Raw genomic sequence first — 144,179 nt, 5'->3', positions numbered from 1 at the left:
CCACGTGGCGATGACTTCCCCCAGATGGGGGTCCCTATTCTTACCGCCGGATCAAATACCATTTGTTTTTATCAAGACAAAAGACTAAGCCAAACTCCCCTTCAATTTGATGGCTAATATAGAATCTTGATACTCTATCTCCACACTTGATACTCCTTTGTTTTGCCACTATTTTTCCTTTCTTCTTCACTATTTTTTCACTTCAATTTCAGCACTTTGAAAGCTCAAATAATCTCAACTCAACTTATGAAGAAGAGTTCCCTCCCCCACACTTAAAATCTTGGTCGTCTCGAGCAATGAAACAAAACATTCTATCCACTTACTTGATACACTTCTAGCCACTCTTTACTTATCTTCATTCTGCAGCTTTTATGGATATACTGCCAGCAGCAATTAAGAAGACCTTAGTTGAACTAAGCAGCAATAAGATTTAGCAAGAAACAGGGTTCCAACATCAAATTTCCAAAAATCTAGAATACAATATATTCCACATTTCATTGATAAATTTCTGCACCTTATGCATGCTTCTCAAATCCTGCATCACAACTGACTCAAGTTCATAAATCAGATTCAGCAAGAGTTCATAAAGTTGAAACTTTCCAAGGCTTTTTCAAAATTCAGTCTCAAATCAACACACTGATTAATCAGTAATCTCTAGCTTAATTCATGAAGAGTCGAAATTAGTTTAAGAATTTGCTAGACCTTCAATTCCAATTCTACAACTCATGTTCCAGCAACAAAATCTAAAAGAATTTAAACCGCCGGCTGATCAATTGAAGGAACAAGTAATCCACAGATTGGAAATCAACAGAATATCCATTTCAAAATTCATTTCGAACTTCACTTATGCAACAACAGATTCAACTTAACAGCAGATTCAACTTATCCATCATGTTGTTCACTTACAGCAGCAACAGATTTAATCAATTTCTGCATTCCAGCATACAGATTCAACTTAACGGAGCAAGGAAAAATTAGAAACCCCCCTTGTTTTAACTAGGAATATGAGTTGGCACATAGCTCCAAAAACTAAACAGCCAATAGAATGAGATAACAGCCAAATTCTCATCAAAATCTAGTCCAAACACAGGTTTAATTTAGGCAAAGCAATTCCAATTTTGGATCTGAACTTAAGTTCCCAGATTCTGCCACAAAATCAATTCTGTAAAATTTTCTAGCAAGTTGAGCTCTAGAAGATAGTTCATCGACAATGAATCTAAAGAACTTCGAATTCCATCCATTTTGGATTAGAGATATCAAGAAAACTTTGGCACAAACTAAACATTCTAGAAAATCAGAATCCAGTTCCAGAGTTATGACTGCATTCCAAATCAAACTTCTGATTTACTGCACACTGCAGTTCCAGCAGAGGATTGAATTCTGATTTTTTTTTTTTTACAAGTGCAATTGAAAAGTTCTTGATTTCAGAATTTAAGCAGTATAGAGACATGAACTATTTGATGCATATGTGTCCAGTATTTGAACATTCCCTGCCACATAATGCATCTTAGCAAAACAATTTCAGAGTATCAGTTTCCTAGATTTCAATTTCATAAATCAGCCTCACACTTTGATGCTTAAGTTTCATTCCTGAAGAAATTTCGAGTTTGGATTCTCAACTTCCAAATGATAATAGACCTCCACCTCTAAATTCCTGCAATTTCTTTACTCTGTTTGTGCAGAAAACTGAGTACACAGTTTCAAAAATCAAATTCCTGCAATGATCAGCTTAAAAGGAAGTTGCATTTGTCACAAGAGTATAGGACTATAATCTGCTCACTGCCAGTTTCACAAACTTGGAATAATTCTACAGTTACGTCCATCCCTGAAATCAGATTTAGATCCAGCAGAATAGACAGTTATTTCTGATTTTCTGGAAATATAGCAATATCAATTGAGAAAGTTACTGCAACTTCAAAATTCCAATACATTTCTGCAACTTCAGAATTCTTGCAATTTGACACCTTCAGAAAAATAATATTCAGAAAACTGAGTACACAGTTTCAAAAATCAAATTCCTGCAATGATCAACTTAAAAGGAAGTTGCATTTGTCACAAGAGTATAGGACTATAATCTGCTCACTGCCAGTTTCACAAACTTGGAATAGTTCTGCAGTTATGTCCATCTCTGAAATCAGATTTAGATCCAGCAGAATAGACAGTTATTTCTGATTTTCTGGAAATACAACAATATCAATTGAGAAAGTTACTGCAACTTCAAAATTACAACACGTTTCTGCAACTTCAGAATTCCTGCAATTTGACACCTTCAGAAAAATAATATTCAGAAAACCAAATTGCTGAAAAGATAGCAGACAACATCTTTCAGCAATTCATTTCAAATAATTTGCTTCCATTCCATAACTGCACAACAATATGTCCTCATCCAACAACTAACCTGCCAACATTGCAAATTCTTGTACATTTCAGATATAAAGTTTCAGAATTAAAAACTTGGAAGACTATGTATCACTATTCTTTAACATGCAGTGAACCACTTCAAAATTGTTTCCCAACAACTACACATGTTCATTAAAATGTGTCCATCAATATACCACACTCCCTTAAGCAATTTGAACACTTGATAATACTCCAGCAATTTGATTAGCTTTTCTGAAATTTTCAGAACTTAAACTAACCCCCAATCTTGTTACTTCAGTTTTTAATTTCAAATTTAGAAAGTAAGGAAATTCTGGCTCAAATCATCAAGAATTCAGAATTCAATAACAGAATTATTAATCCAAGTATGGCAATTCAGAACTGCAGTTTCAGAATTCCAGCAAATGCAACTCCCTATGTATCACAGCAGCTTCTGAATTCAGCATATCAAATCTGATACAATAACTTGAGTCATCTTTCAAATTTCAGATTTATAGACTACTCAATACCAGACTTCAATCATCAAATCTACACTTTTAAGTTTCTCCTTAGTACAAAATTAAAGCTACCAATTTCAGAATTTGGAACTCCAAGAATTTTCAACTTAAGTCATGAAGAATTCGGCTGTGCATTGGTTAACAATTGTGTTTCAATTATGTTGATTGACAACTGCACTTCAGAAAATTACAAGTATTTTAATCAATAAAAAAGAATATTTTAGACATAATGCATCAAAGTATTTTATATAAATAAAAAAGTAATAATTAAGAGATGATGTGGCTCTATATTTGATTTGACATGTGGTTTGGTTCAGAAGTGAACCGGCTCTTCGAGAGGAGCTTTTCCGAAACATCATTTTCATTTTCAAAGTTTGGAGCGTTTTTATAGAATTACCAAAGTTTTCAGTAAATTTGTCCTTGTTTTTTTTCGGCATTTTATCACACGACACATTCAAAGTTTGGAATTTCCAAAAGGGGTATTTACTCTATTTTAAGATCAACTAAATATTTATGTAAATTACTATATCAATTCGATTCCATACAAATTTTCTATTGATTATTAAGATAAATTAAAAAGTACTCATAATGAGTAATCCAAAAATACAATATCTTTTAATTGTATATTCTATTTACAGGAAAAATTTTTATAAATTGATCATAACTGAAAATCGAACCGTGAATATCTGGATGATAACTTGAATGTCCTATCATTGTACTATGTCACATAGATAAAAAATGATAAACTCAACTAGTCCTGGGATCAATTAAATATTCATATAAATTATTGCTACGTTATCAGTGATTTATCTATATGATAAATCTTATAAGTGATTTATCTATATAATAAATCCATGTGGCAAAAGGCGATTCGCTCGCCCCCACCGTCTCCGCCAACCCGTCCCTAGGCCAACAAGGAGGAGGTAAATCACGGGTGGCTACTAGCCATTAGTGTAAATGGCCAAGACATGAGAGAGGTTATGCTCAGTCACGCTGAGTTTCGACCCCAAGACCTCATGTGGCAACACCCCATGTCTTAACCATTGCACCGCCCCGAGGGGACATCTATATGATAAATCCAGTTCATATGGATGATGGATCCGGTTCCATAAAATTTTCTATTAATTATTAGAATAAATTAAAAAGTTCTAATGACAGGTGGTTCAAAAGTCTAGCATCATTTAGTTGCTTATTCTATTTGAAAGAAATTTTTTTGCAAATTCACCATAGCCAGAAATCGAATCGTGGGTGCCTGAATGATAACCTGGATGTTCTATCGTTGTACCAAAGTCCCAGAGATAAAAAATGATAAACACAGTTAGCCCTGGGGTGATCGGCCCTATCCTATAGAAAATTTTCATCTGCCATCGGGATAAATCGGAAAGCGCTCGTAGCGAGCGGCCAAAAGTCCAACATCTTTTGATTACATGTCTCATTTGAAGGAAAAATTCCTACAAATTCGTCATAGCTGAGATAAAACCACGGGTGCCTAAATGATAATTTGAATGTCCTACCATTGTATCATAACCTTGGAGGCACATTAATTTATCTATATGTATCTTACTATGGGGTCGATAATACTAAATCACTTAGGAGGAACCGTACCACATTTTACTCCACCATAATTTTCAGAGGTACCTCATTTCAATTTTTTTTCCAACGAACCCATTTAATTTTAAAAAAAAATTGCACCTTTTAACCCTAAATTAAAGTAAAAAAACTAATTTTTTTTATTTAAATCGAATCAAAATCAAATAAAAATAAAAACTTAATTTTTATAAAAAGTTAAAAATTATGTATATGTCTTAAAATTTTGGAGTTTTAATAACAAAATGAAGGTTAATAAAAAAATTATAAAATTAAAGGAACATTAATAAAAGTAATAAATAAATATTTTTTTAATGTTATTTCTATCTATTTTAATAGCTAATTACAAAAGAAAAAATGAAATAAAATTTTAAGAAAAAGAAAAATTAAATAACTAAAAATATAAAAATTTACTTTGGTGTGATTTTGGTTAAAGCATCGTCATTTTAGACTGTTTTGGTCAAAATATCACCACCATTTCGTTAAAACATCGCTTTGATATTAATGTCTTCATAGCATTACCATTTTTGTGCTGATTTGGTCAAAGCATCACTACCTACAGAACCATGTTGAAAATAGGTTGTGTAAGGCTATGAAGTCTTTGAATCTGAGATTTTAAGATACGTTGAGATTAAGGAGCACGGGAGAAATCTATATAACTTATATTGGGTTTTATCAAAACTATCTAAGGTCATCAATAGATTTTGTAAATTCATTGATGAATATAAAAAATTTATAATTCTAAAACTTTGACATGGTGTGGAAGAGAAGAATATAGAAAAGATAGATATTATATATAATATGTTGATGCATGGTACACCAGAATCAAATCTGAATTTTGATATTGTCAAATATTCAAGTTAAGTTATGTTGTGATATAATGATTTGATTAAGTGTGTAGGCTATTTACTCAACCGAGAAAGCTCTGATCACAGGTAGATGGTAAAGTCCAAACAGGTTTGAAGGATCTGATGTTTGGCAGGTAGGTTGAGGTAAGCAACTGAAGTGGAGCGACAGGGAGGTCGTGTCCCGAGAAGGGACAAACCCAAAGTCGTTGATCCAACTGAAGAAACCAATGGAGGTTTCTAAGTTGAGATCAAGATAGTTCTAACTATCATGCTCATGCATATTTAATATCTATTATCTAACTCTATTTTGTAGGATCAATATCTATTATCTAACTCTGTGTTGCAAGATCATATGACCCCTTGAACTTCAAGAGTTATAACTTTTGACTCAGAATTAGAATTAGTCTGTATCAGTGGTCACATGTCCATAACTCAAATATCTTCATTTTCACAAGGGTTCGATCGATTAAAGTGAGGTTCAGTAGATTGATCCGGGCATTTTATCAGTCGATCGAATAAAGGTTTGGTCGACCGAACAAGCAAAAATAGAGAAATAGATCAAGCTCGCAAACAAGATATCACAGCATGATCGGTCGACCAAACCTAAGGATTGGTCAACAGAACAATAAAAACATTAATGACAAAGAAGGTTCAGATCGAAGCGAAGAAGACAATTTGAGGGATCGGTCGACCAAATAAGGTGATCAGTTGACCGAACAATTAATGCACTTAATGCAGCGAAGATCGGATCTCGGCAAAGAAGGAAATCCAGGTGTTTAGTCAACCGATAAAGAGATCGGTCGATCGAAAATATCAGTCAACTGAACGGCTTTTCGGTTGACCGAACGTGGCTTATAAAAGAACAGCTCGAGATCCGAGCCATGTCAACTTTTCTTATCTACTCTCTGTTGGTGCGGTTAGCACTAACGGTCTAACTCAGGTTTTGATTAATGAAAAATCAGGTTAAGTTAGGTTCGTCGTTATCTAACACTCTGATCGAGTGTGCAGGATAAGTCCGAGGGCGGCTGGGATGTCCACGAAGTCCGGCTAGGTCGGGAATGGAAGTCCAGGTCGTAGGCTGACGGGTCGACGGCTGCAATAAGTCCGCAGTCGTCCAAATTGAGGTCGCCGGAGCTCGGAGATAGGTGGCGAAGGTCGAAGGTGGCGGACGTCGACACCGAGTAAGTGAGGTAAGTCACTAAAGAGAGTGAGCGAGGACGCGCTCGGAAGGGAACATTAGGCGTCGATCCGGCTTAGATCCATTTCGGATGTCTAAGTCGAGATCGTGACTAGATTCCGTCTCGAAAAACGGAATCTAAGTCATACTATTTGTGCAAATTCATAAATGTGCTAACAATCTATTTTGCAGGATAAATTTGTTCTCGAAGGTCGAGTTTTCTCGAACAGGTCCAAGGCGCCGAGGGATCCGGCGCCCGAGCAAATTATATCCCAGTGTCGCGCGTGGAGCATCTCTGAGCTCGTCACATTCCGCGAAGGAATCCAGCGGGAACGAATCAGAACAGCAATATAAAAAGAAGCCCTGTGCGTTTCAGAATCATCTTTCACATCCGAGAACTCGAGATTACTCACTGCTACTCCACGCTCCAGCGATCACGGAGCTCACAGACGCCACGCTATCCTGCTTTTAAATTCCTTGTCAGCCTTTTGTTTTCTTTTCATTAGCATCTTTTTACTTAAATTGTAATTATTCGAATTGCTAGTAAATTGCCCAACGAAGTACTCAAGAGACCTTGAGTACGGGTCGTAGAGTCGCACGTAGTAAAAACACGGCTATTTTCATTTTTTTCGCGCCTTATACTCGATATTTTCAATCGATATTCACCCCTCTATCGAATCTAACGAAGTGGTATTAGAGCAGTAGCTTTGATTTAGTGCAACCACCAATCGACTGGGGTAAAATTTTTTTCTTTCTTTTTCACTTAACTCCAAACTGGTTTATCATTTTTTTACATTTTTTTTTATTAAATCAATTGGTGCCACGAAGTTTTTTATTTTTCTTCTCAAACTTTACTAATCCAAGACCAAGTCTTGGTATTTTTCTTCAGTTTTCTATCTATAGTTCTAAATGGCCCAAAACAAAGGGTACAACACCGTTTGTCTCCCACTCTTCGACGGGGATGATTTCCCATATTGGAAGAAGCGGATAGAGGTGTACATGAAAACTGACTTTGACCAATGGTTCAACATCATCAAAGGGTACAAGGTGCCAATTGATAATGCTGAAATTTCAATGGGCCCAGAAAATTAGAATCTAAAAATGAAGAAGAAGACCCAGATTGATTTCAAGGCCCTTAACATAATCCAGTGTAGATTAACAAAGGAGGAGCTAAACTGCGTTGCCCCACACTAAAAATGCCAAGGAACTATAGGACAAACTCATAGAACTACATGAGTGAACCAACGACGCAGAGGTAATGAAAAGAGATATATATTTAAATAATTATTTAATATAAAAATGCAGGAAGGTGAGACTGTAAATTAGCAACATGCGAGGATAAAGAACATCCTCAATGGATTTTACACGATCGACCACCAAATGGAGAATCATGATCTTATAAGGTACTCTCTAAACGCATTTTCTCGAAATACACTGTGGGCATCCATCGTGGATGCCTATAAGATTTCAAGGAACTTATCCAAATTAAAATTAGACGAGCTCTTCCGAATTAGAATTACATGAACAAACTAATGCCGGAGCCGAGAAAGGTATAGCCTTATTTGCAAGAAAATAAAAGAAAAGTCTAGAACCAAGACTAGAGCGAAGAAGAACACCGTGAACTTGGTAAGAATATGTTCACCAGGAGAAAAGGAGTTTTAAAAAAAGGACCTTCAAAGATCAGCTCCACCTCTAACTGCAACAAAAAGGACACTACTGAAGCGGCCCAACGATGCCTGGCCGAAGCTGAACTAAAGCCAAAGCCCTCAGTGTGGACGACTCCTCGAACGAATCGGAGGGAAGAAGAGCGATATCGTGAGCCACCTGATAGCCGCGAAAGATGAAAGTAGAGTCAAGATGAAGATGGTCTCAGAACAAGCCACAGTCCGCAACGTTTGAGCTTGATGAGGTAGATTTTAATTTAAACAAAAAATTTTTTAGAATTATTTCCTGTTTAAATAGTAAATTGATTAAACTAGAAAATGAAAACAAATCACTTTTTGAGGAAAATCAAAACCTCAAGGAACAAAAAGAAAATACAAATCCAACTCAAGATCTAACACTTGAGGAGGAAAATTTATCATTAAAAAATGAGATTAACAATTTAAAAGAAATGTTAGAAAAATTCACAACAAGATCAAAAAATCTAGACTTAATCCTAAATAATCAAAAAGCATACTATAATAAAACCGGACTAGGATATAAGTCGAATTCAAATAAAACCTTCAAATCATTAATAACCCAATACAAATCAACCAATCTAGCTAGGGTTCCGAAAGCGTGCTTAACCACGCAAATAGGACTTAATCAATATTATATACCTAAAGAAAAAAATACATTATGTAAAATCAAATAAACAAAACCAAAATCCAAAATACAAACCTAAATCAAAATTTAAACACTTTAAAAATCAACAAAATTATCACCAAGTTAATCATAACTATAAAAGGAATCGACACAAACTTAAAATGAAAATTTAAATTAAAAGGTCAATAATTCAGGGGGAGGCTCCAGAATAACTGGCACCTCCAAAATTAACTAACCCGGCAGGGTAATTAGGATTAGTTAAAAAGAGACCAAGTTTAACTTGAATCATGGTACTGGTGAAGTTTTTGGATGATAGTACGTTAGGGAAGCTTGGGCATCGCATGTCTAGAAAGATATGGTTTCGATCTGCATTCGCCAAGTTGGATGTATAAATGAACCCAACCAGCTAGACCAAGATTTAGTACTAAGTCTGCGGAGGACTATTCGGAAAACCTCAAAAGGTTGGTTACTTCTAATGATGTCCATGTGACTCAACAAGCTTAGAAGTTTATCAGAAGAATGCCTATTTGTGGAGAAAGCTAAATCAAAACCAAAGTTAAAAATCTAAATTTCCAAAACTCCATAGTAAAAATCTAATTTCAATTTCAACATTAAAAATACACCACTTTGTCATGATAGAATATTTTCAAAACAAGCAAAGACTTGTTGGTTTATAATAGGCTTTGAAAGCTAACTTTTGTAACATGATTTCAAAGTTTAAGGCTTTAAAGTAAAGTTCAAGATATTTTCAAAGTTATTTTCAATTATACTAACTTTTCAAAATATTGTAAGAGTGGTTTACTATGTACTTATCAAGATAATTTAAGAGTGGTTGGCAAAGTACTAAAAACATTCCAAAAATTTTTAACTTAGAAATATTTTCCAAAAAACTTTTAACAAGATGTTGAACTTAGAAATATTTTCCAAAATATTTTAAATAATATTTTAAACTTAAAAATATTTCCTAAAAACTTTAAACAAAATTAATTTCAAAATTTTAATTTTTAACTTAAATATTTCTTTTAATATTTAAACTTAAAATTTTAATTTCAAAATTTTAATTTTAAACTTAAAATTAATTTCAAAATTTAAAATTAAATTAAAAAAACTTAAAAATTAATTTCAAAATTTTAATTTAAACTTAAAAATTAATTTCAAAATTTTAATTTTAAACTTAAATTTAATTTCTTAAAATTTTAAAATTCAATTAATTTTAAATTTAATTTTAAACTTAAAAATTAATTTCAAAATTTTAATTTTAAACTTAAAATTTAATCAAAATTAAAATTAAAAATTAATTTTAAAATTAAATTAATCAAAATTTTAATTTTAAAATTAATTTCAAAATTTTAAACTTAAAAAAATTTAAACTTAAAATTAATTTCAAAATTTTAAACTTCGACTTTTAAACTTTCAATTTCAAAATTTTAATTTTAAACTTAAAAATTAATTTCAAAATTTTAATTTTAAACTTAAAAATTAATTTCAAAATTTTAAACTTAAAAATTAATTTCAAAACTTTAACTTTAAACTTAAAAATTAATTTCAAAACTTTAATTTTAAACTTAAATAATGCCTGCTCAAAAATAAAAACACCTATGGCAGTAAACACAATCTTAGACAATGACCCAATTGGAAAACCAGTTGACTTAAAATATTATAGGAGTGCAATAGTAAATTATCAATTTTAACGAGTTCACTTTGATTTGATATTTATTTTAGTATGTGTAGATACAAACTGCTAAGGGAGATCCCGATACAAGTCAAAAGAATTTTTAGATACCTTACGAACAACAAAATGTAGAATTTGGTATCCTGAACAATAATTTTGAACTAATTATTATTCGACATGCTGGATGTAAATTAGACCGCAAAAGTACAAGTGGTGGATGTCAATTATTAGGTTCATCACTTGTCACTGGTTTAGTGTAAAGCAACACAGTTGCTTCATCTAACAACGAGTCGTAATATATAGCTATAAGCGAATGTGTTGCACAATTATTATGGAGATGCATAAAAGATTTCAACAAATATCACAAATGTAAAAGTATTAATTGACAATATAAGTTCAATTAACTTAACCAAGAACCCATCATTCAAGAACCAAACAAATTGAAATTAGGCACCACTTTATCAGGGATCATGTTACTAAAGGTGATATTGAACTTAAATACATTGAGTCCAAATCAAATTTATTTGACATTTTCACAAAACACTCTCTAAGTGAATTTAGCAACTTAAAAATTAGGATGTGCGCTTAATAGACTAGGGTTTTCAAATTTATTTTCAAAAATAATTGTTTTCAAATTATAAGTTAAAATTGTTTGTTTCAAAGCGTTCCATTTTTAGATTTCAAAAACAGTTTAGACTAGTTTGAACCTCAGAGCAATGCACTTCATAAGACTAGTTTTCGAAAGTATCTCACCAATACCTTAGGGCACCTTTGCTTGTGTTCGACAAACATAGAAAGGTGAGATTTACTTCCGACTTAAGATACAAAGGCATCAAAGATAAGTCTGACGCTAAATACAAATCAATGATTAGATTCGATTAAGATCTCGCCAAGTCGAACCGCTTATAATTTTAATTAACTAGTAGCTACTATCTTCTTGATAGTTAGTTAAAATTAAATGGTTAGACAAGCTATTTAATGTTAAGTATCAAGTTTAGGGAGAGAAATTAATTAAAATTTTGTGTGTGTTTGAAAATACTTTTAATATCTATTTTAAAACTAACTTATTTTTAAAACACCGCTTTTCAAAAAGTTAAATTTAACTAAGTGTTTGAAAAATTTGAAGTAATCCACCTAATTTTTAAACTTGATTTTAAAAGTTGAATATTGCAAATTTAAACTTATTAGCTTTTGTAACATATGCTTGAAAATTAAACTTTAAACTTAGGCATTTATCAAATTAGCCTTAAAATTTATTTTAGCAAAATTTTACTTCTTGAAAAATTAATCTTACTTGTTTAATTTTTGCTTTGTTTGAAAAATCGAGTTGAAAATTTTTTTAAAAGTAAATATTACTTAAACTTGAAAAGTAAATTTGAAAACCGATTTGAAACATTTACACGCTTGAAAGTTAAACTTGATTAACTTTAAAATTATACTTTTCAAAATTCAACTTGTCTCCAAGTCAACTTGACTATTTTAACTTAGTGTTAAAAATACTTTTATCTTTGAATTTTGAACCAAACTTAGATATTTTTCAAAATTAGCTATTTTTTATTACCTTTTACAAAGTAACTTCCACACTATGATTGTTTACCCTTGCTTATTTTTTTTTCGATGAATGCCAAAGGGGAGGGTTGTTAAGTTAGAGCAACTAAAAGTAAACTTGAAAACTAACTTAAAACCTTAAAAACCTCGAAAATCATGCTTGATTTTGCATATATTTATCACTAACTTAATCACAATCCAAATCCATCAAAGGTGGAAATTGTTGTTGTCCATTAACTGACGAGGGCCATTGTTGGAAACGGTGGTGTCGTCTCGAGCTAAATGCAGGTTGCAGATAACAGTATCTCAGTAGCCAGTGGACCGCACGATAGGTCGAAGTTACGAGATTAGACGCGAGTGGCCGGACCACTGAGATGCCCGGTCCGTACAAGATCGACAATAATCGGAAATTCATCGTCCGTCCAACAGTACTCGTAGTCTAGTCGCCAGAAGCTGATCGAAGGGGAGTCTTAGGGTATAGGCCCAACCTGCTGGCAGGGCGGCTGGGTGCTGTCCAGCTGTTATGGTGAGGTTGGCCCTGCTTTAGATGTTCACAATAAGATATTGATTAAGAAGAAGCTGCCGAGCAAGCAGGTCAGATGCGGACTAACGAGCGGAGTCCTACTGATGTTAGGTGTGGCGGTATGACCTGTGTGGGGAAGGTCACTAGAGTGGCAGTCAGGTGAGTGAGAGTCTGAAGCTAGCTGATGGAAATCAGGAGCTGCCAGAAGCAGAAGTCTAGGAGTGAGCCAGGAAAGTCCCAGTGAAATGCAAAGAGAACTGCGGCGTGGAGGCAGTGGATGAGCAGGCGGATAGATGGTTAGCCGAAAACACAGGCTGCTGGCTAGAGTCCACTAAATGGTGAGTGAAGTTGTGTTAACCCCTGACTGAAGCGAATAATCGCAGTAGTCTTGTCTTTGGGAAGTCGTGTGGTCGAGAGATATGACGATATCACTTGGCATACCAGATTCCGTAGGTCAAATGCCAATCTTGGCATAGGTTTGCGATTGGGACACACGATAAAGGGTAAAGCAGAGCAATGCTAGGGCGACAGGTAGGTACAGACATACCAAGGTAGGGATGTGACGGATGGACCTGTTGGTTTTGTTTCGATCGGCGGCACTTGGAGTGCGATCCATCGTCGCCGATGATCGGAGGCTCAGTGGATCCACTCGGACTGCTGAGATCGACCGATCGGCCCGATCCTCGATCGTGGATCCGTGATTCGATCGGAGGAGGATCACCGTGGTCGCATCTGGGCATTCGGGGTTGAAGTTGCCGGATCGTTATTGCGACGCGGGATCAGGGATCCAGTATCTTCCATTGACGGAGGCTCGATCGATCCGTGTGTGGATCCGTCCCGATCGGGACGTCGATGACATCGCGTAGTAGATGCCTGCGCAGCGATGCTGGCGGACTCACCTGCACCTCTTCTAGCTCAGCTCTCCTTCGGCCTGCAACTGGCGTTCAAGCCCTGAGAGGAAGGTTGATCGAAAGCGAAGGTTAGGGTTGTTAGGTTTAGTACTGCCATTGTCATTGTACTTATTTCTTGTATCCTTCTCTTCTTGTATTTCTTTGTGTGAGGCTTCTCCGCCCTTGGTAGTTACCATAGAGGAGAGTTTTATTAAGTGTGTGTGTTGGTGTGGATCCTCGGATTAGTCACCTTTGGTGATGCAGTGCCAACGTGTTAGCGTTGTGTAATAAGTGCTGTGTGTCGTTCATTGCTCCACATGAAGGAACAACACAACAGCAACGATGCTATTAACCCCTCTAGCTACTTTTGGACCCAACAATGGTATCAGCAAGCCGCCTTCACGGAATCTTCGCGTCAGGCTAGGTCATCAGAGAAAAGCAGGGTGAGAAGTTGCAATTTCTCAATTCAAGATTTTATCAAGCTCAACTTCAGATGCAATCCCAAGATGGACTTGGATTTGACAAAGGTGGCTCCACCATATATCTATCTCGAGCTCATTCTGGGAACATCGAATCGAATTCTCATGATGAGATGAGCGGTTTGCTCTGGAAGGATTTTAAGCTCCACATCCTAAGGGCAAAAGTACTAAAAGGAGAAAGTGGAGCAAAGACCAAACCAGATGTGAGGCCAATGATATGACCTAAGTTTTGGTCAATTTATTACCATGCATCTTGGAACAAATTGAGAGTTTGAAGATGCCAAGGAGCTTTGAGCAAATTGGCAAGAATTCACGAGATCCCACTGTATCAAATCAAGGAGAATCCAAGAGGGCGACTCATTGATTAAGAGGAGGATCAATGCTCAACTCCGAGAGGAGGAAACCAAGAAGCTTCGAAGTTGAGATCCTCCGGTTGAGAAATGGTAACGACGAAGGAACAAGGAGGAGCATACCCTTTGTTTCACGCCAAAATGAGATGAAACCTCACCCTCTAGGATTGAGGGGAGCAATCTTCATTCTTGATGGATGATGGGATCAAAGAAGAGGTAGATGTTGATTCATTGATCACTATCATGGGGCCAGGACAAGGTATTGTTTTCTTGCCAGTGCCCATCCTATAGTGAAGGTATAACTAGTTTGATTAAAAATAAAAATCATATAATATGTTTTGAGTGTAGGTGGGCTACAAGAGCAAACCCTAAAGGAAGGCCAAGAGAGGGACAAGTAAAAGGGACAAGGAGCCACCATCCCGGAAGCCCACACCAGATCCCGAAGACCATCCCGGAAAGCACATAGCATGCATATACTTTGCTTTCTTAAAGGGCATTAGAGTGAATGCCCTAAGGAAGAAGGTGGTCAAGGCTCATGGAGGAAGCTCTAGTCAAGGATCTAAGGTAAAAAAGAAGGTAACTTTCATTGAGCCTATTCGCTTGCATAATAGTTCTAATTTTTATTATTTTAATGCGATTTACCATAAGAATAGGAAGCATGGAGACATTAATGAAAATCATGTGGCTCTTCATGCCAAGACTATCCCTAAGGCTAGGAATGTAGGTAAAAACCTAGGCAACTCTAAGGATTTAAGATACAAGCCTAGAAACAAAAATGCTCATGGATCAAATACTAAGGACTTAGTGAGAAAATCAAGTCTTGAGGTCAAGACTTGATAAATGGAAAGGACCTAAAAAGGATGGAAAATATCCTATTAGGGCAAAATGAGAATAACCTAGGTTTAGGGGTACAAAGGTCATCTAATCCAATGGCCAGGTTTGGGATACAAACCAAAGGCTAAGAAGATGTGTAGAGCTACTCTTCACCATAGACCACCTAGGAACAAATGGAACAAACCCTGTGCCAAGAGGAAGTCATCCCTAAGTATTTTTGTAATAATGTGACTAAGACTTCTAAAGTCTAAGAAAGTCACAAACAAGGTCCCAGGAGGTTATCCCTAGAGTTGACCTAAAATGTGACCAAGGCTTCTTAGAAGCAGGGTCACTAGGAAGGTATCTAGGAAGTTATCCTTAATGAGTAGTACCTAGCATCCAAGGAGCACCAATAGGTGTTGGGTTCCTAGGAGCATCTCCTACCCCATAGATGGGTTAGATAGTGTCAACTCCGATTAGAAGGTTAGTTAACCCAACTTTGAGGAAATTTGAGAAATGAGGAAATGAGGAAATCGAGATTCAGCATTTTCAAGGTTTTAGTTAACCTTTGAAAATGAATTATTGATTACTCCTTGAAAGAGTAAAATGTGCCTAATGGTGAAAAATTATTTTTATCTTAAAATGGCACAAATTGGGAAAACCTTGAGAAATACCAAGTTGGGATTTTGGTATGTTCTTAGGCAATTTAAGGTAATCCGGGCCTTAATTTAAAAGTGCTACTCTTGAGGAAAAATGGAATATGCCAACATTTGAGGACATGTTTATTTTCAATTGGCATACATTAAATCAAGGAAATTAGAAATGCCAATTTAGGCTTTGGCATTCTCTTGTAGCACTTTAGGGCAATTTAGGTTTAAGGTGTAAGTTTAGCTAAGACTTTAAGGATACTTAGATAGTTAATCTAGGTATATTTTATTTATGCTAAATCTTGCCATGATTGTTTGCCCATCATATGCCATGACATCATGTCTAGTTTTGCATTCATGTTTTATTATGAAAAATCCAAAAATACCATGTCATGACATTCATACATCATGTAGTAATAGGATATTTTCTTTTGAAAATTATTTTCTTTTGATGTATGCCATAACATAATCATGCATTAAGTTTAATTCCTTGTAACTAAGGACAAATGGCATTTAACAACCCTTATTAACAAGTGACATCCTAGGTGGATGTCTAACATTTCTAAAATACCTAGATAAATATGCATGATCCCTAGATTAGACTAATTTTTACATCTCACAAAAACCCATAAGGTGACTTGCATGTGTTTTAGTGCACAATATATACAAGTGAGATGTTAGGATGATGAACAAACTCAAGATGTTGATTTAGTGCATTCTTTTTGAGTTTAGGTTCATCAAAAAGTTATGTGTTTCCCATCATTGGAAAAGCTAATGTACAAGTTATGCATTATGCCAAAGGAACATGATGGGATATTTTGAAAATGTTTTCAAAATGATTTTGGAAAACCCTGCAAGGCTATCTTTGATAGTAATCACCATCGTGGAATTGAACACACAGACTGAATAAAACACTAAAGTTCGTTGCAAGTTCTCTCAAGTTTGTGTTTTTGCTTTGAAAATGATGAGTATTTTTCATAAAACTATTTTCTGTGATAGTAAGCGCCTAAATAATGTCTACACACAAATTCATAATTTTGGATTTTTTAGAATTTTCAGGGGTCGTGGTCAACGTAAAAGTTGTTGGAAATGGATTGGCTCGACGACCCGATGGATCGATTGAGTTCCTCCTAATCGATCCATGGATCAATTGACGAATTCCAGCTCGGCGGCGATCATCGGATCAGATCAAATCGATATTGATCGATCGATATCATTGTCGATCCCGTAGTGCTGTCAAATTCAATCGATTGGAACCCGGCTGATCGATCGAGGTTTGTTAATACCGGGCTTGATTTGCATCTTGAACCTATTTTAGTCGGTAACCATTCCAAACCCCTAAAATACATTTGTATCCATAAAAAGGGTGTTTTCGACGGATTGGTTAAGGAAGACTAAGTAGAAATTTAGGTTGAGGTTGTTTCAAATTTTGAATATTTGAACCTGAAACTTCTAAATTTGGGTTTCCTAATGTTTTGGGATTCCAAGTCCAATTGTTGGTCTGATTGTTGGTGCATATTGTTGGTACGTAATACACCATGTCTTTAGGGAGGGACTCTTTAAAGACATGAAAATTATTATTTTTCATGAACCTTGGAAGATCCTCACACTCTTCATCTCAGCATTTAAACTTGAAATAGGAGAGAAGAGGGGATATCCTCATTATTTCAAGTGGACACAAGGGAGATAATGTCTGGTAGAAGCTATACTATATCGAGGGAAAGACGAATGTATGATATCGTTGTCACATGGAGTGATGTGTGTGAACAACGACATGAAGCTGAAACTCACCTTGGAGAGTTCTTGACAATGGATTCATGAAGTGGGCGTGGCAAGTGTGCCTCGGCCCTGAAGCATAGGTTGATGTGTCCGTGGATTCAATGATACGCTTAGTCCTTACCGAGATGAAAGGAGTGGAATGAAAGGACCTCATGGGTCCTTGCCCCTTGGGGAGGTCATGGGGAGGAGAACTAGGAATGAGGAGCTTAATTTATGGGCTTCATTAAGGTTTGTACGGAAGCATTTAGGCTTTCAGATCTTGTCACGGAGATTAGTGGATACCTGGTTTGTATAGTAGGCTAAGTATGGATGACATTTACAGGGTTGACTGACCTGCCGCAAGATAGTGGCAACCAAGCCAGATATTCGTCTCGTCAGGATCGAAGGATATATGTTGGTAATAGGTTGAGTCGTAGTTTCGCTAGTCTGATAGATTGATCTAGTAGTAGATCAATCTGGTGTAGGTCGAGTTGTTGACCAGGCGCGTATGCTAAATCATCTGCGGTGTGGAGGTAGATGTCCCTAGTGAATGGGCTAGCGCATAATCATCAGTGAGAGAAGCCAGCGGTGAAGAGTCGGTGAAAATGAAAATCCCGGCGGAAAATCACGTGAAACGGTCCTGAGCGAGTTGAAGAGACGGTCAGCTGGAAGCGGTGGGCGGGTGATGGAAGTCACTAGTGGTGTGCGGAAAAAGGCGTCACACAAAGCCAGAGGATGAACAGGAAAAGATGTCGGTCTGGGGATCCCAATGCCATCCAGAAACGTCTGGTGACCGAATCAAGTGACTTGTCACTTGGCATGGAAGAGTCAGTCAGTCGAAAGGATTGTGGAAGTCAGAGAGAAAGGAAGGTTGGCCAGACACCTGTCGAAAGGTTGGCCGGACTTGTCTAGGTCCCGATACAACCTGATGCTTGAGGAGTCGCAAAAGTAGGGTCTAGGGAAAGGTCCTCAAGGTTACTGTGCTTTTTGCCAGTGACCTTGTTTGACAAATCGCGTCGGATTGGACCGGCTCGGATCGTCGACGCTCGCTGATGGATCCAGGAACGATCTCGATCGGATCGATTGTGTCAGGAGTCAAGCCTACCAATGACAAGCCTCGGACGGCACTAGGATCCTCAACTGGATGGTAATTGGTCGTACGCGCTGCTTGTGCGCTGGATGCCGTTAGATCTAATGGCGGATCGGCCTCTGGCAGCAGCAGAATCGAGCTTCCGATCGATGGGACGACTCATCGATCATTCAACCAACGGAAAAACGGTGCGGCGGCTAGGCATCGGCGTATAGCGTTGATGATGGCTCGGATCACAGGGCCAGTGGCTCCAAGCGCTCCCAGACAGCCGTTCTCTGGGAGGCTAGGTTAGGGATCAATTGTAAGTCAGGGCTTGTGTACTCAGTATCCTTGTTCCTCTTCTGTATTGAGTCTTCAGGGTCGCCTGGTATATAAAGGAGAGTTTTAGTAGTAGTGTGTGAGGTGTGGTGATCTCGATTAGTCACCTTGTGAGGTGGATGCAAGTAAAAGTAGTAAAACCAAGCTTAGTTGTATTGTTTCTGTTTCAGATTTCGATCATAATCCACCAACAATCATCTGAGACAGCGCCAAGCAGCGAGAGCGGCAGGCCATTCACACTATTACCCCTACTTGGACCTACAGTCGCAGTAAGTGAGTCAGTGGGGAGGGTAGTATCGCCTGATGAACGCTGCTCCCGAAGGAACATTAGCGCCGATCCTGCTTAGGATCCGTTTAGGATGTCTAAGTCGAGATCGTGACTAGTCTCCGGTCTCGGAAAGAAGGAATCTAAGTCATACTATTTGTACTAATTCATAAATGGGTAATATAATATTTATTGCCTCGGACTAACTTTGTTTTGCAGGGAAGTTTTAAGAAGAGGAGTTTTCTCGAAATAGGTCGGGCAGCGGAGAGGGATCGGGCGCCCTATATTCCGGGGCCAGGCGTTGGAGCATTGGTTGGACCTGTCGGTCACATCACATTGCTGAAGCTCGAAGTCACAAATGGAGTCATGAGCAACATATAAAGCCTTGTGGAGCTCGCTTTAATCATCTTTCGTCGAGAAGAACTACTCTGATTACCACTGTTGCTTTGCTCGCTCAGCGATCCCGGGTAGAGCTCCGGCTGACGATCCCAGCTTCTTTTAGAATTCCTCGTCGTCCTGCTTAAAGTCTAAGCCTGCGACTTTGTTTGTTTTTCATTAGCATCTTTTTTACTTAAATTGTAATTATCCAAATTTCTAGTAGCTGCGAACTCAGGTATCTGAGTAACGGTCCGTCAAGCAACGGTAACAAAAAACAGGTACTTTATTCATCAGCTCAGCTTATACTCTGCTATATATTTTCTCGTATATTTCAATCGAGATTCACCTCTATCAAATCTAACGATCCTACACTCTCTCACTCCTCTCTCTGCTAGCTCTACTATAGCTACAGCTCTGCCTTTTAACCTTGTGTCAAGACACAAGTCTCGATGATCTACACACTTATATGTCATATATTTTAGCAGCTTGCAGCTTTCATACACATTATTATAAGAAGATAGTAGTGTGTTACTATCGTTCTTACTCTTTGTATGAATTACCTCTTTTCCGAAGATTTCAGAAAGAGAAATCTTAGTGGATTACCCAACGGTGCGATCAAGGATCGCGGGTCTTAGAGTATGAGTTGACATACGCTCTGAACCAAGTAAATAACTATATCTCTTTTGTACTGCTTCTATTTTATTATTTCCACTGCTTACTTTGATTCAGTTTTACCATAAAGAAAAGATTTTTAACGGACGAGATTCACCACTCCTCTCTCTCGTCTATCCGATCCTTCATAATCCTGGTTCCGAGCCTCTTACATAAAGTTATGAGTCTGTGCCAATTGACACACCGATTGAATTTTTGTAAACACATTGTGCACAGCGAGGAAGACTTTGAATTTGAGACTTTAGGGCATGATGAGATTGAGGAGCACTACAAAGACCTACATGACTTAGATTGGGTCCCATCAGAGCTAGCTAAGAGTATCAATAGGTTTTGTTTGAAACTCATTGATAGACCTAGAAAATTTAGAATTTTAAAACCTGAACATGAAGTGGAAGAGGCCAATATAGAGAAGGTAGCTAGATATGGTGTGCAACCCTGGTTATGAGTCTCCTACGTGAAGTTATGGGGTCGGTGCCAATTGACATGCCGACTGAATGTTTGAAGACAAATTGTGCACTACTAGAAAGATCTTGAATATGAGACTGTAGAGCACATAAGACTAAGGAGCACTTTTGTCCCATCAGAGTTGACAAAGACCATCAATTGATTTTGGTCAAAATTTATTAATGACCCTGGTTAGAAGATTTGGAAATTTCAAACTTGTACATGGAGTGGAAGAGGAGAATATAGAGAAGGCATAGATGGTGTGAAATCCTAGTTCTTAGCCTCCTATATGAAGTTAAGGGTACTAGTTTCAAAGGATCGAGATCATTGTGTTGTTGTTGTTGCTGCTGTTGAAAGATTAAAATCACCGTGTTAGAGAAATCACAATATAATAATGCTAATTTTGAAGGATTGGGACCATTGTTGGTGAAAAACAACACCATAATGGTCTTGATCCTTCGGAACCAATACCATTGTATTGTGATGTTTCTAATGTTAGGATGTATACTAAAAGTCTAGCTTTTGGTATAGACATTTATCTAGAAATAAGAATCACATTGGTCAAATGTCTACATTTATGATAAATGTAGTTGCTCAATTAATTTATATTGAAGATAACATGGTGTGTGGTGTCATACACAGAAGATCATGTTATCGGTTCCTTATAAATTATAAACAATAGCTCACGACCAAGATGGAAAGGAACAAACCATTGGAAGGTCGTAGTGTAATTAGGTATTAGTTTATCTTAACTATATAATTACAACTTTAGTACACTTAAGTGTATGAGGGACCATCGTTCAGTTCCTTTTATTCCTTTATAGGCAGGAACAGCATGTGTGCGCTCTGTAATTCCTAACGTGAATATATAATAAGCCGTATATTTGATATTTATTTTTTAATTTATCAATGGGTGAGATTTAGTTCGATGAATCAATAAGCTGATAAGTTGGGAAATGATATCACTTATAGGGTGTATTGTTGATTATAGAAGGAAAGGAAACTGTGTCCTAGTTATCTGGGTTGAGAATGTCCCCGAGAGGAGCTCAGAGGATTGTCATGTGTTAAACCTCCGGTGGACTTAAGTCCACATAGCGTGACGGTTGAATGAAGTGGTGAGGGTACTACTTGAGCTAGATATTATTAAGGAGTTCTTGTTATTAATTGAGTGGACATTTTATCTTAAACATGTGGTAACTAACTCTATAATGAAGAGGAGAGCAAAGTAATTTGGGATTTGATGCGAGTTCGACAATAATTTAAAGTGGAGATGATTATGTGATTCGATAGAATGTTGTAGGTCTTGGCACAGGATGTGTAATTTTATCGGAGACCAAAACCAATTTCCTCTCTCTAATCGTAGCTTCCAATTATAAATTACTACCCACCCCATTCACCATCTTATAGGAAAGGTGTGACGAGCTTGGAGACCACAGCTAAGGTTAAGTGGCCATATTTCATGGGTGAATTATGTTTCGTTGGCGAATTCATGTTAATGATTCATAGTAAGCGGCTAGTGGTAGGCCTACAAGTGGCAAATATCATCAGATAAAAAGGAATTATTTTTAAAATTTTTCATGTGATAACATAAAAAGGTTTAAAAATTAAATCTCTTCCTTTTATAGATTCACAAAATTAAGAAAGAGGTTAATCTCTGTGTCAGGAGGTAATTTTAGGTCGATTTTGGTATTTTAGTAAAACTTTTAATAATTATTATTAAAAAATTTAACTCAAATTTATATTAGAAATATTCTATAATTATTATAAATAGATATATTTTAGGAATTTTACAAAGTAGTATAGTAGCAAAAAATAATACGAAAACTACCGCCTGGAAGACGGGCCGAGAGTTGAACTGAGACCATGGTTTACTCTGGATAATACTAGTGACCCCGCGGTATATGCAAGCAAAGGGAGGCAATTAAATTTATATTAGTGTTCAGAATTATCACTTAATATAAATAGAAAAATAATTATGAGGGTGATATTTTTTGGTTTCACTGAACTCTTCTACCTCACCCTCACGCCCATGGCTCTCTCTCTCCTCCTCCCGTACAAGCCAGACCTAGCCCCAGGAGCACCTCGGACAATCATCGAGGAGGGAGGCCCTCTCCCCGCGAGGAGGCATGGTAGAGGAGCCGAAGAGAAGAGATCTCGCCTCTACGAAACCTAGCGATTATAATCGTAAGATAGTGAGTAGGGTGTGAAACCCCTCGCGGTGTCCCTTGGTTACATGTACCGCCTAGTATATGCGGATTGTTCCGAGCCATGGGGTGTGTTTAAAACCCTCCTCGCAGATTAGGGATCTAGTTGAGCACCTCTAGATGGGCTTTGCGACACGTTCGTTCTCTTGGTCGCTGGAGGCTCTGGACAGATGCTCATCGGTGCCTAGATGTGGTCTCCTCTATAGAGGAGGAGTTGGGTCACACCGAGTGTAAAAAATGATTAGTGTAGTTAAGTACTACCTGCTACATTTTCAAAATGTGTAAATCAACAGCTTAGAGTTAAATGCATTTAGCATTTAAATCAGGTATTAGTCTAGTTCCCTTAATGGGACTACGGTTCAAAAGGTGCCCACTACACACGCAGGTTTAGATAACCAGCTCTGGTGAATAACCCTAGAAAAAAGAAAATAAGCAATTCCTAGCTATATCGATTTAAAAGATTTTGGGTGACTTTGTCGCTTGATGATATCCATCATTGTTGGGTCCTCGCATCTCCCTGGGTTCGTATAACCTAGTAACCTTTCTAAATTCGGGAACATGGATATCACTAACTAAATAAGGCAAAATAAATATGATTATTATTTTAGAAATTATGTATATAGGTTTCAAAAGTTCAATAAAATAGTTATAGATTGAACACAGCTATATCGTACTGCTGTATATTGTCCCACATTAGTATTTCACTGAATATGCATGATAACTCCATGTTCAGTTTGATATACATGTTTGAATGATTGTATGCCATGTCATGTGATAGCATGTTTTAAATAGCATGTTTTAAAATCATTATTAGCACCGTATGTAACCCCACATGAAAGGATATTTCTTTAAGCTTCACACAGTTCTATTTTCCTTATAATCTGCGAGGATGCGAACCCCATCGGATCCTCGGACGGGGGATGCGGGGGAGGCCAGATCCCGTAGCTTCGGTTCAACGCCTGCGATGGGTCGTTCATCGATTCCCCGGCGACGAATCAAGAAAACCCTAAAATCGTTCACGGCAAGCACGATGTGCGGTCGGAGACTAAATCGAACACCTATAACAGTCTTAACCGAAGAAAATTTGAAGCCGATGATCGGGTAAAACGCCCAAATTCTACCCAGCTCGTGATCGTAACCCTAACCCTAGATTTCGAGATCGAAGTCGACCGCAGAAGGGGAGATGAGATAATAGAATAATACGATGACGAGCATGGATGGAACTTCTTATGGGATCCGTATGCCCGATGAACGGATTCGATTTCCCTGGAGGAGAATGGACGGACGTGATGAAGTCTCCAGCAAGTGGATTGATAGAGTCAACAGGCCCGGGCGAGTTTTGTTGCCTTTCTTTCTCCATTAAACTACGTACGTACTCCTGATCAGCGGATATATTTACCGATTTAGACTGATTTGCTCCTTGGCAACACGGGATCTAGTGATGCTTCAATGGTCGATGATGGCATGTCTAAAGAAGATCGTAACGAGGTTAGCAATTATCTTCTTCTTATGATCGATTCGAATTATGTATATATAATGAAGAACTTTATTTTCATGACTTGTTCTGTTTTCTCGGTTAGCTGTGAATTTTGGGGACTGATCCGGCAGATTTCAGTGCAATGCTATGGCAGTTTCAAGTTTTTTTTTAGTGGGTTCACTTTGATGTTATCGGGCAGGTTCATGCTTCCTACATCGACATGTAAGCTAATCACATGATCTCTTGCTTGATAGATTAACATACCGTAGGCTAATATAGATGTCCGATTATATTTGTGTCATATGTCCTTATGTCTTTAGATGGCATGGCAGCCCAAATACTAGAAGTGCCCAACAGAAACTGAAATGGCATGCGAGTGGCCTGGTTGCCTCCCCGGACCGGACCAGGCGGACCTTAGATTCTTGTCAACACAGCAGGAGAGATAGCCACCCTCGGTACTCAGCGTAGAATCCTTGGGGACCCCGATAGTCCCGCAAACTCGATGGTCTTAGAGGTTCCAAAGTACCGTGTGCAAAGCAGCAGCCAGTGATGAAAAGCTATCCATCTCCAACCGGATCCAAGTGGCGGTAAGAACTCGCGCACCCAAAGTGGGCCAAGCCCGCACACCCGGAAGAGTCTCAGCAGAGCCCCGAACACAGAAGGTGAAGTGTGCCTGCCTGCAGCACAGGATGTGCCGCCATGCATGTGGGAGGAGAATCGGGGTAAGTGAACCTAGATGTTGTGGGGGTGACTTGGAAGAGTTCTTTGAGATTCTTTACATGTGGGTCCACCGCCGGCCCTTCTACCGCCCTTCTGCGAAGTTTCCAGTAGGAGCGGGCGACCTATCAATTGAGGCCGCGGAAGAAATTCAGCAGTTACTCGTGGAATTAGTCGTAGCCGTCAAAAGGCAGGCCTCCCACGATGCTCAAGATGTGGAGGAATAAGCGATGATGACGCTGTTGTCATGAGCATGAGAGCCCATAGAGAGTTGGTGAGATGAGCTATCATAGCATGATGAGCATTATCAGCCAGTAATAGCATCTGCGCAGGAATAGCATCTAACAAGTCCCGGAGCCTGTTAAACATGACAGGTCGAGGGCTCGGGGCTCCCATGGCTCGAGAACTCGGCACGAGGAGCTCTGGAGGACCACCAAGACAGCAGATTACAAGGTGTGCCTTGTGGCCATCTGGCACAGTTTATCCTAGTGTGCTACTTGTGGGAAATTCCATGGAAGACAAGAGGCAAGCTGGCTGGACAAGAACATGGCTTTGGCGAGCTGACAAGACACCCGGCACGGCCGTGTAGGTATAAGCGGAATTGATGCGGTCGCTGATTGGCGGCCAACGATCCAGACCCTATGGATGGTCCCACTACGTGGCGACGAGGAGGCGTATAGCACATCAGAGCAGAATGTCAGTCAAATAGCAACCGCCTCGCCTCCGGCGACATATCTGTCTTATTATTCGTTTGGGCAAAATATATATCCAGTGGCATTTCTTAGAAAGTTAGTATACGGAGGGCTCTTGGGCCTTCGAAATCGGCGACGGCGAGCCTTGCACGAAGTATCGGACGCATCCATTCCTTTGGTTGACTGGATCGGTGGTATTATAAGCGCAGAGGAGAACTCTTTCCGTGATCTCGATGCTATATATGGTGACCACCCGCGATCTGTTTTCATTCTTCGATCGGATATACTTCTCGCCCATAGTGTCTTAAGTAGGTCATGTTCAAGACGACGGTGGTGTCAAACAGAGAAAAGCGAGGAAAAGCCGAGTTTTCCCAACTTGCCGAGAGGTTGATGGATCTGGATATCACGGGGTCTCAAGCTTTGGTACCGTATAGCAGAGTGGACACGAGGACAATGAAGAGGCGGTGTTGTCATGTGTTTCTGAGCAGCCTCCCTGAAGAGTTACGAGCCTACGACGGGAGATCGAATTTGAGATAGCCTCATCCTTACAAATCCATCTCAGAAGCACCTTCTTACCTGTGACTCAGCAGTGAGAGCCGAATCAAGGAACTTAAAAGGTCCGACAGGGCTTCATACGCCCCTAGTCACTCATAGGAACATGTTCGTGAAGAAAGGCACGAAGGGAGCTAAGGACTACAGACACTAATTAGACGAGTCACCAACTGATCAGGTATCCTCTTCCCGGAATAGATGACATGTTCGATCGGCTAAAGGGACTATTTTCGCAACTATTTTCTAAAATAATTTACCTCGGAGAGTTATCATCGGTGAAGGTTAAAGAGGACATACCCAACCCCAAGGCACCTCGACCGTTAGGACCTAAATCGGACATTTATGAGTTCGTCAACCCTTTTGACAAATGCCTCACTACTTTCATGGACATGACAATGGAAATTATTTAGATTACAAATAAATTTGTTATGTCATTTTTCTTATCTACTCGAACTCAGAACAGACGCGTAGCAAGAATAGATATCTCTGCGATGAACCCTTCACGGTTATCGCTGAATTCGCAGAACAAAATGAATTGGGTCGTGTCTTCTTACTCACACGGGTCACATCATCTCAGGATGGTGACGTATGGTAGAACCCGGTCTCTAAGAAGAGAAGTGTGGAAAAGACCCGTGGACGACCCATCGAGAATCGTGGATCGAAGCTACGGATTAGCAGGTGTACTACTGAGAAGTACAGGACTTCTCGAGATAGCCTAGGCCTCTCGTACCGAGAAGCGCACATGGAGAAATCGGTTGAGAAGCAGTGAAAAACGACACCTAACCTAGGACGACGAAAATCAATGAAAGTGTCCTCGGGGTTCGATCTACCGGAGGATCTCTTGGCGGATCCCTTGAATGCGATTGATTCTATCAAACTTAGTTATGAAGAACTATCCTACTCATGACCTGAGCTATGACGATAAGCTGATTGGTGGCCTATGAGCTCGGTCTGAGTCATCTGAATGGCCGATAGATACTTCTTGGACTCTGTGACTTCACCGTATACTTCTTCCTACTGAATAGAATGATAAGGCTTAGAAGTGAGATACATAGAACTAAAATAATCTCACCACCCACCAAAGGGTGGCGGTGCGCACTCAAGAAACAGAAAGCTCAGTGCCTTTACCACCGCCCATCACAGTGATCGGTTTGGTCCGGAACTCGATGAACTCATGAGTTTCCTCAATATGGACAATGACATGAAGTCTACTGCTGATTACCTCAGTGAGCCAGAGCAAATTCGCAAGCATCAAGCGAGAAAAGCGAGTGCGAAGATTCTAGCTCACGTGAGCAATTGAGTGTGGCGGCCAGTATGGCGGCCAGTTAGTTATGCGTTCGGATCGGGAGGCTAGAATTTTAGATAGAGGCCTAGAGAGGCTTTTCCCATCACGACGTGCATCTGCTCCCTCCACAAATGATTCAAGAAAGCGCTGATACAGGAAAAGAGATCGCTAGATACGTTGACTTACTGTTACAGGGACACAAGCACCCTAAAGGAGAGAGGACATCCCGATGGAAGAAAGACATTTTATGGATTGCATAGTGGGATTACCAAAAATTTTGATATCCGGTAATAGTGATTGACCAAATTGTTACCCGAATCGATCGTTAGCTATCGGATATCCTACTCACCTATGGAGCCAATGGACGCAGATCTCAGGAGATCATTAGATTACATGGAGTCCCACAGGCATTATTTGAGGGCGAGATAGTTCACATCACTTGCAGGGTGTGTACGGTGTTTGGGCGCAAGTTGAAGTTTAACCTGTTTCAGTCCTCGAGGCGGATGGACCCGGACGGGCCGGGTACGTCAAATTTCGAAGATGTACTCAGAGCATGCCTAGATTTCAAAGGAAGTTGGGTAATGTTTGGAGTCTAGCGGAATTGCATACAACAACGACTATCGGTACACTATCGGCGTGGCACATACGAGGCTGTCTGTGAGTGTGAATCTCAGTCTGTGTTGTAGAGTGGTGAACAGAAAGAACTAGAACTTCGAGGCGGATCTGGTGGCAAATACCACGGCTGACTATCGTGATCCGCCCGGAGGATAGAGATGCTTCAGGCCTTGAGAGCTATCTTGATACCACTGGCCTTGAGACCTTTAAGTTTGATTGAGAGTTGATATTCCTGGAGTTGCTCCCATGAAGGGTAATGCGTTTCGGAAGAAGGGCAAGCTAAGTCGAGATATGTGGGACCGTACACTTACAGCGGAAGAAGTGGGCAAGGTAGCATATGAAGCTGGAAGCTACACAGGAAATGTCGGCTATCGCGATGTATTCGTGTCTACATCTTTGAAGAAAGCGTACGAGATGCCACCGGTGAATTGAGCCCAGTGTCGGTACAAATCGAAGACCTCGGCTACTGTGATCGACCTATTCGGATAATAGACCTTGACCCAGTTAAGAATTCTTGGAACAAGGAAGTACCATTAATCAAAGTCATTTTGGCAACACATGCTAAGAGGCAACATGGGAGGAGAACACGAGGCAGTATCCAAATTATTCTAAGTTCGAGGACGAACTTTTATAGTAGTCATGGTTACCAAAATTCTCAAACTAAATTAGAAATATTCTATAATTATTCGAATTTTAGATATTTTCCGTAATTTTTAGAGCAGATAACAAAATAAATAAAAATAAATAGACGGGCGGAATGGGATCAACCCAGACCTATGTTGATAATACTAGTAACTTGAACCCAGCAGGACTGTCAGTCAGAGGGAGGCAATTAAATTTATATTAGAGTTAGATAATTATCACTTAATATAAATAGAAAATAATTAAGTGAGGGTGATATTTTGGTTTCCACCGTGAACTTCTTCCTCCTTACGCAACTTCTCCTCCTCTCCTCCTTACAAGCCAAGGGCCAGGCACCTCCGCAACATCAAAGGAGGAGGCCCCTCGGGAGCAGCGAAGATCGTGGAAGATCTCCGTGAAACCTAGCGATTATAATCGTGAAATTACAGGAGGTAAGAAATCCCTCACCGCGAGATAAGTAGCTTTTGTTTGGTTTTCTATGCATTAGTTTAGTTATATGCAGATTGTTCCGACACATAGGGTGTGTTTAAACCCTCCTCGCAGATTAGGGATCTAGCCGAGCACCTCTAGATGGGCTGAATGTGCCTTTCACCTGGCGGTGGGTGCCAGAAAGAGTCTCCCCAGAGTGGTACTGAGGAGAGCTGCAGTGTTCAGAAAATGAAGCTACTACCCCTGACATTTTATAACTTAGTTAAATGCATTAGTAGCATTTAAATCAGAATATTAGTCTAGTTCCGACTTACATGGGACTACGGTTCAAAAGTGGGCTCCGCGCCTCTAGGTTTAGATAACCTAGCTCTAGGTTCGTAACCTAGAAACAAAAAATAAGCAATTCTAGCTATATTAGATATTTTATTTTCAAAGATTGCATGGATTAGATATCCACTGGTTGGGCTCCCAGGCCGTCCCCTAGGTTCGAGATAACCTAATAACCTTTCTAAATTTAACTTGAAAATCTAGTTAGGGATGCGTGCATGTGGTGCTGGCCCAAATAAGGCCCAAGAGATGATTATTATTTTGAACTATTATGTATATAGTTTTCAAAGTTCATAAAATAGATATGAATGATGCAGATTTAGTATCGATCAGCTTAGCTCTAGCATGCTCCAACTTAGTATTTTCTGTGAATATGCATGATAACTCCATGTTCAATTTGATATACATGTTTAAATGATTGTATGCCATGCCATCTTTTACTTTTAAATAGCATGTTTAAAATCATTATTAGCACCGTCGCATGTTTTTGTGAGGTAGATGGTTTCTTACTAAGCTTTAAGCTTACGGATTCTATTTTTCTGTAGATAAAGGTAAAGAAAAGATGGAAGCTGGAGGACAATGCAGAGATGGTGTGTGTGGCGGGAACTTGGAATAAACGATTCTAGGAATTTTAGCAAGCTTTGTTTAAGCATCAGAACTTTACAGTATTTTATTATTTGCACTCTAGTTGTTAATCACTATGAACTAGTTAGCCATGCACTCTGTTATGCTTAGAACCCTTCTTTTATGATGTTAGAATGTTAGTTGACATTGTTAGAATGTTTCCTAGTCATTTTAGAACTTGTAAGGTGATTAAGGCGCGAAACAGTGCTGAATCGGGGTTCTGATTCGAATAATACCTTAGCATCGATCTAATTCAAAATAATCTCTATAAAAATTATCTTTAAATCAGCAAAAGCTCTCCAATACTCGATCCTTAATAATGTTGTCAAACGAACAAGTCCGTCAAAAATCTATTATATGGCAGGATGAGCCGGAAATCCCCAACCCAAGATAAATTGTAGATTATGGATATAGCACGATGAGCGTATTTTTCACTTTGATATTAAATTTTAGAAAAGAAAAATCTTAGCTTGTGGACCAAACCGAGCTCACCACAGGGTAGCCCATGATCCACATGTCTAAATCTATCTGGATCTGTTTTAAAATAAATTGATAAAATTTTAATCAATCCGTTTTAATTTTGTTTTTGACAAGTGGGTCAATTTGATGAGCTCAACATGTCAAAAAGCCATCGTTATCTATAGAGATGAATTAAATATACTCATAAAGCTTCTACAAAGATTAAGAAAAGATTAGATATCTTTCCTTATTTGTAGATTGGAAGAGATTTTAATTTTTAAAGATAACTTTCTTTTTATCCACATGTTTAAAAGAAATATTTTAATTTATAAAATTTCCATTTTATTGACCATCATAAAGGGAAAAATTATTAGAAATTTTTATAAAATTTAAACAAATTAGGAAAGTTTTAATTCTTGATTGAATTAAATTTCCTTTGTTAAAGGGGTACATATGTTTGATGAAAAAAATTATTTTAATTAAATAAATTTTCCTTTTCATGGAAAAAGAATTAAGGAAATTTTATTTAAATTTCCTTATTTGCCAAGCCAAGGATTATAAAAGAGAGGTAGAGGTGCCTTCATGGTGAACAACTCTATTATTTTTCCTCCTTTTCTTCCTTGGTGGTGGCTGCCCTTTCTTTCTCTCCCTCTCCTTTGTGTGGCCGAAATTTTCTCATGGTGGAGATAGCTTTGGTGGCCGGAACTAAGAAGGAGAAGAAGGAGAGAAAAGAAGCCTCTTTTCTAGCATCCCTTGGAGCATGGTGGTGGTGGCCGAACCTCTTCATCCTAGGAGAAGTTTTGATGGCCGAAACTTGTAAGGAAGAAGAAGGTGCTAGGTGGTTCTCCTCTCGGAAGATCGTTGCCCACACAATGTCCGAGGTTAGAAGAGGAATACGGTAGAAGATCAAGAGGTCTTTCTAAAAGGTATAACTAGTAATTTTTCTTTCCGCATCATACTAGTTATTTTTGGAAATAATACTAAATACAAGAGGCATACGATTCTAGTGTTTCGAATTTGTTTTCGATATAGTGTTCTTTTGTTTTTCTTTTCCTTGTGATTTGATTGTTCTTTTCGGTTGACCTAAAATTATTTTAGGAAATTAAATATTAGCTTTCCTTAAAAGGTTTTGTCTAGTCGGTGGTGGTTGCTCCCATATCCAAGAAGGCCATGTGCCTCGCCACGTCAGTACTGGGAACCAATTTTGGAAATTAATATTTAATGGAATTAATAACTTAGGTGATTTGGATCAAAGGTGTTAAGTTCCGCAGGAGATCCAAGTCAAAACCTAAAAGAACAAATAGATTAAGTTTTGGATCAAACGTGTTAAGTTCCGCAGGCGATCCAAAATTTAATTTAAAAGAACACATGGTAGCTAAGAAAAGGTTCAAATCTTTGTACAAAATTTTTGTACAGTGGAACCTCTAGGTTTTCCGAGTAGCAACCAACAATTGGTATCAGAGCTAGGGTTTTGCCTCTGTGTATTTGGTATTAGTTTAATTATGCACATGTCATACATAATTTAGGCAGGATAATAGTAGGATGTGCTAACTTTGTGGATGCATGATCCAACTATTATGGCTTATAGTTATTATGTGTAATTGGACCCTTGGACATGTCAGGGCATTTTATTGTGTGTGCATGATTATATTATAAAATACAATGAGGAGTCGTATTTAGTTTTATTAGGATTTTATTTTTGATCTAGATACATGTACATTCCTTTTATGGAATATAGGATCAAAATGTAAAATTCTATTTATGTCGCGGATCAAATCTTATAAAGCGTGGAATCTTCTAAGGACCAGAGGCGCAGCGGAACTAGGAGCAAGATGGATGCGACAGCTAGACCCGGTGGCAGTGGCCAAATATGGCAGCAGCTTGGGATGACAACACACGGAGGATAACTAGAGATAAAAGTCATAATAGTTGAAAATTAGATTTTCTATTTATTGCTTTTATATTGTGTTATGTGTGCATGTTAGTTTACATATTTAGTAGGCTAGCATAGTTAAAATTCCTCATTTATAAATAACTAAGTGGGAGAGAGATTTTTAAGTAAATCCCATGGTCTCCATTACTGGTTTGTAAGTGATGCAAACAAGCTTGCGCGTTGGTTCTGAGTGCCTTCCTCCATAACGGATGAGCTTGTTTGTGGATCACTAGAACAGACTTCCATTTTTGGATGACTATAGGAAGTTAATTAAGAGCGTGTGATCTTCCCCAACGGAAGGGGCATAATCTTATTAATGGACTTAGTGTCAAGTAATGGTATACACTTAGACACATCTAATAGTATCCTCCCCATCGGAGTCACTGCTATTATTTGTGTGACCAAATGATACCAACTATTAATTTTATTTGTCAAAAAGTTAGGTTGACAAGATAATAAAATTAATGGGTTAAAACCCTCCTTTTACAAATGTTGAATTTGTATATGCCCACACTAACGTGGCATGCAAAATTCACGGTGTTTGAGGTGTTGGTGAATTTAAATAATATTGTTGGAGGAATCAATATTTTTTTTTAAATTCAAAAGTTTTTGACCAAATATTTGATCAAAGACAGATCAACTATTAATTTTATTCGTCATAAAGTAAAGTTGACGAGATAATAAAATTAATGAATAAAATCTCCTCTTCGATTTTGTATACGTCCACACTATCGTGACATACAAAATTCATGGGGATTTTTAAGGAGTTGATCTTGACCAAATATTTTTGTGATTCTTAGGATTTAAATATTTGTCAATCCCCTAGTAGTCATACTATAGAAAAGGCTTAGTAGTCCCAATTATAATGATTGGAAAAAGGACTTAGACATTAAGGTAGACTGTTTTCTTAAAACTAAGAACAACATAGGTGTATTTAATTCATTAGTTGAAATATGTTTAGTGGTGTTATCTACCAGAACCTGGAGTGTAGATACAGATGCCATTAATCATGTACGTAATTCATTGCAGGGTTCCAGGAAACCCGGCAACTAAATGAAAATTAAAACACCGTCTACATGGGCACTACTGTAAAAATGGTAGTTGTTGCAGTGGGAGATGTTTATCTTTTGATAAGAATAAAACATGGATTTTTGAGTAATTGTCTTTACGCACCAAGTTTAGAAAGAACTAGTTTTCTAACTATTCAAAGAACTTAATCTTCGAAAATAACAAATTATATATTTGGAAAAGGAAGTTATATTAACTTGAGTAGGATTTATAAATCCAATAACTCTCACGATGCAACAAATGGAAATTAGTAACACATCTTCTAACTTTAAGAGAAAGTAACCTTCGAAAATGAACTAATTATATCTTTAGCTTCTAAGGCTAGGTTATATTAACTTGAGTAGGATTCATTGGTAGCTGATGAACTTTTGGGTTCATTAGTAGTGGAAATCTTTCCAACCTACGAGTCTTACTTGGAAGGAAAAATAACCAAGAAGCTTTTAAGTCTAAGGGGTATGGAGTCAAAGATATATTGGAATTGGTTCATTCTGATTTGTGTGATCCTATGACTATCCAGACAAGAGGTAGTATTGAATATTTCGACAACTATTCAAGATACAAATAAATTTACTTAATGTACCGCAAGACTAAGTACTTTGATTAGTTCAAAGAGTACAAGACTGATGCGGAGAAATGTTAAAGTAAAAGTCACTATGGTAAGATCGTAGTGGCAAGTACCTCTTGGGAGAATTTAGGAGTCACTTATCAGAAGTAGGGATTCAATCCCAACTAACTGCACCTGGTACACCCCTTCAGAATGGTGTAGTAGAAAGAAGGTATAAGACTCTTATAGAAATAAGGAGATTGATGATGAATTACCAAATTCATTTTAAGGATATGCTCTGGAAACGGAAGTGAACATAGTACCTTCCAAAGTCATAACTCTCTACTCATATAGAATTGTTGAATAAGCGTAAGCATATTCGGATTCAGGTAGTCCAGCACATATGCTGAAGAGAGACAATGATAAGTTGGACAGAAATTCACTTGTTTGTGGGTTATCCTAGAGAAATGAAAGTAGGTTTATAGTCTTAAAAATCAGAAGGTCATTATTAGTATCAATGATCGGTTTTTTAGAAAAGGACTATGTAATAAATCATGTGCCCATAAGAAAATTTGTTCTTAAGGAAATAATAAAAGACATGTCTAATCTAGTACCAACTGTATAAGATGAGATACCACAAGAAAACTGCATCACGTATCACAAATGATACACAATTGCAGATAGTGCCTCGTCATAGTGGGAGGGTTGTTTGGCAACCTAAAAAGATTCATGTTTTGGGAGAGTTTTTGGACTCGATCCCTGGAGGACATGAACCTTATCTCCGGACATATGACGAAGCACTCCAAGATAAAGATGCAGCATCTTGGCAAAGAGTAATGAATAAAAGAATTAGAATATATGTATTCTAATAAAACATGGAAGCTTATAGAACCACCAAATGGTGTAAAAGCCTTTGGGTGTAAAAAGGTCTATATTAGGAAAAGAGAGATAGACAGGAAGGTAGAAACTTTCAAAGCAAGGCTTGATGAAAAAGGAAACTTTTTCACTGGTAGCCATGCTTAAGTCTATCCGGATTCTTTTATCTATTTGGCAAGTGGATGTCAAGACAGTATTCCTTAATGGAAGCCTTGAAGAAAGCATCCATATAAAGCAGCCAGAAGGGTTCATTGCAAAGGGTTAAGAGCATCTTGTGTGCAAGCTCAATCAGTCTATGGACTGAGGCAAAGCTTCAAGGTCTTGGAACATCCGGTTTATCAAAGTAATCAAGATCTTTGGATTTAGTAACCGGATAAGTCTTGTGTATACAAAAGATGTGATGGAAACGTGGTGGTATTTCTTGTACTATACTTAGATAACATTTTTTGGTAGTTGGAAACAATATCAAAATGTTGTCAGAAGTAAGGGTATGGTTGTCCAAACAATTCGATATAAAGGACTTGGGAGAATGTATATATTCTTGAGATCAAAGTAATAAGGGATCGCAAGAAAAGAATATTTTACTTATCCCAAGCTTCATACATCGGAAAAATCCTTGCTCGTTTTAAGCATACAAAACTCCAAGAAAGGTTTCTTACCTTTTAAGGATGGAGTAACTTTATCTAAAGATATGTCTCTGTAGACATCAAAGGAGATAAAAGCAGTTCTTTATGCTACGGCTGTTGGAAGCCTAATGTATGCTATGCACGAGATCAGAAATCTGTTTTGCCAAGGGCATAGTTAGCAGATATCAAAGTAACCCTGGACAAGGACAATAGACTGCAGTAAAGCATATATTGAAGTACCTTAGAGGCACTAGAGATTATATGCTAACTTACAAGGCAGTTAATTTGGTCCTTGTGGGTTGCATGGATTTTGACTTCCAATCGGATAGGGACAATAATAAGTCAACCTCGGGTTTTGTGTTTACTTTAGGAGGTAAAGTCATAACTATGGACCAGTGATAAGCATAAGTGTTTTCTAGATTCCACCATAGAAGCTTAGTATACGGCAAGCCTCTAAGGTAGCCATAAAAGCTAAATGACTCAATAACCTCAAGATAGACTTAGATATGATTTCGTTTTGTCAAAATTATTACAATTTATTGTAATAATATTGGTGCAATAACAAACTTCAAGAAACCATAAGTCTATAAGGCAAGTAAACACAATAGAGCGAGTACCACCCAATACGAGAAATCGATAAACGAGGAGAAGTTGTTGCGCCTAGATTGCATCAGATAGGTGATGATCCTTTCACTAAGGTCCTTAAGGCAAGAGCTTTTGATGGGCATGTTGAAGGGTTGGGAATCAGATGTATGGCAGTAGATATAGCAGCTTAGTCTTTTAGTATAAGTGGGAGATTGTTAGGATGTATACTAAAAGTCTAGCTTTTGGTATAAATATTTATCTAGAAATAAGAATCACATTGGTCAAATGTCTACATTTATGATAAGTGTAGTTGCTCAATTAATTTATATTGAAGATAACATGGTGTGTGATGTCATACACAGAAGATCATGTTATCAGTTCCTTATAAATTATAAACAGTAGCTCACGACCAAGATGGAAAGGAACAAACCATTGGAAGGTCGTAGTGTAATTAGATATTAGTTTATCTTAACTATATAATTACACTAGTACACTTAGAGTGTATTGAGTAGGACCATTTAAGTTCATTCCTTTTATACTGACTTTATAAAGGAACAAAGACCTCAGTTATTATGGAAGTATGTGCTCTTAATCCTAATAGAATAACAAGCATATATATTTGATATTTATTTCTTTAATTTATCAATGAGTGAGATTTAGTTCGATGAATCAATAAGCCCGATAAGTTGGGAAATGATATCACTTATAGTGTGTGTTGTTGATTATAGAAGGAAACTGTGTCCTAGAGATACTAGGTTGAGAATGTCCCCAAGAGGAGCTCAAAAGGATTGTCATGTTAAACCTCGCAGTGGACTTAGTCCAGATAATACGATGGTTGAGTGGTACTACTTGAGCTAGATATTAATTAAGTGAGTTGTCAGTAACTTACTTAATTAGTGGACATTTGTTATCTTAAACAGGAGACTAACACACTCATAATAAGAAGGAGCCCAAAATATAATTTGGGATTGGTGCGGTAGAGTTCAATAATAATTCTCTAGTGGAATGAATTATTATTGATAAATTTAAGTTGTGTGTTCGGGCGAACACGGGATGTTTAATTTTATCAGAGACCAAAATCAATTCCTCCTCTGGTCCCTATCGTAGCCTCTTAATTATAGAGTACTATACCCACCTATACCCACCTTCTACCCATCTATAGTAGGCCAAGCTAGCTTGGAGACCAAGCTAGGGCCACCATGTTTTAGTTCATGGGTGAATTCATGTGGCCGACCCTAGCTTGAACTCAAGCTTAGGTGGTCGATCAAAATAAAAGGAATTTTATTTTAAAATTTTTCTTATGTGGATAACATGATTTAAAGAGAGTTTAAAAATTTAAATATTTCCTTTTATAAGATTCTACAAAAGATTAAGAGAAGAGTTAAATTTCTTTCCTTATTTGTAGATTAAAAGGTTGATTTTAATTTTGGTAAAAACTTTCCTTTTAATCATGTTCATGATTTAAAAAGAGAGTTTAAAAATTAAATATCTCTTTTATAAAGCTTCTACAAGGATTAAGAAAAGATTAGATATCTTTCCTTATTTGTAGATTGGAAGAGATTTTAATTTTAACTTTCTTTTTATCCACATGTTTAAAAGAAATATTTTAATTTATAAAATTTCCTTTTTATTGACCATCATGAAGGGAAAATTATTAGAGAAATTTTTTATAAAATTTCCGGAAACAAATTAGGAAAGTTTTAATTCTTGATTGAATTAAATTTCCTTTGCTTGGTTTAAAGTGGCCGGCCACATTGTTGATGAGAAAAAAATTATTTTTAATTAAATAAATTTTCCTTATCAATGGCAAAAGAATTAATTAAATTTTTATTTAAATTTCCTTATTTGCCAAGGCCAAGGATTATAAAAGAGAGGGTAGAGGTGCCTTCACGGGGAACAACTCTATTATTTTTCCTCTCTCTTTTTTTTCCTTGGTGTGGCCGGCCATCCTCTCCTCCTTTCTTCTCTTTGATGGCCGAACCTCATCCTTCTTGTGGAGACTCATATGGTGGCCGGATCAAGATTAGGAGAAGAAGGAGAGAAAGAAGCTCTTTTCTAGCATCCCTTGGAGCATGGTGGTGGCGGCCGAACCTCTTCATCCTAGGAGAAGTTTTGATGGCCGAAACTTGTAAGGAAGAAGAAGGTGCTAGGTGGTTCTCATCTCGGAAGATCGTTGCCCACACAATGCCCGAGGTTAGAAGAGGAATACGGTAGAAGATCAAGAGGTCTTTCTAAAAGGTATAACTAGTAATTTTTCTTTCCGCATCATACTAGTTATTTTTGGAAATAATACTAAATACAAGAGGCATACGATTCTAGTGTTTCGAATTTGTTTTCGATATAGTGTTCTTTTGTTTTTCTTTTCCTTGTGATTTGATTGTTCTTTTCGGTTGACCTAAAGTTATTTTAGGAAATTAAATATTAGCTTTCCTTAAAAGGTTTTGTCTAGTCGGTGGTGGTTGCTCCCATATCCAAGAAGGCCATGTGCCTCGCCACGTCAGTACTGGGAACCAATTTTGGAAATTAATATTTAATGGAATTAATAACTTAGGTGATTTGGATCAAAGGTGTTAAGTTCCGCAGGAGATCCAAGTCAAAACCTAAAAGAACAAATAGATTAAGTTTTGGATCAAACGTGTTAAGTTCCGTAGGCGATCCAAAATTTAATTTAAAAGAACACATGGTAGCTAGGAAAAGGTTCAGACCTTTGTACAAAATTTTTGTACAGTGGAACCTCTAGGTTTTCCGAGTAGCAACCAACATCTAACACATTAGTTTCGATCTTTGAAAATCAACATCATAATGACCTTGATCATTCAAAACCAGAATCACAACGATCTTCCACCTAGCTCTCCTTAACCAATACTCATAACTTCATGTATGAGGCTTAGAACCAAGGTTGTATACCATCTATACCGGTTCTACACTCCCCTCTTCTACTCCATGCTTTCAAAATTTTAAATCCTCTATGTTTATCAATGAGTTTTGTCTAAAATTCATTGATGACCTCAACTAGCTTAGATGAGACCCAATCCAAGTCATATAGATTTCTATAATGATCTTCAGTCTCATCGTGCTCTAAAATCTCAAATTAAAAGCTTTTCTATCCATGCACAATCTATTTATAAAAATTTAGCCGACGTCCAATTGACACAAACCCATAACTTCATGTAAGAGACTCAAAACCAAGGCTACATATTATATTTACATTCTCTGCATCCTCTTCTTCCACTTTATATCTAAGTTTCAGAATTTCAAATCCTTTATATTTATTAATTAGTTTCGACTAAAATCCATTGATGACCTTAGCCAGCTTTGATGGGACCTAATCCAAGTCTTGTAGGTTTTTATAATGCTCCTCAGTCTCCCTTTACCATAAGTCTCAAATTCAAGGCATTCTTAATTGTACATAGTGTGTTTTCAAAAATTCAATCAACATGTCAATTGACAAGGACCCATAGTTTCATGGTAGAAGCTCATGAACTAGGGTTGCACATCATATCCATCTTCTCCTCTTCCACTACATGCCCGGTTTCAAAATTTCAAATCCTCTAGGCCCACAATGAATTTTAGACAAAATCCATTGACAACCTTACATAATTTTGATATAATTCAATCCAAATTTTGTAGGTTTCTCATGTTTTAAAGTCTCATATTCAAGGTTTTTTTAACCGTACACATTTTATTTTTAAAAATTCAACACACCACTAAGGTTGATGTTGTGACGAAATCAACATCAAAATAGTGATGCTTTAATTAAAATAGCACTAAAGTATTTTTTTTTAAATTTTTATTTTTTTATCTTTTCTGATAATTAACTATTAAATAATAATAATAATAATGATCCGGTAGTAAGAGCAGGGGGGCCCCGCCATGTGAAGTCAACGCCACGTGGAAGTCACAGTGACAGACGTCCATCTGGAGAGGGCTGGGTCCGACCAGACTCCCGGATAGGGCCGGGTCCGACCGGACGGCCGGAGAGGGTAGGGTCCGACCGGACGTTCGGTCGGCCAATGGAATCGTGCTCAGGGGAAAAGGTCGTGGGCCGAGCGGACCTCACGCTCGCCCAAAGCCATAAGGTAACACTGCTAACAGTCCCCATAAAGCACATGAGGGAGGATCTCCCCAAGTAAACCTCCGCATATGTCCGGCCGGATGTTGAGGGAGATGTCCGTCCGGAAGCCAGATTTGGAGCAAAGGGGAAAAGGACAAGGAACGTCTTTTTCTGACAGCAAGTATGTTTCACGTGTGGGCCATGCTCCAAATCTTGTGACAGGGGATTCCGCTGTCCCATCGAGGACATGCTAAGACTGTAGCAGTATGGGTTAGGGAAGCTCACTGACAAGTCCTTACTGGAGTATGGGATAGGGACACGTGTACACCTCGGTAGGTGTACGCTCACTTCTTCACTGCCCTATATAAAGGCCTTCATTCTTCGTCAGAGGTACGCGGTCTACGAGTTTTAAAGCCACCGCTTTCTTGAGCACCGACTTGGAGCGCCGGAGGGTCACCGGAATCCTTCCGGCCCGACTTTTGTTCGGAGCTTTGTGCCGCCAACAAGATCCACACCAAGAGTCGAAGCACCACGTGCCCAGTCTTGATTCGACAGATCAAATTGGCGCGCTCGGGAACGTTATCCGAGCGTAAACAATGGATGAAGCCGGACGACAACACATGGTGACGCTTTCGAGGAACTCGACGCTTTGATCGAGATAAGGCCGCCAAGCTCGTGGAGCAAAAACAGAAAGCAGCGGCTGGTGGTTGAGCGGAAGCACCACCAACCACCGCTGCATTTCATCGAGCCCTATTCCGCACACCTCCAGACAGGATAGGGGATCTTCTTCGGAGGAAATGCCTAGGCGAGATGACAGAAAGGGAAAAGCGACGCATCTCCCGAGCGGATCAATCGCCAATTTTCGAAGGCTATTCTACGAGACCCAAGCACTACGCGCCTCCGACGATCGGCGAGTACAATGGGACAACCGACCCGGATGATCATCCGGGTAAGTTCGATAACATAGCTACTCTCCATCAATACACGGATGGAGTAAAGTGCCGAGTTTTCTTACCACTCTCTGGATCGGCTCAACGGTGGTTTCGGAGATTGCCGGATCCATCACGAACTTCAAAGATTTCAACGGCCTTCCTCCACCATTTTGCGAGCAATCGGCGCTACCACGAGTGTGAGCCTATTCGCCATCAAGCAAGAAGCCCGTGAATCGCTTCACATCCAGCGGTTCAACCAAGTGGCGATGGACATTCCAACGGCACCTCTGAAACCATGATGAATGCCTTCACACAAGGCCGGTGGATGGGGATTTCTTCCGATCGCTAAGCCGCCCGAGACTATGATCACATGCTACACCGCGAACGAATACATCAACGTGGAAGAGGCACAAGCGGCAGGAAAAAGAAACTCCAACCGAGCGGGCTCCTCCCGCCGAGCGGAAACAACACGCCGCTCATCAGCCACCCAAGAGGTCCCATGTGCAAGAGGTAGCCGTCGCCCCGCCCAAGCCAAAGAAGAGATGGACCCGATGTTCCGCTCCTTCCACCGGACGGATATGCACAACACAAGGGATTGTCGATCTTCCTTCGTGGCTCATCCTGTGCCCCGGAATGCCGGACGACGGTCTCCCTCGGTCGACAGGAGACAAAGACGCTCATGAAGAGGTCACAGCAACAAACTCCCGATCGGCATCGTTCCCCAAGGCAGGAGAATCGCCTAGCATCTAGAGAGCGGTCTAGACCGTCCGCTCGGGAGGAGGAAAATAGAAGCAATACTTCCTGAGGTGAGATCAACGTTATTGCTGGCGGGCCGACCGGAGGAGACTCCAACCGAGCCAGGAAGGCGAGCATCCGGCAACTCCAGATTCATGCGGTCGGCTGTAGCCAAGAACGAGCGGAAGGACCCGAAATTAGTTTCGGGCCCGGGGACTTGGAAGGAGTTGAAGTACCCCATGACGATGCTCTGCTCATCAAAGCGGTAATAGCCAATTACACTATTCACCGCGTATTTGTTGACACAGGGAGCTCAGTCAACATCATATTCAAGAAGGCGTTCGATCAGTTGCAAATTGATCGAGCCGAGCTGCTACCCATGACAACTCCGCTCTATGGGTTCACAAGTTCGGGACAGATCCGGTGGCCACCATGGGAGAAGAGCCGCCAGAGGACAAGAACAACAAACTTCGTGGTGGTCGACTCTCCTCGTCCTACAACATTATTTTGGGATGACCGACTCTCAGTGAATTCCCAACCTTCGCAGAAGATCAAGTTCCCGTGGAGGACAAAGTGGGAGAAGTACGGGGAGATCAGTGCTCGGCGATGCTACATCGAGATGGTCCGAGCAGAGGCCAATTCCGCTCGGGCGCCCGGATCGAGGTAAACACCATCACCGAAAAGCCACCCTCTTTAATTTATGAAAAAGAGGAAGTGCAGATTCACCCAACCCGATCGGAGGCCACTACCTTTATAGCGTCCGATCCGGAGGAGAACGCCCAATGCCTCCAAGAAATCATGATGTCTTCTTGGTCGATACATGAGCTGCCCGAATTTTGCCGAGCATAGCGCGAGAGTTACATGTCCGCACGCACGCCAAAGCAAAGAAAAGGGACTTGCGTAATTCAATCATCCGAGCGGAGGTGGAAAAACTATGAAGTCTAATTCCCGAGCTGGTTGGCTAACGTGTATTAGTCTCCAAGCCGCAACAAGTGGAGAGTATGCATAGATTTTCGGGATCTTAATAAAGCCTCAAAGATTTTATCCTCCGCCGGATAGATCACTGGTGGACTCTCAGAATTAATCAGATGTCGACGCCTACAGGCTATCACCAAGTGCCGCCGTGAAGATTAAGAAAAGTGACCGGCACTTATTGCTATAATGTAATGCCGTTCGGATTGAAGAATGCGGGGCCACATATCGGTGCTTGATGAATAAAGTGTTCAGAGTAGATCGGGAGGAATCTAGAAGTTTATGTGGGCGACATTCTCATTAAGTCCATCCGACCGGCCGATCTCTTCAAAGACATGGAGGAAACCTTCCGCAAATATGGAGTCAAGCTAAATCAGTGCTCGAGCAAAAGGAGGCGCTACATAGTGACCGCGAGGGAATCAAGCAAATCCCGAGAAAGGTGAAAGCTCTACAAGATATCTCGCCAAGAAATACAAGGAAGTGGGATAACCGCCTATCCGGTTCATCTCCAAAACCGACCGAGCCTTCCTTTTTCAAGATCTTACGCAAAGCTACAAAATTTCGATGGGACGAAATTCGAAGATTTGAAGGCATATTTGAACTCTCTCCCGATAGCTGAGTGCTGGTGAGCCACTTCATATGTACTTGTCTTCAATCGAGCATGCAATCCAGCTTTAGTGAGGTCGAGCGGAGAAGAGCCTGTATTTCCTTAGCCACATTTTAAAGATCTGAATCTCGCTACATCGGGCTCGAGAAGTTGGCCTTCATCGCTCGGCGGCTTCGTCCATACTTCCGGCGCATACGATCATTGTCAAGACCAATAGCCCGCTCGGACGTGTCCTACTAAATCCAGAGGCATCCGGACGGCTCATCAAATGGACGATGGAGTTGAGTGAATTTGATATCCAATACCAGCCCCGCTCGGCGATCAAAGCGCAATCCTTGGCCGATTTTGTGACCGAGGTGCTCGGAAGCTATGTGGAGAATATATGTGGATGGGTCGTCCACTCGGCTCGGAAGCGGGATTGAATATTGTTACTCTCCCTCAAGAAGAGAAGATGCACTTATCCGTCCTACTGGATTATAAAGCTACCAACAATGAAGCAGAGTATGAGGCCCTCATAGCCGGCATGCAGGCAGCTCGGCATGTGGGAGCCGGTCTGGTAACACTTTACTCTATGGTACCTTCGAAATCAATAGTGCTCGGCTCAAGCTCTACGCTGAAGCCTTCGAGAAGCTCAAAGCCGACTTTAGAGAAGTTATTGTCCGAAAGATGGCCAATGAGTTAGCCAAGCTCATGAGCTCAATAACGCCGATCGCCATTCAGCCCAATTGAAAAGTATTGTTGGTGGCGCATGTCGACCGATGGCGGGCCTCACGATTCCGAGCGATGGAGAACACCCATCATAGAGTTCCTCCGCTCGGGCGCCACACCATCCAATGAGTATGAAGCTCAGTTAAGAAGAAGAGCCGGTTGGTTCACACTCATCGACGATCAGCTTCTCTCGCCCGCTGTTAAAATGCGTGAGCTCGGAGGACTCGCTTACATCCTCCAAGAAGTACATCAAGGATCGTGCGGGAGGGCATCCAAGACGATCGTGGCCAAGAAGATCCTCCGGCCGTACTTTTGGCCGACTTTACTCGGACCGGCGCGTTTCATGCCGTAGTACCATAACTTCAACCACCGACCGACAGAGGAAATGAAAGATCTACAATTCGTGTTCGTTCGACCAGTGGGAATGGATATTGTTGGTCCATTTCTAATGGCAGCGAAAATTTTTACTAGTGGCGGTAGATTATTTTTCCAAGTGGGTGGAGGCCGAGCCGCTAGCCAGGATCACCGAACAAATGGTCAAAAAGTTCATATGGCAACACATCATTTGTCGATTCGGCATCCCTCGCCGACTAATTTCCGACAACGGACGGCAATTCACAGGGAAGGTGCTGGAGGATTGGTGCAAGAGCTACGGCATCGAGCAACACTTCACGTCCGTGGCTTATCCCCAAAGCAACGGTCAAGCCGAAGTAGCCAATCGGGAAATTCTTCGTATTCTGCGCGCTCGGCTCGACCATTTGGGAGGAAGTTGGCCGGATGAAGTGCCGAGCATCTTGTGGGCCATCCGGACGACTCCGAAGGAAGGGACGGGAGTCACACCGTTCCATTTGGTCGACGAGGAGCGAGCCAATGCGTCCGGATTCAGAGTTATAATGATGGCAACGCCGAACGGAGGAACATGGAGCTGGATTTGGTCGACGAGGAGCGAGCCAAGGCGTCCGTTCGGTTGATGGCGTACCGGCAGCGGATTAAGCAAAATTACAACCGCCGTGTAATCCCTAGATCATTTCAGGTCGGCGATCTTGTCTGGAAGAAAGTCAAGCCGGTCGGCGACGTCGGCAAACTGGAGGCACCGTGGGCAGGCCCCTTCAAGGTTATTGAAAAGCTCCGCTCGGGAGCCTATTATTTGGAGGATGAAGACGGGCGGCAGCTGGATCGACCGTGGAGTGTGAATCATCTCCAACCTTATCGAGCGGGGTGAAAGGTGCACGAATGTAAATCATTCTTGTATATGTTAGTCGCCCATATCCTTGTAATGCAGGAAGCAAAATTAATGCAAAGGATGGCCAATGGATTCGCCGATCGGCAGCGTTAAATATCGAGAGACGAGCGGCGTCTATAAACTTCCGAGCGGAAGACCGCCGAGCCCGACGTTAAATATCGCCTATAAGCTCGGATCGAGAGGCGAGCGAAGACCGCCGAAGTCGACGTTAAATATCGAGACGAGCCGGCGTCTATAAACTTCCGGGCGGAAGACCGCCGTCGAGCTCCGACGTTAAATATCGAGACGAGCCGGCGTCTATAACCTTCCGGGCGGAAGACCGCCGAGCTCCGACGTTAAATATCGAGAGACGAGTCTGCGTCCTCCAAGCGGAAGACCGCCGAGCTCCGACGTTAAATATCGAGAGACGAGACGGCGTCTATAAACTTCCGAGCGGAAGACACCGAGCTCCGACGTTAAATATCGAGACAAGCCGGCGTCTATAAACGACCGGAAGACCGCCGAGCTCCGGACGTTAAATATCGAGACGAGCCGGCGTCTTAACGCGCCGAAGACCGCCGAGCTCCGACGTTAAATATCGAGACAAGCCGACGTCTATAAACTTCCGAACGGAAGACCGCCGAGCTCCGACGTTAAATATCAAGAGACGAGTCGGCGTCTATATAAACTTCCGAAGGAAGACCGCCGAGCCCGGCATTAAATATCGAGACAAGGCGTAAACTTCCGAACGGAAGACCGTCGAGCTCCGACGTTAAATATCGAGAGACGAGTCGGCGTCTATAAACGTCCGAGCGGAAGACCGTCGAGCTCCGACGTTAAATATCGAGGACGAGCCGGCGTCTATAAACTTCCGAGCGGAAGACCGTCGAGCTCCGACGTTAAATATCGAGAGACGAGCCGGCGGCTATAAACTTCCGAGCGGAAGACCGTCGAACTCCGACGTTAAATATCGAGAGACGAGCCGGCGTCTATAAACGTCCGAGCGGAAGACCGTCGAGCTTCGACGTTAAATATCGAGAGACGAGCCTACGTCTATAAACGTCCGAGCGGAAGACCGTCGAGCTTCGACGTTAAATATCGAGAGACGAGCCGGCGTCTATAAACGTCCTAGCGGAAGACCGTCGAGTTTGACGCCGATATTGTTCGACCGACTCTACGTTCCGCTCGGCTCAAGGCCCAAAGGTTCTTGTCGGCTTATAGCGAGCAATCCTTGCTAGCAAAGCGGAATGATTACGCGTCCGGAATATTTGCCCGAGCAGAAGGGCAAGGCCAAGTACTTCGCAACAATGCCTTTCGAATGCCAGGGGTGTGATAATAGGCGAGCAGGCAACACACATATTAATTAGCAAAAGGACAGTGCAAAAAGATAGAGTGCGCGAAAGGAAAGCATTCCATTAAAAATAAAATCTCAGGCCGGGCTGCCTCTACCGTTGGATCTAGGTTACAGGAATCAAAGCATGCATCGAACCGTCCATTTTGAATCGCTTCGATCACATCAAAACACCACGCCATCGCCGCCGTACATCGATGGCAGTGCGCCACGTGGCATTCAATCATTCGGAGCATTTAATGAAAGCATGCTCAACCTTAATGTCGAGGATTGGCGCAGAACACGAGGATATCCGGTGAAGACCATTGTTGATTCGCTTAAGGCTATCTCTATGGTTGGCCGAGCGGATGATACAAGTACGGAGGAACCGCTCGGCCGGATTCTTAGTCCAGTCAGTCGTACTATTCGCCTCCTTCGACTAGACTTGAAGGGGAGGCAAGTGATCCAGAGGTAAGGCGCCATCCGTCAACGCCACGTGGAAGTCACAGGGTAGGCGGTCCATCCGAGGCCGGGTTCGACCAGACTCCGGATAGGGCCGAGTCCGACCGGAGGCGGTGGTCCGACGACGTCCTCGCCAATGGAATCGAACGAGGATGGGTCCGATCGGCTGCAGCCGGACGATATCTGATGGTCACCACCAAATCGTGGTTCCGGAGGAAAAGGTCGTGGGCCGAGCGGACCTCACGCTCGCCCAAAGCCATAAGGCTAACAGTCCCCATAAAGCACATGAGGGAGGATCTCCCAAGTAAACCTCCGTGTCCGGCCGGATGTTGAGGGAGATGTCCGTCCGGAAGCCAGAAGCAAAGGGAAAAGGACAAGGAACGTCTTTTTCGCCGGTATGTTTCACGTGGGCCATGCTCCAAATTCTTGTGAATTGTCCCCCATCGAGGACATGCTAAGACTGTAGCAGTATGGGTTAGGGAAGCTTACTGACAAGTCCTTACTGGAGTATGGGATAGGGACACGTGTACACCTCGGTAGGTGTACGCTCACTTCTTCACTGCCCTATATAAAGGCCTTCATTCTTCGTCGGAGGTACGCGGTCTACGAGTTTTAAAGCCACTGTTTCTTTCTTGAGCTTCGCCTGACTTGAGCGTCGGAGGGTCGCCGCCGGGAATCCCTTCCCGGCCCGACTTCTGTGCAGGTTCGCCGGAGCTTTGTGCCGCCAGTCGAAGATTCACGCCAGCAGCCGGAAGCGCCACGTGCCCAGCGTCCGTTGATTCGACATTCGGACAGGATCAAATAAAAATTATTTTTTAATTTTTATTAACCTTCTTTTAATCTTATAATTTTTTTATTAATCTTCTTTTATATTTTTAATTTTTAATTAAAATTTTAAAATTAAAAAATATGGATAAATTTAGAACATTATTATGAGTTTAATGACATATTTTTTTTTAAAAATAAGTTATTTAAGGGTATCAATTAAAACTTTTTGATGAAATAATAAAGTTTAAAATTTTATTTTCTTAATTTGTTTCAATCGGTTCAATTTGATTCTATTTAAATAATTTTTTTTTTTTTTTTTACTTTAATTAAGTGGAACGGCGAGAAAGATATTTTTGAAATTAAGTGTGTCTTTTATAAAATTAAAATTATGATGGGAGGAATTTCAGAATTTTGCGCCTTTAGTAAAACGCCGTTTCTTTCCCCACAGCTTCTTTAACTCTTTTTCCCGTCCTAGCGCAGAGCGAGAGCGAGAGCGACAAAACTGCTCCGATCCAGCCTCTGCTCCTGGATATCTTCATGGATCAGGAAACATGTACGCCTCCTTGGCTTCCTTTTTGTTAATTTTGGATTCTTGATGCGAAGTTTCTTGGCCTCCGATCTCGTTTCAGTGATAGAGTTCCTGGGGCAAGTTCCTTTATTGCAGCGGCTCCCTAGCTCGTCGCTTCGCAAGATCGCAGACGTCATCCAAGTTAGGCGTTATGGTAGTCACATTTATGCTATCTAATTACAGTTTGGATTGACAAGGCCCTTTGTGGAAGTGTTTTACCCAAGAATACTGTGGATACAACTTCATGATGGAGAATTAGTGTTGTTTGAGCCTTATTTTATGCTGCAATTTCGATAATTCTAGTTCTCTTTTTGAGTGTTTCTTTTGTGCACCCCAATTCTCTTTTCTTTGGAGTCGAAACTTAAAAATTCCTTCTCTTTGAATGTTGTTGCAACTTTTGATGACATTTTGATAGTTATGGGATTCTGTTCAAGTACTTTGTTTGGACAATCTTCTCTTGTTTTTAGTAAACGTAGTCTTATACTCTTGCAAATTTCAGTAATTTTAGATTGATTCTATTTGAGCACCACTTTGGAATCCTTTTTGAGTTAAAGCATAAGGTTTAGCGCTCTGTTAATATTATGACGTATTTTGATAATTCTAGTGTTTTTTCTTAATGAGTCTTTGGCATTTGAAATCTAAAAAACTACAAATTTCTGCAAAATTCTCTTGAACTTTGGAGCTCTTAAAGTCTCAGTTTACTAGATTTTGTGCATTCAAGTGTACTCTGGCTAGAGGATCTTTTCCTGTGAGTAGAAAACAATGCTCTTTATTGGTATTTTGACAATTTCATACCTCATTTCCTTGTAGAACCTGGTGACTATGTTGTTCGCGAGGGGGAATGTGGATTGGGCCTTTACTTTATCTGGGATGGTCAGGTATATCTTTGTCATTTGAATTATTTTGAATTCTAAGTTTCCTATTTGCTTGGTGAGCTTGCTCTTATGAATTGCAAAATTCATTAATTTCCAGTTACATGTTATAATCCACACATCCTTTCAGTTAAAATACCTTCATTGTTTCACAACATATGTTTTCTTGTGGATTATGATCATTCTGCTATGGAAATCAACTCAATTCCTTTTTCTTACCTGTTTCTGCTTCTTATCATATCTAGAATTTCTTAGTATTCTTTTGAAATAATTGCCTTGAAACTGTATGGTTCCAGTGTAATAAGAAATTTGCACATCAATCTTTTCTTCTATCAGGCTGAGGTTTCTAGATCTAGTACTTCTGAGGAAGGAAATCGTTCAGACCTTCAGTTGAAGCAATATGATTACTTTGGTAATGGTATGCTACCTATTTTAATGCAGATATGACTCAGTCACTGTATTAGCTGATCCATTTGTATAACAGACTGCATAGTTTTCCATATCAAGGTAGCAAAGCACAGTTCCATTGTTATTTAGAAGTTGCAAAAAACAGATACAAGACAATTTGATGCAGGACGCTGTATTATTTGATTCATTTATTTGACACATTACATAATTATACATATTGAGGTAGTGAAGCACTTCTCTATTGTTGTTTTTGGTAGTTGTTAAAACTGCTATGCAATCAACTATACTGTCACTTAAGGATGCCATTAACATATTTCCATACAATATACCTTCACGAACTTACTGAATATTGTTAGCTAAACTAATTCATTTCCTTCATCATTTCCCCATAAACATTAAATAAGACATATATTTTCCAGATGATAGGAACTACATGCTGTTTCAAAAGCATTCTTCTATAAATGATCTCTCTTTAATGAACTAATAGTTGCTCGTGCTATTATAAATTTGATGCTTATAGTGCTTCTATTAAATTTTTATCTCCAAATTCTAACTTCATGTTTTAGGTACTGGTGGTTCCATTAATCAAGCTAATGTGGTCGCATTGTCTAAGGTATTTCCAATTTTAAAAGGCTTGATCAAAATTTCTAGCCTTTTCCAGAGAGAGTTTTTCCTCCCTTTTTATGTGGCATACAAGTTCTAGGCTTGATTTGCTGATTGCTAGAGAATTGCAGCTGATCTGCTTAGTACTGCCAGATGGATATAGTAATTTGTTGCAACCAAAATCAATTTGGAATGCCGAGGGTACCCCTAAAGATTTCTCTCTAGTTGAGCATATATTGCAACTGGAGCCATTAGATGTAAGCCTAAAATTACATATCTCTTACAGTTTCAACAAGTTTTATGCTGTATTCCAATAGACTCTTGCTTATCTCTTCTTAGCTGTTCTTTGAAATTTATGTAATCCGTGTCCCCTCTATTGATATAATAACCTAGCAGACTAGCATTACTGCATATTCCATGTCCATAAGCATTTGTTGAGAGCTTGTTGTAAAGCCTCGTGAATTATTGGGGAAGAATCATGAAATCTATTTTCTAAGTAGTCCCCTCTAAGTCTCTATATACCTTTTTTTTTGGATAAGTAAAAATTGTATAGCATGTATCAAAATGTACAAAATGAGGCTTTAGGAGCTATTCACGTCTCACTAACTCTCTCTTTATCTTTTTTTTTTGGATACGTAAAAATTGTATAGCATGTATCAAAATGTACAAAATGAGGCTTTAAGAGCTATTATGTCTGATAAAGTATCATATCTGAATAGACACCTAAAAACTTGTATACATGGATTTGCACACCCTGTATATCCTCTTAATATCTAACCGTTCCTCACCAAAGAAACTACAATTACGGGCCCTCTAAACATAATGGATCATAAAAGACAAGGCAAGATGACGTGTCTTTGTCAAAGTCCTACTCCCATGATAATACTGCCCGAAGACTCGCATCGTCTGTTGGTAGGTGGACATCTCCTAACTCATGTTAAGCCAATCTCTGATCCTCCTCCACAACTCCACGATAGGGGGGGGCACATGAAGGATAGGTGCTTCTATGTATCCATCATCTGATCGCAAAAAGTGCACTGCTTGTCTTCCAGGTAATCCTGCCAATCTCTAGTGGAGAGTCAACCATGATTGGGCTGTAAGTAAGCTCTCCACATTATCTCGGCCCACACCTTCTTAGGACTAGACTGCCCAAAGAAGTCGTAAGCTCGAGCCACTCCATCATCATGTACCAACCAATCCGTCGGTGCGAGCAGCCTATAGTGACTCGACACCCACTAATATGAGATCCTGTATCCATAGTAGTCTCTTAATCAGAGGGGAATCCAAATTAGCTACTTGCCATGCCCAAGTCTAGATGTGACTCAAATAGGTATGATGTACCCACTTGATCTGGAGGACGTCCTCCTCCCGTATGCACATTAATACCTTTGCTAAGAGAACTAGATTCCAGGCTTGCAAGTCCCAAAACCCCAATCTGCCTTCGTCCTTTGGTTTGCATCTGCCCATGATAGAGGAGGATGCTTGGGCGGTCCACATGAAAGACTTACATATATTGTAAATGCAATCAATGATGGATAACTAGAGGTAAAGGCAGAATGGATAACTAGAAGCACTCAACGTCCTGAAGTTCAGATGTGATAAACTGCGCCTTGACTGCGCGTATGATGTCTTCCTTGGCCAGGCGTTGATCCAATGGATCAGGGAGTTCGACAGAGGGGTGTAATATGATATCCGAAGATGCATTGCAGCTAGCGGAATCCACGGATATCGAAAAAGTATGGTACCCTCTAGAAATCCAATGATGGAGATAAGCCTCTAGTGCTTCGTGTCATCAACTCTCGCCAGATAGATGCTTGACTTCAGGCGATTAACATGAACTCCAACAGTCTCCCTAAAGTCCTGCAAGCATGTGATTAGGGTCCCAACGGATGTAGCATCTCCTCTGCTAAAACGTAGCACGTCATTCGTATACGCCAAGTGGGCTAATATGAGGTGGACACACTGTGGATGATAGCCAAAACCTGGCTGGGATGTGTGCTGTTGCAGCTGCTTGCTAAAGATCTCAATACATATACCAAATAGGTAGGGCGATAGTGGGTCACCTTGTTGTAGCCCCTTAGCTCCTCGAAAATGTCCACAAGATCCACCATTGATAGCCAATGAGAAAGAGGTAGTGGCGACACACTCCATAATCCATCCAATAAAACGCTCCACGAAGTTCAATCCAAGGAGAGCCTCATGTAGAAATGCCTAAGGCGCCGAGTCAAAAGCCTTTTGTAGGTCGATCTTCAAAATATTGTGTGGTGAGATGCGCTTATGACCATATTTCCTAAAAATCTCTTATGCTAAGTGAATATTACCAGTAATAAGTCTACTCGTACAAACGCGAAGACTAATGGAGAAGGTGACCCAACATGTCAGAAAGTCGTCTAATATCTTAGAGATAACTTTATATAACACTATACAATAGAAAATGGAGTGATAATTAGTCACCTTACTAGCATGGGCGAACTTGGGGATGAGGGCTATAAGTGTATGATTCCATTGGCAAAGTAGTCTTCCATGATGGCAGCAATAAAATCTGCACTAACTATATCCCATGTATGCTTGAAGAACTTCGACCCTTAACCATTTGAACCGGGTGGCCGTTGATCCCCAATGTCGAATAAATCATCCTTGATTTCTTCAGCGGTAGGTAAGTGGGTAAGTTGCTCAATTTGATTTGGAATGATGGTCCGGCCATATTGGAATAGCTGCTGTGAGAGGTTGCTGGCAACTCTCTATATACCTGTATGTACATATATATGCGTGGGGGCGTGTGCATTAGATTAATAAAAAAAATACATTTAGGCCCTATATATTGTTTGTACACCTTGATACTCGCCTTTAATCTAGCTCAAGGATATTATAAAATCTTAACCTATTACACATATGTTCAATTCTAAGATCTCTTATGGACTTAATTAATTTGCCAATCCATTGTTGACACTAAGAATATATATGATGAACTCCTTAGATTGCACATACTGAAACAAAATGTCAATTTATTTCTATGTTCTTTCCTCTTATAAAAGATTTGTTAGAGGCCATTTCAGAATATAACAAGTGGTTAAATAGGATAAATATCCACCTTCAATATTAATTGCTTAGAGTCGAACAAGCTTTCCTATGGCAGTTGTGGTGGTGGTAATGGCCTTATATTCTGCCTTTGCACTTCTCTGCCTTTTATTTTTCAAAGATACTAAATTTCCTCCCACAACAACAACAACAACAACAACAACAACAACAACAACCGAATCTTATCCCACTCGGTGGGATCGACTATATGGATCCTTTTACGCCATTGAGCTCTATCTCCCACTATATCATCATGTATGCTTAAATAAATTTTATCTTGTTTTATTGTTGCTAACCAAGTCTTTTTTGGTCTTCCACATTTGATATGCATATTTGTCATAATTTCACATCGCCTAACTAGAACATTTATTGGTCGTCTAAGTATATGCTCGTATCATCTTAAACGTGTCTTTCGGAGTTTTCCCTCAATAGATGCAACTCTGACTCTCTCTAATGTTCTTATTTCTTATTTTGTCCATTCTTGTATGTTCACACATCCTCCTTAACATTCTCATTTCGGCAACTCTCATCTTTGCTCATGTACTCGAGTCATAACCCAACATTCAGTTCTATATAACATAGCAGGTCTAATTGCGATTTTGTAGAATTTTCCTTTAAGTTTTAGAGGTACTTTACTATCACATAAAACACCTGACATTTTTCAACATTTCAACCATCCTGCTTGCATTCTATGTAAAATATCTCTCTCAATTTCTCTATCATTTTGTAAAAATGATCTTAAATATATAAAGCTTTCGGTTCCGGGTAACTCGTCATCTTTTATCTTAACAATTGTCTCATTATGTCTAACATTGCTAAATTTAAATTCCATATATTCTGTCTTTTTATTCTATTAAGCCTAAAACCTTTCCCTTCTAGTGTTTCCTGCCAAAATTCTAGTTTATTATTTACTCTTTCACATGTTTCATCTACCAAAATAATATCATCTGCAAACAACATGCAATATGTATAGTGAGTTCATCTATAATTAGTATAAAAAGATAGGGATTTAGAGCTGATCCTTGATGTAACCTTATCTTTATTGGAAATGCTTCAGTTACTTCCTCTCACAAAAATACAATACTTAAATAGATCATCTATTAAGGGGGGAAAGTGCCTAATTGCATTATATCGTGTAATTTGAAAATGATCTTAACAAAATAAAGGGGGCCCTTGTCTTGAGCAATCTCTAAATCATGGTTGATCTTGTATCGCGTTTACTAGGCAACATGATCCAAACATATCGTTCTAATAGATTATAAATCTCAATATTACTTGACACAAACAATGTTTCTCGTGTTGCTATATCAATCATGTTGATGACAATTGTTCATGCCGACACTTGACATCCCTTAGTATGCTATAAAATATATCAAGATGAATTAAGATATTATCTTTATTTTTTTAGCTTGTGTTGTCAAAACTATAATATTCTAGATGAAACACAGATTGAATTTAAGTATATAGTTTTGTTATCTTTTTTTTTTTTTTCCGGTTCATCTCCTTACTCCTTTCACTCCCAATTCGTCACTAACACCATACATCAAAATGTCAGCACAATATTAAAACAAAATATAATTTCAGTTTGAGATAAATATCAAAGAATCTTAGTGTTGCCATCCAATGATCTCGATAAAGAGACTCAAGGAACTATTAACCACACTCGTTATGTCTAGTAATTGTGAAATAATTCAATTTTTGAACTAATATATAATTTCTCAGATTAGATAATGACTAATCTTTTGTGTTTGTCCAATGCTTAAATGTATAAGAGTGTTATTGAGTTTGGTGTAGCATATCCATATCTTTGAGCATATCAGTACATATTTTTCATATGATACATAAATGTCTCTCCTTGATTGTGCAATTGCAATGCTCATAAAAAACCTTAGCTTTCCAAGTCCTTAGTCTAAATTTGTTGATTGAGATAAGATTTCAACCTTTTGATTCTTATGGTGTCACCTTATGTTACAATAATGTCATCTAAGTCAACAATGAGAATTCACTTCTCAAACTAAGGTAATTCGTAATATTGAATCATTAATATTTTGATTCTATTAGATTGAATAATACGGAACTGAAATTACTAAGACATGCTCTAGGAGACAAGACTGCTTTAGTTGATATCAAGGTTTGAAATCTTGAGTTGTGATGGTGTTTTGGTTTTTGACTTATCTTGAGTTGTGCTGGTGTTTTGGTTTTTGATTGACATGATACTATTGTGGTATCGTGCTGGCGTTTCAATGTTTGGTGCCGGTGGTAAATTAGGAGTGGAAAGAGGAAAGAGGAAAGAGTTGAAGAAAAGGAAAAAGATAAGATAACTATATATAGCAAAGTTTAATGTTTACTTTTTATCTGTAATGCTATGATTTTGACATTATCTTATATGGAGACAAGCTACTTAATAATAACAATATTATCTGAATTTTTGAATGTCAAGGAGAGTGTTGACATGAAATGATACTTGTTGACATGATTAATGTCTCTCGGTGCCGAGTAATATCAAATTTTGATAATTTATGAGAATGATACGTTTCGACCATTGCACCCGGAACGGTATGAGATTTCAAACCATGATTGATATATTGATTTTTTCAATTTACATATAAGGTGATGTAGATCTCCTAATAAGATCTCCATGGAGGAAAAACTTTTGATATCCAAATTGAAGCAATCTTACAAATAGGAGGAGAATATGCCCTTTTAGTCAATCTGATGTATCTGTTTATACCCTTTTACCACTATTGGATTTTTAGACTAGTCAATTAAACCATTAGGGACTGCATACTATTTGCATTCAGTTGTAGATTTTTCTAGAATGAAAATTCTATTTCCAATATATCATTGGAGTGCAATAGTGCCATTCCATCAAGCGTAGTTTGCCTCTATCTTGGATAAAAAAAAACAAAATTTTTTAGTTATAAGCATGGTTTAAAGTATCATACTGAGACGGTCGAAACGGGGGAAACATCACTATACCTGCAATAGTAGTGACATGTTGTGCGACCCCGTGGCCGCAGCGGAGGGGTCGCATAACCCTTCCGCTGCGCTCGACCCTGCGGCCGTTGCAAAGGGACCACTGTGGTCACGCCAGAGGAGTCATGCAAGTTCCACGGCTATGGTTGGGGGGTCACAGATTTTTTTTTTAATTAAACTTAGGTTATTTATTTTAATCAACTCCTAGCTACGATGGAAATAATCTAAAAAGACTTTATTAAACCCTAGTAACATTATCTAATTAATTTTATTTTTTTTTATTTATTTTAATTTAAAAATTATAATAAAATATTTATTTATTTATTTATCTATTTTCATATCTTTTTCTTTTTTAAAAGATTATTTTTTATATTGTTTATTTTTTAAATATTTCTGTTAATATTTTATTTTTTAATTAATATATTTTATATTTAGAAAATACTGAAACTATATCAGCACGGCACAATATGGTACCGAAATCGTATCGTTCCGGTCCAAAATCGAAAGCTTGGCACGGGTCAAAATTTTAAACCTTGGTTATAAGAAAACATATAATATGTGATGGGAAAGATGATCTAAGGTGGTGCGTGTGCTTTTCCTTATAACAATAAGGATGTAGGGTTTGAGATCTTGGAGGGTTTTGGTAAGTCAGCAAAGTCTTGCAGAATTGCTATATTAGGCTTGGATTGTGTTTTGTCCATTGTGAATGGGAGCCTTGGTGTAATTGTAAAGTTGCTGCCGTGTGACCTTGTGATCATGGGTTTGAGTCGTGGAAACAACATCTTGCAATGTAGGGTAAGATTACATACTATAGACCCAATGTGGTTCAACTCTTTCCCGAGATCAGCATTAGCTGGAGCTTCATGCACTGAGCTGCCTTTTATTGTGTATTGTCCATTGTAGGTCGACATTGATAAAGCTTTTGTTGAGTCGTTCTGAATTATAGATCGTGGGATAGGCAATGGAATAGGATATAAAGTAGCTTAACTACTTAAGCATGAAAAGTGAGGTGGAGAAAAAGGAGGTAGATTAAAAAAATGTCACCTTGGTTAAAACAAATGTTTATGTAATTTCGGAGAATAATAACACACACCTTTTAGAGACAATCATCTTTAAGAAACACACAATATATTTATGAGACAATCATCTTTTATGGTGATAAGATTTGGACAAAACAACTAAACCTAAACATATGATGTTTAAGATTGAAAATGACATAACATGTAAAAGATAAGACAGAAGGAAGTTGACCATGAAACACAAAGGAAAGCATGCAATTTATAAGATAACATTTTGTGAGAAGTACATCATCCTAAAATAGTAGAGGAACTCCCAATAGAGAAATAAAGTTCGTGCAGTCTCATTCAAATATTTATTCTTTCATTTCACAATACTATTTTATTGAGGTGTATAAGAACAAAATAATTGATAAAGAGTACCTTACAGAGGTGGAACCAATGTATGGAACGATAAGACATGTGTGCTATTGTAAATTTTTAAACATATAAGAGAACCACTATAAATATATGCAATTCCTCATTTCACAAAAAATTTTATTGACTTTTGTGTAAAAATGAAAAAGTTTTGTTCTCTAGTTTTCCTTGATCACAAAACAACTTCCCATTATTTTGCAACCATCTCCATTTCTCTACAACACCAATATCTAGCGGACCAACAACCCTTCCCCCCTCACATAGGACACCTCCTACACTTGGGACCTCTCACCTGCACTCCTTTATTTCCTCTCCTCAAATACTCCTCTCGAGCATCTAAAAGCCTGACATCCTGCGACCCACTCCATCCTTGCATGTCTCCCCTCAATCTTCTTCCAATTGTAGCCCCTCTTCTCTTCTCTCCTCCTCTCAGACCTCTCCGTTATTGGTGTTTCGTGAACACCCTCTTGCAATCCCCTTCATGGCCCCACATTTTTTTCCCAACTACAACCCCCTTAAGTGAATACAATCTCTTTTATTTCCTAACTCCCTAAACCTTGCATCCTCCTTTTCAACAATTTATTTCCCTTCGGTCTTCTTTAAAGGCGACCACCATTGATACGTAAACAATCTTTCCTCTCTTTCCCATTTTTTTTTATTTGTATATTAAGAAGTAGTGATTTTAATCCATAAAAAAATTGTCATACATAAATATAGACTAGTGTTAGCATAATTTACTTTTTTATTCACATAAGATATAGAAAGATAAATCTCAAAATCAATCTTTAGTGGTGGTTGCATATCAATTTGAGATGATGAAAATACACAACTAAAGTTTATGATATTAAGAAACAACAAAAACAATCAAGTCTTATCCCACTAGGTGAGTTCGACTATATGGATCATTATGTGTCATTGGCTCTATCCTTTGTATTTAAATAAATTTGATTTCTTGTTATTGTTGCAAACCAAGTCTTTTTTGTTCACCTCCTCCTCGTCTTATATTCACATTTGTCATAGTTTCACATCGTCTAACTGAAGCATTTATCGGTCGTGTAAGTACATGTCTGTATCATCTTCAACGTGTCTCCTGGAGTTTTCTCTTAATAGATATAATTTTCTCTAATATTTTCATTTATTATCCTGTCCATCTTTGTATGTCTGCACATTCACCTTAATATTGTCATCTTTACAACTCTCATTTTCTGCTCATTTGCTCTAGTTATAGCCCAACATTCAATTCCATATAATATAGCAGGTCTAATTGTCATTTTGTAAACTTTCCTTTAAGTCTTAGTTAATGCTTTGTTAGACCCTTTGTTAATGCTAGCAATTTCAAGTTACAATATGAATGCTCAAATTCTAATAAGAAGACATTACTTATGGGAGGGTCATTGCCAATCTATTGGTCAAATTCTCACCAACTAAAATTGAAAAGAAACATTGCCATTTTAGATTTCAGTTGTGGTCACATGAGATCATAAATTTGCATCATTATAGGTTTAAATTATCTAATATAATTACTAATTGGGTATTGGATAAGTTGAATATGGCTTAAAATGAAATCAATATTGAGCTGTTGGTATGTTTCACTTTTGTTAAGTGAGAAGCTTGCTTCATTTAATCAACAGAAGTTGTTATGGTTGTTAAATATTGCTGGTTAAAGAAGTTACAAACTGGGAATTCAGGGTGGCACATGCTGAGGAGTCTGCTATAGAAGTAATCATAGGCAATCAGAATACTAATTTAGTTCATCTTTGTAAGTAGCGATCCTCCCTATTATTATAATACGAAAGTGACAAGTAGTTGATTTGAATAATGTGGATCAGGATTAATATCAGATGATGGAAGTCCTTGTTCGAGAAGGAGATTGTGGATATGATGTCTCTGTTGCTTGAGGAGAGACACTAACTACAATCAAACGAATTTTGTATGTTATAGAGAGGGAAACTCCCACATATAAGAATACTTTGTTACTCTGACTCGGTATATACACCACCTGTACATCTATCAACATGACACAACATGGGCATAAGTATGAAAAATGTGTTTGTTGTTACTCGTCTACAAGAGCAAGAGGAAGAAGAAAGAGACCTAGGAGTGGATTATAAAATGGGACTAGTAACGTAAAACAATGATGGAGATTGACTTAGATAATGGACAGGAACTATAGATGGATAATACCAAGGTTTAAACTTTCTAGCCGTGTTGAAATTTTGATTTGTGACCAGAACGATGTGATTTCGGTATCATATTGTGTCGTGTCAATACAATTTTGATACTTTTTTAAATATAAATATATTAATTAAAAAATATTTTTATTAATATTTGATTGTTATTGATACTTATCATTGAGTTATATTTGAGATGTTTAATGTTGAGTTCAAATTTTGATATTATCTAAATATTGGATGCTTATCGAGTAAAAGTCAATTTAAAATTAGTTGAAGTCCAAGTAGGCATGGTAAGATTAAGTAGGTTTAAACTAAATTTAAGTTTAAATTTATATATACAATAATTAAATTCATAGTTGTATATTTTATAAGGTTAGAAATTATATTATACATATATTTTTGTTTTCCTAAGAATCTATTTCCTCCATTTTATGAGGGTTTTTTTCTTCTCTATTTACCTTATGAACTGATGAAGGAGGGAAAAAAATTAACCATCCTTTAAGAGTTTTTGGTTGACTATTTATCTCGTGGATGGATGTAGTGAAAAAATTAATCATTATATTATTAAAGAAGTAAGGAATTTTTCTCTCTGTTTATCCACGTGGACGGATGAAGGGAAAAAAAATTAATGATGTAGGAGGAAAAAGAAAAAAAACAATGTAGGAGGACAGATGAAGGAAGGAAAAAATTTAATGATATATGAGGATACACATTAATGATGTTGGAGGAAAAAATTAACGAAAGAGAAAAAGTTAAGAGATGGAAAGGACTTTGATAGGAATTGAAATTACCGTTGACAAAACAAATTGATAATTAAAAAAAAGACAAGACCTCCTACTGCCTGAGAGGTCGTGAAGCAGCGACCTTGTGGTGGCTTGGCAAGGTCGCCAAGGTAGCTGTGAACCTGCATCCTATTGTTGGCGAGCAGAATAGTAAATTCCGCCTGTACTGATCTGCACGACTTGATATTGTATACCATATATAATACTAAATAAAAAGGGATAGAGAATGTCACTGTGTGTGATAATGCCAAAGACACACTAAAGATACTTGTAGAAGTTGAGATGGCACACTCGAGGATTTTTTGCCACACTCGAGTAACAGGTGATAAGAACGAGAGTTTGAGATGAACTCAAGAAGTTGACAAGCGACATTTGCATTCAACAGGATTTTACAATTAGTGCAAGCTTCTTGAATAGAATGGAAAAACTGAAAAGTCATGGGGTAGATTAATTTTGAACATTAATAAGGAACAAAACAAAGGCGGCCAAGACGCAAAATTGACTTCCCAAGTATAGGAAAATTGAGAACCTTAGGCAACGTTTGGTTTGTAAATTTTTTATTTTCATTTTCTAAGAAAATAAAAAATATTATTTGGTTGGCAATTTCCACATTTGTTTTCTAGAAAAGGAGATATCATTTTATGGAAAAATAAAAAATGTTTAAAAGTCATTTTCTAAGAAAAAAAACGCTTGTTTTTCAAAAAATGAAAATACAAACCAAATGCTCCGAGATTCTCCTATTTCCAATGTTTGCATCATCTACTTTCCAATGTGTGCTTGTTGACTAAGTTCACTTTCTTTTAAAATTATATGTTGAACTAGAATAAAGTAGTTGTAAAGTTTACGTTAAAAGCCTTAGACCTTCCAAAAGCTTAATAGTTTGCTATCTCTCAAGAAAAGAATTAAAACAACGTTGGTAATTGTATCCAATTAATAATTGTAATTAGATGGGTTGTTGGCTGTTGACTCAAGTTTCTTTCACAGATCTGAGTCATTCAAGTGTCATAATCTCCTCTAATGTTGAAATTGGAATTTTCTTTCATAATTCTTGAGCTAAACCAACCGTATATGCATCAATTAACTTGTTAAATACACTTTATAATGATAATGATCCATTGGTTAGGGTGACATTGGCAATAAGTTACTAGTGTCAAGTTTAGAAAAATAGCACATACGATTAGATATATGCTTAAAGACACTCAAATCTAGAATCTTAGTATTTTCCTTATTGGTATACATTAAATATGCGATCGAGGGTTCACTATAAACTAAAAAAATCACAAATTTCGAATGTTACACATTGAGGAGTCTTCTATAAAAGGAATCATACACACTCCTTAATTGGTACACTAATTTGATACATCTTGGTATGTAGAGACCTACCCTTTTCTTATATGATGAAGGTGACTAGCGATTAATTTGGAACAATGCAGATCAAGATTTGTAGCATATAATGGAAATCCTCGTTCATGGATATAGTGAATTTCTTTGCTGCTTGAGAAGAGGCACCAATTGTAAATGTTGGAAAAATTTTGTAGGTTATGCTGGGAAACCCATACATTGGAATGTGTTGTTACTCCTTAACTTGGCAATATACACGTCTAGGAACTATGTTGACATGACATGACATGACAAATGAGTACAAATGTGAAAAAGAGTCTGAGCAATTAAACTTGTCTATGAGAGAAGAGGAAGCCTAGCTTGGGCTTTGTAGGTTGCTCATGTCAAAGGGGGAGAAAAAGGAAATTTAATGGCTTTGTGTGTGGGGAGGGAGAGAAATTTGACAGTTTCAAGGAGAAGAGTCTAGCTCACGTCGTTGGAAAAGGAAGATCGAAACAACCTTGAGGTTGCACACATCAGCAGATGAGGGGGCTCAAATTGGGGGCATGGGGAAGAGGAAACACTATGTGGTTGTATCTATTAGTGTCAATTGGTTCGGGCCTTGACCTAGCATAGTCTAGGCTATGCCCAAAAAATAGAACCATGCTGTGCCAAACTTGGCCTAGACTGTCAAACTAGTTGGTAGAGTCTCAGCCTATGTGCTAGGTTAAGCTAGACCCCATGCCGAACTGGGCCCACGCTAGGATTAGGATAAGGTTACTTGCAAAAAGACTAAAATAACCCTTGATCTTAAATAAAAATGACTATTTTAGGGCTTTTTGATTAACGTTAGCCTAAAATACCATATTAACCTCACAACATTCTAAATATTTCCTAAAATTGCCCAATAAATACTCTCGAATCACACCCCTCATCCCTTGTGCAAAGAACTCGCATTCTCTCAATTCTCAATTCATCATGCCTCATTCTCTCAACTCATTCTCTTTAGTTTTCTTACTAATATCTCAATTTTATTGTTTTATTATTTAATTTATAATAATCTCCCTATTTAATGCTCATAATTGCTCATAGGGGTGCCACTAACGTTGTAAGCATTTCTCCACCTCGACAATGCATCTTTTCACATCAAGATAAAAATCATTTTTAATTTTTTTTTTATTATTGCATTAAATTTATTAAAAATATCTTTCATTAACCTTTTTTAAAATTTATATTAGGATATAATGAAAAATTGTAGTTGTGGTTCTCATGCATCACCTGTGAAAATTATAATTGTAGGACAACATGAACCATCTTGCTCTAGGGCTAGAACTGTTGGGTCTTCTTAGGTCTACAAGTACACATCTCAACTTATTTTGTATTTGTATCATTTGGAGATCCAACAAACTTTACCTAGTGGCTAGGTCGGTGTATCCCCTTTGATGTTGCTACTCAAGTTGGCATGGGGGCATGACCTGAAGGCTACAATTACCAATAGCTCCCATAGAGTCAATGACAACCTTATCCTCATCATCATGTCGAAGGAATTGTCGCAAGCGTCAAAGTGAGAGATGAGCTTGAGGCTACTTACAGAGCATATGAAGATAGGAGCCTCTTCAAATAACGTTAACATAAACTGTAATTATAAGCTTTACACACAACTTTTAGATCAATGCAACATCATCTTTAGGATGGTGAAGAAAGAGCATAGTGCAATAGTTATAAGAAGGTTCTTACTTGCAAATCTTCTAGTGGAATTGACCTCCTTAATCACCACATAAAGTTACAAGGTTCTAGGATAACTGAAGGTCATTACTAGTGGAGAGCATGCATACCTCATATTTTCAAATGAGGAAGTGAGAAAAGATATTATAAAATTTATTATGGCATTTGCATCACCATTTTCATTGGCCGACTCAAGTCACTTTTGAATATTTTTGTGAGACATTAACAACCTCAATGTAGAATAGTATCTAGGAACATAGTGAAACCTGATGTAATAAAAATATTCCATGAGGTAAATTTAATTAATATTTTTGTATCTTAAAAATATAAAATAACACTAACTTCTAATATTTGGATTAGTTGTCACAATACAGTTATATATATATATATATCTTTGGGTGTATTGTGTTGCACATTGGATAGATGACAATTGGTCCATTGAAAAATAATAAATTTTAAAGGTTTTGAATTTTCTTATATTGACCTTATTTTTATCCATCTCTCATGTTGCCCATTGTTATGGCATAATTGAAAAGAAAGAATTGATCATATTTTACGATGCATTAAATAAGAATTAGATTTAATGTTATCATGGAAGCTTGATTTTTCCACATTCATTGTGTTTGTTACATTTTATTTACATCTTGAATCTTTGTATACCAGCTGAGCTTAGAATAATATATGAAAATATTGTACAAATTATGAGCCAGATAGATTTATTTAGTTATCACTCTCTAACGCATAATTAAAAAAATTAGATGATTAAATTTTAAAAGAAAATATGTACTAAGGTATTGCATAGGTTGAATTCAGCATACTTTATGGTAAAATAATGTTCAGTATTGACTCATTAGAACATAATGATCGATGTATATTGGGAATCCGTGTAACATATTATAATTTTTTTATTCTTATACAAACAAACTTTTGGTAACTAATGCTTCATGCATTATGCACCATTATTGATTTATTTAAAAATTATACACATATCACCTATTTCATAAAATTATCATTGTAGAAATTTTTTAAAAATATTATTATAATGTTTCTGATATTATTTATAAAACCATTATTTTAGAGCATACAATTAAATATATAGGTTATAATACTATAAATGAATACTATGAAAATTCAGAATTAGAAAATTCATAAAAAAAAAAAAAATCAGATATATTTTAAACGAAATGTATTCAATGAGAAATATGATCACTGACCAATACCACAACCTTCGGTAACATCTTATTGAGGAAGTTAGGGCACAATGCTTATATTTTGTAGGAGCTTTTGTTGTGCTAGTGCTCTTTCAAATCAACCAGTTGGAGTTTCAGAAGTTGAACTTCACATTGAGGTAAACAAACTTAATTTCTACCTACCTAGCTTATTTAAATAGTTTCGAAAATTTCAAAGATTTAATTTATTAAAGTGGCGAGAAAGACATGCATTTATATAGCTTAGCTTAGCTTAGCTGAAATTGTTTGTGATGTACTAACATGAATATACCTAAAAATTAAGCTGAAAATATTCCATAAATCATGGTATCATAATTCTATAAATTATGGGATATGAAAGCGTAGCCAGTTTCCATAGAAAGGTTGGTTGTTTATTTTTTAATGAAGTTTATTGAGTTTTTTATAAGGGGTTAGGATCCCATGTATTCGATATGTTTTTGAGTTAGTATTTTTTCAATTTTTGACATGGTATCAAAGCCAAAACTTTGTGATTTGGTATTAGTACTAGTTATCCTTTCATTTTCCATCATCCTTAAGTTTCAGTACTGCCCTCATTGACAAATCTTTTGTATTTCGCAACTTGGGTTGGTTCCGTGCATCTTTTTTTATCACCACTCTTTATTGTGATTTCCCTCTCTTTTCATCATTACACATTGTTTCTTTTATTGCATCCTCTGTACTAGGGGTGATCACGGATCGGATTGGTTTGGTTATTGGGGTAAAAAACTATCCGGCCCTACTAGATCAGATAATGCAAAATCGGGACCTACATCCGACCCTATATCCGGCGGTTCTTATGTTTCAGATATCCAACGGGTTGTCAGTTATTTGGATATCCGACCCTATATCCAATGAAATATAAAATATAAATATAACAAATTTTTTTTTTTAAAAATAATAATAGACATTACTCATTACACGTTATAGCAGCTAATCGGAAATAACTATTACAACGTGTAACAGCTTATCAACATTAGTTGCTACAAGTAGGGGTGATCGGATCGGGTTGGTTCGGTTATTGGGATAAAAAACTATCCGACCCTACTAGATCAGATAATGCAATATTAGGACCCTACATCCGGCCCTATATCCGGCGGATTATTTTTTTTCAGTTCGGGTCGGGTCGGTATAAGCGGGTTGGTCAGTTTGGCGGATTGACTGCTCACCCCTACTCCGTACATCTATTTTCATCTCTTTCATCATTTTGTTCCACCACCACCATTACTCTTAGAACCTAACTGTTTTATTTTACCATCATCACCTATCACTCATTATTTCCTTCATCACATCCTTTGCACCTCTATTGTCATCTCCATCGCTTCCCAGTTTCCTTATACCGACTTTCATAGTTGGATTATTTTCTCTAGTCTTCATTGGTGGTTTATCTTTGTTGTTCGTTTTCATTGTCTATTTTCCCGTTTACTAACCTTTATAACCGGATTCCTTTTTCTCGTCTTCATTAGTTAGACATCATTGTTAATTTCTATTACCAATTTTTTAGTTAGTTTTGATTTATAAAAATATTAGAAGTTGTGGAAACAATTGCTACAACATAGTCAACAAAATCAAGAAGTTAAGATCTCTTATTGGTAACCTTAACAAGCTTTTAAGTACTTGTTCATTGGTTTACTTGGGACAAAGGTTTGGGGAAGATGACTAGACTGGCCTAAAGAACATATGAGCTTTTTTATCTTGAAACGTCGGGTTATTCCACAACTCAAAAAGGATATAGGTGTTATTATCCTCCATTAAATAAGGTTTATGTGTTTGTGGACATTACTTCACTATTCCTTATTTTTAGTGGTGAATTCAAATACTAGAAGATGGGTATTTCTTGCATTATCTATCATTACTTCAAATGTCTAAGTCAATATTTGGGGTATTGCCAAATCTTTGTTATTTCTAATTATATCAATAGAAAGTTATAAGTCAAGGTTGATAGCTAAGGGCTACATTACAACAACAACAATAACCAAGCCTTTTCCCACTAGGTGGGGTCGGCTGTATGAATCCTTTTACGCCATTGAGCTCTATCTCCTATTATATCATCATCTATATTTAAATAAATTTTATCTTGTTTTATTGTTGCTAACCAAGTCTTTTTTGGTCGTCCTCTTCCTCGTTTAATATGCATATTTATCATAGTTTCACATCGCCTAATTGGAGCATTTGTTGGTCGTCTAAGTACATGTCCGTACCATCTTAAACGTATCTCTCGGAGTTTGTCCTCAATAGATGCAACTCCGACTTTCTCTCTAATGCTCTCATTTCTTATTTTGTCCATCTTCGTATGCCCACACATCCACCTTAACATCCTCATCTTCTGCTCATCTGCTTGAGTTATAGTCCAACATTCACTCCATATAACATACCAGGTCTAATCATGGTTTTATAGAACTTACCTTTAAGTTTAAGAGGTACTTTTTCACATAAAACACCCGACGCCCTCCATTTCACCCATCCCGCTTATTCTATGTAAGATATCTCTCTCAATCACTCCATCATTTTTGTAAAACGATCCTAAATATTAAATCTCTCGCCCGGCAACCTCCTCTCCTATCTTAACAATTGTTTCATTACTTCAATATTGCTAAACTTAAATTCCATATATTCATCTTTAATCTACTAAGCTTAAAACCTTTCCTTCTAGTGTTTCCTCCAAGATTCTAGCTTAGATTTACTCCTTCACGTGTCTCATCTACTAAAATAATATCATCTACAAACATTGTGTCTTGAATGTGTGCGGTGAGTTCATCCATAATTAGTGTAAAAGATAAGGACTTAGTACGATCCTTGATGTAACCCTATCTTTATTGGAAATGCTTGATTTCCTCAAGTCTTTACTTTGGTCATTACATCCTCATACATATCCTTAATTAGTTCAATATGTTAACACCTCTCTTTCTAAAATTCTCCATATAATTTTTCTTGGAACTCTATCATGTTTTTCTAAGTCAATGAATACCATGTAGATCTTGTTTTGCTCCCGATATTTTCAATTAATTGTCAAAGATGTATAACTTCATCATCGACCTTCCAGCTTGAACCCAAATTGATTTCTCTCACCGTTGTCTCCTTCCTTAATCTTTTTCTATTTCTTTTCCCCATCAAGTATGACTCATTAGTTTAATACCCTATAGTTTAATTTTGTATGTCTCCCTTGTTTTATATAAGGGAACCAGAGTACTTATCCTCCATCGATCAGGTATTTTTTTCAATATCATGTTAAATAATTTTGTAAGCCATTCAATACCTTGTTTCCCAAGCACTTCCATACCTCTATCTGAATATCATCCGGTCCAACGACTTTTCATTGTCATCTCATTTAAAGTTTGTTTTACTTAACGTTCAATTCTACGATAAAAATTAAAATTTCTATGCTCATTTGACCTAATTAAATTACCTAAGTTAAGTTGGTCACCTAAACCTTCATTAAAAAGTTGATGAAAATACCTCTTCCACTGCTCTTTTATTTCTCCATCATTTACTAATACCCTATTACATTCATCTTTAATACATTTTATTTGGCTAAGATCTCTTGTTTTCCTTTCTATCACTTTAGCTATTCTATAAATGTCTTTTTCCCTTTCTTTTGTATCCAATTTTTGATATAACCGTTCAAAAGTTTCATTTTTTGCTTCACTCACTACTTTCTTAGCTTCTTTCTTGGCTATTGTATATTTTTTTAAGTTTTCCTCGTTCTTACAAATATATTATTCCTTATAAGCTATTCGTTTTTCCTTCACTTTCTCTTGTACTTTCTCATTCCGCCACCAAGATTTTTTACTTAGTGGTGCATGTCCCTTTGACTCACCAAGTACACTCTTAGCTACTATTTTCAACTTTGATATCATCTTATCCCATGTTGTATTAGAGTCATCGTATATTTCACTTAATGCTTGTATTTCTACCTTCTCCTTAAATATATTTTGTTTCTCATCCTTTAACTTCCACCACTTAATTCTAGGAATTGTATATATTTTCTTTCTATTGATACTATGTTTGAGGCGTATATCCAACACTACTACCCTATAAGCTTTCTCCAGGGATGACTTTGCAATCTTTACAAATCTTTCTATCCTTCTTCCTAACCATAAGAAAGTCAATTTGCGATTTATTATTCCCACTTTTGAATGTGACTAAGTGTTCTTCTCTTTTCTTAAAAAACGTATTAGCTAATATAAGGTCATATGTTATCGCAAAATCTAATATAGTTTTCCCATCCTCATTCCTCGTTCCAAACCCATAACTCCCATGTACTCTCTCATATTCCTCATTTTTCACTCCGACATGCCCATTTAGATCATCTCCTATTAAAATCATTTCATTTGGTGGAATATTTTATAATATTTCATCTAAGTCCTCCCAAAACCTTGATTGGGTAGCTTCATCTAATCCTATTTGTGGTGCATATACGCTAATTATGTTCATAATTTCTTTTGCCACTATTATCTTAAGGGCTATAATTCTATCCCCTTTTCTAACTACTCCTACAACTTCATCCTTTAACAAACTATCTGCAATGATACCACTCCATTTCTTGCTTTACTCTTTCCAGTGTACCATAACTTAAACCCGAGTTCTCTATCATCTTTGCCTTCTCGCCTGTCCATTTTGTCTCTTGTACATACAAAATACTTATTTTTCTCCTAATCATCATATCTATTACCTCCATTGATTTACCAGTGAGAGTTCCTATATTCCATGTTCCAAATTTTAGATTATTAGTTTTCCTATCATATTTGTTCTTATCTAACTTATGGTGCCGAGACGTTACAGTCGGACCCTGCAATGCGATCATTCCAGGGAACAACCTAGCATTAGCACAATAGTTTAATGGATTCATTCATTGAATATTTGTCATAGTTTGACGCTGGTTGGCAACCTAACGCAACCCTCCTTTATCCAGGCTTGGGACCGGCCATGACCGGTCATCATGGGCGGAGTTGCTAAGGGCTACACTCAATGTTGTAAATAGCGGTAGGCGGTGACAGGGCTGCCACCGCTTACCACCTCGGCGTCTGGGCACCAGGCGGTGATTAGACAGCTGAATTTTTTTTACTATTTTTTTGTACATAATATTATAAATAATCATTATTGTTTATAATATTTACTTTTAATAAAATATATTAATTAAAATTAAATAATTTAAAATAAAAATATAATTTTTAATATATATATATATATATATTAAATTAATGGGATAATTTTATTAGACTTTGATTAAGTCTATTTAAATTATCTCAATTATAGCTAGAAGTTAATTAAATTATTAACTTAAAATTATTTAATTAAACCCTAACTTACAACTTACTCGTGTGCCCTGTTTTGGCTTGGCGACGAGTCTAAAGTGTGGTCGAGACTAGGTGATGAGTCCGACACATCGCCGAGACTGCGTGATGCCTCCTGACCCGTCGCCGGACTCGGGCAATGACTTCGGCTCGTGGCCGGGCTTGCACAACATTTCTGGATGCTTTGCCCGGCTCGCGTGACGCATATGAATACGTCGTTGGGCCCGGACGATGCATCCGGGGCAGTGGCTGGGCTCGACCGACACTTTGGGCTTGTATGACGGGTTTGGACTCGTCATTGGACCCAAGTGACACGTTCGGAAGCTTCGTGGTGGCGAAATGACAATAGCCAATGCCTCCTATTTCGGTTGGGCGATGAGTCTGACACGTCATCGAGATCGTGAGACGAGGTTAGATTCTTCGTCAGGACTGTGAGACATGTCAGGGCCGTCGCCGGGCTCGGGTGATGCCTTCGGGCCCGTCACTGGGCTTGGGTGACGTGTCCGAGCTCACGCGATGCGTCTAGACACGTAGCCTGGCCTAGGAGACGACCCAGGTGATGTGTCCGAGCCCGTTACTGGGCTCGAGTGATACTTCTGGACCCGTTGCTGGGCTCGCGCGATGTGTTCGGACTCGTTGCCGTGCCCAAGTGATGCTTCTAAACGTGTTGCAATGGTTAAACGACCACAACAGAGGTTCCAGGTGTGGCGGTGGTGGAAGGAGGTGAGCTACCGCCTAAAGTACCGCCTCAAGCAAAGATGATGTGGTTGATGCCCGCCTCCCACCAAGGTGGCTGTCTCGACTATCATTTAGAACATTAGCTACACTCAAACCTATGAAATTAATATGTAGTGTTTTTTTTACTCTAGTTGCAAAAGTGAGTACTTTTAGAATTCTACTATCATTAGGAGTTCATAATAGTTAGAAGTCACAATAGTTTAATGTCAAAAATAGATATTTTTACAAAAAACTAGAGGTTAATTTATTTGCTCATGCTATATATAAATTGAAAAAGGCTTTGTATGGATTTAAGCACTCACCATAGGTATGGATTGATATATTTGCAAGAATTACAATTGGCATGGGGTATAAACAAAATCAAGGGGATCACACATTGTTTATTAGATACTTTTCTTCACAGGTAGCGACAATGCTCTTAGCATGTATTTGATAATATAATTGTGATAGGAAATGATGATAAGGAGAGAACTTTAAAGTTCTAAATCAATGTTTGGTGAAGGAGTTTAAAACGAAAGTATTAGGATGATTGAAATACTTTCTTGAGATTGAGGTGGCTCATTTTAAGAAGAGTATTTTTATTTTTTAACAAAAATTTATTACAGATCTAAAAAATAGGCAAGACATCATGCAAACCAGTAGCTACTTCAATAGACCCAAATCTCAGACTTAGAATGACAAAGGAAGATATTGCAGTAGATAAGACAATGTATCAATTTCTGGTAGGAAAACTTTATTTATTTTACGATCGGATGTAGCATATGTAGTTAGTGTGATTAGTCAATTTATGCATCACCCTAAAGAAGCTCATTTACAAGCAACTTACCAAGTATTATAGTATCTTAAAAACTACTAGAAATGGAAAGTATATTCTGTTTAAAAGAAATAGAAGTTTGGTGCTATAGGCATATACGCTGGGATTAATGGTCGATAGGAAGTCAACTACTAGATATTGCACCTTTCTTGGTGGTAACTTTGGGACATAAAGAGCAAGAAACAAGATATGGTAGCATAGTCTAGTGCAAAGGCAATATTCCAAGCAATGATTGAAGGTGTTTGTCAACTAATTTGCTTTGAAGATCATCTTAAAAGTGGGATAACCTGATGAGACTTTGTTGTGATAATAAATCAACAATTAACATAGCTCACAATTTGATACAACATGATTGAATGAAACACACTGTAATTTTCACACTTTGTCAAGGAGAAGCTAGAGAGTGAGAGTAGGTTGATTTGTACTTCTTACGTATCTACACTTGGACAACTTGTAGTTATATTGACTAAAAGAGGGTTAAGTAGCCCAATATTTTATTGTATTCAAGCTGGGATCTATTCACCATATTGAGGGTGATTGTGGGAAAACATATTTTGTAAATATAAATATCCCTAAAAATTAGGCTGAAAATATTCCATAAACAATGAGATCATGATTCCATAAATTATGAGATATGATAACATAGCTAGTCTCTATAAACAAAAATTGCCCAAAGGACGCACCCAAAGTTTGGAATTAACCAAAAGGCGTCCCTAGGTTTGAAAATGCCCAAAAGGTGCACCATTTTCCCGTTTTACTCCTATACCAAATTGGACTATTTTTCTCTCTCTCTTCTCTTTCCTCTCTCCTATGCATGCATCTTCTCTTTCCTCTCCTCTCTCTTTTGCATGCATGCATAACTATTATGGTGTTAATTTTTAAAAATTAGCACTACAACTTAATTACATTAACACGATGGTGCTGATTTGCACTATCACGAGCTGGTCTAATTCAAATCAGGCCCAATGTGGGTCTTATTTCCCGGAGACCAGGACCATGCTCTAGCTGATTATTCTAATAACATTTTAACATTTTCGGAGAGACCTAAATAAGTAATGGAGGGCACCGTTGGATAATTTGCAGCCTCAGAAACCCACGGGACATGAAATGGGTCCAATCGAATTTGTCTAGGTCCATGAGTGGATTTTGACGTAGACATTGGTGGACCTAGACAGGTCCGATTGGACCCATTTCGAGTCATGTGGGTTTCAGAGGCGGTAAGGAGTTCAATGGTGCCCTCCACTGCTTATTTTGGCCAGAAGAATCGGCTAGACCGTGATCCTGGTCTTCATAAAATCAGGTCTACGTTGGGCTTGATTTGAATTAGACTAGGCCCGTGCTAATATAATTAAGTTGTAGTGTTGATTTTTCAAAATCAACACCACAATCGTTATGCATGTAAAAGAGAGAGAAGAGAGGTTGCGTGCATAGGAGAGAGGAAAGAGAAGAGAGAAATAGTCATATTTGGTATAGGGGTAAAATAGAAAAAAGTGTACCTTTTAGGAAATTTCAAACCTTGGCACACCTTTTGGGTAATTCCAAACTTTAGGTGCGCCCTTTGGGCAATTCCCGCTCCATAAAAGGTTGTTTAGTTTTTCTTAGAAAAGTGTGTTTGAATGTTTTAGAGTTTTATTAAAGTCTCTTATTTTATAAAGAATAAGTCGTGTTTTCAATATGTAAAAAATTGCTATGATCCCACGTAATGGATAATTTTTTAAGTTAATTATTTTTCAATTTTTGCGACTAACCATTCCTATGTCTATAGTAGTATTTGATTTGTGTCATGGTTTGAAATCTCGTGTTGTAACGTACGACACATGCAAAATATTTTGTTTTGCCCATCAACTGGTACAATGCAGAGATTGGCACGCCTCGCTAAGGCATCGCACGATCTCTGAGGAGGGGTCGCGCGACCCTCATGGCGAAGGGATCGCGGGACCTGCGGTTCTCGACGGAAGGGTCGCGCGATTGCTGGTTGGGTTAGATGGGTTGTGTTAGTGTTGTGAGGTTGTTCTTAATTTTTAATTAAATTTAGTTTAACAATTTCAATTAAATCGTAACTATAGTAGGGATAATCTAAATAAGAGTAATTAAAGCCTAATAGAACTATCTCATTAACTTAATCGAATCACCCTTAACTGTTTTTAAAAATTATTTTCCATGTCTCACTTATATTCTGATTTACCTCTCAAAGTGTTTGGTTGTGTAGCCTTTGTCTGTGTGCATCATCATAATCGTGATAAACTAGACCCTTGTGCTATCAAATGTGTGTTTCTAGGATATTCCCCTACCTAAAAGGGGTATAAATGTTTTGAACCCCATTCTAAAACCTTTTTTGTGTCTATGGATGTTACATTCTTTGAATCTAAATTTTTTTTCAGCACTCTTTTTCAGAGGGAGAGTAAGTTGGAAGATTCGTTGTTTGATTTCGTATCAGAGAATGTAGAATGAAATTCAAATTCTGAATTTAGTACCAAAATTGATACACCTCAGGTAGTGTTAGAGCAGAATCTTGATACTCGAGCACGAGTTGATGATGATAAGTGGTTCAGGCAAGTTTACAAAAGGAGACGATCCTAAAGGTAGCAAGACTCCACAACTCCACACGACCAAACGTATGAACCTGAAGTCCAGACTCATTTGAATCTAAATCCAGATATTGTACCCAACTCCTCTATGTCATTAGAACTTCCTATTACACTTAGGAAAGGTGTTAGAACTTGCACTCAACACCCACTCTCAAATCACGTGTCTTACAAAAATTTATCTACATTGGATTCAAGTTTTATCTCTCAGTTATAAAGTGTGGATGTTCCTAAGAGTATACAGGAGGCTCTAAGTGTTCCAGAATGGAAGAAAGTTGTCTTTGAGGAGATGAATGCCCTTAACAAAAATGAAACATGGGAAATAATGCCCTTACCAGAGGGAAAACGTACAGTAGGATGTAAATGGGTATTTAATTTGAAACTTAATTCAGATGGATCGTCGGAACGTTTTAAAGCAAGACTTGTATCTAAGGGTTTTACACAAACATATGGAATTGATTACTAGGAGATCTTTGTTCCAGCCACAAAACTAAATACTGTCAGAATACTGCTTTCTTTGGCTGCAAATCTTGATTGCCTTCTATATCAGATGGATGTAAAAAATGCATTCTTGAATGGAGAATTGGAGGAAGAAGTGTTCATGGATTCATCTCCAGGCTTCGAAAAATAATTCGGGGGAAAAATCTGCAGGTTAAAGAAGTTTTGTATGGATTAAAACAGTCACCACGAGCTTGGTTTGAAAAATTCTTGAAATCTGTAAAGAAGCAAGGTTATATTCAGGGGCAATCTGACCACAATGTTATGAAGCATACTAGAGAAGGTAAGATGACAATCTTGATTGTGTATGTTGATGATATAATTCTCATATGAAATGATGAAGATGAAATAACCCGTTTGAAAGGTTGCCTTGCCTTGGAATTTGAGATAAAAGATTTGGGACTCTTGAGATATTTCCTAGGGATGGAAGTTGCTAGATCAAGAAAGGGAATCTATGTATCCCAAAGAAAATATGTTTTAGACCTACTAAAGGAAACATGAAGGATTGGATGCAGGCCCAGTGATATACCCATGGACCCAAATCAAAAGCTAAATGAAATATCTAAAGGAGCCAATGTCGAGAAAGAAAGATATCAACGTCTTGTAGAAAAACTTATATACCTTTCTCATACAAGACCTGATATTACTTTTGCTGTCAGTGTGGTTAGTTAATTTATGCATTCATTGCACGAGGAACACATGGATGCTGTCTACAAGATTTTGAGATATTTAAAGAGCTCTTCGGGAAAAGGTTTATTGTTTCTAAAGAACAACCAGAGAAGCATAGAGGCATATATAGATGCCGATTGAGCAGATTCTATTTCTGACAGGTGGTCTACTTCAGGGTATTGTACTTTTCTATGGGGTAGTCTTGTGTCATGGAGAAGTAAAAAGTAGATTGTTGTGGGTTGTAGTAGTGCAGAAGCTGAGCTCATAGCTATGACGAATGGTGTATCCAAGTTACTATGGCTAAAGCTAGTTCTCGAAGAGTTGAAGTTAAATTGGGAAGTGCCAATGATGCTATTCTGTGACAATAAGTCAGCAATTAGCATTGTGAATAATCCAGTACAACATGATCGTACAAAACATATAGAAGTTGACAGACATTTCATCAAAGAAAAGCTCGAAGGAGGAATAATTTATATGCCCTTTGTTACATCTAAATAACATATTGCTGATGCCTTAACAAAGAATCATTTCTAACCCAAGTTCGAAGATTTTATTTACAAGTTGGGCATGATAGATATCTTTGCTCTAACTTGAGGGGGAGTGTAGAAAAAGAAATAATATATTCAATTAATATTATAATATTTGATTGATATTTTATTCCTTATGGTGTGTCTACTAATTATGGCTAGGATTGGGGATACAAATGGAAATAAACTTTATATATATAGTGTAGGGTTGTACTATGTTAAAGATATACAAAAAAGGTATTCTTACACTACGTATTTAGTTACTTATATCATTCGTGTTAATCTTCATATTGTTCCGTGCCGGGTGACAAATGGTTTTTATCGTTCCGACGGTGGAGCGAAACCGACACTGTGTGATGAACGATTTCGCGATCGTCACGCGTGTGTGTTGCGCGGCAGAAGGTGGGTTGTTGGAGTCCCGGAGGCATTGCGGGATGCCTCCAGTGTTGCCGGAAGCATCCTGCGATGCTTTTGGCGGCCCCAGAGGTGTCGCAGGATGCCTTTGGCATGGTTTAAAGTGTCGTGCTGAGACGGTCGAAACGGGCGAAACAACTCGTTCCGCTCGGCGACTAGCACCGACACGACCTCGACACTAGACCTACAATAGTTGCGACATGTTGCGCGACCCCGTGACCGCAGCGGAGGGGTTGCTCGACCCCGCAATAGCAGCGGAGGGGTCACATAACCCTTCCGTTGTCTCCGCAGAGACATTGCGCGACCTTGCGGCCGTTGCAAAGGGACCACCGCAGTCGCGCCATAGGAGTCACGCGATCCTCGTGGCCATGGTTGAGGGGTCATGCAACCCTGTGGCATTGCCGAAATCGCGCGAGCTTGCGAGTGGTGTTGGATTTCAGATTTTTTAAATTAAACTTAGGTTAATTATTTTAATTAACTCCTAGCTATGATGGAGATAATCTAAAAAGACTTTATTAAACCCTAATAAAATTATGTAATTAATTTTATTTTTCATTTATTTTAATTTAAAATTTATAATAAATTTTATTTATCTTTTCCTTAAAGATTATTTTTTATATTGTTTATTTTTTAAATATTTATGTTAAATATTTTATTTTTTAATTAATATATTTTATATTTAGAAAATACTAAAACTATATCGGCACCACATAATACAATACTGAAACCGTATCGTTCCGGTTCAGAATCGAAACTTCGGCACGGGTCGAAATTTTAAACCTTGGCCTCTGACGTCGCTGCCAGCGTCCCGCGATACGTGATGCCGCCAGAGGGCGTTCCACGAGTGCGATGCTCCTATTCCTCGATGAAAATTAAAATTAGATTTAATTAATTAAAACAATTTCCAACTTAAGTATGATAGTTCGAAGAGACTTTCATAAACCCTAATTTAATTATCTCAATAAAATATATAAAAATATATTTAAAATTTTCAAAAAATTAGTAAATTTTATTAATTAATAATCTGAAGTTTTTTACTGTTTAAAATTTTATTTAAAAATTTTAAAAAATTCTAATAAATCAAATTTATATTTTATTTTTTACTGTTTAATTGATATTCTGATATTTGTTTACTATTTTTAATATATATTATTTAAATTAATAATTAATTAAATTATATAATTACTATATATAAAATAACATCTTTCTATTGATTTATATAATTATGATTATTTAATCCGGAGAATCAATGCTTTCATATGATTCACACCACTATTTTTTGGTATTAGTAAGGTAACATGATAATGTGTCAATTTTATTTCGAGTTTAGATCAATTTTCTTTAAAGAAAATTATATTTAATTATTTTTTAATAATATTAAATTATTTAATAATGGAGAACTTATATAAAATCAATATACAAGTTATTTTTAAATTATATACTATAAACATATTTATCTAATAATTACTATATATAAATAAAAAAATATTGAAACCGTGTTGGCAAGACACGATATGATATTAAAACTGTATTGTTCCGCCATTCCGGTTTAGACTGAACCCTCGGCACGGATCGAGATTTTAAACCTTGCCCACAACATTTTGATGCTAATTTTTCTATTGCAACTCTTCCTTTTTCATTCAGGCTTGTGCTATGTATTTGTGGTATTTTATTCAAACATTTGTTAGCATATCAAAATATTCAAACAAAAACATGATAGTGAATTATAAAATAAACAAGAAAATACAAGATAATGAAGAAAAAAAATCTTAAGCAAGGGAAAAAGATGAACAAGATGTCAGGCACTTTGTTTAATGAAAATTATCCTCTTGATGAAAATGGTGTCATAGTATTTGCATTTGAAACTATTTGAAAATTATCTCATGATTGTCAATTGTTGTTGATGACAAATATATACATGGGTAAATAGGGAATGCATTGGCCAACAAGTGACTACTAGGGCAAGTCTTATTTCTAAATGTTTTTATTTTACATATTTGATAAATAAATGTCTTCTTTTGTATTTCATATTATTATATATACATTCATGTCCACTTTCCAACTTCTGACTAAGCATCGCCCAACAGTTTATCTTACTATTGAGTAATTGGTAAGTAGCATGTATCACTTGTGTTGAGTTCTATGCTGCCTGTATCAAGCTTGATATTGCGCTCTTCCTTTGCATCATGCAATATAGCCAAAATGTCAACTATCACCAGTGCTAGTGATGTATGTCTTGACATGTTGGAACAATGTCTGGCTCGTATAGTCAATATGGGACAATATTTATATTCATTATTTTGGCATTAAACAACTGTTTTATTTCTGAAGTAATCCATAGTACTTAGAGAGGTTTTAGGTGATAACTGGTATTCTATAAATCAAGGCTCTAGTTGTTCCAGTCCTAATGTCACCTCATGCTACTTTGGTATACAATTCTGTTGTTTTCGTTTTTGTTGGAAAAAGATTTGTGTAGTAACAATGATGTAAAAGTAGCTTTTATTCACAATGAAGGAAGATTCATGTAATAAATGTCCTCTTTCTCTCTTTGTGCTCCTCTGGCTTTGAACTGTGTGAAGTGTTGATTGTGTATGCTAATCTTACATACTGTTGTTTGGTTATCTCAGAGCATCTTTTGCACGAAACTTTGTTCTCTACTTTATATGCAAACTTTATATCTGCAGTGTGTCCTGCAAATGTAAATACAGATCCTAATTTTGTGGTTTTTAAACTGTCTCCTCTTTGGTAGAACTAACCTTGTCTTCAATGTACAGGTTGATATATTTAGAGGTTTTACGCTGCCAGATGCTCCATCATTTGGACAAGTTTTTGGAGGACAGCTAATAGGACAGGCATGCTCTAGGAATTTGCCTCCTCAAATCTTGTATATGGAGAAATATTTGATTCTCTTTGTTAATAGAATATGATAAGCTCTATGTGTAATGACAATTACTTTAATGTGCATATCACTTAGGCGATATACAATCAGTCACCCAAGAAGCTCTTGAGGATACCTCTGGGGCAGTAAGCCTCCTAGGATCTGTTGGGATACTTCGGAGTTAGAGGAGGAGGAGGAGGAGGAGGGGGGGAGGGGGGTTGAATAGCTCGCTCGCTTCCTCGATGATAATGATCTTTTGTTGCAGTAATACTCGAAGCGAACTCCTCAATGTTAATACAAAGAATTTACTTGGTATCCACCTCAAGATGAGATGACTAATCCAAGGATCCACACCTGAGCACACTCTCCACTATGAAATACACTCCTCGGAATAATCCACAGGTAGAGAAACCTCGTACAACTCAAGAACAAGATACAATTCGAAACAAGGAAACAAATATAAATATAAATCAAAACACGACTTAATACTTTGAACCTTGAATCCCTTGAGCTTTTCTTGCTTTGAATGCCTCTTGAAGATGATAGCGGCACATTGTCTCCCAAAACTTCTAAGAATTGGCGGAGAGGAGCGTGTGAGAGTTGTTGCGTTTGAACTCGCCGTCGGCTTTATATTTGCATTTTTAGGGCTCCTAATCGATTAGGCCTGCTCTCAATCGATTGCCATGTCTCGATTGTCACATCAGATTCAAACGATCCCAACCGTCCAAACCTCGCATCCTACACAATGGTCATCTCCCAATTGATCGATTGATCGATTGGGAGCAGTTGGATCGATCGGCTGATTGATCCAGAAACCTACTGTGCTCTCATAGAAGACCCTGGAATCGATTAACCAATCGATTCTAGCTTCCTCATGTCATCGCGAGAAATCCAGCTCGATCGATTGGAAAACCCTTTGTGTGTTTGCAATAAACTCCCAATCAATCAGGAGTAGCATAATCGATCGGCTGATCGATTGGGTCGCCTTTGTCGCGATAGTGCTCCCAACTGATCGATTGGGCTTCGGGCCATATCTCGCCAAACACAAGTCTAGGGTTCCCTTACCCAATATCCAGTCAATCTTGACCTGATTGGATTTCCTCGTGCCTAGCATTTGGTCATCCTTGACCTGCTGGGATTTCGTTACTAAGTGTCCAGTCAATTCTTTGACACACATGGACTTTTTTTCTAGTGTCATTTGTCCAGTCAACCTTGACCCACTTGGACTTATCGTCTAGGTTGACTTACTTGGACTTACCGTCTCATGCCAAGTGTCCGGTTCTCCATGATTCACTTGGACTTCCAAACACTAAGTGTTCGGTCAACCTTGACCCACCTAGATTTCCACATGTCTTGCTTCACTCACCAGAGCTTTCTTTTTGTCTAGCTTCACTCACTGGGGCTTTTCACCTGACTTCACTCACTAGGATTTTCTCACTGTCTAGCTTCACTCAGGGCTTTTCATCTCTGTCCGGCTTCACTTATCGGAACTTTCCAACTGCTTGGCTTCACTCATCGGAACTTTCCAGCTGCTTGGTTTCACTCACCAGTACTTTCTAACTGTATTCACCAGGACTTTTCAACTGCCCGGCTTCACTCACTGGGACTTCTCAACTACTTGGATTCACTTACCAGGACTTTCCACGGCCCGACTTCACTCACCGGGATTTTCAACAAGTGTCCGATCAACATTGACCCACTTGGATTTTCTTCTTCTGCTAACCCACTCGTTGGTCTTGCTTTTGCCTATCCTCCAGTTAGGATTTCCAGTCAAGTATTTGATCAACCTTGATCTACTTGACTTTTGGTCAACCTTTGACCATCAATCTCCCATATGGACAATTGCACCTGCAATTTCTATATATTGTCAAACATCAAAATTCAAACATCACGACTCAAGCTTGAGCCAACTCAAGCCTAGTTAACCTGGTCAACCTTGACTCAGGGAAAATTGCACCAACAATCTTCCCCCTTTTTGATGTTTAACAATACTTTTAAATTAAGCTAATCCCATAGCCTCAACTTCTTATTCATGCTAAAGCAAGAATGAATATTTCCTTCATTCTCCCCCTTTCCAAGAGGGTAACCTTCCCCTTTGGGTAATGAAGGTTTCTTAACTTAAACTCTACATTCTCTCCCTTTGACACATATAAAAAACTCTTCCCATGAAGAGTTATCCAGTTCACAACCTCACTTGTTGCTGACAACATCATAATGAAGGTCCCGTACCCTTCATTGTCTCCAAATGCTCACCCTTGAGCATTAATCCATCACAATGAATATTTCCAATCTTCTATTGTTCTCTAATGCTCAACCTTGAGCATTCACAATAATGAAGGTTTATAACCTTCCAATAACAACTAGTCCGAGATCATGAATAGGATGTTAATGCTTATGCTCCTTATGTTGTTGGGAAACATGCAACTACCCTTTCATGCTGCATTAAAATAGCCCTTTGCCCTTAAATTGAAGAGTCAATGTACAAGATGAAACCTTCTCTACATAAGGAAGAGCTAGCATTGATGCAGTTACTAATCTCCACTTGAGCTCTTGAAAGCTCGCCTAGAAAGACCCATCCTAAATGAACTTTACCCCTCTTTTGTTAGATGGATTCGTGGTGTCACAACTTGGAATCTATTCAATAAGCGACAACAATATCCTGCTAACCTAAGGAAGCTGCAAACCTCCTGCACATTCTTTGGTTGACTCCAAAAATTTATAGCCTCTATCCTAGTAATATACTTGAGTTTTGGTTACCCATTTATTTTCTTAGTGAGTAATTGGACATGAATGCTTTAAGGTTTGCCAGTAATATACTCTTTTGTTGCAAGAAGCTTACATCTTTCCTCATTTTCATCTTCATTCTCTGATGGTCTCCTCTCACTAGAAGTGGATAAACCTTTGTTAGGCGTGGTTCTTCTTGACATGCTCACTATTTTTTTTTTTTTTTTTGATCTATGATCTTCTTATACCATAAACAAATGCCAGTAATAGCATGTTTTTTTTTACAGTTTTAATATACTTCTAAACTGTTTTTTGTTCTTGCAGGCACTGGCAGCAGCTTGTAAAACAGTGGATTGTTTTAAACTTGCACATAGTTTGCATGCAGTATTTATTGTCTCTGGTGATATCAACAGTAGAACTCTGACTCTCTTTTGTTTACGTATATGTACTTAACATACATTGTGGTCCAGTCTTTTATACTATTCTCTGATTACTTAAGGATGTAATATTTCCATGTTTTTTTTACGCAATGGTAAAGTTGTTGCCGTGTAGCCTGGAGATCACGGGTTTGAGTCTCGGAAACAATCTCTTGTACAGTAGGATAATATTGCGTACAATAGACCATTCTCCGAGATCCCGCCTTGCCGGGAGCTTTGTACACCGGCTGCCCTTTTCTTTCTTGTTACCAATTATAGAAGCATGTCATGGATAAATTTTGATGATACTGAGATATGAAAAACAAGCATCTTATTTCATGATTGAATGGTGGAAATATCAATTGTCTAAAAAAACATATACTATGAAATTGCAAATTTAGCTGCATGATTAACATGTTTGAACCTTATTTCAATCTCAATGCATGCAATATATATATGTGTGTTGTGGTTGCAATTTGCAAACCTATAGATTGGATTGTAATATTAGTTGCCAAGATTGTCCTTGAATGCTTCATGAACAAACAAGCATAAATCTCTGAAATTAAACTAGGGAAACAATATCAAAACTTGTCTTCTTTGCAACTTGGCGAGCACAACTAAAAACTAACTTTGATTTCTCAATTTATGCGTGCCAATGCTTCAAATGTTACAATTTAATTTATCTCCTATAATGAAAAGTAGGTTTGTAATATTAACTCAAAGATTACAACCCATGTGTATATATCCTTTAAATATGAAGGTAAATCCATTCTCTCTTAATATATTGCTTCCAACTTTCCCCTTAAACGAGCACTTAGATATCAATCATGACTAGCTTCTGATAAATGGTATGGAAAAAATAGTAGAAATAGGTTCCTCTAAAGAAGCTTATGCCATGATGATACAATGGTTGTCAAAGTCAACAAGTTTAATGCAAGCTTGCAATACTTTGCTTCTTGCATATTACTAAATAACTTCAACATGAAAACAGATTTGCAAAATGAACTTTCTATGGTAGGTCCAACATAATCAACAATAGAGAAATCTTGGTATTTAGATGTCTATGTTTTTTACTGGCCAAAATTGTTCACATTACTTTCTAATACTATTTTATATTGGCTTACAAGTTAATGATGAAAGGGATATCTTGCATAGTAAGTGACACGTAAATGTGCTTCTCCACAAGTCTTTGATAACTAGAACAATCTTCAATGTCATAATTATCTTCTCATCATTGTTTTTAATTTGAGATAATCATTGTTAATTTGGATGCATTTCAAGTAGATAGATATCTTGCAAAAGATAGACATGTTTTCTATTGGTGCAATCCACCTCCAGGGCTTTGTGGATTTGTTTGAACAATATGCTTAAGTGAATTTGGTCAAGGGTGGTCAAATAACTTGATCATGGTTGATCAAGTTGAGTGTAGAGTCCAAGCAAAGTCAAGGTTGACTTGAAGCTTGAAAGTGAGAGAAGTCAAAGTAGGACCAAATACTTGGTAGGTTGGTGGAAAGACCTAGTGGGACTAAGTAGTGCAAGTCCTAGTGCGATTAAACAATGAAAGTCCTAGTGAGACTTGGCAAAAGGAAGACCTTATTGAGACATAGCCTTGGACGTAGCCACCAGGGGCACGGGGAGGGTGGTGTGAACCAAGTAAATCTTCCGTGTCTATTGTGTTCTTTCTTTTATTGTTTCAATTTTTGCTACATATTACTAACGACTCTGACAGAAAATAAAAGAATGACGAATAAGACGAGTTTGCAATTCACCCCCTCCAACATCAATTCAATCCTCCATTTTCTAGATATAAATATTTCTTCAAAACCACAGGCAACTTCCACTTCAAAAAAGTAATGTGACTTTTCTAAATTTTGTTAAGCCACAAATGAGTATATGAGCAAACACCATATATCATATGAACAACATATAGATATTAAAGGTATTAGGAATAGAACAAATGAGTTGGAATATAATTGATCATAATTATAATTAGTGAGATTATGTAGGAAATTAGTAGACAAATTATGTTGTATCATGAGATGTATCTACTTTATTACAATTACATAGCCCATATATATGATAAATCATATAAGTTACATAATTAGTATACACTTAATAAGACTTAAAGTAATACGCTAAAAAATAATACATTTTTTTTTGGATTTTATTTTCAAGATTTACATATCAGTGAAGAGAGAAGGGGAGCCTTATCACAACGGTAAAGTTAATGCTTTGTGACATAGAGGTCATGGGTTCGAATTTCGAAAATAGTCTCTTGCAAAGCAGGCTGGTTACAATAGACTCTTATCCGGGACCCTACATTGGCGGGAGCTTCATGCACTGGGCTGCCCTACATATCTTTTAATGCTTTTAAAAAAATGTGTAGTTATTTTTTCCATGTAAATCAATTTGGTAGGATAAAAGCAATGTAACAAAATCATCTAGATTAATAAAAGACATCACAAATTCCATTTAATTAATTAACTATTTTCTCAAATTTAGTCTAAGACCACAATTAATCTTGATGCTACAAGTCCATAATTGTCCCCTTGGGCTACGGTGTAGCTAAAGGACACCAAGTTGTCACACAGGCACCTACAGTTCGATTCCAAGTTACGATGCATTTGTAGGAATTTTTCCTCCAAATGAGACACACAACCACGGAATGATGGGCTTTTAGCCGCTCGCCGTGAGTACTTCCTGATTTACCCTGACGATCGATGGAAAACTTTCGTGGGGTCGAGCCGATTGCTCCAAGTTCGGTGTTACCTAGTTCAACATTTTTTTAGAGGTCCATAACTATCACATTTAAGCTTGGCGACTGGTCTTGGAGTATATAACACTGCTAGAACTAGTTCCATATAACATAACAAAATCATGTTAACTTGTCCAATATATGATCCCATTGGTTGGTCTCGATGATAGCCTTCACGTTAAAACTAATTAATCAATTACAAGAATTTTCAAGTTTAATTTTAATATAATAATTACACTAATCAATACACAACATTTTCAATAGATTTATCATTTTATACTCTATCAACTAAATATGTAGGGTAGGGGAAGGCTGCGTACAATGGATCCTTCCCCGGGACCTCGCATGGCGGGAGTTTCTACACCGGGCTGGCCTTTTTATCAACTAAATATCAAACGGTATATATATATATACATTCAAAATACCTTGTGGACAGGACTTCGAAAATGTTTCTATTTGAGCCTTATTTGTGATTCAGTCACATAAAAAAAAAGAGTAGCCCGGTGCACAAAGCTCCCGTTATGCGGGGTCCCAGAGAAGGATCCATTGTACGCAGCCTTACCTTGCTTTTTGTAATAGGCTGTTTGGTCACAAAGCAACAACTTTACCATTGCGCTAAGGCTCCCTTTCATTCAGTCACATCCTACAAGATAAATATAACAAGCTATTAAAATATATAACACAAGAAGGAGAAACCCTTGATATTTTGACAGCTCGAAGATTAGTAAGGGACCATATATTTACAGTATAGATAACAACTATTCTCTTTTTCCCTTTTCTTGTTGTAGGCTTTTCCTAACTTTCATTCTAACAAGAGATGCACCATCCATTCCTAATTTCTTTTCTCCTCTTCTTTCTTCTTCTTCAATTCCTTCCCCTTTTCTTCTTCCTTTCCACTTTCTTTTTTTTCTCTTTTCTTTTCTTCTTCCTCTTTCTTCTTTTTGCAACTCTCTTTTCTAGTAATCATTTTTTTGCAAGATTTTAGCAAACCCTAATCTCTCTCTCCCCCTTCTTCAAGTTTGAGTTATTCTCCAAGTTTCCACAATGTATGAGCATAAATAGTCAAATATTACTGTCTTATCTCTTTTTAGCACCATCTAATCTTATCTATGTGGCTATACATGGTCAACTTCCATGTTCTTTTAAGTGTCGCCTCATCTTCTCATAAAAGCTATACCAAGTTGAACAAAGGAAAACCATGCCTTTATCCTTACAAGAAGCACATAACTTTGATGGGTTGCGGATGGGGATCCTAATTGGTTGAACACTTAACCTCCAATCTTTACAACACAGTTAATAAAAATTTAACTTTCATATATATTTTGTTTTTTGCAATATCTTGTACATCACTACTTGTTAAAAGATTGATGATCTATTCCAATACGTTGTGAGAAATATTGAATGATCTATTTTATGCAGTTTAAACCAACTTGAGTGATTGCTTAACAAATGTACATACATTATATTTGAGTACTTTAGTTGAAATTATAAACTTTGTTTTTGAATTTGCATTCTATCCCTTTAAAACAACGTAGCGGTTGGATTATGTAAACTATTTCAACATACATATAGATATAGTTACATATCTAAAACATCTGGGAACTTTAATTAACCCCCAATAGGTGCATTAGTTTTAGAAATCCCAAAGAGAGTGCTTTCTCTCGCATTTTATCATTTAAATACCTAAACTACCCCTTAATGTTATAAACGTTAAACTTTTTCATTCCAGATTTTTTTGACAGCCTAAACGTTATGATTTTGGATAAATAAGAATGCTATTGTATTTGTGAGAATGCAATGTATTTATTTATTTATTGTTTGATTTGACCAAATTACATTGATGGTCTTCCCATTCATAAAATATAAAATAAGAATATATTGTGTTATTAGGACTATCCATCAAAATTATTTGACCAAATTACCTTTGATGGTCTTCTTTTGCATGAAATACAAAAGTAATATCTTGGATGTGTTCTTGCGATGTTGTTCCCAAATATAGTCTAACCTTTGCATTCTAATATGTTTATGTTCGTCAAGGTGATTGGACTAAATTATTTTGATGACTCAATGTATGCATGCGTAGTTGGACTATGAGGTTATTATTGGTATCTAAAAGACAAAAGGTGAGATAATGTATGCCCTTTAGGAATTTCTAAAATTAGGTGTACTTGGTAGAAAATTTCCAACTTTAGGTGTGCTCTTGGGAAATTTGCCAAGAAAATATAAAACAAAAATGACTGAGTGAAGCAGCAACTAGAGAACTCATAGTAATCTACACTTGAAGTTTGAGTGTCTCATTTGGCAACGAATTAAGCTTGGTGTTGATCAACTCAGTCATTAGGAAGATAATTATAAACATCCAATTTCCACTGGCAAGAACTAGACTACAATCAGAGGAGGGAGGAATAAGCTAGTTTCTCTCTTGATCACAAAATCATGTCTATGGCATGCATATGGGTGGGATCTCCAATGTTTTTGTGGTTCAACTTTGAAGCATCATAGTTGACAAAGTCAAGGAAAAGTTGAGAAAAGGGCCGCTCAATTCATGGTTTGAAATCTCGTACTATATTGGGACAAACATATCGTTCTATAGTAAATCACTGAAACTCAATACCATTCAACACTAAGACTCAAAATCTTGTTCCGTGCCACCGTTTCAATCTTTGATTGAAAAGGTCCTATTCTAGTATCGTGCCAATGCTTTGATGCATGGTGGTTCGACTCCACCTAGTGGGATAAAGCTTGGTTGCTGTTGTATATGTTTCGACCATTTTGTCCCGTATGGTATAAGATTTAAAACCATACTCGGACAATGTCTCCTTTTTATTCTTCATTTCCTTCTTCAACCTCAATCCATTACCGACACCATTTATCTAACCATCGCCACAATGCTGAAATAGTATGTCAAAGATCAAACCTTCGGTATGACTTGAAATTTTGAATCTTAGCTCAAATTTGTGAAGAAACAATATGGCCAATGTAAAAAAAAAAAATTATAATTCAAATAAGCAATTTGAAACAATTTGTCCAAACACTACCATTCAAACTGCAGTATAAATATGTATCATGCTCAACTTTTTAATCTCTTCTTCTAAATAAATCTCTTTATAATTTCTCACTAATGAATTAACATGACAACAGAGCATGACATAAGTAAAGATATTTCTTGTTGCAAATTTGCAATTGTGAGAGGCAAAGCCAATCAATTTTTGAATTTCAATCAGTCTAAGCTTACTTGATCTATTTGAGTCTAAGTGTGATGCAGGTGAATCATATAGGTTCAACAGGATACACTGTATATTGACCTTGAAGCAGAAAAAATATTTATCTTGATGTTGATGCGATGGCGAGGCACAAAAAAACTTCCATTTAGATCATCAATTCATGGTGCTTGATAGACTGAGAAATAGATTGCAAAAATACATCACAAAGACACTAAGCCTTATGATTTTTGAGGGGTTTATGGCAGTTGCAGATCACTTTGCAATCAATTGCTTTGACTGGAATGATATGCAAATTTTTGAAGAACTCCTTTCCAATACATTGGTAGTTTCCTTCATTAGAAGGTTCATCGTTGATGTTCTCAAGAAGATTTTAACATTTTACATGCTTCCTTGTCACATGCTTCCTTGTTAATGAGATTGAGATGTGACAATGGCTACTCTTCAGACTACCTCATTTAAGGCACAATCTCTCATAGCTAGTGAAGTTTGATGAGGTTGTGATCTATGGTTGTAAAACATCGATATAAATTTAGATGGCATGCTTGTGAATCACATGCCTCTTTCTAAGATTTTTATCAATGGTCTAACTTGATGGGATTGTCACAATTTAGAATGTGATAGATTATAACAACATACAATTATACATGGTGTGGACTGTGGAGTTCAAGAAAAGTGTCAAAACATTAACATCATGCATACAAACAACACAAGGAATGAGTTGTTATGTGCTGTGATTATTTCTCATTTTATAAAACCACTAACAAACCAAGATAACCATGATGAAAGCCAAAAAATTTGTAGTTCTCATTTTATAGAGCATGTAAGCTTCATTTTTTTTTTTTATCTAAAGACCAATTAGCACACCATAGAGAGAAGAAGAATAAAGAGATATCCTAAGAATCATTCTCGAGTAGGCTTTTTGCAGTGATGCATACAACAACACTCGAAAATAGAAAAAAGAGAAGGAAACCACATGAAGAGGTGAATATAAAGGATGAGATGAGACTCTTAGTTGCATATCTCGCAATAGGACTTCATGTCCTGTGCCTCTTATACTGGAGACAACAATATTGAAGATGGGTGTGACAAGAGAGAGCTGACATTACGAACGAGGTGTTGCATGTGCCAAAGATGTAAGTTTGCGACTGCCATAGAGGCAGGGTAGCAAAACATGGAGGTCATGACAGCAATTGCGATGCATGTGATGAGTAGGAGGCTGTGAGATGTGTTTCTTCTTCATGAGCTGACAATGGATGAAGAAGAGAGTAGTAGTAGGTGATAGTGATTTTGCTAGATTTGATTGTGTGGAGAAATCACACACGAAGGAAGTTGTTCATTGGTTTTAGCAGCACAAATGATTACACTAGCATATGGCTCGTGAAAAGATTGTGGCATGTAAGATCGCATAATGTCATGAGGTTTAGGCTGAGAAATTGTGGTGCAGGAAGCTCGCTTGACCATGGGGTAAAGGAGATAGATATCAAGCGATGAAAGAATTAGATGGTTAAATGAATAAGCAATGTGAACCTATTTATTCTAACATCAAGTAAGAGAGGAAAATAGCTGAAAAAAAGCGAAAGGGGTTGTAAATTGTAAGAAGAAGAAAAATAAAAAAAAAGTTGAGGTGATAATTACTTGTTAAGTGTTGGAGATAGATATCAGGAGATTAGGGCAGCTATGCTTGTGTGATGAATCAGGGAGAGGAAGAGAAATAAGAGGAGATAAGATATGTGAATTTAAAATGTTGGTGCTATATAGTTTCGAAAAAGCTAGAAACTATTTTTCCTAATGTAGATTAAGGATATGTGACTAGTGGAGTTTTTGAATTTTTGATCAGCAATAATGACTTCCATGACAGCATTAAACTTCTAACCCATTTATGGCTTCATATGTTGTTAATTTGGATAACTTTTTTAAATAAAGTTTTTGGTATTCCAATGGGTAATAGTGCATGTATATTGCAGCAATAATCAGTTTGAACTAGATTTTGATAGTTCTTATGCTTAAGCAAACTTTAGTCTCTGATTTTGGACCATATATTTCTATAGTTGCCATATCGCAGTGGGTTTATTCCAAAGCTTAAGTGTGACCATGAAAATATATTGTTTTTGTCTCAAGTTTAGCCTAATCTTTTTACTAAATCATTTTAATATACTTATAGTTTATTTAACTGTTGGTTATATTGTTTGGATAACATAAGATTAATTATCTTCTTTTTGTTCTTTTTTTCTTTTCCATGCTCATGTTTGCTTCACGGGTCTTCAGTGTTGTGCTTTAGTTTTCATATCACACTATATTAATAATCTCCTGACAAAATACAAATACCTTTTTGTGTTCACCCTTCTTGCTATTGTAATAATGTTCTATTTGCAGTGCCAATAATATATCAAGTTCAACGTGCACGTGATGGGAAAAGCTTTGCTACTAGACAAGTTGAGGCAAGACAACGTGGAACCACTATGTTTACTTTACTTGCTTCATTTCAGGTAATGCTTCTTTAGCTTGTCCATATAATCAAAATATTAACACAATTTGTAAATTTTGCGTGGTAGTCGTTTATTGTTCTTAGTTCTTTAGATAAAAACATTAAACTTGACTTACCAACTATAGGAATTTCTTGATTTGAAATTTTATGTTGTGTCACCTAGCATGCTCAAAATTTACCATTTTAGTAAATTACTGAAACTTGATGCTACTCGACATTGGAAATCTCACTCACCTATATTGTTTGTGTTGCTTGGTACCAAGGAGTACCATTAACATATAGACACTTGACACACTTCATGGTACACGTGTCGAAACAACTTTAGTTGAATTCACTTATCATATCTCCAATGTTTTAGATCTAGTGTTATCTGGTCTAATAAGAACAAGGCTTAGTTTTAAATCTGATTTAACTTATTTAAAATTTGGTTTGACCACAAATTGGCCAAAATAACTCCAAATTGACCTTGGCTTGAATTCACGTAATCCTAATCACCACATATACTCTATGGGTTCAATCCGAACTCAATTTGACTTCAACTCAATGCTCAAATTCTATTTTTAAAGATTCAGTTCAATTTATATTTGTCGGTTCAAAATTTTAGAAAATATTTTTTTAATATGCAAAAAAAAAATCAGTATTTAATAGTTTGTCTCTTTCATATATCTTTTCTCTTGGAGACAGTGTCGCTCCTAGCATTTTTTTTTTCTCTAGAAGTAAAAAATGACCAAAAATTTGGTCCTTCCTGTATTTCTTCCGCTTATGGTAGATGTAAGAACCCAAATCATTCTTGACAAAATTTTAACCTTAAAAGATTGTGCTTTTGTCACTTTAATTATCCTTCTACTACTGAGTAGATGCCAGATTTACTGAAACTAATCTATCTTGTAACCTTCACAGTTTGTCACTTTATTTTCACAAACTTTAGGATCCTATGTTATTTTTAGTTTAAGAAGAATTGAAGAAGAAGATTACACTCAAGAAGATTTAGCTCATACAAAGATTAAATCAAGTTATCTTTGTCAAGTCCAGTCGTCATATTTTAGAAGATCTACTCAAAACGTTGCATCAAGTCTCTCAACCATCAGTAGTATTGTGCTATATGCTACATTTCCTTCGAGCATACTAGTTAATTATATATATATATATATATATATATATATATTGATACATTTTCTGTTGTATGTAACAAATTGGACATAAATATAAGGTATGCTCTTTAAGGGTGAATGTTAATATTTCTTTGTGTTATTAGACCTAATAGTTATACGCTATGTTACTCTAACTCAGGTACAAGTATCTGACATCATTATGGATCCAAATGTCTAACATGGTTATTTTTAAATTTTTTACACGTGATCAATAAAAAAACAAAATTCATTGTCCACTTAGAGCATTGGTGACCAAGTGTCAGATATTCGATGGGTTAGATAAAGGGTCCAAGTACGAGAGGTTGTGTTATGACTCTAGCCCAACATGAGATATTTAGTGTTTGGGTGTTATATCTAGTCTCTAAATATGATTCAAGTATATCCACATATAAATTTTTATATAAAATTGTCTCACTTAACTGTAAGCACATGATTTCAGTCAGCTTATCTAGGTATTAATTGCTGTGTAAGAAGCTACATAGTAGTTACAAAAAGAAAACAACTTGTAATTAATTATGATTATGGTTTTTTGTGTTTCATTGTTGCAGAAGGTAGAGTCAGGATTTGAACATCAGGAAGTCCTAATGCCTTGTGTGCCTGGTCCTGAGACGGTCTGTATCTCACTACTTTCCTGATGTTGATTGATTTGAAACATAATTTATGATTTCAATTTCAGCTCCTCTCAATGGAAGAGCTACGAGAAAGGCGAATTACAGATCCTCGACTTCCCATGTAAAATTAATGAGCTTGCAATTTCTCTAAAAAATGCCTATCTCTTAAGCATTGTTCTCAAACAGTGAAAATGCCTTCCATTTCAAAACAATTTCACAATTTTTTTATTTAGAATAGAAAGATGTTTGTGACATTGGTAGTCTATATTTATTCAATGTACAGTGGTTAATTGATTGTGGAACAATAAATAGTCATGTCAGTGACTTTCGCATGCACTTGAGTTGAATGGACCATGAGAATAAGTTGGGCATGTTTTATTTCCTTTCCGCGTGTGTGTGTGTGTGTGTGTGTGAGAGAGAGAGAGAGAGAGAGAGAGAGAGAGGAAAACACATTATTAAGAGCATAAAAAAAACTTGTTAAACTCTTTATGGGAAGAATTTTTCATAAGATATTATGCAGACACATTTGTCAAAACTAAGTGAGTTTCTGGGGTGTGTTTTTCTATGAATATGTTAGGAAATTAGTAAAGGAAAAACTTGCCAGTTCAAAATTAAGATTTTATATAAAAGGGACCAGGAGAAATATTTTGCCAAATTATATGGTTTAGTCTTAGAAAAGACAAGCACAAGATACAATTTTTATTCCCCTTGTCCTCGTTCCTAAAAACCATGATGTTCCATGAAGCTTCTACTAATTCATGCCTTGTGTTAAGAAATATAAATATAGTTTGGTCCTTTGGGCTTTTGAGATAAACAGTGAACACTACTGACATGGCATCAGATTATATGTTCCTGTGTTCCATTCCTACCAGTCTCAAGAAAACTAATATATTCCTGGTCAATCTATTATGTCCTGCACTTGGGCTTAGTTTAGTTGTGTATATAATGTGGCCTCATATTGCTATTTTGACCACTAGAAGACCATCAAAGTGTTTTTCTAAATATACCTTGATGGGCTTCATATATAAGAATAATACATTTGTGCATAAATGCAATAGTCTTCTAGTGGTTGAAATGGTAACATGAGACACTATTGCATTTAAGGTGCTCCTAAAAATCCAATGATGACCTTTCTGATTTTGACCAATAGAAGGTGTCTCTTGAAAACACTTTAATAGTGTTTCAGTGGTTAAAATCACAATATAACCATCGTTTCATGGTTCTCCTAGGAATCTATATCCTTATTAATTGATTTAGACTATTTGAAGGCCATTAAGTTGTTTTACAAAATTAGAGTTTTTTTTGGAAATCACTTTGGTCATTAAGTGGCCAAAAGAACAATATGAGTCCACTGTTGCATTCCTGGTGCTCTCAAGAATCTATTTATGACTCTTTGAAAAATAAATAGACCACGAGGTCTCTTTGAAAAAATAACTTAAATGTCTTTTAATATCAAAATGACAATACAAGACTATCATTATATCCATGGTGCTTTCAGCATTTCATTCATGCATTTATTATTCATCTTGTCCACTAAAACCATCTAGATTTTTTTTGAAAGTTTAAAAGGTGTTTAGGCAAGCTCAAGGGGATTTTTGGAATATCATATGGGGAGGTGCGTTCTTTGGTAAATTAGGAAATATGATGCCTTTGTTTGTAAATGTCAAACTTTAGGTGTGCCCATTGGTAAAGTGTCAATGAAAAATTGCAACATAGATCATTGTTCATCCATGGTTGTATTTGCCCCAAAATTAATCTACAAGCATCCATGTAAAAGTTTTTTCGATATATTATTTAACATATCAATTTAAACAAAAGAAATTACAAATTCCATAAAAGTTTTGCTGCTGAATCAAAACCTACAACACAAAACACACAAGACAATGTTAATCTATTCAATCTATTTAACGTGTGTTTTATTTGGTTGGAACTGATTTGAGCAAATATGTGGTAACTTGGACTAACCAACTGTGGATTATTTGGCCACAATAATCCTTATGGGGCCTGTATAAGCATTATGTGACATTTTGTGCATACCACCTAAGTGGCAAACCACAAACGGTTACTACATTGCATAGCGCATATACCATCCCCCATTATGCAGCCACATGTTGTCTATGTGCTGTATGTGCTTTTAAGGAAAATAATATCATTTTTTTGTTCGAGGTGATTTTGGTCCTTTAGGATTTAGGTTCTGAGTTCATTCTTTTTTTCCTCTTATCCTTGTGATCCGCTTCCATTGAAGTTTGACATTCCATCTTCCTAATATGCCTACATAGTCACAATCAATGTTCTCAATTAGTTTCTTCTTTTAGTTTCTCTATGCTTTTGTATGTGTATGATGTTTTCTAGTTTTGCATTATTATTTTTGTTACATAATGTCTACTACCAACAGGCACTACCGAAATACTGTTGCTCTGACAAAGTTTATTCCATGGCCTATAGAAATCAAATTTTGCGACACAAGTGACTCGTCAAAACAGTCACATCCAAGGTAATAGTTCAGTTGTGGTTCATGCTTGTTGATTTTGATGTGATGCTCAAGTTAATGTGATCCTCAATTTACACACAACTTTTTGTCTACCTCTATCATCACAGTTTGAAGTATTGGTTTAAAGCTAGAGGAAAACTTTCAGATGATGCAGCGTTGCATAGGTATGTTGCAGCAAATTGTACAACTATTGACTATATACTGCATGTGTACATGATGACATATCATACAGTTCTACTTCAAGTTGTTATGCTTATGTGATTTTATGTTTTTTATCAGACAGTGCTACATGTAAGCATTCCTTGTAGCACTAAACAACATGGTATAACTTTCTTGTAGCAACAAGAATCTAGTGTTTAAATAGTACTACCACTTACGCAATTAAAATTTTGGATTCTACACTATGATATGGGTATTTATAGTTAGGGATATCTGTGCTCATAGAACGACCTACAGAAATGGTCACTCTGTTCAACAAAGGGGAGAATATTAAAGCTGAACCTTGGGAGGAACAATGATGTAAGGTTAAAATATTGTGGTAAAGTCAATTTCTGAAAGCGTTGTTCTATTTGATACTTGGAATTAATCATCTTGAAAAAGAATCAAAGAGTAGAGTTTCTTTTTCTTTGAAACTAAAATTTAAATGTTATTCACTTAGTCTCCTTTAACTAAAAAATTGGTGGCAGACCAAGGATTTTGAGTTGAAGGGGAAAAAATTAAGATTAATTTTTCTGAATCTTAGTTAAGGATGCAAATAGTAATATGATTGATAATTTTGAAAAGAAAGTTTGATATCCCACTTGACAAGTCCTTACCAACGCTAACAATGTGAATATCCTTTCCTTTGAATAATGACCCTGATACTAGTGATATTTCCTTTGAATAATGACCTTGATACTAGTTTTGAACAAGTAATGCAGTCTAACCATGGTTTAAAATTTTGTTAAGCCCGTCGTCTAACACCGACACCGAGGGCCATTGAGGGATCGTGCTTGAGGCGCCCTTTACGAGGTCACAGTGTCCTCCGCGCGGTCGCGGCGTGGGGGTCCGAGGGCGAGTGAATGGGTTGAGAAAAATTATCTAGGTTAATTAAACTTAGGTTAATAATTTCAATTAACTCCTAGTTATAAATAGGATAATCTAAATAGCTTAATCAAATCCTAATAAAACTATCGTATTAATTTAATATATATATTATTTATTTTAATTTCAAAAATATATAATAGTTTTTTATTATTTATATATAAAGGTGCCGTGATCCCATATTTTTTTAAAAAAATATTTTATATATTTTTTAATATTTAGATTAATTTTTTTAATTAATATATTTTATATTTAAAAAATAAACCATATCGACACGATATAGTATCGAAACCAATATTATGATGGGAGATGGATGACCAAGAGGGGACTTGACATGTCCATATGGTCCACTTAAATGCTCCCTTCGTTCTCATTGTTGGTCTTAGGAAGTTGTATGATCTCTGCATTGGAGTGTGCTGGTTCAGTAAGAGGCCAACAGGTATACTCAAATAACACCTTGACATAACAAGTAGATTTTCTTAGTTTCTTTGGTTGTTGTCAAAAGAGATAGAAGATCTGTTATTGCAACATCTGCGCATTAGCAAAATCTGAATCCTCAATAATCAAGCTTGGGATAACAATTCCACCAATATCCCATTCATCTTCTTTGACCTATGCTGCAAAACAATTTGAAGGGGGATCCATTGGTGGCAAATGAAAATGATTTTGAATAGTCAAAAGGGCATAAAAATCCACACCTTCAAATAGGAATGAGGATTCTCTCAAGGGCCTTCAAATAGGAATGAGGATTTTCTCGAGTGTTGTGGTTGTGCCAGAGAATGACACAAGACAAGGTGGATGGCTCGCGTTGCGTCCAACAATGTCATGACCAACTAGGGATGACTAATGTGGCATGGTGAAGGATGATGTGGTGCTAAAGTAGTCCTAAGATGACGAGTCAACACACTTGAGGGACAGAGCCAAAAGGATGTCTCATGCTAATAATTGAGGGCCTCACGCAAAGAGATGGACGTGTAGATGACTGAGTTGTATGGATCATGGTTTAAAATTTCTAGCTGTATCAGAGTTTCGGTTTATGATTGAATGATATGGTTTCAGTATCGTATCATGCTGATACGGGTTCGATGCTTTTTAAAATATAAAATATATTAATTAAAAAATAATATTATAATATTTGATTACTATAAATACTTAGTATTAGGTTATTTGATTACTATACATTTACTATTAGGTTAAACTAATATTTTTAAAATTAGGATTAAATAAAAATTAATTTAGGATTTATTAAAATCTAGATATAATGATTAACAACCTATAGGTTTAAATTATATTGAGGAAATTTTTTCCTATGTATTTAAGACGGAAAGGAATAAAAAATAAAATTCAAATGTGAGGAAGAGGAGAAAGAATTAAGAGGGGGAAAGAATTAACCATTAAAAAAAAATAAAAATTAATCGTTAAAAAAATTAAATTGAATAAAACTCAGCGATCTAAAAAAAAATTAATCATAAAAAAATATAACTATATATATATTTTAAAATTGAAAACAAAACTTAGCCTCCCATGACTGCCGTGACCTTGCGCGAGAAGGCCGCGGGGCCTCCACGGTTTGTGTCGGTGTCGGCGCCATGCCAGTAGGAGGAACGATATGTTTGGCCCGTGTCATCTGGTACGGCATGAGATTTTAAATCATGGTATGGATGTATGCACAGAGAGGATGGCTTTAATATGATGTTAGGGGAATTCTTCCTATGTAGCGCCTTTACCTTTATATATATATATAATGAAAGTTGAATATTATATATGGCTCATGTACCCTTTACATATTGCACATGGGCTGTTTGCCCATAACATGCCATGTGAGTTTGAGACTGAACTTCAAAGAAATGATGGAAATCACTCAATACAATGCCCATCAGATCTTTTTTCAATGCCCAATCACTTTGAGAAACAGTAGCATAATTTTTTATAGCAGGTATCTATCAGTCATAATATGATTCTTCCAATGCTATATTAAAGAGTATCCTTTTTAATATAGTTCTGATTAATTCTAGAGTACAATATAGACAACTTACAAATCTATGCTTATCAGTATTTTACATGGATATATTGCAGATGTGTTGTAGCATATGCATCGGATTTAATTTTTTCTGGTGTCAGTCTAAACCCTCACCGGAGAAGGGGGGTGAAAACAGCATCATTAAGTTTGGATCATTCGTAAGAACCTTTTCTGCCTTGAATTTAGTACTTTAGCTTAATGCTTTTAGATCTCATTAAGACGAAGAGTTTCTTTTTCCCTTATATTTACTTTTTTTATTCTTGCACTAATTTCAGAATAAATATAATGAGCATTGAACAATTTCATTCTTTTACCAACCTTTTTTTTTCAAATATATTTTTATCTTGAACTGCTCTTTTTAATTTCATTTTATTTCTTGTACTTGTGTGATTGAGTACTAATCTGTTCTGCACGTCTTTCTAATAGAAGGTGAGTGACCTTAAATGTCCCATTACTACAGAGAGCCTGTGACAACCTCAACCCATAAGAATTGACTGTACATGCACTAGATGATCTACATCTATCTAATAATTAATTAATTTTGTTTTCTCTTCTGATAATTAATTCATATCTTTTCACTTTGATCCCTGGTGGCATTGCGGGCGAGTGACCTTAAATCCCCCTTTATTTTCTGGAATTTCACATTTTCACTCCCCTGCTCCCAACTTTTAATTGCTTTTTTAGCATCATATGGAGAGAGAAAAGAAGGTAGAACCGCTACCTTAGCACCCCCCTATAAGTTTCATAAAAAAAAAAAAAATATAGATCTATTACATTAACGACCCCCTAGTGTGGCCCCATGGATATGGAAGAAGGTAAATATAGGTACACAAGCGTTAGGCATATGGTGGGTAAACCCCAGGTCGTCAGTTCCTAAGAATTGACTCCTGGTCATTATGCCAGAGATGCTATGCGCCCACCCTCTGCGCTACGCCATGGGGCCATTAAGTTTCATATTAAAGAATTGACTGTACATGTACTGGATGATCTACCGCGAAAAACCACAATGTTTTATTTTGAAGTTCATAGGTGTTGCTTATCAATGAACTGTTTATATTCCCTGACCTTACGAGAGCCTTGCATTTGGCATGATGAGCGCTTCACCGACTAGCTTGTTGGTTCTATTAGGGTATAGGCCCAAAGGCAGCTGCCGTTATGAAATTTCCCTTATGTGCATTATGCACCTTGTGTACATTATCGATGACTAATTCCACTAAAGTTGTTTTGCCTAGTGGACATGGTGGTTTGTGTGATGGAAGCACATGATCTGTGTGATTGTTAAATAAAATTGCAAATCAGAATTAAGATCAATATAAAATCAGTTTCATGCCATGCTGATAATTTTTTTGATTAAAGTTGGACTTGGTACAGCCATATCAATTCTAATTAGGAAAATGTATGCATTCCATTCTTAATTCCTAACACCATCTTTCTTGGTAGCAAACTTTTAGCTTTACTTGTTCTACAACAACTTCAAATTGGTAAAAAGGAAAAAGGAAAATCCCAGTATTCATGCAAATTCATGCTTAACTAGATCAACCTTTTACTGGTATGGGACAATTTGTTATTGTCCATTATTCAACTTAAGGAGCAGCCCATAGGGATCTCAAGCTAGGAGATTAATGCTTAGTCTGTCTATGCACTGCTTAACATGATAAAGAAACCTTGTAAATGGATCGCCTTGAAATTCAGCTTGGGGAAGGGTATTGACGCCACACTCAAGCAAGATGAGAAGGTGAGTGATAAGTCATGGAGTTTTGATCGCCACAAGTTACCTTGATAAGATCGAAATTAGTTCTTTGCCTAAGAACAAGAAGGAAGCTCTCACAAAAGAGGAACTCAAATTTTCATTCAAACTTACATGATTTGCCATACAAGAGTTCTCCTATTTAACATCCATTAAGATCCCCTATGCACTAATTATGCAATAAATATCATTCTTGCATGCATGAATTTTATTATCCACTAATGCAACCACTAATCCCTAATATTAGCTTAATGCAACCATGCATGCATGGTATTTGTTATACTAGCTTAGGAACTCTCAAAAATGCATTAAAACCCACAAAGGACATCAAAAGTCACTTTAGAAAAACCCCCCCATGCATGCACACGAAAATGGTCCTCATGTTGGTCCAATTTCACTTTCAAATTGAAGGAATGTGATCCACTTAGTTGTTGCCTCCATTGTGCATTGATCCTCCTTTTCCTTGAGCCTCATTATTAAGCCTTCCAAAGCTTGCTTCATTCTCTTAGTCTTGGACCTTGTCATGGGTCCCCCAATTCCCTTCAATGCCTCTTCTTGGCTCACATCATTCCCTCCTTCTTTAGGTGAATTCGTCCTCAAATTTAGGTCTTTATCTCCTACATCAAAAGGACTCAAATCAGCCACATTAAATGTTGCACTAACACCATACTCACCGGGCAAATCAATTTTGTAAGCATTGTCATTAATTCTTTCCAACACTTGGAATGGTCCACTCCTCTTGGTTGAATCTTTGATTTCCTTTGGGTAGGAAACCGTTCCTTCCTTATATGAACCCACACCCAATCACCGGGTTCAAGGACCACTCTTTTTCTCCCTTTATTGGCTTGATTTGCATATTGCTCCATTTTCTTCTCAATTTGAGCTTTAACTTGCTCATGAAGCTTCTTCACATATTCTGCCTTTGTTTTGCCATCCTTGTGAACTAAAGAAGAAGTGTTAGGTAAAGGAAGCAAATCAAGAGGTGTTAGTGGATTGAACCCATAAACAATCTCAAAAGGAGAAAATTGAGTAGTAGAATGGACCGCCCTATTATAAGCAAATTCAACATGAGGTAAACATTCTTCCCAAGACTTAATGTTCTTAATAATTGCTCTAAGAAGAGTAGAAAGTGTCCTATTTACCACCTCAGTCTGGCCGTCAGTTTGTGGGTGGCATGTGGTGGAGTAAAGAAGCTTTGTTCCCAGCTTGTTCCATAAGGTCCTCCAAAAATGGCTTAAAAATTTGGTGTCACGATCTGAAACAATGCTCCTAGGCATGCCATCTCTTTGAAAAACAAATCTGCCACATGAGTTGCATCATCCACTTTGTGGCAAGGTATGAAGTGTGCCATCTTGGAGAATCTATCAACTACCACAAAAATGGAGTCCTTACCTTTTTGAGTACGTGGTAGCCCTAAAACAAAATCCATAGACAAGTCAGTCTAAGGAAAATTAGGAATAGGCAAAGGCGTGTAAAGTCCATGAGGTAATGTCTTAGATTTTGCTTTTCTACACACAATGCACCGTGCACAAAATTTCTGCACATCGTGTTTCATGTGTGGCCAATGAAAATGTTCAAGCAGCATTTTTAAGGTCTTTTGAACCCCAAAGTGTCCCATTAAACCCTCCTCATGTGCTTCCCTAACTAGCAATTTACGCATCGATCCTCTAAGCACACAAAGTCTGTTATTCGTAAACAAGTAGTTGTCATGCCTAACAAACCCATTTTGTGATTTCTTTTCACATGCAGCATATAAATGGGAAAACTCATTATCATGTACATACAATTCCTTAATATGTTCAAAGCCAAGCAATTTAGTTTCAAGTGTAGCTAACAAGTTATACCTTCTTGAAAGTGCATCTGCTATAACATTTACCTTTCCTTGCTTATGCTTAATCACATAAGGAAATTGTTCAAGAAATTCGACCCATTTGACATGCCTTTTGTTGAGCTTCCCTTGCCCTTTCAAATACTTCAAAGATTCATGATCACTATGAATGACAAATTCTTTAGGCAAAAGATAATGCTGCCATGTTTGCAATGCTCTAACAAGGGCATACAATTCTATGTCATAAGTGGAATAGTTGAGGCTGACACTACTTAATTTCTCACTAAAATATGCAATGGGATGACCATCTTGAAGTAAAACAACCCTAATACCCACATGAGATGCATCACATTCAATTTCAAATGATTTGGAAAAATCAGGTAAAGCAAGAATGGGTGCATGTGTGAGTTTATCCTTAAGTGTTTGAAATGCATTTTCTTGATTCTCTCCCCATCTAAAACTCATGTTTTTCTTAACAATTTCATTTAGGGGTGCTGCCACTGTGCTGAAATCCTTCACAAACCTCCTATAGAAACTTGCCAACCCATGGAAGCTCCTAACCTCACTCACAGTTTTAGGAGTTGGCCAATCTCTAATGGCCTTAACTTTCCCTTCATCAACCTGCACTCCTTTAGAACTTATGACAAAACCAAGAAAAACCACATGATTAGTGCAAAAAGAACACTTTTCCAAGTTAGCATATAGTTTTTCCTTTCTAAGGACATGCAAGACAGATTGGAGATGTGCAATATGCTCAACAAAACTCTTGGAATATACCAAAATATTATCGAAGTATACTACCACAATTTTTTCAAGAAATTCTCGTAAGACATGGTTCATAAGCCTCATAAAAGTGCTTGGTGCATTAGTTAACCCAAAAGATATTACCAACCATTCATACAATCCATATTTGGTTTTGAAAGCTGTTTTCCATTCAGCCCCTTCCCTTATCCTAATTTGATGGTACCCACTTTTTAAATCAATTTTAGAAAAGAAGCAAGCACCATGCAATTCATCAAGCAAATCATCAAGTCTAGGGATTGAATGTCTATACCGAATTGTGATGTTGTTGATGGCTCTACAGTCAGTGCACATCCTCCATGTTCCATCCTTTTTAGGCACCAAAATTACGGGTACAACACAAGGACTTAAACTTTCTCTAACCCATCCTTTTTGCAATAACTCCTCCACTTGATTTTGTATCTCCTTTGTTTCTTGAGGGTTGCTCCTATAAGCTGGCCTATTGGGCAGAGAAGCGCCAGGAATAAGGTCTATTTGGTGTTCAATTCCCCTCATTGGTGGCAATTCGTGAGGTACTTCCTTGGGAAACATATCTTCAAAATCCTGCAAAATAACAACAACTTCACTAGAAAAGTTAGTATTAGATTCCAAGCAAGTTTCCGCACAAAAGAAGAAATATTGGTTGCCTTGTCAAATAGCTTTCTTCACCTCACTTACTCTTGTAAACAAATTTCTATTTTCCTTTCTTTTCCTCATTCTTTCTTTTCTTTGAATTTGTCCTCAAATCAAGTATTTTCTTTTCACACTCTTTCTTTTTCTTGCTCTTCTTTTTCTCTTCTCTCTCATTTTATTTGTTCCTCACAAACCTCCCTAGGTGATAATGGTACAAGTGTAACGTAACTTGCGAGAATGGACAAAAGAGATCTTGTTGGAGAATCCATCATGGTGAGCTCCTACGTCAACAGCCAAGGTCTTCCAAGAAGAATGTGGCTTGCCTCCATAGGCACAATATCACATAACTTGATCTTCATGCCAATGGAGAAATTAATCAACACTTGCTGTTCACTACCAATTCACCACTATTACTTAGCCATTGAGTTTATATGGTCTTGTGTGGTGTAGTCTTGAGGTTGAGTTTGGTGACCAACCTAGTGCTTGCCACATTAGTGCAACTTCCACCATCAATGATCATAGAGCATGTCTTTCCTTGAATAAGGTAGCGGGTATGAAAAATATTTTCTCTTTGGTCCTCCTCATGCTCCTTGGCTTGGCTTCCCAATAATCTCCTAACCACCAAGAGATCTCCATCTTGCGCATAGGCTGCTCCATCATTTTCTTCATCGCTTGAGGAAGAGGAATGAGAAGAAATTTCTTCACTAGAGATACTCCCATTATCCCTCACCACCATAGTCTTCTTATTCGGGCACTCGGATGCAATATGACCTTTTCCCAAACACCTAAAACACTTGATATCCCTACTCTTAGAAGTGGAAGAAGAGGTAGTAGGAATAGGCTTCTTAATGCTTGCTTCCTCCTTAGAATTTGAAGAAGAACCCTCCTTCTTTGGCTTGTCCTTCCAACTTGAAGAGTAGTTTGGAGAAGATGATTTCTTCATAACGCCCTTTCTCTTTAATTGTTGCTCTATTTTCATTGCTTGATGCACTAAGTCGTCAAGCTCCACATAATGTTGTAACTCCACAATGTCTCCAATGTCTCGGTTTAGGCCATGGAGAAATCGAGCCATGGTAGCTTCCCTATCTTCCACAATATTGGCCCTAATCAAAGCCACCTCCATCTCCTTGTAGTAATCATCCACACTCCTACTCCCTTGGGTGAGTCTTTGCAATTTGTTGTGCAATTCCCTATGGTAGTGGGAAGGCACAAATCTCCTTCTCATCAAAGTCTTCATTTCGTCCCAAGTGTTGATAGGATGCTCTCCATACCTTCTTCTCTCCTTTTGCAATTGATCCCACCAAATTAAGGCATAATCAGTGAACTCAAGGGCATCCACCTTTACTTTCTTTGCATCATTGTAATTGTGGCATGAGAAAATTTGTTCTATTTTCATCTCCCATGCAAGATATGTTTCAGGATCATTCCTCCCTTGGAAGGAAGGTATTTGGACTTTCACACCTCCTAGATCATCTTCTCGTCTATGGTCTCTACCTCCTCTTTCACGTCTTCTTCCCCCTTCATGCCTCCTTCTTTCTCTTGGTGAATCATAGAATGGTTCACTTTGACGAAATTCTTCATGATTAGAATTGCCCCCACGGTTGGAAACTTTTTCTCCTTCAAGTCGGTCCATCCTTTCGTGTATTTCTTCAAGTTGTCTTTGAAGTATTCTCTTAAATTGTTGAGTAAGTGCCTCCATTTGAAGCCTATTAAGATCTCGCCTAGGGGAATTAGGTGATTTTTCCCCACTCATGCTTGCAACAAAAGAAGATGACAAGGAAAATTACAAAAGAAATGTTATACGGACTTCACCACTCTACTCACGTGGTTGCACTCAGATTTATCCACTCAGCTTCCTTTATAAGCTCTTAAGGAAAGAACCTTATCAATGTCTTTCTCAAGATAGCAAGTAGACAATCAAGTGAACAAGAAACCAACAAGAGAAATATGAGTAGAACAAGAGAAATAAACAGATAAAACGAGAAATTCAGCAACGATCAAGAGCAAATGAACGGAATATCTTTTGAATTCAGATTTCACAAAGAAAGAATATTGAGTCCTTTCAATTCACAAATCCTCCTCTTTTTTTTTATATATTATTTTTTTTTTGAATCAGAAACCAATGACTCATGGTTCCTTTTTTTTTTTTCGAATTTTCCTCTTTTTTTTTTAAGTTGAGGACCCAAATAGTGAATAGAAATTTGCGACAGATAGGGATGAATAGATCAACAAAGATGGACAAGAACGAAGATGAAAACAAAACACAAACCTGAAAATCAAGGAGCCAAGGCTCTGATACCAAATGATAAAGAAACCTTGTAAATGGATCGCCTTGAAATTCAGCTTGGGGAAGGGTATTGACGCCACACTCAAGCAAGATGAGAAGGTGAGTGATAAGTCATGGAGTTTTGATCACCACAAGTTGCCTTGATAAGATCGAAATTAGTTCTTTGCCTAAGAACAAGAAGGAAGCTCTCACAAAAGAGGAACTCAAATTTTCATTCAAACTTACATGATTTGTCATACAAGAGTTCTCCTATTTAACATCTCTTAAGATCCCCTATGCACTAATTATGCAATAAATATCATGCTTGCATGCATGGGTTTTATTATCCACTAATGCAACCACTAATCCCTAATACTAGTTTAATGCAACTATGCATGCATGGTATTTGTTATACTAGCTTAGGAACTCTCAAAAATGCATTAAAACCCACAAAGGACATCAAAAGTCCCTTTAGAAAAACCCCCCATGCATGCACACGAAAATGGTCCTCATGTTGGTCCAATTTCACTTTCAAATTGAAGGAATGTGATCCACTTAGTTGTTGCCTCCATTATGCATTGATCCTCCTTTTCCTTGAGCCTCATTATTAAGCCTTCCAAAGCTTGCTTCATTCTCTTAGTCTTGAACCTTGTCATGGGTCCCCCAATTCCCTTCAATGCCTCTTCTTGGCTCACATCATAACACCAACATTCATTGAGAGAAAAATGTCCTGCAATTTTTGTTACCACTGCTGTTAAGGACAGGATAGCAAGTGCCTGAAACACTTTGCTAAATTTGCATCTAGGAACATTCAGTTTTGTGCACGGGGATGCATCAAAATTGAAAGGATTATACACAACAAAACACCAAATTTAGAAAAGATTCTGAAAGCCTTTGTTGTTTTTTGTTCTTTGCTTATCTTTCTATTATTCATGACGTTGTTTAATATATCTACACTGACTTTTCTACTTTTGCAGTATCTGGTTCCACAGGCCTGTAAGAGCTGATGATTGGCTGCTCTTTGTTGTGAGTTTCGGTCCAACCAACTTATTGCCCAAATAAGTAAACAATGTTTTTCTTAATGCGTAGCTCTTTTTCAACACAGATTGAGAGCCCATCTGCCAGTGGAGGACGTGGGTTTGTCACTGGTCATATGTTTAACCAGAAAGGGGAGGTGATTCTCTTTTAAGAAAAAGAAAACTCACATTGTGAATTTTGTTACCTCACTGCCTTCAAGTAATCTTGCTTCATTCCTTCATGCAGCTTATTGTGTCGTTGACACAAGAATGTCTAATTAGAAAGCCTAATCAGAAAAGCCAAGTCCCTCATGCAAAGCTCTGATTTCTTCCTCCAAATTTACCTGATCAAGTAGTATATTTTTCTGATTCAAGATTGCGAATTGATGTTATTTAAAAAATAAATAAAAAAATAAGAAAGCTGGAATCCTACGTTTTAGTTATATGAGACTTGGAGGCATGCTGCACTTCCTGTGCATTTTCCAGCAATCCAATAACTTCAAGTATTCTCTATTGAGGAACCAACTTCTATGTTTGTTTATTGGAACGAAGGGAAATGAAATTAAGTCCTTAATTTTAATTATTTATTTGAAACTAGTGAGCAAGAAGAAATTTAACTTCTCTTTTCTGTTTTTATTTCTGTTTCAATTATCTATTATCTATTCTGTGTATGGTCGAAGCCAGCTGGCTTCAAAAATAACAACGAATAACGACTAAAATTTTCATTGCAATTCCGTCGGTAATAAGACTTACCAACAACACAACGATGAAATTTATGGTATTGAAAGTAATTGCATCGAAAATATAATTTACTGACGGAAATGATATTTAGCCTTTATTCTCCGACGGAATATAAATTTCCGTCAGTATATTTTAACGATAGAACAATTGTCCCGTCGACAAGAAGGTGACAGAAGGTAACAGAATTTACTGACTGAATCTGATTCAGTCGGTAATATTACCGATGGAATTAAAGCTTCCATCGATAGTTTCCGACGGAATCGTGAATTTAGTCGGCATTGTATTGAAAATTACTGTGCAGATTCAATATTTTCCGACGGAATGGAGATTTTCGTCGGAAATCATCGACCCGTCGGTAAATTTTAATAAAAATTTTAAAATACTCCATGCTATTTAGAACATATCCTATATACAATTTTTATATCAATAAAAATCATTACACATGATGGCAACACAAACACAATCCGCACATAAATCACAATCCATACAATATATAAATACAACATGCCCACAATATACAAACAATGAAACTATCGAAAATTTAATACAAAACACAACCATAACTGTCTAAACCTCCAAAATTCATCGTAGTAAACATAAACATAACTATCCAAATACAAAATACTCACAATCATAACTATCCAAAAGTGAATGACAAGCAAACGACAAATACACAATATCCAAAATACTTACCATGATATATCTCCTACACATATATCCAAATATATGTTGGTGCAGCAGGGCCGGTAAGAGGGGAGAGGTGAATTGTCTGTAAAATAATAACTACCCTCCTCAAAGCTTTTAACTCAAAAATAAAAGCAACCATAAAATAAAAAATAACAGTAAAGAAGGAAAAATGACTCAGCAATTGACTTGGTTACAACCAAAAAGGTTGTTAATCCAAGGCGGTTGAATGACGCACTAAAAGTCTCCTTCTCTGAAGGCGGAGAAGCCTTTTACACACTTAGAGAGTTCAAGGGTTGTTAGGAATTGATTACAAAGTTGATTGATTAATTTCCTAGCTCCAGAGGTCTTTATATAGCTCTTGGAAAGCTTACCTTGAGTCTTGAGGGCGTCTCTAGTCTAGTCAATGGATAAAACTTTATCCGAACTCAAAACGGTCGAGTTGACCAGATTGAAGGCGCCTCCAATGGGCTTGAAGGCACCTTGGATTGGTTGAGGGCGCCTTCAAGCCAATGAAGGCGCCTCCAATATTGCAGGCAGCGCAGGCGCCTTCAGCCTTTCATTGAAGGCGCCTTCGGCTAGCTTTTCAGCTCCTTTTGACTTGCTTTCATCTTCTAAGGCTCCAATTGAATGGGTGATTGCAGCCAACCGAAATAGGGCTCACTCGAATCCAATTTCCGACCTTCTCCTCGAGCAAGCTTCCGTCCCGGCTTCTCGTCCCTTGAACGTCGCGTACGTTCTTCTCGTCCACCGGTGTACTCTTCCATAGCTCTCTCGTCCTTCGGATGCACCGAGCCCGTCGGCTCCCTTCCCGTACTGTTATTCTCGCTAGTTGCGTCTTTCGCTCGACTTCCTACGCTCTTAAGCCCCTGCACACTTAGACACAGGGATTAAATAACAAACATGACTTAACCTAACTTAGTTGATCACATCAAAACAACCACGGGGTCTAACAATCTCCTCCTTTTTGATGTGCATCAACTTAAGTTCAAGTTAGGGAACCAAACATACAAATAGTAATTTAAAGAAATTACAAAACTAACATTATAGGCAAAAGGTTGCAATAAAAGAATTTGCAACACTTGCAACATTAAGTAAAGTTAACAAATTTTAAAAAATATTAACTCTCCCTAAAATGGTAACTCCCCCTAAACTTGTCCTATCTCTCCTCCTTTAATCACATAAAAAAAAATGGGGTTATAATTTTTAAGTTAAATTTTTTTCTAAGTGAATATTCAAGTTTTACAATTCATTAAAATTTTTTTTTCTAAGTTAAGAGAAATTTTTTTAAGAATTTTCAAAATTTTTTTTTCTAATTTAAGAGGAAATCATAACTTAGGTAAAAATATTATTTGAGAATATTTCTGAAATAGAAATTTTATCCAAGAAAAAAATGTTCTAAAAAATATTTTTGAAGAATTTCAAAAAAAAATATTTTTTTTTAAAAAAACTTTCTAAAGCATTATTTTAATTCTAATTTTACTGCTTTATCAGAAAGTTAATTAAACATTTTTATTTCAATATTTTGGCTTCCAGGTCGTAGCGAGGCATTAGACCTTCTTGGTTATTGGAGCAATAACCACTTCCTTAGAGAAAGTCTCATAAAGAAATTTTAGTGTTTAATTTTCTCGCTGAAAGCTTTAATTATTATTATTATTATTTTTAAAGAAAATTTAGTCTAGAAGAGATTTTGGAACCCAATAAAGGTTACTTCCTATTGGATTAACCAGAAACATAGGGGTACATAGTTTCTAGTAACTTTCTAAGTTGTCTCTAATGTTTTCTAATGTACCAATTTAATTTTTCATAAATTCTAAGTTTTGATTTTGGAAATTTATTTAAGCATGCATGATCATTTTTCAACTTTTCAATTTTTCAATTTCTCATTTTCTAATTTTAAATTATCATACATTTTTAGGGGACATGCTTTTGCTAATTTTATTTTCAATTCAACATTTTCTTTTTCTAATTTTACTAGATCTTTCGTAAGCACTTTGATAAATTGAAAAGACTGAGTAGGGGTGAGAGCACGTACCTTACTTACCTCACTTGGTGATGCTCCCCTTTCATCGTAGCTTTCCTCTTCTGATTCTCCCTCTTGATTTATGCTCATCTTTGAGTCCGAGTTATTTTCAAAGAGATTGTTGGCCATCGGTGCTATTCCTGAGAAGGCTTCGACTTTTAACTCAGAGGATGAAGAATCATCCAATGTAGCCTTCAGACTCTTGCGTTTGGAGGACTTTGGTCTTTGAGCTGCTCCTTGTCCCTTTTCTTTAATTTGGGGCAGTCATCCTTGATGTGCCCTTCTTCGTTATAGTTGTAGCATCGAACCGTCCTTTTATTGCGTTGATGCTTTTTCGACTACGATCTAAATTTATTAGCTTTAATAAATTTATTCAACTTTCTTACCAAACGAGCTGCTTCAGATTTGTCGATCGATGCTTCAGAGTCGGGATTGTCCTTTTCGGCTTGTAGGGTAATATTGAGATTCAGCTTCTCTACTTGTTTAGGCTCTGCAATTCGAGACTCGTGAAGTTCAAATATAGAGAATAAACTTTCTAAGGTACTTACCTCAAATTCCTTAGAGATATAGTAAGCATCTACTAAGGACGCCAACTCTAGAGTTCTTGGGAAGGCGTTGAGCGCATACCAGATAGAACCTTGGTTCGTTACTGATTCGTTGAAGGCGCCTTCAGCTAGCTTTTCAGCTCCTTTTGACTTTCTTTCATCTTCCGAGGCTCTGATTGAATGGGTGATTGCGGCCAACCGAAATAGGGCTTACCCGAACCCAATTTCTGGCCTTCTCCTCGAGCAGGCTTTCGTCCCGGCTTCTCGTCCCTTGAACGCCGCGCACGTTCTTCTCGTCCACCGGTGTACTCTTCCGTAGCTCTCTCATCCTTCGGACGTACCAAGTCCGTCAGCTTCCTTCCCGTGCTGTCTTTCTCTCTAGCTGCGTCTTCCGCTCGACTTCCTACGCTCCTAAGCTCCTGCACACTTAGACACAGGGATCAGATAACAAACATGATCTAACCTAACTTGGTTGATCACATCAAAACAACCACGGGTCCAACAATATAATCCTATGAAAGTTAAATACAAGAGATTATGATCAGAATAAATCGATGTAAATGTAATATATAACTCAAAAATTGTAATATGTAATTAATTTTATATGTAAAAAAGTACCTGGATTATATTTTGGATATGTAATGATGGTGATGATAGTGAATGTTTTAATACAAACTCAAAAATGTAATAAAATTTAAGATAAATATCTAATAATATTCAAATAGAACAAATATATTTTACTTAATTAATGTATAATAAATAAAAAGAATCAAGTTGTAATTAAACATACCTAAGAAAAATCTAATCACCAGTAGGGTCGGATGGGTCTCGAGTCTCCTGTGACTCAAAACTATGCTGTAACTAGGGTTGCTGTGACTAGTCCCATCTAACAATGATTGCTTGCATCTGGGCCAATGTATGCTCCTGAGCAGCCCACCTTTCCTCCCACCTCTTATCCATTGTAGTCATTTGAGTCTTCAATTCTTGATTTTCTTTTCTTAATGACTCCAACTCAGAAGAAGAAGAAGAAGAAGAAGAAGAAGAGGAACTAGCATGACCCTCAGGAGTCCTCAAGCGATCAAATATGATCTTAGCCTGGGAGCTAAGGTCGTAGAGGGTGGAGTTCTTTATCCTTCCACCCACAATATCATAATAAATATCATTTATTTGCTGGGTGGATAGATCCTGTGACTCCCCTTCTTCTACTGGTGGTTGAGATGCCTGAGTCACCCTACTTATCATTTCCTCCTGTGTAGAAAAATAATATACAATTTATATCTTGTACACAAATACTAAAGCTAATTAATCATTATTAATAATTAAATATAATAAAATTAATAATTCAAACCCTAATGTTCTTAGATTGAACATCAATATATGTGCCATCCTTTCTCTGGTGAGTCTTGAGAAAGATCTCTAGGCAAGTGGGTTATCTTTCTAAAGAATGCTCATGCATACACAAATAAGTTGAGCCAAAATTATACAAATTTGTTAATAAATAAAAATTTAATTTATATAACTTTAAATTAAACTCGCCAGATCCATAGTGTACTCAACAATGGATTGAGATCCTGATGTATGCCGAGCGGATCCGGTACTTGGGCCATCTGACTATGTATTCCTATTTTCTCGAGCTTTTAGAGCCTTTGTCTGCCATCTCTCTACAGACCAAGTGGCTGCCCATGCACCCTAGATCTCATCGGATACATAAGCTGGTTTTGTGTCATTCTTTCTCATATAATATAAGAGGTCTTTGTATAATTTGACATAATAAATATTCCAAGTCGCTGTAAATTCTAGCTCGTGTCCATCCTCTAATGTATATTTTTTACTGTAATTAAAAATTTAAAAATTAGTATATTAAAGGATAAATATATTGTACATATTCAATTTACTTACCATAAATTTATTATAATAAAAATTCTTCGTCTCCTGGTCTATATGTCTACATGTATTACCAGAAATGCAAACTCTTTTTTAAATTTCCTGCTAAGATATGTCGTTACTTGATGACCATCAGGAGTAAACCTGCATATAAAAAATATTAAGACATAAGATATATGTTATAAATAAAAAACTTGAATTACTAATAATAAAAAAATACTTACGACTCTCCAACAACCCCATCAAGAGTAAACCTGCATATAAAAAATATTAAGACATAAGATATATGTTATAAATAAAAAACTTGAATTACTAATAATAAAAAAATACTTACGACTCTCCAACAACCCTAAGCACTATAGATCCATGGAGTGGTGTTGGATGGCTTGCCATGATATATAATATCTATAAAATAATATCATAATAAAGTTTACTAACATGATAATTAAGCAACAAAGCATGATTGAAGCATAACTCATTTGATGAACAATAATGCTAAAATTTAATCAACACTAGATTTTGGAAGCATTTCTACTCAACATTAACAGTTTCTAAGTCATTATCGCTAGACTCTATTAGTTCAACAAGATCCTCACTGCTGGATATCTCTCCATCATCTATCTTCTCGTAAGTGACATTAACATCTACAAGTAATTGTGATGTAGATTTGAATTGTGAATCAACTGAATGTCTCTCTACTTCATCATTCTAAAATGCATCATGGTTTTGAGCAGTGATGGTGTTTGACATTTCTATGGTTGAATGAGGCTTCATTCGACAAATGGACAACCATTCACTAGATCTTCTTCTCTTCGTAGGATATTCAAGATAAAAAACTTGACTTTCTTGTACCCAAAAAATGAAAGGTTCAAACTTATTGAACCTTCTGTTTGTATTAACCTCAACTAAATTATAATTTGGATGTATTCTGATACTTGTTCTTAGGGTCGGATTATACCATGAATATTTGAACAACACACACATTTTTATAGGTAATGCGAGATATTCAACCTCTATGATTTCCTCAAGTCTACCATAGTAATCAAACTCAGTGTTATTGTTGTCGATAGATCCTTTAACGTAAACACCAGAATTATAAGTTAATCTCTGTGAATCTCGTTGTGCCACATGGAATTTGAGACCGTTAACATAATAACCATAGTAGACGATTATTTAACTGAGGGGTCATGATGCAAGATTCAATATTCTATCATCTTGTACATTTGATATTCTGCGGTCTATCACCTATCAAAATAGTTATAATATAAGTTAAGATCGAACTTAATTTAATGAAGAATTATGAAAATTTTTCTAACTTATATATATTTGAAACCATAATGCAAATTCAATATCTAACTTTTTAGCTACCTCACTTGCACCCATTGATGAATTTTGTAGATATAATTGTTGTTCATATAAGCTGTGAAAGAAGTTAATTTTAAGACAGTTTGGATATCAAGAAAACAAATATAACGAGATAAATGTGTGATTAGAGAAGTCAATTTACTTTATATATGGTTTGACCTCATCATAGTTTAAGAGTATATATGTTCTTGCAGTATGATATTCTTATTGAGTTAACCATCTAGAAACAGCTGCACCCATTGGTTTACCAGAAAATTTGAAAAAAGAAAGCATCGAGGTGTCTATATTCCGAGTATCATCGAAATTTCTAGGACACTTGCGATGTTTGGTTTTAACATTATCAACAAAATAATAAGAGCAAAAGGAAGATGCTTCCTTAACCAGATAAGCATTACATATTGACCCCTTAACTCTTGATTTATTACGAACATTATTCTTTAATTTTCTCAAAAATCATTCAAATGGATACATCCATTTGTATTGCACAGGACCATCTATTCGTGCCTCATATGGTAAATGCACTGGTAGATGTTCTATTGAATCAAAAAACTAGGTGGAAATATGCACTCCAACTTATAAAATATGAGAGGAATGTCTATTTCTAGTTGAAACATATCAACCATCATAATACACCTCGCTGTCAAATCTCTAAAAAACAAACTCAACTCTGTAAGTGTTTGTCAAACATTATTGGGAAGTAAATCATGAAAAACTATTGGAATAAGCCTTTGCATGAACACGTGGCAGCCATGACTCTTCATTCCAAATATCTTTAACCTGTTCATATCAACACATCGATCCATATTCGAAGCATATCCATTTGAAAATTTGATTTCTTTTAACCAACTACATAAAGCTTGTTTACCATCTTTGTCCAATGTATAAGAAGCTTTTGGAAATTTATTAGTTATTTTATTCTGATGCAACTCTGGTATGTTGACTAGTTCTTTTAATTCCTCACGTAATTTTTAGTGTCCTTAGTTCTTTCAGACATATTCATCATAGTGTTTAAGATATTATCAAAGAAATTTTTCTCAACATGCATCATATCTATATTATGCTGAATGAGTAAATACTTTCAATAAGGCAGCTTCCAGAAAATGCTCATTTTCTTCCAACCACACTTGCACATTCTAACAAGATATTTATTTATCTCATCAGAATTAGGCTGAGATACTGGGAGAAATCATAACTATCTATTTGTTAAATGATTTCTTCACCTGAAGTATGGACTGTTGGGGGAGGTTTTCTGACTACAATATTCTTTAGAAAATTTTTCTTATTTCGCCTAAAAGGATGATCAACTGGTGAAAATTTACGATGATTATCAAACCAAGATACTTTCCCACTGCAAGGTAATGAAAATGCATCGAACTCTATCATGTAATGTGGGCATACTAATTTACCAACCGTGCTCCATCCCGATAACATTGAGTATGTTAGAAAATCACTGATTGTCCATAATAAGGCAACATGCAATGTAAAATTAGTTTTACTTGTAACATCATAAGTCATCAACCCTACAATCCACAATTCATTCAGCTCGGCAATCAGAGGTTGCAAGAAAACATCTATCTTATCTTTGGGATTGGTTGAACTAGGAATAAATACGATAAGGAACATAAATTCATCTTTCATGCACATAAATGACAGTAAATTATACGGTGTTAATATGACTGGCCAAGATGAATATTGCTATCCCGACTGATCAAATGGTTGAAATCCATTTGCAGAAAGTCCCAATCTCACATTACATGGTTCCATTACAAATGTAACAATCCAAATTTCCTCATTACGAGTCCTAATAGTGTTTAAAAATATTTAGAAATGCTTTAGAAATATTCTAGAGATTTTTAGAAATTTTAGAGTATTTTTATGCGATTTTCGGAGTTCGTTTGGTATTTTTACCAAAAGAAAGAAGTTTCAAAAAATAAAGAGGTTCGGCCGAGGTTCAAACCCGCGACCTCCGACCCGATCCGAGACTTAATTGAAGTGTGATGACCAAGAACCCAACAGGGCCGTGCTGATCAATGAAGGAGCGGAAATAATTTAAGCAATAGTTAGATAACAGAATACCCTAGTTATAAAGAGAGAACTTAGGTTTTTTTTTCCGTGACCGAAAACCCTTTCTCTTCTTCCTCTTGCGCGCGGCGTCGTCTCTGCTCGGGCGGAAACGAAGCCTGGGGCTAGGGCTTCGTCTCTGTGGCCGGCCAAGGACTCATCCGAAGGTTTCTTCACACCCTCACGATCCTCTCGGCAAGGAGAACGCGTAGGCGCGAGGAGTTGCCGGAGATTCGAGTTATCCGAAACCCTAGAGGCCGAATTCGGTTGTAAGTCCAAGAACAAGTAAGTACTTCTCACCTGCGGTAAGAGTAGCTATCGGATTATGTTTTTCTTCTTGTTTGGCCGAAGTATGCTGTAGGAGCGTTGTTCTTGAGGCTTGCTGCCATGAACCTCAATTTTAGATTTGTTTAGGTTTGGAAAATGAACAAATTGTTTAGATTAGGCATGTAGTTTAGCATTTCAGCTTGTAGAGATTTCGGTATAGATTTCTTTAGTTATTAGTCTTTATGCATGCAGTTTTAGATCCATTGTTTGCGTAGTATTGCATCCCGGTTATAGATTCCTTTGTAAATTCCAAACATGAACAACTCCAATTCAACAAGTGCAGTTCGGATTGGTGCCATAGAGGGGTACAAACAGCCTCCTATGGAGTTGTTGTGCAGTATAGATTTGGTGTCATGGAAGGGGCACGAACAACCCTTACTGTTGGTTTCGGTTGTGCTATGAAGTGGGCACGAACAACCCTTACTGTTGGTTTGTTTTTGAAACTTGTTGCCATGAAACTTAATGCAGAATGTTTAGATTTGGAGATGAACCAATTGTTTAGTTTTGAATGGCTATGTGTAGCATTTTAGTTTCTTTTGCTTCCTTGCCGTGGTACTGCAGATAGCTTCAGCAGAATTTGATTTCTGTTGCTCTGTAAAAGTATGAGCTTTGAATAGGTTTACATGGATTTTGAGTTTCAGCAGGTTTTAGTTGTGCTATGTTTTTGACATGAACAACCTTAGTTTTGGGAGTAATCAGTAGACCTTTTTGATTAGCATAGTGTGCAGAATTTTGATTAGCATAGTATGCAGAATTTTGTTAGCATAGTATGCAGAATTTTGATTAGCATAGTGTGTAGATTTTTGTTTAAGCATTTCAATGTTAGAATTTGTTTAAACATTTCAGTTTTTAAAGAATCATTCTTTTATTAGAAGTATTAACAAGTATAAGTATTTTACTTGAGAAGGCTAGTACCCGACTTCCGAGGTTGTCGTTAAACAAATCCAGGTGACCGTTTCCGAGGTCTCGACCCTGGTAAGACTGAGGTCTTTACCCTCGTAGGACTGGTGGCTCGCTATCTCAGTTTCTATTAGGGAGCATGCAATGGTACTAAGCCTGGGCCCAAGAGATTATTATTTTGAAGTATAAAAATATAAATTTTTAAACAAGTGAAATAAGCTTCACATAAGTTTAAAATTCAACAAGTTTAGTTTCTTTTATGCTAGCATGTTGTTTAGAACCTTCTTATTGTTATTTGCTATTAGATGAGCAGCTGTACACGTTTAGCATTTCAGTATATTCACATGCATATTCGAGTTTTGTGAGTTAGATAGCGCTTACTAAGTAATTTTGCTTATAGTTACATTTCCTCTTACTGCAGATAAAGGAAAGGAAAAGTTATAGCGAAGGAAGGCGACAAGGAGGTGCGGATGGATGTGTGATGTTTGGACTATGGAAGCCTCGGGACTTAGCTTAAAAATTTATTAAGATTTTGTATTCAGAATGTTGGAACTATTCTTGCATGTTGTTAGATTTGCTCATTGGATATTTTATGTTTAGAACTCTTCCTTTTAATTGCTGAGCACATTAGTTCCATAAATTGAGTTATTTATGTTTTCCGCTGTTACATATTATTTGCTTTGAGTTTTGAGTTGTATCACTGTGGCATGCATATACAGACTGATATGTTTTAGTTGTAAGCATATACTTGAGTAGTATGTTGAGATGAGTCATGTATGGTTGCAACTGCTATTAAATTGCATGTTTTGAGTTTTAAGTATTGATATTTACATGTGAGCAACATTAGTTAAGATAAGTTAATAGTCTAGTAGCGCTCCACCCTCACAGACTAGTAGGGAGGAGGGTGGGGTGTTACAAGTTGGTATCAGAGCAGTCCCCATTCTCCAGCATCTCACATCAGCACCAGCCTTGCCGTCTTCAAGTAAGAAAGTGTTTAAAAATTCTTTTATTTAGTATGCCTTTCCTTATTATTTGTAGTATAGAGAAATCCTTAGATGTATTTGATTATATGTGCAGAATAGGGAGGTGTTTAGAAGTGCTTACTCATAAATATTTAAAGTCAAGAATTATGCTTAGTTTTCTCTTTCTATATAACTAGATGTCAAGAAGAGGACGACCCCGTACCGTTCGTACTGAGGACCGAGCGCAGGAGAACGAAGAGCCCAAAACAACTGAACCTGATCTCTCTGAAGTTGTTGCTCAACTCCAGAGACAAGTGGTAGAGCAGCAACAAGTGATCGGCAATCTGATGGCTAATCAGCAGCCAGTCCCTCCCACTCCTCCAACTATCAATGTGAAGACTCCAGTGGTGACTGAGGTCCCCACAGCACCTAGAAGACAAGAAGCATACCTGATATAGTGGCTGAAGTTGAAGCCAGAAAGTGCACCATGGAGCTTCTTGACTGGCCAGAAGTCGAGAAGGTCAAATGTGCCTCTTTCTGCTTATCTGGAGATGTTCGTATGTGGTAGGAGATGTTAGGATCGGTTGAGCTAGAGGGGGGGGGGGGTGAATGACTCACTTCATTTTGTTGATCAATTTACTCTTTCGCAGCGGACACTTGAAGGCAATACTAACTCTTGTATTTACTTGGTATTCACCTCCTCAAGGAGGTGACTAGTCCAAGGATCCACACCATTCACCACTCGATTTTCTATCAAAACCTTCCTTCTCGGAATCACACGGAAGGTGGAGAAATCTTACAAGATTACAACTCTCCCTCTCCAAAGTAAAGATCACAAACACTACAATGAAGAAGAGAAGAAGGATCACAAACTTTAACCAACATCATCTTTGCAAGTGAGACTTCAGAAAAATGACGGAGAGGAGAGCTTGAACACTTTTCAAATCTTGATCACTTGAAGGATTTCTGAAAACCTTTGAGAGCAATGGAACAGTATATTCTTTTGGATGATTTGTTTTCTTTTTCTTCCACGCTTTTAAACGTCGAGAAAACTAGCCGTTTCTCACGTAGCCGTCGCCATGAATCGATTGGGCTTGTATTCCAATAGATTCAAAGGTATTCGTTGAGTGTTGTCACGTTAAGATCAACGGCGTAGATCATCTGATTTGAACCTTAATCAATTGGGATTTTTCCTTGATCGATTCAGACGTGCAGTGCTTTATTGCAGAATCGCAGAGCCTTTTTGAATCGATCGATCGATCAATTCAATACCTTGAATCGATCGGTTGATCAATTCAGGAGGAATCTGTGCTTTGCACAGATCATTCACAGATCAATCGGCCGATCGATTCAATACCTTGAATCGATCGGCTGATCGATTCAATACCTTGAATCGATCGGCTGATCGATTCAGGAGGAATCTATGCTTCACACAGATCGTTCACCGATCGATCGGTCGATCGATTCGATACCTTGAATCGATCGGCTGATCGATTCAGGACGATTCTGTGCTTTGCACAGAACCTTACTAATCGATCGGCCGATCGATTGACTTCCCTTCAATCGATCGACTGATCAATTCAGAGGTATTCCACCCCACAGTTATGTCTGAATCGATTTACAAATACAGTGGGCTTAACACACATCCAATCTTCTGACTTGCAGGAGCTTCTCTTGCTAAGAATCCGGTCCCTGACCTTCTTGGACTTCTCTTGCCTTGCATCTGGTCTTCTGACCTGCAAGAACTTCCTTTTGCCAAGAATCCAGTCCTCGACCTTCTTGGACTTCTCTTGCATCTGGTCTTCCGACCTGCAAGAAACTTCTCCTGCAAACTCACAATGCATGTTAAATCCAACGTATTAACTTAAACTTAAATAATTGTCAATACATTGAAACTTCTAGGGCATGATTGCACCAACAATCTCCCCCTTTTTGATGTTTGACAATTTATTTAAGTTTAGGCTAATTTCTAACATACCATAATAATACAATGATAAATAGTGATTGTAACTATGCTGAAAATCATCTGAATTAAGCATAAGCAGTAAGCAAGTAGGCTTGAATTTCAATTTAAATTTGATTAAGCATGAACTTCAACATATATCTCTCCCTTTGTCAAATATAAAAAAAAAACAAACTCCCCCTCAAAATGTGCACTAAACAAAACACAATCAGTCCAAGGGGTACTCCCCCTAAAACACACAGATATCAACATAATATAACAACGGTGATCATAGAAATAAAATAAAAGGTAAAACAAGTAGCATAACATATATCCAAAATAAAATAGAGTTCACAGAGGGACTCCATAACAACCATCCACATAACGGACAATATCACGTCAGAAAGGGACATAAAACTCAATAAGATCATCGCCCGAAGGAGGGGGATCAGCAGTAGCAGGAGGAGCAGACGTAGTAGCTGGAGCAGTAACCGCTGCAGAGTCAGAGACGGATGACCCGTCACCTAGGAGCTCACTAAATCCACTAATGTATCCATAGTCGCCTGCATCGAAGTCTGTTGATGGACCATGGTATCCATCGTGGAACGCAGGTCGGCTACCTCCATGGTCAGCTCCTCCAGATGAGTGTCGACAGTCTCCTCGAATGTCGGAGATGCTGGCTCGGGGATATCCTCCTCAGCATCATCTGCCGCAGGAACCAATGCCTATGCATCCCCCCTGCGGCGAGCCCTGGGTCCCTCACCAAAAGCACGTCCATCGCGCCATCGAACTCCTGCTGGACCACCAACTAAGCCCGTCTTCGTGAAGGAGCGAGAAGAAATCCGTGATTAAGGAACAGTCATGGGCTCCAGCCGTCCCCGGGAGACATCTATCTTCATGGACTCTAGCCAGTCTGTGATAAGATGCCCGAAAGGCATGTGGATCGTCTGCTGCATTGGCTGGGTAAAATGAATGATGCAATGAAAAATGTTCAGAGCGATGTTGATGTCCAGGGAATGACGGATGGCATATAGGGTAAACATGTGAGGGGGTCGTAGAGCGGCTAAGGCACAAGAAACAATGGGAAAAAGGCAGTTAATGATCACCTTAAACAAGGCGGCATTCTTAGCCGATAACTCAAGCGAAGAAAATTTAGTGATTTGAGCATTTGGCCCATCCGGACGAGGACGACCAAAAAGGAACTGATGCATGAATGCAATGCTGAGATGCTCAAAAGGTGGAGGCAACTCATCAGGAAGAGTGGGATAAAAAACAAAGTCATTGTTGGATGGTAGACAGCCGAGAAAAGATTGAAGAGTCTCATAGGAGAAGTCCAAGCTCCGTTTTGCAACGCGAGTGCGATAATTTACACCATCAGAAGTGTGCAAATTATTATAGAATTCGGAGACAAGACTTACATTGACATCCCTCTCATAGGTTAACAATGAGTCAAGGTTATAGTGCTTGAACCGGTTATAGGTATCAAAACAAGACGTCCTATAGTATTGAAAATCAACAGACCTAGGGGTTATGAGTTTGAAGGTGTGTTTGCTAAAGGCTTGCTGCATAGCAGCATTAGGGAATCTCGGATCAGTAGGAGGTTGAGGACGTGATGGAGGTACGGACGATCCTTCGCCCAATTCACGAACTTTTTGTTTCTTTCTGTGGGATAGGAAATGAAAAAGAACAAGAGGTGGCAAACGATTTGGCAGTGCAACAGAAAGATGCAGGGAAAGATATGCAAAAATGCAAGGACAGTGCAGACAATGCAATGCATGAGGGATAATGCAAAACAATACACAAAAGAACACAAGACATAAGTGGATTAGTTCAAGTATAGGAGCAAGAACCAAAGAAAAATGAGAAAGAAGTAGGGTTTTGAGTTCGCATTGTGTGCGAGCGACGCGGAGAAGAAGAAAAAGGGGCTGCCCTGGTCGTCGAGAGAGGAAAAGGAAGCGGGAGGAAGGTTGAAGAGCTCCCTTCACCGGAGAAAGCCGCTGGAGAAAACGGTCGATGCAGGTGGGAGAATCGCTGGGAAAGTCGCCTAAACGCTAGGGCACGGAAAGAGTCGGGAGAGATAAGAGATGGAGTGAGAGAAAACCTAGGTGAATCGGGATTTAAGATGGGTTTTAAATCCCCAATCGATCGATCGATCGATTGAGAGCAGGTGAATTGATCGATCGATCGATTCACAAAGCTTCTGTGAAAATTGGGATATGCGTCTCAATCGATCCAACGATCGATTCAAATGGGATGAATCGATCCATTGATCGATTAAAATGCCTTCTATGAAAATCGAAAGAGCGTCCCAATCGATCCATCGATCGATTGACCCTCTCTGAATCGATCCAGTGATCGATTCACCTTCTCTGAATCGATCCATTGATCGATTCAGATGCTTTCTGAAGTGAAATGTGAGTCTCCCAATCGATCTACCGATCGATTGGGAAGTCTGATATTACTGCACTTTTGAAAAGCTTTTCAGATCCAAGTTTTGGAAATGCACAAATAATTATACACTCCTCTAAAAATCACGAAACTTTGTGTAGACACTATATATGTCTCATATTATCAACGAAAAATAAAGTTTAACAAATATTAACTCGTCTTAGTGAAGACTTACACAAAATCGAAGGTTGTGGAAATCTTCAATAATTTGAGTAAGTCCTTATCTAATGGTTCAATGATATCTCACATCCAATCACACATGTCAACCTGGATTTTAAAAACATGTTATATATATATTGTAATTTTAAAATTTCCAATCATAATCGTAGGGCAAAGTGCACATGATTTGTACACTTGCTTTCCCTATGATTGGACAAATGAATATTTCATATGAAAACTATTTTTCTTGACCAAAATAATGCATCATAACAAGCATTATGACCAAGATAAATGTCCCTAACCTCTCACCCCCATCTAAATCATATTAAGAGGACAATCCTATGTTTTTGTGAGAGGCAAAACTTAAGGTGAAGAAAAGCCTAAAGTGCTTTACCTGTAAAGTGATCATGGAGGATGTGATTTAATCAATACAACACATTCCCAATTCCCTTCTAAGAAAGCTAAATTCAACTTCGGGAAGAGGTTTAGTAAAGATATTGGCTAAGTTTGATTTTGATCCAACATAATTTAAAATGATATCACCTCGAGTTACATGATCACGAATAAAATGATGTTTAACCTCTATGTGTTTCGTTCTTGAATGATGAACGGGATTTTTGGTCAAGTTGATTGTACTCACATTATCACAAAGAACTTGAACATTGTTATAGGTAAGTTTATAGTCCTCTAGAGTATGAGTCATCCACAATAATTGTGATACACACTCTCCCATGGCAATATATTCCGCTTTGGTTGTGGAGAGAGCTACACAATGTTGTTTTCTACTTGACCAACTTACTAAAGAAGATCCTAGAAATTGACAACTACCACTAGTACTTTTGCGATCCAATTTGCATCCAGCATAATCGGAATCGGTATAGCCCACTAGGTTAAAAGTTTCGGTTCTAGGATACCAAAGACCAACATTTTGAGTCCCCTTGAGATAACGAAGAATTCGCTTAACGACACTCAAATGTGACTCCTTGGCACAAGATTGATACCGTGCACATATACCTACGACAAAAAGTATGTCGGGTCTACTAGCCGTAAGATAGAGAAGACTCCCTATAGCACTACGATACACCTTGGAGTCAACTTCTTTCCCCTCAACGTCTTTATCCAATTTAGTACTAGTGGGCATGGGAGTAGATATTTCCTTTGCATTTTCCATTCCAAATTTCTTAAATAGCTCTTTGACATATTTAGATTGATGAATGTAAATGCCTTCTTTTGTTTGCTTAATTTGTAACCCTAGGAAAATGTCAATTCACCAACCAAACTCATTTCAAATTCACTCTCCATGTGATTAATGAATTCATTTAAATAATCTTTATTTGTAGAACCACAAATAATGTCATCTACATATACTTGGGCCACAAACATATCATTGCCACTATTTTTCAAGAATAAAGTGGGATCAATTTTTCCTCTATGAAACCCTTTTGATACTAGAAATGTTTTAGCCCATATAAAGCTTTTTTAAGTTTATATACATGATTTGGACACTCCAAATTTTCAAACCCCAGTGGTTGCTCAACATATACCTCTTCTTTTATAACACCATTCAAAAATGCTGATTTTACATCCATTTGGTATAATTTGAACCCCTTGTGGGCGGCAAACTCCAACATCATCCTAATTGACTCCAATCTTGCTACGGGTGCATAAGTTTCATCATAGTCTAACCCTTCTACTTGATTGAAACCCCTAGCAACTAATCTAGCTTTGTTTATCACAACTATCCCCTTATCATCAAGTTTATTTCTAAAGACCCATTTTTTATCAATAATCGATTTTTTTGTAGGTCTAGGAACTAAATCCCAAACTTGACTTCTCTCAAATTGAGATAGTTCATCTTGCATTGCTAAAATCCAATCGGGATCAAACAAGGCATCATCAATGGTTTTTGGTTCTATTTGAGATATCAAGGCGACTTGGCTTCCTTCATTTCTAAAGTAAGATCGAGTTCTCACTCCTTGAATGATGTCTCCTACTACTTGATCTAAGGGATGATTTACATGAATCCTAGTAGGTCTTGATTCTTGATTTATTATAATTTCGGGTTCAAGTGGCAAAGATTCATTTTTCTCACCATCACTTTCTTGATTTTCTTCTCCTTGATGATCTACTCCATCCAGTGTTAATTTCTCTAACTCAAAACGTATTTCTTCATCGTTTGTTCTTATAGAGTTCAAAGAAGGATTTTCTTCAAAGACAACATTTAGTGATTCTTCAACTAATTTTGATCTTTTGTTGTAAATTCGATATGTCTTACTATGACTTGAGTAACCTACAAGGATCCCCTCATCCGCCTTAGCGGAAAACTTTCCCAAGTGATCTTTGGTGTTTAGAATATAGACCTTACACCCAAACACTCTAAGATGCTTAATTGTAGGTGGTTTACCAAACCACAACTCATGAGGTATTTTTCCTAGAAACCTATGTATTAATGTTCGATTTTACACATAACATGTCGTATTAATTGCTTCGGCCCATAGGAAACTATGAAGTGAATATTCATTTAACATGCTCCGAGCGGCCTCTTGCAAAACCCTATTTTTCCTCTCAACAACTCCATTTTGTTGAGGAGTCCTAGGGGTGGAAAATTCATGTTTATAGCCTTTTTCTATACAAAAATTTATGAATCTATCATTTTCAAACTCACATCCATGATCACTTCTTATCTTGTTTATCTTATGAGCATTTCCATTTTCTACTCTATTATAAAAAGCAATCAAGGTATCTAGGGTTTGCTCCTTATGTTTCAAGAAAAATACCCATGTATATCTAGTGTAATAATCCATAATCACAAAGCAATATCTACTACCATTTAAAGAAATATATCTACTACTATCAAATAAATCCATGTAAATGAGCTCCAAAGCATTTGAGGTACTTACAACGTTTTTACCTTTATGAGTAACTTTGGTTTGCTTACCCATTTGACATGCATCACATATTTTGTCTTTTTGAAACTTCAACTTTGGCAATCCTTGTACCAACTTCTTCTTTGAAAGGTTTTTGATATTCCTCATGTTGGTGTGAGCAAGTCTCCGGTGCCAAAGCGACGTCTCCTCTTCTTTGGACATGAGACACTTAGCAAACACATTAGTAGTACCAAATAGTTCAACTTGATAAATATTTTCTCTTCTGTGGCCTATGAGAATATTGGTGTTTAGTTCACTATGCTTGATTAGACATTGAGATGAGTTGAACTCAACTCCATAACCCGAATCACATAGTTGACTAACACTTAAAAGATTAAAGACCATGCCTTTCACTAATAACACATTTTTTATTACAAATTTTTCCGAAATTCTAATATCTCCAATTCCTATAACTTTTAATTCACCACTATTACTAAAAGAAATGGTATCTTTACTTTTGTGTCTAAATGATGAAAATTTTGACAAATCTCCCGTCATATGCTTAGAGCATCCACTATCTACGAACTATGTTGTTGGATGCTCCCCCTTTGCGCATGCCTGTTTAAACACGATGAACCAAATGTTTTGGTACCCATACTTTGGGTCCAGTAGCATCAATAACAAATTGCTTGGGTACCCAAGTTTGAACAAACTTAACCCTTGAAGCATGATTTCTACTAATTAGAGACATGAATTTAACTTCCTTATCTTGTGATTTAAAACCTAGTCCCGCTTTGTTGTACACATCTCTTTGAGCGCCTAGAATCATGTCTAAGTATTTTAAGCTTGAAGTAAATTTTTCTAGAGCACTTCTAAAATCATCAACTTGTGATTTCAACGATACATTTTCCTTTTTAAGATCATCAAAATCATCTTTGTCATTTTCATGAAGCATGCAAATTTCACATGGCACAATTTTATTTTTAAGTGATTTACATTCATTTTGCAATTTTTTAACCTTCCCTTTTGATTTAGCTAGTGCATTGGTTAAGCATGCAATGGTGGCATACATCTTATCAAGCTTGGGAGAAATTACCTCATCATCACTAGATGATGATTCACTTGAAGACTCCACATCCTCTCCATGACTATCTTCATCTTCACTATCTTCAACATGGCTTAAGGCCATGAGAGCCATGTGCTTTGAGCTCTTCCTTTCATCTTCTTCCGATGAGCTTGATGATGAGTCATCCCAAGTGGCTTTCAAGGCCTTCTTCTTTTTCTTGATCTTTTCCTCTTGCTTCTTCAACTTTAGACACTCCGTTTTGTAATGTCCTTTTTTCTTGCATTCATAGCAAATTACATCAGTCTTAGTCTTAGACTCCACAAGAGATTTACCTTTTCTCTTTTCATCATTGAAAATCTTCTTGTCAAACTTCCTTGAATGTCTCATCATTCTTCGAACAAATTTTGCCATTTCACTTGATGATAGCTCTTCATCACTATCACTATCACTGTCTTACTCAGATTCTAAAGATGCCTCCTTCTTCTCCTTTTTCTTTTCCTTGTGCTTCTTTTTGCTTTTTTCACCTGCAACCAAGGCTATACCTTTCTCTTTGTGGCTTGTGTTAGCTTGCTCATGCAATTCAAGTTCACAAAATAATTTATCCAACTTTACTATTGACAAATCCCTTGATACCTTATAGGCATCCACCATGGATGACCATAATGAATTTCTTGGGAAAGATTTCAGGGCATATCTTATGAGATCTCGGTTCTCTACACTCTCTCCAACTGAATGAAGACCGTTTAAGAGTTCCTTGAACCTCCCATGTAGTGAACTTACCGTTTCTCCATCCTTCATTGTGAAATTTTGAAGTTGATTTATCAAGAGGTCTCTCTTTGCAATTCTTGAATCCTTGGTGCCTTCATTTAGCTCAATGAGCTTGTCCCATAAATCCTTGGCACTCTTGAAAGGTCTAACCTTGTTGAGTTGTTCCGAGCTTAATCCACATTGAAGAGTCACAATCGCCTTTGCATTTGCTTGAGCCTTCATTTTTTGTTCAACGGTCCACCTTGATGATTCAAGCATTCTTCCATTTTCTGTTGGCGCCGTGAATCCCTCCGTGATTGAGAACCACATGTCAATTTTGGTCATGAGATAGTGTTCCATGCGGCTCTTCCAATAAGCGAAATTACTGCCTTCATAAAATGGTGATCGTGAAGTACTATGCCCCTCCTTCAATGACATCTTGTAGCTTTTTAACTTGTGCTTTCTTGGTGATGAATCCTCAAAAGCAAACCAATGCTTTGATACCACTTGTTAGGATCGATTGAGCTAGAGGGGGGGGGGTGAATGGCTCACTTCGTTTTGTTGATCAATTTACTCTTTCGCAACGGACACTTGAAGGCAATGCTAACTCTTGTATTTACTTGGTATCCACCTCCTCAAGGAGGTGACTAGTCCAAGGATCCACACCATTCACCACTCGATTTTCTATCAAAACCCTCCTTCTCGGAATCACACCGAAGGTGGAGAAACCTTACAAGATTACAACTCTCCCTCTCCAAAGTAAAGATCACAAACACTACAATGAAGAAGAGAAGAAGGATCACAAACTTTAACCAGCTTCTTCTTTGCAAGTGAGACTTCAGAAAAATGGCGGAGAGGAGAGCTTGAACACTTTTCAAATCTTGATCACTTGAAGGATTTCTGAAAACCTTTGAGAGCAATGGAACAATATATTCTTTTGGATGATCTGTTTTCTTTTTCTTCCACGCTTTTAAACGTCGAGAAAACTAGCCGTTTCTCACATAGCCGTCACCATGAATCGATTGGGCTTGTATTCCAATCGATTCAAAGGTATCCGTTGAGTGTTGTCATGTTAAGATCAACGGCGTAGATCATCTGATTTGAACCTTAATCGATTGGGATTTTGCCTTGATCGATTCAGACGTGCAGTGCTTCATCGCAGAATCGCAGAGCCTCTTTGAATCGATCGGCTGTGCTTCGCACAGATCATTCACCGATCGATTCAATACCTTGAATCGATCGGCTGATCGATTCAGGAGGAATCTATGCTTCGCACACATCATTCACCGATCGATCGGCTGGTCGATTCAGTACGATTCTGTGCTTTGTACAGAACCTTACTAATCGATCGACTGATCGATTGACTTCCCTTCAATCGATCGACTGATCGATTCAGAGGCATCCTGCCTCACAGTTATGTCTGAATCGATTTACAAATACAGTGGGCTTAACACACATCCAATCTTCTGACTTGCAAGAGCTTCTCTTGCCAAGAATCCGGTCCCCGACCTTCTTGGACTTCTCTTGCCTTGCATCTGGTCTTCTGACCTGCAAGAACTTCCTTTTGCCAAGAATCCAGTCCTCGACCTTCTTGGACTTCTCTTTGTTGGGTTCGCGGAAACCCCGAGTCACCCAAAGCCATGGATCTCATGCAAAGATTTGTAAACAAAGTTTTTCGAAAAAACCTTTTTCTTGTACGAGTTTGTAAAAACTTTAGATCTACACTAAAGTTAAGATCATTACCCTTGATGCGCGCCCCACGCGAATCCCGCTCGTCCAAATGTTGCCGGATCTCAAGACCATCAAGCGCACGGTCCTCTAGAAGTATCCACACGGACACACTAGATGGAGGTGACCAAAAACCAAGGTGTGCTAGCACCTATGTGGTTCGGCCAAGGAAGGAGGAGAGGGAGAGTGCAAGAAGAACTCTAGGAGGAAGAAGAAGGAATGAATGATGGAATCAATTTTCAAAAATGAAAATTATTCTCCACATTCAAGTGGCCAGCCACCTTCTAGGAGGTGTAACCCCCACATTAATTCCAATTAATGTGGAGACCATTAAGAGTTGTAACCCCCATGAGGTGGCACTCTAGGATGATGTGGATCAACACAATTGGTCCACATCTTGCCACCTCACTAAATGACATGGCAACAAGTGTAACCTCCTCATTTAATGTGGGCCGGCCACATTAAATGCTATGGAGGCTTGTAACCTCCATGAGGTGGCACACATTGATGATGTGGAGCAATTCTATTGGTCCACATCTTGCCAACTTACTAGTGATGTGGCAAAAAGTCAAGTCAAACATGACTTTTTCTCTTCCTCTCAAATCAAGTCAAACTTGATCAAATCTCTCTCATGGTTGATCTAATCCAACCATATGATTCAAGCCAACTTAATATAATGAATCTAATTCATTAAATTAAGTTGATTTAATGAGTCATAATCTAAATTAGACTCATTGAATACATGAATCAACTTGAGTCCAACTCAATTAGCCCAATTTGGATTACTCTTAATCCAATATGATTCATCAAATGAATCTAATCCTCTTAGTTCATCATATGAACCAAATCTCCATCTAATTGTCCTTAGTGTGTGACCCTATAGGTTCTTGTAACGTTGGCAATGCCCTAAACCCATTTAGGAGCATAAGTAATGAGCGGTATCTAGCAACACATCATTACTACCCAAGTTACAAGAATGTCGAGATCCGACATCACCTTGTGACTACCAATTGTGACTCCTCACAAAATATGTGACATTGTCCTTCTATCCTAGACATCTAGATTGATCAATATGAGGCATAGACCGTGTCATCCTCTAATCAATCTAAATCTTGAACTCCAAGTAGACTCACTCGATCAAATGAGCTCAACATCTAATGTTGACTCATTTGGGCATGGCCACTTCGTGGTCTAACTCTATCAAGAATATTGATGTCGCTCCCGTCATATGGGAGGGATAGATCCCATCTACATCACTCACATCCCTCTGCATAATTTGTTACATACCCAGTAATCGCCTTTATAGTCCACCCTGTTACGGGTGACGTTTGACGAAACCAAAGTACATAACTCCTTATGTAGGGATCCATGGTGACTTCAGGTCTAAGGACTAATAGTCATACTAATAGCCACATGAAAAAGTATATGACACTCATATAACGATCCATGATACTTTCTCATGGCGGGTCATTCAGTATACATTCTCCAATGTGTCAGCATGATATCTCTATATCCATGACTTGTGAGATCAAGTCATCGAGCTGACCTACATGCTAGTCTTATTGCATTAACATTGTCCCTGAATGTTAATACTCGACTAGGAATGATTTAGAGTAGTGCTCCCTATATCATCTCACTATCGATTCAACTAATCGATTGATATAGGTATGAACCTTCTACTCTAGGACGTTACTATACTTATCTGGCACTAATACAAATAAGCATAATAACCAAAAACCAAATGCCTTAATATATATACAAGAATATGATATACATGAGTCCATACAATCATCAAATGATTGACTCTAGGGCTCTAACTAACAATCTCCCACTAGCACTAGTGCCAATCAGTATAGGCTCTAAGGCCTAATGACCTAGTGTGACCATCATGCTTCCTCTGTGCCAAAGCCTTGGTCAAGGGATCTGCGATGTTAGCCTCTGTAGGTACTCTGCAAATCTCCACATCTCCTCTATCGATAATCTCTCGAATGAGATGGAAACGTTGTAGAACTGCTGTGAACTCTACCAGCTCATAGCACTACCATTCAAGCAAAACACGAACCTCGACTATGATCTTTAATCATCCTGATCAGTCTGGAAGCTGGCATCACTGTAACCCTTTACAGTTAGCTCATCATTGCCTCCATATATCAAGAAATATTCTTTAGTCCTTCGTAAGTACTTAAGAATATTCTTGACCGTTATCCAGTGACTTTCACCTGGATCTGACTGGTATCTGCTCGTCATGCTCAAAGCATACGAGACATCAGGTCGAGTACATAGCATGACGTACATGATCGATCCTATGGCTGAGGCATAAAGGATCTGATCCATGCGGTCTCTCTCCTCTCTAGAAAAGGGACCTTGAGTCTTCGAAAGACTCACGCCATGTGACATCGACAGAAATCCCTTCTTGGAGTTCTGCATGGCAAACCGTAGGAGTACCTCATCAATGTATGTACTCTTACTTAGGCCAAGCAATCTCTTAGATCTATCTCTATAGATCTGTATCCCAAGAATGCGGGATGCCTCACCTAAGTCCTTCATTGAGAAGCAACTCCCTAGCCAGGTCTTGATAGACTGAAGCATAGAGATGTCCTTCCCAATGAGTAGTATGTCATCCACATACAATATGAGGAAGACAACTATGTTTTCTACAACCTTCTTGTAGACACAAGGCTCACCTTCGTTCTTGATGAAACCAAACTATTTGATTGCATCATCGAATCGAAGATTCCAGCTCCGAGAATGGCCTCTAGCCATTTCTCGGAATCTGGTCTTATCACAGCTTCCTGATAGGTGGTAGGCTCATCCTCTATGAGCACAATGTCATCATGGTCAGACAAGAGTAATGAGTATCTCTCAGGCTGACGACGTACCCTATCAGACCTGCGAAGAGGTATGTCTACTTGAACTGGTTGTTATTCCTCAACTCTTTGTGGAACAACATCATCCACAACACTTTGTGGTTCCAGTTCAACTTCCATCAAATTGCTATTGTTCATATCTTGAACTTCAAGATCGAACGCGCTCCACTAGTCTTTCTAGAAACAAAGTCCCTTTCTAGAAAGACCCCGATCTTCCACCCACCCACTTTGGTGAAGAATGAAGAATATCCTTAGTTTCCTTGGGATATCCGATGAATAACACTGTCGGATTGGGTCCTAATTTATGTCAGACTTGACGTGCACGTAAGCCTCACAACCCCAAATCCTCATGAAAGACACCGGGCATCTCCCAGTCCATATCCTATATGGTGTCTTTATCACGACCTTGGATGGGTTGATCATGAGAATGAAAGTGTCTAGGGCAGTACCCGGTATGACAGGGGCCATCATAATCCATTATAAGTCGATTCCTTTCGACACACCATTCACGTGGTGTTCCAGAGGAGAGTTGGAGAATCACACTCGCTAAATAGTCACACTCATGGCTTAAGTATTCACCACCACGCGATGATCAAGTATTTTAATACTCGCCAAGGCTGGACCTGCTGCATTTCTTTTCAAAGGAAAACTTTGTCATCAAGTACACATAACCATATCCCTGAAGTCATCGATGTGATGAAGTATCTATAACCGCCTCTGAGAGAACATTGAAGGGCCACATACATCACTATGTGAGTCCTAACAACCGCTTGCTCTCGCTACTAAAGGCTTGGTCATCTCGTAGCATTGACTCTCATCTCATATGATTCAAAATCAAATGATCCAGCAAACCATCCTTATGGAGTCGGGATAAGCGCTTGTCATTTATATGACCCTAAGCGGCAGATTGCGATAGGTTTGGTCGACTTGATCCTCTTGGTTATGTTATAGATAGGGCTCTCAAGGTCTAGAGTCCGCTTATCGAGGTGCACTACAATAGAACATATCTTTTAAATAAGCAGAACAACATTTGTCTTTTATTAAAAGAGTATCCTTTCTTGTCTAAACAAGAAACCGAAACTATGTTCTTAGTTAATGCAGCACATAACAACAATCGACTAACTCTAGTACAAGCCCGGGCGGAGATAGAAAGTAAATCCCTACAGCAACTGGTGCTCCATTGCCTACTCGTAGGTCCACCTTGCCCTTTGTCAATGTCCCTCATTTCTCAGTTTGCACGCATCAATACAAATGAGAAGCATCATCCTCTAATACCCAAGATGTAGAAATAGATAGATTGACTTCTATAACATATATACCTAGAGTAGTCTCACTTCTTCTTAAGATCCTCCAAGTATACCTTGCAGTTCCTCTTCGGGTAGCAGCCTTGGCGACCCCTCCTTTAAGCTTCATGCCTTGCCTTTGCCCTTGGTTTGGGACTTTCCCTTACCTTTGGGCTTGCCCTTGCCCTTGTGCTTCGGACCATCGAATGGGCTTAACCTTCTTAAGGTTAATCTCAGCAATCGTAACATACTAAGTAGCTAATTGACTATAGCTATCTGGCAAGGACTGCAAGATCAAGTCAGTGGCCGCTCTTGGCCAAGTGGGAACCCAGTCTTTGTAGGTTCTCTATGTACCCAATCATCTTGAGTACATAAGGACCTCGCATGACATCTTGAAACAATGCCTTAGAGATCTCAAATCCCTCATGCCTCGCTTGTCGATATAGTTGGCGAAGATGCTCAACCATATCGTAGCGCCCATCAACTTCTGAAGCTCCGAGTTCATGGTCACGAGCATTAGACAGGACACATCTAATCGTCATCTTGATGCTTCTTGTAAGCATCGCAATCAGCATTGGAAGGAGGAGCCTCGGAATGGGCTGCTCCAGGTTCCTGGTGAGAACTATTCTCAAGTTCCTATACCAGAAATTCGCTCCGTTGAGCTTGTCCTTCTCAAGGACGGATCGCGGGAGAAGGAATTCGTGTTTGACGTCATGGTTATCTACAACAAAATTTGCAGAAATAAATATCATATTCTTTTAAAATCATTTAATTAGGCCTTTAACTAAATGATGCTCCCACTGAATACAATAATTCTTGTGGGACAAGATCCACATCATACTAACCCTTGAGTTAGCTTTGGCTAATACGCCCAACGGTAGGTAATGATTACCAATTACATCTCTATGCAACTCTTGTTTATAGAATCAATATCCGTATTTATATTAAAACTCGAGTTAGCTTTGGCTAATACGCCCGAGAGTTAATATAAACGTGATTTTGTCCTACCTTTCCAACTATTGGAAGAATGCCTATAGTTGACTCGATCCAACCGAGTAACTAGGAATACTCAATCTAATTGAGTTTGTATTCACCCATGCGTTGATAGGCGGGACCAAGATTGTCCCTCCGTACCCTACCAAGATAATATGTATTGCTCTGCTTTGGCAGATTCAACAATACATGTGATCGAGGTAGTGATAGGTATCACGGCACGGTTAGGCATTTAGAGTTGGTTCGATCTAGATCTAATCTAATCGAGAAGGATGCATCTTGTGCACGACTTAGATCTAATCTAATCGCAAGGGTGCATCATGTGCACGACTTAGATCTAATCTAATCGTTAAGGCACTAATTAATTAATTAATTATTAAACATGCATCAGATACATAACAATTAATTAATTAATCTATTTGTGATTTAGTCATGGCCCTACTACGATCTTCTCAAGCCAATGAGAAGATCGAATGGTCAACCTAGGGTCAACAGCTTCTCCAAGCTCCACCTTGTGTTGCTCGTGCCCGCCTCGGAACTCCGTCTTGTGTGGACCCTCCATCGCTCCAATTTGTACATTACAATTTGAAACTCGAGTTACATTCGAGTCTAAATCTAATTTACAACCAGAATAAGAGAAAGGCACGACGCGCGCACGCAGGCCGTATTATGAATTACAACACAAATCCAATCTTATTGGGTATTTTGGGCCATGACTATCACAAATTAATATATAATTCAAAATTATATATTTTTCATAATTTTTCTGTAATTTTAAAAATAATTTTATAATTTTTATGAGTAAAATTTCCCGGTGGGCGCAATCGTGGAACGGATCCCTTGCGGGGCCCAGGGGCAGCGCCCCTACCCGCGATCTAACCATCGCGAGGGTTCCTTTGCGATCCAACAGTGCCCAAACTTGCTGTCCCAAAATGATTTGGGTCGAGACATTGCCGTTTCGGAAAAATCTTCCCGGCAGGTTCGTTTTTAGCGATTTCGGGTGCAATCGCGGAGCAAATCCCCTTGCGGGGTTAGGAGCAGTACCCCTACCCACGATCTAACCATCGTGAGTTGCTCCTTTGCGATCTAATGGCACCCAAGCCCGCTGTCCCAAACGGATTTGGGGCAAAACGAAGCCGTTTTGGAAAAATCTTTCCGGTAGCCGAAGCCTACAAGTGCCGAGACTGCTTCGCTTCTACGGAAAAATTACCCATAAAAACTATTAAAATCATAATTTTATAGAAAATTACAAAAACTTTAGTTTTTCATAAAACCAAAAATCAAACTCGTACAAGCCTTGGGTTCTTCGGGCCGCGAAAACCGCTTTTCGCGTCGCGGAAACCCCGAGTCACCCAAAGCCATGGATCTCGTGCAAAGATTCGTAAACAAAATTTTTCGAAAAAACCTTTTTCTTGTACGAGTTTGTAAAAACTTTAGATCTACACTAAAGTTAAGATCATTACCCTTGATGCGCGCCCCACGCGAATCCCACTCGTCCAAATGTTGCCGGATCTCAAGACCGTCAAGCACACGGTCCTCTAGAAGTATCCACACGGACACACTAGATGGAGGTGACCAAAAACCAAAGTGTGCTAGCACCTATGTGGTTCGGCCTGTAACGACCCAATTTTTCCCATTAGGAGTTTTAAACGTTCTTAAAAATATTTAGAAATGTTATATAAATATTCTAGAGATTTTTAGGAATTTATAGAGTATTTTTATGTAATTTTTGGAGCTCGTTTGGTATTTTTACCAAGAGAAAGAAGTTAAAAAAAAAACCGAATGTGTTTGAAGCTAGGTCTCGAACCCGGACGCGGCTAAACCATCTGGGCTATGGCTGTTTTGTTAATAATATATGAGATAAGATTTATATGATGTAGAAAATGGTAATGGAGAATAATAGCAAGGAAAATAAGTTGAAGAAGCTGGGTTTCGAACCGAGCTCCTCGGCCCGACCAACCGAGCTATGCTCGATTTGTTAACTAGATGTGAGAACAAATTTATATAAGGTATAGTTAGGAACATTGAAAATAAATCGAAACGAAAAGTACGTGGTGAGGAATCAAGTGCAACCTGGGACTTGGTCAAAACCGCAGCCAACCAACTCTTCCGCGAGTATTTCGCAAAGGGTGCGAGATATATATATATGTTAAAATTGAAACCCTAGTGATAAGAAAAGAGAACTTAAGTTTTCTTTTTTCCCCGAACCTTTCTCTCCTTTTCTCCTCTTCCCTTCTGCGACGGTGCGGCGGCGATTCCTTCTCGGGCGGAAACGAAGCCAAGCTTAGGGCTCAACTCCGGCGGTCGGCGAGCACTCCTCTCCGTCGGTTCTTCATAGATTCGAGGTCTCCTCGTTGAAGAGAGCTCGTGGGCACGAGGAAGGGTTGGAATTTGAAGTTTCTCCGCGAACCCTAGAGGTTTTCTCCTTCGGTTTGAATTCAAGAATCAGGTAAGTTGCTTACTCACCTGCGTTAGCCTTTTCTTTCGGATTTTTGCAACATGTTTGCTTCCTTAAGTTGCTGCCGCGAATTGAGGATTTGAATCCTTGTATCTTCTTGGTGTTTATTTAGAAACATGCTGTAATGAATAGGTTGTAAAGGGTTAGTGCACAGTTGGAGTTTTACAGATTTCGGATTTTGTTGTTATGGTTTGCTGCCGTGAACCCTAAGGAAGGAGGGAAGGATTAGTTCAGGCCAAGCATGTGGAATTGTTGGATTCAGAAGTTAACAGATTGTTTAGTTTGTGGTTGCTCATTTCGGTTTTTTGTGTATTTGAATTTGAAGCACGCTGTAAAGTCCGAAGCTTTGATTTTGTGTTGCTGCCGTGAGGTGGTTCTGGTGCCAGGTGGTGTCATTTAGTTTAAGTTTGGTTCTATATAAATTGTGCATGTTCTAAACTAATTTATATAATATTCAGTTCATATGATAATGTTTAGGAATGGCAAACCTAACCATGTTTAAGAGATAAATTAGTAGGTTATGTTAGTTTTGGTTTTATGCTTTTGCATGCTACAAATTCAATGCACGTTTTATTGGTAACGATTATGCATTTCTCTTCTTGTTCATGCGAGAATATGACTAAGAGAATTTTAGTCCCCTTTTAGCATCTAGTTCCTTTGCTATTTAGATTTAGTAAATAACATGAACATGTGCAGATTTAGATTTCTAGTTCCTTTGCTATTGGAATAACATGAGCAGATTTTTAGTTTCTTATGTTATTAGATGTGCATGAGTAGCCTTCCTTCTAAAACAATCAGTTTCTAGTTTCTTTAGAGCTTAATATGCAGAATTGTGTCAGCTTAATATGTAGCATTTTAGTGTGCAGATTTTTATAAGCATAGCATGCAGATTTTTATAAGTATAGTATGCAGATTTTAATATGCAGAATTTTATTAGCATAGTAGGTAGATCTTTGGGTTAAGCATTTCAAAGTTAGATTTTGCTTAAACATTTTAGTTTCTTTTAAAGAAGTATTCTTTTAGAAGTATTAACAAGTATAAGAAAGATAAAGAAAAGAAAGAAAAAGGCCAAGGCCTTAAGTAAATCTCAAAGTCAAGACTTTAGGGATTTTGGCACACAAGGTGCTAAAGAAAATGCCGAGACATTATATATTAGAAGTATTAAGAGATAACAAGTATTTTACTTTTATCAATGGCACTGTACTGGACTTTCAGTAGTCCTTGGGTTGGGCTCCCATAGTCGGTCCCTAGGTTTAGATAACCTAGTAGTCCTTGGGCTGGGCTCCCATAGTCGGTCCCTATGTTTAGATAACCTAGTATGCAGGACTCTCAGTAGTCCTTGGGCTGGGCTCCCATAGTCGGTCCCTAGGTTTAGATAACCTAGCAAATCCTACTAGATTCGGGACCAGCTATCTCGGGTCTAGTTAAGTACAGTTGCCGGGCCCAAGGAGTAGTTGATTATTATTTTGAAATATTATAAGTATAAGTTTTGAACAAGTAAAACAAGTTTTACATAAGTATAAAGTATTTAAAGAATAAGTCTTTAAACAAGTGAAATAAGATTCAGAAGGTGTTTAGAATTCAGTAAGCTTGGTTCCTTATTCTACCATGTTTATCTAGTAGATGAGTAGTTTTCATGTTTACCTATTAGATGAGCAGCGTGATTAGCTATTAGAATTACATAAGTAGATTCCTTAGCTTTTCTTTGCTATCAGTTTGACATGAGCAGTTATGTTTATGCTTTATTTCCTCTTAGAGCATATAGTTTTTAGTTCTTTTCGTATACATGCACATTCGTGTTTTTGTGAGTTAGATAGCGCTTACTAAGCAAATTTTGCTTATAGACTACACTTCCTCTTACTGCAGATAAAGGAAAAGAATAGATTTAGCAAGGAAGGCGACAAGGTGGCGCGGATGGTGTGTGATGCCAGGACTATGGAGAGACCTGGGAAGTTTTGAGTTTTCATGTTTAGTGGATAGAAATAGTTGAGTTGTACCTTATGGTTTATGTCTTTTTAGATTGTATTTTCATTCCGCATTGTTAGTTTAATTTATTCATTTGTTATTGCTAGAATAGTTTATTTTCTTTAGTTGTTGTGTCTTATAAACTGCGTGGTTGTTTGATAAATGTTCCAGTCGCCTGTGACTGTGTATATTATGTTATGTATCAATGATTATGGTCACTGGTACAGGGGAGACTCTGCCGAAATTTTTCGGTAGGGTTTCTTCGAGGATTTTAATTATACCGGTTAAGTAGAGTTAGTAGATAAGTAACGGTCATCCTTAGAGAGTAAAAGTAGTAAGAAGGGTGGTTGTTACAGTTGGTATCAGAGCAGTTCCCATTCTCCAGCATCACACATCAGCACCATCCTTGCCGTCTTCAAGTAAGAAAGTATTTAAGTTTTCCTTTTATGTTTTTTTTATTATTTGCAGTATAGAGTAATTGCTTATATGCGCTTTAGTAAGATAGAAGTTTTATTTCTCTTATATACATATGCATAAGTATGTTTAGAAAGGGTAGAGAAGATATCAAGTCTTTTCTTGGCATAACTAGATGTCAAGATGGAGGACAAGACACTGGGGAGTCAGAAACCTCAGTTAAGTAATTAGAACCAGAAGCATGAGGAAGTTACTTAGAAGTATGAGGACAGTATGAGATAAAAATGCCCAGAATCATTCTAAGTTCGAGGACGAACTTTTTATAAGGTATGGGGGATTGTAACGACCCAATTTTTCCCATTAGGAGTTTTAAACGTTCTTAAAAATATTTATAAATGTTATAGAAATATTCTAGAGATTTTTAGGAATTTATAGAGTATTTTTATGTAATTTTTGGAGCTCGTTTGGTATTTTTACCAAGAGAAAGAAGTTAAAAAAAAAAAATCGAATGTGTTTGAAGCTAGGTCTCGAACCCGTGGTCTCGGGTCAGACACGACCCAACCGGACGCGGCTAAACCATCTGGGCTATGGCTGTTTTGTTAATAATATATGAGATAAGATTTATATGATGTAGAAAATGGTAATGGAGAATAATAGCAAGGAAAATAAGTTGAAGAAGCTGGGTTTCGAACCGAGCTCCTCGGCCCAAGCAGAACTCGGCACGACCAACCGAGCTATGCTCAATTTGTTAACTAGATGTGAGAACAAATTTATATAAGGTATAGTTAGGAACATTGAAAATAAATCGAAACGAAAAGTGCGTGGCTGAGGAATCGAAATTTCGCAAAAGGTAGGGTGCGAGATATATATATATGTTAAAATTGAAACCCTAGTGATAAGAAAAGAGAACTTAAGTTTTCTTTTTTCCCCGAACCTTTCTCTCCTTTTCTCCTCTTCCCTTCTGCGACGGTGCGGCGGCGATTCCTTCTCGGGCGGAAACGAAGCCAAGCTTAGGGCTCAACTCCGGCGGTCGGCGAGCACTCCTCTCCGTCGGTTCTTCATAGATTCGAGGTCTCCTCGTTGAAGAGAGCTCGTGGGCACGAGGAAGGGTTGGAATTTGAAGTTTCTCCGCGAACCCTAGAGGTTTTCTCCTTCGGTTTGAATTCAAGAATCAGGTAAGTTGCTTACTCACCTGCAGAAGAGTAGTTTTGGATTTTCCCGTTAGCCTTTTCTTTCGGATTTTTGCAACATGTTTGCTTCCTTAAGTTGCTGCCGCGAATTGAGGATTTGAATCCTTGTATCTTCTTGGTGTTTATTTAGAAACATGCTGTAATGAATAGGTTGTAAAGGGTTAGTGCACAGTTGGAGTTTTACAGATTTCGGATTTTGTTGTTATGGTTTGCTGCCGTGAACCCTAAGGAAGGAGGGAAGGATTAGTTCAGGCCAAGCATGTGGAATTGTTGGATTCAGAAGTTAACAGATTGTTTAGTTTGTGGTTGCTCATTTCAGATTTTTGTGTATTTGAATTTGAAGCACGCTGTAAAGTCCGAAGCTTTGATTTTGTGTTGCTGCCGTGAGGTGGTTCTGGTGCCAGGTGGTGTCATTTAGTTTAAGTTTGGTTCTATATAAATTGTGCATGTTCTAAACTAATTTATATAATATTCAGTTCATATGATAATGTTTAGGAATGGCAAACCTAACCATGTTTAAGAGATAAATTAGTAGGTTATGTTAGTTTTGGTTTTATGCTTTTGCATGCTACAAATTCAATGCACGTTTTATTGGTAACGATTATGCATTTCTCTTCTTGTTCATGCGAGAATATGACTAAGAGAATTTTAGTCCCCTTTTAGCATCTAGTTCCTTTGCTATTTAGATTTAGTAAATAACATGAACATGTGCAGATTTAGATTTTTAGTTCCTTTGCTATTGGAATAACATGAGCAGATTTTTAGTTTCTTATGTTATTAGATGTGCATGAGTAGCCTTCCTTCTAAAACAATCAGTTTCTAGTTTCTTTAGAGCTTAATATGCAGAATTGTGTCAGCTTAATATGTAGCATTTTAGTGTGCAGATTTTTATAAGCATAGCATGCAGATTTTTATAAGTATAGTATGCAGATTTTAATATGCAGAATTTTATTAGCATAGTAGGCAGATCTTTGGGTTAAGCATTTCAAAGTTAGATTTTGCTTAAACATTTTAGTTTCTTTTAAAGAAGTATTCTTTTAGAAGTATTAACAAGTATAAGAAAGATAAAGAAAAGAAAGAAAAAGGCCAAGGCCTTAAGTAAATCTCAAAGTCAAGACTTTAGGGATTTTGACACACAAGGTGCTAAAGAAAATGCCGAGGCATTATATATTAGAAGTATTAAGAGATAACAAGTATTTTACTTTTATCAATGGCACTGTACTGGACTTTCAGTAGTCCTTGGGCTGGTCTCCCATAGTCGGTCCCTAGGTTTAGATAACCTAGTATGCAGGACTCTCAGTAGTCCTTGGGCTGGGCTCCCATAGTCGGTCCCTAGGTTTAGATAACCTAGAAAATCCTACTAGATTCGGGACCAGCTATCTCGGGTCTAGTTAGGGATGCGCGCAGTAAGATGTACTATTCGGGCCCAAGAAGAAGTTGATTATTATTTTGAAGTATTATAAGTATAAGTTTTGAACAAGTAAAGCAAGTTTTACATAAGTATAAAGTATTTAAAGAATAAGTCTTTAAACAAGTGAAATAAGATTCAGAAGGTGTTTAGAATTCAGTAAGCTTGGTTCCTTATTCTACCATGTTTATCTAGTAGATGAGCAGTTTTCATGTTTACCTATTAGATGAGCAGCATGATTAGCTATTAGAATTACATAAGTAGATTCCTTAGCTTTTCTTTGCTATCAGTTTGACATGAGCAGTTATGTTTATGGTTTATTTCCTCTTAGAGCATATAGTTTTTAGTTCTTTTCGTATACATGCACATTCGTGTTTTTGTGAGTTAGATAGCGCTTACTAAGCAAATTTTGCTTATAGACTACACTTCCTCTTACTGCAGATAAAGGAAAAGAAAAGATTTAGCAAGGAAGGCGACAAGGTGGCGCGGATGGTGTGTGATGCCAGGACTATGGAGAGACCTGGGAAGTTTTGGGTTTTCATGTTTAGTGGATAGAAATAGTTGAGTTGTACCTTATGGTTTATGTCTTTTTAGATTGTATTTTCATTCCGCATTGTTAGTTTAGTTTTATTCATTTGTTATTGCTAGAATAGTTTATTTTCTTTAGTTGTTGTGTCTTATAAACTGCGTGGTTGTTTGATAAATGTTCCAGTCGCCTGTGACTGTGTATATTATGTTATGTATCAATGATTATGGTCACCGGTACAGGGGAGACTCTGCCGAAATTTTTCGGTAGGGTTTCTTCGAGGATTTTAATTATACCGGTTAAGTAGAGTTAGTAGATAAGTAACGGTCATCCTTAGAGAGTAAAAGTAGTAAGAAGGGTGGTCGTTACACGGCCAAGGAAGGAGGAGAGGGAGAGTGCAAGAAGAACTCTCGGAGGAAGAAGAAGGAATGAATGATGGAATCAATTTTCAAAAATGAAAATTATTCTCCACATTCAAGTGGCCGACCACCTTCTAGGAGGTGTAACCCCCACATTAATTCCAATTAATGTGGAGACCATTAAGAGTTGTAACCCCCATGAGGTGGCACTCTAGGATGATGTGGATCAACACTATTGGTCCACATCTTGCCACCTCACTAAATGACATGGCAACAAGTGTAACCTCCTCATTTAATGTGGGTCGGCCACATTAAATGCTATGGAGGCTTGTAACCTCCATGAGGTGGCACACATTGATGATGTGGAGCAATTCTATTGGTCCACATCTTGCCAACTCACTAGTGATGTGGCAAAAAGTCAAGTCAAACATGACTTTTTCTCTTCCTCTCAAATCAAGTCAAACTTGATCAAATCTCTCTCATGGTTGATCTAATCCAACCATATGATTCAAGCCAACTTAATATAATGAATCTAATTCATTAAATTAAGTTGATTTAATGAGTCATAATCTAAATTAGACTCATTGAATACATGAATCAACTTGAGTCCAACTCAATTAGCCCAATTTGGATTACTCTTAATCCAATATGATTCATCAAATGAATCTAATCCTCTTAGTTCATCATATGAACCAAATCTCCATCTAATTGTCCTTAGTGTGTGACCCTATAGGTTCTTGTAACGTTGGCAATGCCCTAAACCCATTTAGGAGCATAAGTAATGAGCGGTATCTAGCAACACATCATTACTACCCAAGTTACAAGAATGTCGAGATCCGACATCGCCTTGTGACTACCAATTGTGACTCCTCACAAAATATGTGGCATTGTCCTTCTATCCTAGACATCTAGATTGATCAATATGAGGCATAGACCGTGTCATCCTCTAATCAATCTAAATCTTGAACTCCAAGTAGACTCACTCGATCAAATGAGCTCAACATCTAATGTTGACTCATTTGGGCATGGCCATGCACTTCGTGGTCTAACTCTATCAAGAATATTGATGTCGCTCCCGTCATATGGGAGGGATAGATCCCATCTACATCACTCACATCCCTCTGCATAATTTGTTACATACCCGAGAATCGCTTTATAGTCCACCCATACGGGTTGACGCGTTTGACGAAACCAAAGTACATAACTCCTTATGTAGGGATCCATGGTGACTTCAGGTCTAAGGACTAATAGTCATACTAATAGCCACATGAAAAAGTATATGACACTCATATAACGATCCATGATACTTTCTCATGGCGGGTCATTCAGTATACATTCTCCAATGTATATCCATGTGTCAGCATGATA

At 37.6% G+C, this 144,179-nt stretch overlaps 1 protein-coding gene across 2 annotated transcripts; it reads left to right on the top strand.

Moving 5' to 3' along the window:
• The first annotated feature begins 48,504 nt into the window (after positions 1 to 48,504).
• LOC121970035 (acyl-CoA thioesterase 2-like) lies at positions 48,505 to 107,520 on the top strand. 2 transcript variants are annotated; one of them, XM_042520434.1, is made up of 17 exons: positions 48,505 to 48,640; positions 48,717 to 48,809; positions 49,466 to 49,533; positions 49,864 to 49,939; positions 50,502 to 50,548; positions 50,670 to 50,795; positions 79,566 to 79,643; positions 82,718 to 82,805; positions 91,162 to 91,274; positions 92,973 to 93,035; positions 93,101 to 93,156; positions 95,431 to 95,529; positions 95,634 to 95,690; positions 98,686 to 98,787; positions 106,861 to 106,909; positions 106,989 to 107,057; positions 107,147 to 107,520. In XM_042520434.1, exons 1-17 carry the CDS (start codon positions 48,625 to 48,627, stop codon positions 107,222 to 107,224), a joined length of 1,278 nt encoding a protein of 425 aa, XP_042376368.1. In that variant the 5' UTR covers positions 48,505 to 48,624; the 3' UTR covers positions 107,225 to 107,520. The 2 variants fall into 2 exon arrangements, with proteins under 2 accessions (XP_042376368.1, XP_042376367.1); XM_042520433.1 differs by having other exon boundaries at positions 49,864 to 49,945.
• The last annotated feature ends 36,659 nt before the right edge of the window (positions 107,521 to 144,179 follow it).

The sequence above is a fragment of the Zingiber officinale genome, chromosome 4A, assembly GCF_018446385.1.
Source record: "Zingiber officinale cultivar Zhangliang chromosome 4A, Zo_v1.1, whole genome shotgun sequence".
NCBI classification, from domain to species: domain Eukaryota; kingdom Viridiplantae; phylum Streptophyta; class Magnoliopsida; order Zingiberales; family Zingiberaceae; genus Zingiber; species Zingiber officinale.
The sequence above is the reverse complement of the archived record's forward strand: the minus strand, read 5'-3'. Positions and strand labels throughout refer to the sequence as shown.

Coding starts and splice junctions, on each gene's coding strand:
- LOC121970035 (XM_042520433.1), top strand. Junction 82,806..91,161: donor TGTCTCTGGTGATATCAACA/GTAGAACTCTGA, acceptor TTCTATTTGCAG/TGCCAATAATATATCAAGTT. Junction 95,691..98,685: donor GATGATGCAGCGTTGCATAG/GTATGTTGCAGC, acceptor GATATATTGCAG/ATGTGTTGTAGCATATGCAT.